Below are 134,065 nucleotides of genomic sequence, written 5' to 3' on the forward strand. Positions count from 1 at the left end.
ACAGTGGTTCCTCAGGAGGAAAGTGATACCTTAGGAATTTCCGACCAACCTGGAAAGGTATCACTAAAGGCCTCTGGGTGCGTCCCTCCCTACAGCCTTGCGGTCTTCCCACTCACCCAAGTGAAGGCATTCACTCCCCCCACCTCAAGGGGAACTGATCTCTGGCAAGGGGGCAGCCTGTTTATCTGCTGCTGTGGAACTGGCCCCTCCCTGCTGTGAATGAACATTCCTTTTGTGTCAGTTGAAGAGAAGGAACTGCCACTGGTTGCCTCATGAACATATCTCTCACAGTTTACTGTTTGCTTCACAGCAGCGTTGTTGTTGGGTTTTTTTTGGGGGGGGGGGTAGGTGGACAGTCCTAGACTTCCTACAATGGGCCCTGAGGAGAGGCAGTAATGATCAGTAAACCCCCAGGAGAACCTGTCAGCTGAGAACTATCTCCCTCAAAGGTCAGTGGCCTTCTGGTGGAGTTCTTGCCTGATGGGGCCAGCAGTGAATGGGGGAGAGCAGAATCAGTCATTGGCATAACAGAGACAATGCGAGCCAATCCTGTGTAGGCCGCATTCAACCAATGAAAGCTCTCAGATTTGCCACTGTGATTGGGCTTTTATTTATTATTAGTAGTAATAGTTATAATTACAACTATTATTACCTTAAAACAATGTTTTTTAACATGCTGCACATGCAGAGATATATTTACTGACCATCTTCTCAGACACTGGAATCTGGTCTTGAGGTGGATCTCTACACTGGTGTTATACTGGTTCTTTATGCCAATGCGGGAACATCACATTTAATCAATAGTATGTCCCTGATACCTTCACCAGATTTTCACAAACAACGCCTACTCATCCACTGTGTGGATGTCCATGTCAGCTGTATCTATTCCATCTGCTTCCTCTGCTACATACAACTTTGATCCTGCAAGACAATGGCTGCCACTGAGCATGGCAGGGTAGTTGTCAGTCAACCTGAACTCCAGTTGAGCCCCATCCCTCTCCTGGGAGGATGCACCCTGGCAAGGGACTGTGCCAACAGTCTGTTACGGAGCTGCTAGCTCCACACACACACACACACACACACACACACACATCCTGGCATCAAGTACACTTTCCTGGGAGCCAGTGCATGAGATGGACATACTGCTGGATGCAGCCACCTTGTGTTGCCCCCATACACAAACACCACTAGCCTTTCTGTAGGAGCCCACATTCTTGAGGCATTGCTGAGAGTACATGTAAGGGTGAAGGCTGACTCTGGATCTCCACCATTGCTCAATTATCACTGCATGATTGCTCCTTTGGTGTGTGTCTCCAGAGATGAAGCACCTGTAAGAGTTCCAAAATGGGACATGTTAGTCACAGAGCAAGGAGGTTTGCTGATCCACTTAACTGCTAAGTACCCCCTCTGTGATGTTAAGTGCTGTCTCTGTGTATTTCCCTTCTCCAGGGTGAAATGATGTACACTCTAAGTGTGCAAGCCAGAGTCATCTGAGCTATGGAACATCCTGGCTCAGGTTTATGTAGTGTGTGTGAGGGGGGTTGGTACAAGGGAGCATGTTGGTCATCAACTGGAGAGCAAGTTTGGTGTAGTGGTGTAGTTTGGTGTAGTGGTTAGTGGTAGTTTGGTATAGTTTGGTGTAGTGGTTAAGTGTGTGGACTCTTATCTGGGAGAACCGGGTTTGATTCCCCACTCCTCCACTTGCACCTGCTAGCATGGCCTTGGGTCAGCAATAGCTCTGGCAGAGGTTGTCCTTGAAGGGGCAGCTGCTGTGAGAGCCCTCTCCAGCCCCACCCACCTCACAGGGTGTCTGTTGTGGGGGAGGAAGGTAAAGGAGATTGTGAGCCGCTCTGAGACTCTTTGGAGTGGAGGGCGGGATATAAATCCAATATCTTCTTCTTCATCATCATCATCAGTGAGGAAGAATATGATAGGCTGTGGTTGTACTTGGCATGCTGTGCTATGCAGGACTTGAAGGTTGGACTGTGCCTGCAAGTGGAACATTATGCCTTTTCTGTTGCACAAGTGCCTATGGCTTACGCTGCACTTTTTTGATGGCAACTTTATGCCAGTTCTGGAGAGCGTCCCATGGCTGGGATGTCTTAGGGAACCAACAAACCCCCATGGGAATTAGTATAGCTCAATCTAGTCAGATTTTGGAAGGTAAATTGGGTTGGTACTTGGATCAGTAACCGCCAACAGAAGACTTTTCAGAGAAAGGCAATGATGAATCACTTCCCTTCTCTCTCGTGCCTTGAAAACCCTATGGGTCACCATAAGTCAGATGCAGCTTGATGGCATTTTACACACCCACATCACAGATGCGATTTCCCCCCTGAAGACATGTGTGGCATAAAAAACACTTCTCTACACAGGAGTGTTGTCTACATGTAGGTAAAATGACATGAGATATTTGTTTATTCACCAACAAATTACTCAAAATGAGGCCATGAATAAGCCAGATCACAAGGAGAAAGGGGTCTCCAGATGGAAGTTATAATGGCAATAACTTATGCGTCTGCATTTCAGTCTGTTTGTGAATCTTTCCCTTTACTATTCTTGTTATTGCATTATTGGGACTAGTTACAGTTTTGTGGCACGGCAGATTTTTGACATGCAGAATATCCAGTTTCAATTTCTGACATCTCCAAGTAAATATTTCAAGTAACTGACGTTGGGAAAGACTCTGTCTGACAGAGACCTTGTAAAATGACTGTAAAATCAGACTGTACTGAGGCAGATAGGCCAATGGGTTGACTCAGTATGAGATGACTTCATATGCAAGGTATTAAAAGTAGTTCAATTTTACCTGTCTTAGGGCAGATGATTCATTGACCACATTGGTTCTCTAGTCATACTGAAGTACATATGAATTATGTACCTTTGAATGTTTTCAGTAAAGCAAGTTTCATGCTGTGACATTCAATTTACATGACCTACTTATTCAGTTATTGAGAAAAGTTGGCTTAGAGGTAGTGACATTTCTGTATTTCCTGTTTTGTAGTGGTGTCTGCTACATGCTGGGCAATGGTTGCATTCATTCAAATCATGATTTGTAATGTTCCTGAGGCTTTCCTCTATCTATCTATCTATCTATCTATCTATCTATCTATCTATCTATCTATCTATCTATCTATCTATCTATCTATCTATCTATCTATCTATCTCCAATATCTTCTTCTTCTTAATCCAGGGGAAAGCCCTATGTTTATCTGGTTTAAAGGGGGAACTGCAATGTGGTTGTGAGTGGAGCACCTGTCTGGATGCTCCACCCATATGGAAAGGGGGCAAAACTAATCTGTGCTTTCAAAATGGTGAGGGAATCTACCCTGTCTTGGGCCATTCCTTCACCCCTTAGCCATTCAAATTGCTTTTTTGTTTTCCCTGCCAAGCTGCTTTAGGGTTCCCATTCTCCCACTGGGGGTGGGTTTCCTCCCAATTTCAGGGCCTCCAACCCAGTGCCATGGAACTGGCAAGTGGGAGACCCCCACCCCCAAAGAGCACCAGCACTCCTGATGTGCCCAGCATGACGATATCACCCAGAGATGATGTCATCACACCAGGTACATCATATGGTGAGTGCTCTAGCATTTTGGGGGGAATATTATGATAACCATAGAATTTTTCCCCAGATGATAGTGTCCCCTGCACAATGTACCCAGTACAATGATGTCATTTCCGGGTGACGTCATTGCTTTACATGCTGAGGATCCAGGAAAAGAGGACCAGTGTCCCCTGCCAGCAACCAGGTAAGACCTGGCAACCTTAAGTTACTCAGCATTACCATTGCTGAGTAAGGGAAGGGAAGGTGAAGGGAAAGGGTGGTTTCTGGGCCTTGAGGGTAGGGTTCTGACTTAGACTTGCCAATCCCCAGGTCCCAGCGGGGGTTCTTCCACTTTCCCAGGCTCCTTCCCACCCCCAGTCAGCTGGCCAGCGGGGGGAAGCTCCACCCCCAAAGCCACCATGTGATTTTTTTCCACTCCAGAGGCTCCAGTCTCCGATTGGAAAGGCTACCATGGGGTGTCTGTGTTACTTAGAAGAAGTTGACTGCAACTCGTGAGTAGAGAGGCCAATCCCTCACTTCAGAGTCGCCAGAAAACAGGGGCGGGGGAGAGGGGAGGAACGTCTGCTGAGCACTTCATTATTCCCTATGTGGAGATCGATTCTTATAAGGTATAATGGGAATTGATCTGGAGGTTTCGGGGGCTCTGGGGGAGCTGTTTTTTGAGGTAGAGGCACCATATTTTCAGTATTCGCAGGCATTGCTTTTATGTTATTCTTGGTGGAAGTTGTCATTCATTAAACTATTAAACTTTTAAAAGCTGATGTACATTAAACTATTAAACTTCAAAAAGCTGGTGTACAATGGGAATTTATGAGCAATCTAACCACATTGAGCCATCTTGCACTTTACATTATATTTCTTGGACTGGTTTTTATTCTAGGGAAGGACAAGATAAAAACAGAATTAATAAATAAATAAAAACAAGTTGCCTGAAGCTCAGCTTGGAAACCACTCTTTTATCTATTTATGTTTGTTTGGACAATAAAATATCTAAGGCAGTTAATTATCATAAAATGAAAATACAGTAAAACAACTGTGTACCAGGGGTCTCCAGTGTAGTACCTGTGGGTGTGCCAAGTGTTTTAAGTGGATAGGGCCAGCTGAGGTATTTGCCCAGCAAGGCTTCTGATTGGCCACTGGAGATCTGATTGGCTGTGGAGATTTTTTAAAATATTCCTTTGGCAGTAGCTTGCCATGACAGCACAAGCCTCTTCACTATATGACTGAAGGTAAACTGCAACAGCCATTTTGCAACTGGTTTACCTCCTGTGCAACCATTTTGTGGCAACATTGCACTGTGTCAGAATTCCAAAAGCACTTTCAGGCTCAAAAATGTTGGGGACTCCTCTATACAATCCCAATTCAGCCAAATAAAAGCAGCAATACAATAATTATATGAAAAGACCATATCAAAAGTAGTAATCATAGCAAAAAAATACAATAAAGAGCCCTAGTAAGACATCTTCAAAACATAGCAGGAATTAAAATACAAGAGACAGCTGCAATTAAAATATCTATATAAACTATTTGAGTTCTGAAAATGTGCTTAATGTTTCAGAAGGCAAAAGCAACAGATGCCTAATTTTCACCAATTTGATAAACCTGACTTGGCTGTACCACTTCAGGATGTAGGTGATGGCTTACATATCTAAAATTCCTTCCCCACAGAAATTTAGATGCCATGGAGAAAGGCATAACACATTATTAAACCATAAGTTATTAAAGATATTGAAGAACAAGCCTTGTTCAAGGGACATAACCTTGGTATCTCCAATCTCCAATCTCTGGGCATTCTTTCACCATACATGTAGATAGGAATAATCAGATAAAAATCATACAATTGGACTTGTCAAAGCTTTTTGACAAAGCCCTTTATCAATGACTCCTACAATGAGCTTAATGGTCATAGTATAAGAGAAAAGGTTATTTTATAGAAGACCAGGAATAGAAAGTAAACAGAATAGGAAGTAAACAGACATTCTTGCTGTTATGAAAATAGAAGAGACTGTGAAGAATCTGAAGTAGGTTTGATACAATTTAATTTAATCAAATCTTCTGGAATCAGGAACCTGAAAAACAAGTTTGTGGATGGCACTGAATTATTCAAGATGGTGAAATCACAGTAGACTTTATCCAAATTGTATGAATGGATATCAAAAAAGGAAATGATGGAGACTTCCAGGGGAGGAAAATGTCGAGCTGAGCTGCTTCTCATAATGGGAGCAGGCTGGAACTTCTGTTCAGGGTAGTGGAAGGCAAATTAATGCCTACTGCCTACTTTTCTCAGTCAGAGATTAGTCCAAGATATGCACAGGAAACTTTGAGGAGATTTACCTTGGCTAAAAGGGAGTCCCGGGGCAGGGCTCCTTTGAGGGGTCTCCGGGAAGAGTTGCATTTACATCATCTGCAGAAGTTTTCAGAGTCATTTATTTGACATAAGCTCGACAGAATCCTAACCTTCTTGGACATTGTAAACATCTAAAGCTACGCAAGACCGGTGGGAACTTGGATAATTGGAAGAGAAGGTACAGATTACTATCTTTCACTCCGGAACTATTTACAATTTAATGGAGTAAACTTAAAAAGTGGGAAATGAATATCTAGAAAGCTTGGAAGAAGAAGGGAGGAAGAGGTGAAATTTGGACTTTGTAAATATAAAGGACAGTGCTAAAAAGTGGAAAGGAATTTATTGTTTGGTCTACTTGCGGTTTTGAAAAAAGAGCACCATCGTCACAGACCTGCAGCATATTTAAGCAATAAAGGAAGTACGTCAAGTATCATGAGATCTCCTTACCAGTGTGAATGGGACTTCGTGGCAAATAAAGCAGGAAGTAGCGGATGGAAAACCTACTCTAGGAATACAGTACCATTGAGAAATTGCGGCGGCCATTGCTTGGAGGTCAAAATTAAAATAAGGTTTTTAAAGTGTTCGGGACATTAAAAATTGTTGGAATTAACTGAGAAGAGGACAAGAAGATAAGTACTATTGGACATATTATTTGTGTGAACCTTAGAAGTTTTTAAAAGGGAAAAAAATTGTAAAGAGCAGCAAAAAGTCGCGACCGCCATTTTGAAACATTTAAAATCATTAAAAATAAATATCTTGACTTTGGGAGCTTGGAGGACGGTGAAATTAGGCTTGTTATAAAAGGCAAGTCCTATTCTTTTGAAACTGATAGTTGAATTTGAAATTGGTGAGGTCCAAATTTTCACTATTTTTTAAATGTCAGAACACAAGCAACCCCGTACAAGGGCTACTTCATTAGAAAAAATGCAGGCCCAATTAGAAGCAATGGAGGTCAGAATTATGTGAGGTATGAGAGAGATGATAATTGAGTCGAAAAAAGAAATTATTGAAGAGATTAAAAAATATATGGAGGATCTAAGAAAGGAAACTGAGGAAACATCTAAGAAAGTGCAGGAGGTAGAAGGCAGAATGAAACTATATGAAAATAATTGTTGAAAATGCAAGAAAAAGTGACAATCCATGACTGCAAATTGATGGAGACTCAGATATGTCTGAGAGGAGTACCTGAAAAGGAGGATGGTGATCTAAAAGAATATATAATAAAAATAATTACAGAATTTTTAGAGGAAGAACCTGAAGAGACTAAAAACATATATGACTATATAGAGAGAGTGAACTCACTTTATGCCAAGAAAAATAACCTACCAAGAGATGTTGTTATAAGATTTATGACAAAGGAAATGGTGGGAAGGATCATGAATAAAAACTTTGAAAAGACATTGATAGTGGGAGGCAGTAGAGTAAGAATCATGAAGGAGCTGCCAAGGCAAGTGATAAATGATAGAAGAACATATAAAAAATTGACAGAAAAATTAAGAGATAATGGAATAAGATTTAGATGCATAATACCTGAAGGTCTGAGCTTCGAACTTCAGGGGAAAAGAATCACAATTACAAATGCACAGGAAATGCGTAGATTTTATAAAGAAAATAAAGAATTTGCATCATGATGGATTACAAATTACTGTCTTGGAATGTAAATGGATTAAATGGATTAAAAAAGGAGGGCAACATTTCATTGGATTAAGAAACAAAACTGTAATATAATTTGTTTACAAGAAGTGCACATTAAACAAAAGGATTATAAATTTTTATGGAATAAACAATTGGGGTTAGAATTTTTTTCATTGGCTGAACAGAAGAAAAGGGGAGTGATTTTTTATATTAAACAAGAATTGGGACCAAAATAAGTGTTTAAAGATAAAGATGGGAGATTTGTAGCAGTAGAAACAATATTAAATGGAAAGAAAACATTGTTATTGGGACTGTATGCGCCTAATGGTGCAAAGGATGCTTTTTTAAAAGACATTATACAACATGAGGTTCCGCTGCCTGCACCACATGGGCAGCCGATGCAGCATGCAGCCCCTGCCTGTGGCTAAGCTGGTGACCGTCTGCGTCATGCTGCACATCATCACCCGGCAATGCCTGCCGGCCCCCCCAGGACCTTCCCCTCCCAGACCCTGGGTTGCTGATGTGGGAGAATGTGGAGGCGGCGGCACGGGTCGCCACCCAGCAGGACTTTGGGGGACACTTGAATCGGGAGCATGTGTGAGCTCACATCTGGGCCACTCGGCGTGCGGGCAAGGCACCCAGGGAGGAGAGCATGCCGTGAATGCAGCCTCTCACACGCCCAGGGCCACCAGGGGGACCCCGTGCGCTCCCATGTATGCTGCTGCTTCTTGGGCACTTCAATCTATTGTTAAACAAGAATTGTCAGGACCCCTCTCGGGATCCCTTCAAAAATGCATGCACTTGTTGGAAAAGGCATGGGGAAGACGACGAAATGGCAGGCAGAGCTGAAGTCCTGTGGGAAGACACAAAAAACAATGACAAGGTAGAAAAACATAGGGAGGGGACCCGGGAACCCCAATGCAATGCCGGGAGCACCTCGGCAGGGTTCCCGCAAGCCTTGGCAGTTGGATTTTTAGGCAGGGCACCACGGCAGGCATTCTGTGAGGTGTGAGTGGCCACAGACTCGACTCCCAGTTGAGACTGGCCCTCGATGGCTGGTAGCCACCAGGGATGATAGCTGCCACTCACACCTCCCCACGTGCTCCCTGGGTTGAGCAGGCGCACCTTCAAATTCGTAGGTGTCCCTCATTTCCATATCCAGAAGCCCCCACAGCGGCCTGCACCACCCCCTGCTTGTGGCCCCTGTGTGACCCCACCGAGGCTGCTCTGAAAGGGGGCTGGGAGGAGCCGATCATGCCGACACTCTCAACCAGGACCAACCCCGCCCCTGGCATGTATTGGCTATAAGTCGCCTCAGCACACAGCAGAGGCGGCTTGGCTTAGCGAGCTAATGCCCCATCTCATAATGCTGGGACTGTGGGTTCAAGTCTGCCCTGCGGCAGGAATGCTGACATGGTCAGCTTCCCTCTTTATTGAGTCTGCCATCCAGCTGACATTAGTTTTGGTCGGCCAAGTCCCCTCCCTGGGTCGACCCCCCTTTTCTGTGGGCACCCACCCCAAGCATGGCACCCGACAGCTGAATCACAGACCCAGATGGCGTGGACAAATGGTGTGACCCCGGACAAGTGTTTGTCTCGTTGCCTATCAGCCCCCGTCCTTCACTGATATTGCCCACTGCAGTTCCCACACATCCGCACTAAGTGGGTGCCCTGAGAGACCCCCCGGCCACAGAGCCACGCCCCTGGGACAGCCACGAGCAGAGTGCGCGGGGGATACAGGGGGTCGGGGCGAGGTGGAAAAACTGAAATACACGTAAGACGAGATGGGTGCGCTGGGCTAAGTTTATTTATCTGCTAGCAGGGAGACCAAGTTCACGCGCGGAGGTTCCTGGCTCCCGCAGTCCGAGATGCCATTGGTGGAGGATGCTCCAACAGCTGCAGGGGCCGGGCAGCTGTGCTCCGGTGACCACAGAGGCTGATGTGCAGCACACACACCTGAAAGACAAAGAGACGAGGGGGTGCCTCGCTGGTTGCAGGCATAGAACTCCAACCCTCGGCAAGCCTGCAGCGAGCAGGGCAAGTGTCCCAGATGCCTCCGGTGGAGCCATCTCACACATTTCCAGGTGTTTTGCATCACGGGCCAGCTGCATCGCATACGAGCCCGCAATCAAAGCAGCTGCAGTGGGGGCCAGCGTGAGCGCCAGGACCTGCCCTAGATGGCAAGTCGGAGACTGGGCTCGGGAAAGCCACAACATGTGTCGCACCCCCTCGCTCCAGCACGGGGATGGCCGAGACACGGGGTGTGGGGGATGGCAGCGGGATGTGCGGCCAGGGCCACACGCACATGTGTGGGGGTCTGCAGCCCGCCCAGAGCTGCAACCACGCTGGCCGGTCTTGGGGGCTGGGGGCCACGAAGACTCCGAGCTGGACTTACCCATCCATAAGGGGGGCTCTGAGAGCGAGACCTGTTAGGAAGCACAAATGGTTAAGCAGACAGCCCAGAATTAACTCACCTCCCCCAAGTCCATCATCTATAATTTAAGTAACATCCTTCTATGTGCCATTCCCGCTAACAAGTGCACCCCTCCTCGTGCTAAATCTGCAGGGTGCGGACCTCTGGAGCAGAGTGTCGTGCCATGCACCCTGCCCTCACTGGGGAGTTGTGCGTGGCCGGAGTTGGAACCTTTGTAGGGAGGGTGCGGGAGGGGGGCCATGGCCAGCCCACAGCAGGATGGTATTGGTGGGCCGATAACATGGCTCCCAAAAGGGTTTCTGCACTGCCACGCCAGCACCACCACGGTGTGCTTCCTGCTTCTACTACTGCCTATGGGGTACGCTGGCATTTTCCGTGGCGCAGGTTTGTGCCTGGGGGGGGGGGCATTCCCGCACCGAAAGCTCTGTGGGAGCCAACCAGCAGCGACCACGCCACTGGGTTGACCCCCTCCTACGCCGATGTGCTTCCCTATGCCTCTGCTGTGCCCCCAGTACAGTGCGGTAGCACTTTGCCATCAGGCCATGGCAGTGGCATGCTGCGGTGGCAGGAGAGTGGTGCACGCCACATTTCCGCCAGTGCAGGGGAAGATCCACTGGCGTAAGTCTGCAGACCGCCGGCATAGTGGTAAGTCCGCTTCCACAGTGCTTTCGGCCCTCCCCCACCCAGATTGTTCTGACAGTCTCCTTTACCTTCCCCACACACACAACAGACACACTATTAGGAAGGTGGGGCTAAGAGATCTCTTACAGCAGCTGCCCTTTCAAGGACAACTCCTATGAGAGCTATGGCTGACCCAAGGCCAATCCAGCAGCTGCAAGTGGATGAGTGGTTCTCCCAGATAAGAGTCTATGCGCTTAACCACTACACCAAACTGGCTCTCTAGCATAATTTAGCATAACTCCTTAGCATATGCTGCCCCCTCACCATCCAAAAGCAACCCAACGCAAGAAAGGAAAGCCCTGAGCGAGTGAGGTCTTCTTGGGCAGGCCTCAGTCACACAGCACTCTCTTGGGTCGCACCCCCCCCACACACACACATCAGCCAAAAGCAACCCAATGCAAGAAAGGAGAGCTCCAGGCAAACGAGGCCCACTTGGGCTGGTTAGAGATCCAGCCAGCCCAAGCAGACCTTGCTCACCTGCTATGATTGGTGCTGGAACCTGCATACCATCCATGGTAACAGTAGGGTTTCCCAGAACAAACTGGCCAGTATCCAAGACTTGACATGATCTGCATATCCGAAAATGAATTTATTGTGATCTTCCTATTCCAGCCAATCACCACATCTATAAATCCACCAGTGCTGTCCACTGTTTCATGTAACAGAAATGAGCAGTATTGCTTGCACTTGGCATATTCCCTGAATCTGAATGTAGGTGCCATTGACTGCACCAATGCAGTTTGCGAAACCAAGCTTAGCAAATCCATCTGCAAACTGTTGGAAAAGCAGAGATGGAAGTAGGTGAGAGTAGTACACCACTGTTGGGACAATGTGAGCACACCTGGTCAGAGAAGGATTGCCATCTGTAGGGTGGGCTGCAAATGGTACAATCAACATGAAACTTTGTTTTATTCCCTGATCTCCCCTCCACCCACCCACCCACACTTACATCACCAAGAATTTCCCCATCAGAAGTTGGCAACTAAAGGTCCATGGAATGCTCAGCAGGAGATAAAGTTCCCTTTCCCAAATGCCCCCCTCCCTACCCACATTCTGAGATCATAAGATGCAATACAATTTATGGAACATTGCAGCGCATAATAGAAACAAAGAACCAAGGCACATTTGGCCCCAATCCCTATATCATTGCATCTTATGGATGAGCTGAAACATTGGCATGCTAAGGAGGATCACTGAAAAAAGGGGGTGAGAAATGACCAAAAAACTCAGGCCGTTTTCGCACTAGCGTTTACTCCGGCGTAGCACCCCATTTACCTCCGGATCTTTTCCTGGTTTTCCCACCTGTTGCTCCGGCGCTGCGGTTTGCTCCGGCGCTGCAGGGTTTTCACGCCGGAGTATCTAGATCCACCTCCTTCCGGAGTTTTTGAAAACCTCCGGATCCACTCCGGATCCACTCTGCGGAGTTTTCTGTGGGAAATCCATCCACGCCGGATCGACTGCTGTGTGGGTGGCACCCTCTCCCTTTCCGTCCTCCCACCCCATCCACCCCCTTGGCCAATCATCAGCCTTTCGCGGTGCTTCCCCAAAGTGCTGGCACGGCCATTTTTTTTTTTTTAACTTCACAGTTTTGCGTAATAGCGATATTTCGAAATTAACAAATAGAAAAAAAAACCCCTCCTGGAATAGCCTCAATTGCCACTTCAATTGGTTTCATTAGATTTTTTTAATTATTATTATTGACTTTAGTTGCGTCATTTCGCTGTTGCGTTATCTCGATAATGCGAAAACAAGGCCATTCCAGCAGCTGCAAGTGGAAGAGTGGGGAATCCAACCCGGTTCTCCCAGATAACAGTCTGCACACTTAACCACTGCACCAAACTGGCTCGCCTGGGCTGGAAGAATTTCTTGCGGGCCATGGCTTCTCCAGCAGTGAGTCCAGGTGGAGCTGTCTTTCTCCAGTGGGTCAGTTCCCTGCCGCCTGTTTTGCGAGATTTCTCTTGCTTCGCCTCTTCCTTGCGGCCGGGAGAGGCGGGTGCCAACTGCCCTTTCCCTTTTGCGCATAAAGCACCAGCTCTCTGGCACACACAAACGCGCCCACACGCGGTCCGCGTGCAAAGAGGGGAAATAAATACTAAAGCATCATCTCCAAAGGCTGCCAGGAAAAAAAGAGAAAAAAGCCCTCTTTTCCCCCCTGACTGGCTGCAGACTGTGCTTGTCAGGGGAAAGCAATGCTTCGGAAACCTCAGGCATATGGTAATAGGAATGGCTTTTTTGGTGTGTGTGGGGGGGGTCTGGCGGGGGCGGCGAGGGGAGGAGGAAGCGGAGCGTCAGCAGCGCGGTCAAGGCGAGGGCAGAAGTTCAGGCAATTGGTGGTTTTTGAAAGTGTGTTTGTTCTGGATGCGGGTGCGGATTCCTCCTGCAAGACAGGGCGGCCGTAGCCAGTTTCGCTGCCAAAGAGGGTGAGGGGGGCTGGGGTGTGTGAGCAAGGGCAGAACAGCTCGGCCTCTGATGCCCGCAGGAGGCTGCGGGGGGGGGGGTGAGGGGTGCAATCTGCAGAGACCGGGGGCGCTGCAAGAGAGGGGAGGGGAAGGCGCAGGAATCTGCTGCAGCCAATCCATAAGCAGCAGCAGCACACGTGATGCGGTTTGTCCACGAAAAGAAGGGGAGGGAACAGCTCGATGTTACGTTAGTACGTTAGTACGTCCTTACGCAACCAGACTTGCGCTTTAAAAAAAAATGATTGACAGGGCATCGAACTCAAGTCGATGCCAGTGGGAAAACGATTTGAGCCGGGGCTTCAGGGAAGGCGACTCCGCAAAGAGTCACTAGTGGGAAAACGAAAAAAATGATCCGGACATAATTGCGCCGCGGAATAAGGAGAGCAAACGCTAAGTGCGAAAACGACCTCACTGTCCCAACTGAATCTCCAAGGCACACCTTCTCTGAGAGAAGGTCCAACTCCAGTGCCAAATACACCTTGGTAACAATCCCAGCAGTAGTGGACAGCCCAACTCCAAACAGTTCTTGCACTTTGCTATAGCAGTTCTTGCCAGTCAGAAATCAAATTGTTATTGCCATACACTTGTCCACCAGGATTAGCTTCCTCAGTTGGGTAGTGTCTCACTGGTGGCAAGGGCGCAAAGATATTCTTATTAAAAGTAATGTGTAAGTTTTCCAATGTGGTGTAGTGGTTAAGAGCAGCAGTCAGTTTCGTGTAATGGTTAAGAGTGGTGGACTCTAGAGAACTGGGTTTGATTCCCCACGGCACCTGATGAGAACCCTAAGACAATCACAGTTCTCTTAGAGCTGTTCTCTCAAGAGCAATTCTCAAAGAGCTCTCTCAGCCCCACCAGCCCCACCTACCTAGCTGTTGTGGGGAGAGGAAGGGAAGGAAATTGTAAGAAACTCTGAGACTCCAAGTGACTTTCCAGCCACTGTTCACTGGACAATGCAAAAACAACAAATCAACTTCACAAATACCTCCCTACCCCTACATAAATCCCCAGTGACCTCTTCTCCATGCCCAGAAGATAGCAAAAACCGCCAGGACCCCTTGCCAAGTGGGCCTGGAGAAAAAATGCTGACAGACCCCAAAGTGGCAATCAGCATTTTCTGGGCATGTAAGAAAATGATACAAGAACTAAGCACTCATGCAACCCTTCCTGCCCTCCTCATGATCTGCCTAATTCACAGAATCAGCATTGCTGTCAGATGGCCATCTAACCTCTGTTTAAAACCCTCCAAAGCAGGAGAGCCCATCACCTCCTGAGGAAGCCCATTCCACTGAGGAACTGCTCTGTCAGGTACTTCCTAATGTTGAGCCGAAACCTCTTTTTTTTAATTTCAACCCATTGGTTCTGGTCCTACATTCTGGGGCCACCTTACTCTGTATGACAGTCCTTCAAGTACTTGAAAATGGCAATCATATCATCTCTGAGTCTTCTCTTCTCCAGGCTAAACATACCCAACTCCTTAAATCTTTCCTCATAGGATTTGGTCTCCAGACCCTTCACCATCTTTGTTGCCCTCCTCTGGATACATTCCAGCTTGTCTATATCTTTCTTAAATTGTGCCTCAGGATTTTCTGAAAAAAATCATGCATGCCAGTTTTCTTCACAAAAGGTTGTATCTACTGTGCATGTTTCTTTGAACAAACTCCAGTTCTACAATTGGTGGTATCAGTTGCCTCCACTCCTTCCATACATCTTCCAGCTAGTATAAGATAAATGGGTCAACAGAGCTATTTCATTGGGGACCCTGCAGCAGGGAGGCCACAGAATAACAAAATGTCCACCGCCTCAGTTGAATGCCTGGTAGAAGAGCTATCTTACAGGCCCTGCAGAACTGCAACAATTCCTGCAGGGCCTTAATATTCATTGAGAGTTTGTTCCACCTGGTAGAGGCCAGGACAGAGAATACTCTGGCCTGGGTTGAGGCTGTGGACTTCTTTTGGGCCAGGGATTACCAGCAGATGTTGATCCATGAAGCGTAACGCTCTCTGGGGTGGGGGGGAGGTATATAGGAAGAGGTGGTCTCACAGATATGTTGGTCCCAGGCCATTCAGGGCTTTGAAGGTCACAACCAAAACCTTGAACCAGATCTGGTACGCAACTGGTAATCAGTGCAGCTAGCAGAGCACTGGTTGCATGTGTGTCCATATAGGCGCTGCAGCATGCAGGCACCCTGCAGCATTCTACACCAGTTGGAGTTTCCAGTGTGACAGGATTTCTTTGAGTTGGCCCTCTTTATGATTTTGCCTGCAGTTGTGAACTTGGCCACCAGAGATCTGAGTCTTTCAGCACCTTAAAGCAGTGGTCCCCAACCTTTTTTGCACTGGGGACTGGCACCAGGGTCAGCTGACCCACCACGGCCCCAGGGCTGGCAGGGTTGGTGCACTGAATCCCCCCCCCCCTGCAGCACCATGCAGCCTCACCACCCAGCCCCCCTCCCCTCACGGCACTGCACTGTGCAGCCTCATCGCCCCACCCCCCCGGTGCCATGCAGCCTCGCCACCCTGCCCCCCTCGTGGCGCCTCCTGCATCCTCCGTTTTTATTATTTTAAGGTCAGGAAAGGGGCGGTGAAGCACTGCCTTCCCTGACTCTTTAAAAGCCGACACCCCCCCCCAATCTGCTGGGGAAACCGCAGTGGCAGGTGACCCACTGAAGAAGTGGTGCTGCCCTTGCCTCCTCTTCACTTCCTTCCTGGGCAGGAAGGAAGTGGGGAGGAGGCAAGGGCAGCGCCGCTTCTTCAGCGGGTCACCCGCCGCCGCTGCAGCGGTTTCCCCAGCAGATTGGCAGGGGAGGGGGTGTCAGCCTTTAAAGAGCCGGGGAAGGCAGCGCTTCACCACCCATTCCCGGCCTTAAAATTGTAAAAGTGGAGGATGCAGGAGGTGCCATGAGGGGAGAGCGGGGTGGCGAGGCTGCCTGGCACCGCGGGGCGGGGGCGGCCAGGCTTCGCTGCCCCGTTGCAAACAGGCCATGGACCGGTACTGATCTGTGGCCCAGGGGTTGGGGACCCCTGCCTTAAAGCATCTATATTTGCTCTCAGTATTAGTGGGAAATTAGGTTAGTATGTGAAAGTTCATGAGCTGCCCCTCCAGGCAGGAATCGTCATACTGGGTATGATCCTTATATAGTATTGCAGGAAGCAGCCATTTATAAAGACGCAGAAAGTACGTTAAAGGTAGAAGGAAACTGAGGGCCATCTGGGCTCTGATTGTTTTGATTTGGCTGTGAAATTGTTTACATTAAGGTGCAGCTGTGGACCCAATACTATCTGATAAGAGATGGTTCAAGCCTTTATAAGCCCTGCACTTTTGAGCAAAAGGGGCTGACTGCATGATAGGCAGGGACCTCTTTACCAGTTCAGTCAAGAAATTAACAAACCTTGTTATTTCTATTTGGGGCCTCAAACATAGTCAAAACATGCTCTAACTTAGAATATAGAGCATAACTCTGCTAGAGACTTGGGACTTAGATTTTAAATGGGAAAATGTAGACCAATAGGGTAAAGTCCCTGTTGCTGTTGGGACTTAGATTTTTCAATATGCTCTCTGCTTTATTGTAGAACTATGCTTTATGCTTGACTGAATTCTGTGTAATTGTTTTCTTAATTTTAAGTTTTCTTAATTCTGTTTTCTCAGTTCTTGTTTTCTTGATTCTAAGTTTATCTAACTGTTTTGCTTTTCTATCCATATATTTTAAGCCTTCTGTTTGGAGTATAACTTAAGGGTGATAAAAGCTTATTCATTCATCTTTATGAGTTTCTGAAAACTATAGGTTGTTTGGGTTATCCAGTTGCTTTGCCTTTCTGTCTATATGTTTAAGCCTTCTGTCAAAAGGAGAAACTTGGAGTCTAATAAACTGTTTTGCTTTTCTAAACTGGGAGTCTAATAAAGTTTATCTATGAGGTCTTAAAACTTATTAGTGATTATGTATTAGCCTTCTGATAACTGCATGTTGTTTTGGTACTGCAGGTTTTGGGTTTGTGCTGTTGGGGGTACAAAAATAAATTCCCCCAACATCCAGATCAGATTCAAGGGCAAGCCCACATAGAGCGAATTGAAGTAATCTAGTCTAGAAGTGACCGTTGCATGGATCACTATGGCCGGATCCTGGACAGATAGGTAGGGAACCAGTTGTTTCGCCAGCCATAGATAGCAGAAGTGGCTACTGCAATGGCTTGGGCCTTCATAGATAATGAGGCATCCAGGATCACCTAAAGGCTCTGGGCCCTTGGCGCTGGCCACAAAAGTGTCCCGCCAATGGTTGGGAGCTTTATTCCTGTACCTATTCCACCCCAAGCCAGACATAGGACCTCAGATGGATTTAGTTTCAGTTGCCTCTGTTGCAACCACTCCATCACGGCCTCAAGCACACAGCCAATATTTTCCAGGGCAGGGTCTGGGTGGTCGTCCATCAATTACTAGAGTATGAAAAATGTCTCTGTTGCCTGAAGCATGTGGGAGGGCTTAAGGCATCACTGACCCATAGCAGAATTTGCCTTTAAAAACAGAGGCCAGCAACATCGAGCTATCAGTTCTTAGCAACTGTAATGAATATATTGTTTACCCACACACATTCCTGTATGAAATATAACCTTGAAGTTATTCTCAATCTTTGTGATGAATGACTTTAACCCATCAACACTAGTTTCTATTGTTAAAGTTACAAAGTATTTTAAACAATTTGGTGCTTGTTTCCTGAATTAAAGTAGAATTAATTAAATTAATTAAAATTCCTTTTAGATTGAAACACAACTTGATCTTTATTTTGTTTAAAAACATACAAAAACTGGATCTTTTTTCTCATACAAATCTAACGTTTTTATATTTTTATTTAGAGAATTTATAGGGACTTTAAAGGGAAAAAAACTAAATCCCATCACTTCTTCACACACTATAAAATATTCTCAAACAGTAAACTGGAACTGATAATAGAAGAATCTTGTCCAGATAACACTTCACTCTCCAGTTCTTAAATACCCGAGTTTTAAAGACAGAGAGTGGTGACGTTAATAGTACATCATGATATATTTAATGATCTTACCATCAACATGGCTATTTTTGACAACAGGGATTACATGTATAAAACTCAGTTATCTTGACAGAGAAACACATCTGTGATTTAAACATATCTGTCATTCTCTACAACTGTGTTTCTATTTTTCTGTGATATATGGAAGAGCGCTTGGATTTGAAGTGCTTAAGAACATTCCGTACCTCATTACACCAAAATTATGTAGACATACCCAGCTGTGATCTATTGAGATGTAAATTGGCTGTAATTTTTTACTTGATAAGTATAATGCATGTAACTAAGAACTCTGAAATGCTAGAAAAGGACAGAAGTCCTGGAACTGAACGAAACAGCCAATCAAGTTGCTATTACATGAGGTCATGACAGTAACACTTGTGAATATAGTTTACTTGGTAATTTTAGACTACAAATAGGATTAGTTTGACATCTCCCCTAGAGGGAGTAACAGACAAAATATAAATCCCATTATTATTGGGGTCTGAGCAACCAAGGGTAGGTGAAGAATGTTTTAGTGTCATCCACGAAATCACAACTAATTGGTCAGTAGGGCTGAATGAGTGCCAAGGCTGCCCTGGAGTAGAAGGTTAGTGCTGATAGGTTCAGTGTAAGGAATGTGAAATGTATATATAAATGTCCTGGGAAAGGTTTTGGGCACAGTGAGTGCCAAGAGAACAGTTGCAATAATCCTGGGCAGATCAAGAGCATAACAAAGGCTGCAGATTACTTAGACCTATCTCAGCCTTATTTTATAAATTACCACTCCACTAAGTGTGCTGTAGCTATTTGTGATACTACATAAGATGAAATCATGTGCACCTTGACTTCACTGCCATTTAAAACAGGCACTGAGTCCATCTGAAATCCCATACAAATTGCCATGGAATAGAAATATGTTGTATTGCAGCTGAAGAACAACGTAGTGAGGTAGAGTTCAGTTCAACAGTTTCTGTCTTCTCATATCATATCTAATACAAATGAAATTTTCCACCAAGTTGTATTAAAATTTCCAAGTAAAAACAATTTCCAGATATGTCAGAACACATCACATCTTGCCCCAGAAGTTCTCTTTTCTCCTTTGAGCTCTTTCTAGAACTTGAGATGCCAGGGAACTGGAAGCAGCTGATCGAGCAGAGAGTTGGGACAATCTGTCATCATCTGTAAACACATCAACAGATACACAACATATTATTTTCTACATCAAGTTAGGGGATAGTTAAGAGATTAAATGGATTTTGAAAAAAGTTTTATGTTGGGTTTAAGAAATATTCAAGACAACATGCACAGCATGTCTTTTGGGCAATTCATTAACTATGTGGTAAAAAAAGATGATCATTTGGGTTTTTAAGAATCAGTCTTAAAACTAGAGGCCTAAGTGCAGAGCCCACCCAAGTATAATGTTATGCTTTTGATTAAGGATGCACAAGTCAAACCACTTCAAGGGCCTGCATACAATATCTTTAAATTTAAAAGATATACATAACCCCATATGCACAAGCAGGTGAAACTACATGGGATTTTATAGTATAGAAGGCAACTGATTCCAATAAAATTAAACCTGAGCTCTGAGGTACAATCTTCTGCAACAGTGCAAAGCAATTTAGGGTTCAGATCTTTATTTATATATTGCCTTCAGAAAAAGACAGGGCACAAGCCTTTAAAATGCTCAGCATATCACTTTCTATAATTACTAGGGGCGTGCACTCGGTATATCTTAAGCCAAATAAACACACAAAAAATACCTTATTGGTATGGAGGGGGTATTTATTCAGCCGAATACAGATTAGATAATCTGATTCAGCTACCAAAATAGCCTGTTCTATTCTTGAATATGACTGGAATGCATGAGCAGGAAGGAAATTTGAAAAACCAATTAAAAGCAAATATAATGCAATGATATCTAAACAGAGAAAAATACCTTCATCATAATAGTTTCTCTCTTGGAGAGGCAACTGCAGCCAGATCTTTTTTGGACTTGTCACATTTCCTAAAAGAAACAGCATGTACATATGTTACATTTCAACAATCCATACTATATGGCAGGAGTGGCCAACGGTAGCTCTCCAGATGTTTTTTTGCCTACAACTCCCATCAGCCCCAGCCAGCATGGCCAATGGCTGGGGCTGATGGGAGTTGTAGGCAAAAAAAATCTGGAGAGCTACCGTTGGCCACCCCTGCTATATGGTGCTGCAGTCAGGGTCCATAAGATAAATGAGACTATAGATCAGCCAATAATAGAATTTTTATGTCAGAAATCAAAAATTGTGGTTGGTACTGGACTTTGATTGGAGCTCAGTCAGCATTCTGTCGAAGCTAGAGTCTGGATATTGGCATTTAATTTTGAAACTTAAAATAATATTTTTCTGAGGACAAGAGCTTATTACATTATATGAAACTAGGAATAAGACCTGCTGTGGAGGAAAATACAAGCTCTAAAAAGATGTTCTGGGTGAGGGCCCCTCCACCTCTGCTGTCTTCCTACCCACCTAACCAAGTGAAGGCTTTACTCCCGTCTCTTGGTGTCTTCCCACCCACTGACCCCCCAACTTTCCACCCACCCCCAATCACCTCTTCCTGTCAACTACCACCACATCCTTGGAACTCCATTACTCCCCCCACACATGATTTTCACTCACCCTTCACCCTGCCATCTGGAGAGCAGCTGTAATTCTGAGTGATCTCCAGCTGTCACCTGAAGATTGGCAAAAATTGTTCCCCAGGAGGAAATGGTTGGTTTGGAGGGTGGAGTCTATGGCATTGTACCTGAAGTCCCATCCCTCCTCAAGCCTCTCCTTCTTCAGACTCCACCCCTCAAATCTCCAGGAATTTACCAAGCTGGAATTAGCAACCCTATCTCCTTCCCAGCCAACCATCAAACTACCCTTATCTACTCCTCTGACTTCAGCTTTCCATCTCCTCCCTCCTCTACCTAAGCAGTTGAAATCATTTCCTCTCCTCCTTTTGATCTGCACAACAACCCTGTGAAGTAGGTTCGGCTGAAAATCTGTGACTGGTCCAAAATCATCCAGCCAACTTCTTTGGTCTGGTAGACCCTAATCTGAAGTGCTAACTGCTGCATCACACTGACTGTCCTAGGGGGCCGCTGCTCCCTCAAAGGCCAAAATAGACCTGGAAAGGGCCTCCTCCAGTGTTTCCTCTAAGCTGAGTTAGCATGAGCTAGCTCCCAGATTTTTAGCCTCCAACTCACACATTTTTGTCTTAGCTCAGGAAGGATGACCACAGAGCACAATAATTTATGCAGTAGCTCACAACTTTAATGCCAGTAGCTCACAAATTTTTGCTCACAAGACTCTGCAGCTTAGAGGGAAAAATGGCCTCCTCCCCCTGCTTTTTTGCAGACAGAACCAAGCTTGCAATACTATGGTTGCCTAGCAACAGCCACTGACGGAAAAATAAAGGACCCGGAGGGACAGGTCAATAGGATGCAAATGCAGCTTCCCCAGACTTGCTGCCCTGACAGCAACAGCAACCTCTTCAGGCAGCCAAGGCCTCCTCTGGATGGCTGCTTTACTGCCACCTGAAAAGAGACAGGTGTTCTTTTTGGCCAGGGAAGACATGGCCAGGTCAGCAGTGGGTGGGGGAGAGAAGGGGACCCAGCCAATGGGACATAAGTACAGTTGAGAGGTAGTTGATGGGTGGATGGGTGAGGAGGTGAGCATCATGGGCCAATGGGAGAGTCAGAAAGCTCCAATACACCTGGGCTTTTATATGTATAGGATCAGATAACTCCTCTAGTTCATAGAATCAAGCTATAGCAGAAAAATTGAATATTTTTGGGTGTCTAGAGAACGTAGTTTTGGCATTAGGATGGCCTTTAACCCATAAGACTATTAAGCAACTGACTATGGAGATTGTTAATAATAATACCATCTGCCAAGCTAGACGTGTTTGTTCTTCTCTCCATATGGATTTCCCACCACTCTTCACAATGCCAAAATATCCGTTTAGTCTCACAATTTCAAAGTATAGCTGAGCAATTACGATCACAAGATTAAATTTGTTATCATCTGCAATTTCTGAAGGATGTATGTTAGGGGTACCATTCTCAGATAGATACTGCAGTTGTGGTTTAGGCAAGATAGAAACTGTGACCCATGTTCTGTTTGAATATCCATGGTGTAATGAGGCTAGAGAAAAACTGATAAAACTCCTTACACAACAGTGGAATTATTCTCCTCCAGATATTTTAGTTACTAAATTTTAATAGATTTAATAGATTAAAAAACATTCTTTCTTCAGCTAAAGGACATGAGAACTTGGGTAGCCTGTAGTAGGACATCCTTCTTTATATGGCATGCCCTTGTTCTCTCTGGATTGAATTCTTCCTTTTTCCCTCTTATTACCAACTGGGTCTGACAAATACTACTCAAGACCCGTAGATCAGAGGAATAGAGTAAGAAAGACAGAAAACATAAGTCTAATCTATTATCAGGAAAGTAATTTGGAAATTCACTTTAAATATTTAATAGTCAACAGTAAATAGACAATTTTGATCTCAACAGAGCCTACCTTATCAGATCACAGTAAAATGAGCATATTAGCTTGTTTTAAAATGTTTTAAAAAATCTATAGGGTGCCATCTGAATTTTATGAATTTTATAATTTTAACTAATTTGTATTCATTTTATATATTTTAACTACGTTGTACATCGCCCAGAGTCCAGGGTGTGCCAGGATGTGTCAATCTTCATCATCATCATCATGCTGCTGTAGCTGTCCAATAAGGAATAAATTAATCATAAACATTAAGTTTTGACACTATTTAAAACATTTGTATGCTGCCTTTCTGCCCAATTAGGACCATGAAGGCAGCAAACAATTTAAAAGGCACTGCAAACAATACAGATAATAAATCAGCAAATTAAAAGACAAACAAGGCTCAGTTATGGTACACCAAATGAAGCAGAAATGTCTCCCTCTGGTAAAAGACAATGATCAAGAGGGACAGATGAATCATCCTGGGGAGGGGATTTGATCATTTTGGTGCCACAATCAAGAAGGCCCTTTCTCAGGTTGCTACTAGTCTTAGATGATGGAGGGCACCCAAAGCAGGGCCCCTGAAGATTATCATAATGGTTGGATAGCTTCATATACCTTCATTCCAGTCCCCAACTCAATAGACAATTTCTGCATGTTGAAGTAAGTTAACTAAAACCCTACCCAAGTTGCATTAACTTCTATTATGCACTCACAAAAAGGAGAGAAAGAGGAGCCACTAATGTAGCCTTGCTTCAGTTAGAACATTAACAGTGCTATACAGAGTCAAAGCCCATAGAAATCACTCTGCAAATGACTGCACTGCTATTGCTGCTGTTATAAGAAGTAAAAAAAATTAAATTAACTTCAAGTGAAAGGTATGCCTGTCTAAAGAAAAACAAGCAAAGACAACCAACCATTATGTTGAAACTCTGAATCCCTGAGAGTTCCTTGAATTCGCCGTGATGGGCTCCAATAGGATGAGGCAGAGTACTTTGTTGGCTTTAATGCAGGAACTATAGGAGTATATTCTGAACACACTGTAGTTGGAGAGGTTCTTACACCAGAAAGATCTAGTCCAAGATACTGATCTTTCCGTAGCGGTAAAAGATCCTGAGTTTTCAGTCCAGCAGCTGAAGCAGGAGGTGGCAGTGTAACTTCATTCTAAGATGCAAAGGAAAAGGTGTCATGTTGTTTATTCAAACACCACTATCACAGCACTGTTGATAGGAAATAAAATTCAGTATCTTAGTAGTTGCATAGACTTATCTCCCAATAGTTGGTTCTATATCTGATTCTTCTGTACTATGCATACTTCTATTTTTAATGAAGGTCACATTACCATGGTCTCTTCCTCAAAAATACTGTGGATCTTTAACAAAAACTGTAACCAGAAACATTCCTTCCTTTTGTACCTTCTGGAGGTTTTTTTAGACATATTATCCCCCATAAGTCCAGGTTTGAAAGCAGCCCATGGTAACATAGATAAACTCTAGAAATTTTTCATGCAGTCAGGTGCAAAAACTGATATTGCTACTTTCAAATATTTTGGATCCCAGACAACGTGGAATGAACCTTGTATGCCCCCCATGCCATCCTCCCAAATACTGCATAAATCAGCAAGGAATGGTGACATCACATTACACAATTGCTGTACTACCCATATGGAGAAATGAACAGTATCACTCACATAGCCCACCCCCTAATCCCAGTTATCTGAGTAGTTACACAAATTCTAATAAATTAACCAAAGTTGCATAGCTATTACAAATATCAAGCTATTACAAATACAGTTCTCAGCTCTACTCCTATAAGTTTCTGGTTTGACAAAAATTACAACTCCTTGAATCTCTGTTAAACTCAGTAAAATTAGCTGTTTTTCCTGTCTGTATTTTAAAAAATGTATGATTTGTTGTGAGTGTTCATAAAAAAGAAACCTGTCACTTTTTATAGATAATTTTCACAGGTCTGCCAGAGTTTACTCTACTAGATTTTCTTTTTGTGTCTTCTCTTGATACCTGATTTACTGAAGAACCCTCCTTTATCTGTACCAAAGGCGATGGCTTCACTTTAGGAGGAGATACTAAAACAGCACCTCCTAAAAGGGGGGAGGGGAAAAGAATATGTTAACATTCATGTTAATGCTAATTCTCCAGGAAATGCATACATTCATGTTCTTTTATTAGTAAGGTTTTTTTAACTATTAAGTTTTTACCAGTAACAGGTGTGGTAAGATCATGATGAGTTCTTTGGGCTCCACCGAGAAGTCTTAGCTGTGGTGTGGAAACTCTGCCACCCTTTCTTGAAGATGATGAAGAACAATCTGACCTATCACCTGAGGGACTCACAAATGAGACATTCCCTCTGAAAAATACAAACATATAACCTCTGTTAGGCCATAGCATACAAAATTGTACATACTGAAAAATAATTATGATTTATTGGCAATCATAACCAGTTACTGAAACTAGAAGCCTATTCTTGGCTGTTTCTACAATAAAATGAAGCCAAACAGCCAAAAACACACAGCCAAAAGTAATCTGAATGGGACAGAAACAAAACAACAGATGTCACATGAATCTATTGAAAATGTACACAATTCTGTCTTGAACACTGTGAGATTTTGTCCCACACAAAACTATTTCAGGGAGATTATCTGAATTTCGCACCTCTAGTAGACAGAACCATTAAGATGACATCCAGCCAAAATTATTGTCAATTTGTAGCCATTATTATTTGGTTCTAAAGTAATCTAAACAGCTTCCTCTTCCTGTTCATGCTTCTTTTAGTCCCTTTTCTTAGGAGAAAAGTCGGCTATAAAAGTTATTGATAAAGAACTAAGAGTCATTATTACCATCTGGTAATATCAGTTACCTGCCTGTCTTCTCTTTACTAAAAAGCAACCTATATTGGTACCATCTACAAATCAGTCACTATGCACCTACATGTATATGCTAGGGGTCTGCCCTGTTAATTTTCCTATTTGTAATTTTTAGACACCTGGAAAGAGGTGGTTTGAAAATAATCACAAATGTCTGTCTTTGTAATGTTGATGGTGGACAGACCCATATTTAATTATTCCTATATTCCAAAGCCATGTGTTTTCAGACATTTTCCACTTTATTCTGTACTAGTTACAAAGACTATTGAGGGGAAGTGCTACAGAAAACGATTTTTAGAATGGCTCATGGCAGTTCTGATTTTTAATGCAATAAAACATAAAATAATCTCAATAAAAGTGAATCCATCAGATCATGTGGGCAGATTCTCCAAACAGTGTCGCTAACATCTCCATACAGAATGACTAACAGTGACACACAGTTTCTGAACAAATAATTCTCTGAATTTTTTCCTATATCTAAATAGAAACACATGAATTCTTAAATAACCACCAGTTTACTAATTGTAAACTGACCTGGGAGAAAATACTAACCCCACCTAATTAAGATAACTGATTAGATTTCCCAATCACTTCAGTAGAAGCTGAACTAGCCTGCTAAAATGGCTTTGCAGTATGCTTGAGAAAATGGAACTTGTTATACTTGGGAGATGGAGTAGGCTTGACCAATTTTTAAAAAAAAAATTACCCTTGCTGGTTATTTGTATTGCTATCCTTATCACATCCTTTTTCAAAGTTTTCTGATTCCTGTTTATTTGTTTTTTCCTCTCCTTCCTCCAGTGGCAGATCTTCCAGTTTTTCAGCACCGCCCGGTTCACCCCAAACCAGACGTCGTTTGACTGGAACAGTGACAGCATCTGATATGCCCAACTTCTCAGTGTTGTTTTTGGTTAGCTGTTCTGACAATTCAGGTTGTAGCAACGCCTTAGGACCTGAAGAGATCTGCTTATCAGAGACCCTGTAGGAACAGCAAGCAGGCAGTGCACTGAACATTGTTTTTTGATCCATGTTCCCAAAAATGTGCAAACATATGTGTCAGAATCCAGATTAAATTTTTTCATCAGGAAAATGGAGCTTTCCTGCCTCTCCTCTCCCACTGATCTCCACAATATTTAGGAGATTTATATTCTGTCTTACCCCACAAGTGGGCTCCGGGTGGATTAAGACATCATTAAACAGTTAAAATAAAGGCAATAAAATCAATAAAACAATCATTAAAACAATTAACCTCATAGTCACAAACAGGAGACAGAAATAGTTCACAAAATTTCCAGCTGACAGATGAATCAGACACTATTATGTCATAACTGGGCCATCAAGTGGACATTTCAGCACACTTCATTTCAGAACACTTTGGACATGTCAGCCCACTGTGGCAATGTTGCTCCTGGGGATAAAGGATCCAAGCTCCAATGGGATGTTTTGTTCTGTTTAGCGCCATGCATAGTATGTATAATTTATACTTCAACAAAACTTTCTTAACAGTAACTAGTTGTCCAGACCAAAACAATTTTTAACCTATAAAACAACTCTGGGCTTATGCCTCTCAAACAAGAAGTCTCCTGGCAAACTGCTTTTGGAACTAAGGACATTTCCAAAGACCTTTTGTAGAATGAGAGAGTCAAAGGGAAAAAAATCTAACTAGAAACATCTCAAGTAACTTTCCTGAGTCTGAGCCCTTCAACCTGTGCACAGAACTGCAGATTTAAAATCTTGGAAGAGCAGCAGGTTGTTCTTGCATGCTCATGAACCCCACAGTGTCTATCACACACTCTAAACATTTAATAATCCCTATAGGGATACTGCTGAATGTTGTCTTTCTCATTTCCCACATGAAATCTGTTTTATGGAACAAACATAGCAAAACTCCCTACAGAAACTTGGTTCCACAAAAGAGTTCAGTTTAGGGCTGGTATTTATGGGCAGGTGTGCCAGGTTATCTACAGGAGGAGGAGGAGGAAGAGACTGAATTTATACACCTCCCTTCACTCGGAGTCTCAGAATGGTTTACAATCTCCCTTCTCTTCCTTTCCCCACAACAGACATCCTGTGAGGAAAGTGGGGCTGAGAGAACCCTGAAAGAACTGCTCTTGAGAAAGCAAGCTCTTTCAAGAACTGTGACTGACCCAAGGTCACTCAGCAGGTACATGTGAAGAAGGAAATCAAACCTGGTTCTCCCAGATTAGAGTCTGTACACTTAACCACTACACCAAACTGGCAAACGGTACAAACAATTCCACTTCAGAAATCTGGCAGTCTGTTTTGATAGTGCTGCATTAACAGGTTTTTTAAAAAAACAAAACAAAACCTGTGGAAAACTATAAATCCATGATTTCTCAACAACCTCTAAGCATATGAGCAACTGAGATAACCATAAAAAGTCATATATCATTAGAACTGTAAGTATTACAGCTACATTAACACAGTGTTCAGATATTGTCATTGTTGGAATAAATCATGCATGTGAAGGGGGACTCCTGAATAATTAATGAATACCCCTAAATAATGAATGAAAGCATGCTTCTGCCTTCAAAACGAGGGTGTCTGATGCAATATTCGTTAGAAGCACAGACAGCCTTCAGTGTGTGTGTGTGTTCACAGATGTGTATTAAGATAAGACAAAGGGGCCTCATTGAGAAGCTTCTTGCTGGAGCGGATAAAAGGAGACAGGAGGAATGGGAAAGTACTAAAAGGAGTTGCAAGGGGGTGGGGAATGTTGAATCAGATAAACTTGTGAGCCTGCCTGCTAAGCTTGCTTTGTGCTTAAAAAGACGGTCTGAGGATCGGGGGGGGGGGGGGGGGGGGGTTCAGTATTTTGGAGCTATGATGCTCAACTGGACCCTACTTTTGGTACCAGAAGCAAAAAACCTCGCTTCATACCAGTAATGTGTGTGGCTCTGTTATTTTCCTGCTACATTAACCTGGTATGATTGGCCAGGAAATGATGGGGTAGGATTTTTCCTTCCCCTTGGGCTGGCTGCATAATGGTTTGCCTTCCACCCTCGTGGTGGGAAGAACAGACTAGGTGCCACGGTCACATTCTTGATCGAGTCCAGCTCTCTTCGCCCCAGTGGGGGAAGGTGCCCGGCCAGTCAACCAAGATTCCACACCTGGTTGAACCGACATGTGCAGGGAATCGGAAGATCTTCAAGATTGTATGAACTGTGTGGGAATCTGGATTACTTCTCCTTAGGAGAAAAGAAGGGTATGATCACTCCTTAAGCTCTGTTCAGTAGGCTCCGTTCTGGCACTGAAGCACAAAGGCTAGGATCTGGGAGGATTTCTGTGGTGTGTGTGTGAATGAGAGGAGGCGCAGCCTCTAGGCGATTTTTGTACCCACTGGTACCGAGGTTCTCAGCCACGCAAGTGCGTCTGAGCTGGGGAAGTGGGGAAGTGATTGATTAAGGCTTCCTTTGTGTCTGGAGCTGTCAGAATCCCACTGGCAGCTCACCCTCCCTACCCTCTGTGTTTCAAAGTGTGTTTTGTCTAAACGTCTGGTGCCATGGGTGGAATTCAGTAAAAAACTCTGCTAGAATATATGTGTAAGAATTTTAAGGAACATTTCTGTGATGATTATGGAGTCAAACTGACTCCTTAAACTCTGAAAGCGTTATGTCAGAAAGACTAGGTGGCCTTACATGTAGAATGGCCACCCGAGGGTAGCTTTGACCAAGGCTTGGTTCACTGAGTTTATAAGAGCGTGATACAGTCCCCGACTCATGAAAGTCAGTTTCCCTACATTGATAGTGACGGCAGGAGCGTGCGCTGAGTGCAGGTAGACCAAAGCAGTAACTTGCCTTAGCAATAGGAACGTAGATGTGAAGAGCCAACACACCAGTTTGATTTTATAACAAACCGTGTATTATACAGATATTTACAGCGAAGTTATATACAGATACAGTCCAGAGTAGCAAAGTGCTTCGCCAGTAACCCATATACATAGAGAGAAAAACCACTCTGGTACTCTGCTGCTTATATAGTACTGCCCAACAATCAGGTAAACTGCTGACTCATGATGACTCCTCTGGACAGATCCAGATATTGCCAGTTCTTGCATCAGCCAGGTTGAGTAGTCCTGTGACTCTTGTCATGTGATTAGCTTTCACTTTGACAGTTCTTGATCTAGCATGCTTCACAGCAGGCTACATAATACTAACAGTTGGGCAGCTACGGTGCAGAAGTCTTCCTGGTGGCCAGAGAAGTTACAGCGCATGAAGAAAAAGTGGGCTTAGAGGGCCGTTGATAAAGCTGCAAGTCAAGTTATGGCTTTGTGCTGGGATGTGTTAGTAAAAACAACAATCCCTCCAAAGAAGGAAAAGCCTCCAGTGTTAGATGCCGATCCCAAAGACCCCTTGGCTAGTCCCCCGTCATATGTTCCAGTATATCCTCTTCTCCCGATGCAGCCAACTGAAGGAAGTGCTGAAGCAGCAGAAGGAGGTACAGACGGCAAGGATCAAGCGCAGCTAGCTAAGGGTGCTTTAAAATCCTTTGATGAAGAGAGCCAGGAAATAGAGATGAATGAGGGTGCTAAAGCTGGAAAAAGGCGAGTGACACCCTTGCAAACTCTAAATTCAGTTCGGCAGTTGTTTTCAGAGCAACCATTTTTTGCAACAGTTGCTCATTACTCCATGCCTGTGTTTAATAGTCAGAGGTTGGCTGCAAGTTTTAATTCACCTCCTGAGCCTCCCCTGCATACAGAACTCTCATCAAGTACTGAGAAAACTTCTAGTTCTACGGCTTCACTCCCAACTTTTCCAGGTTTTACATCCAGCACACTGCTAGCTCCTCTTCAGGAAGTCCATATCCCTCAACAGCCTGGCCCCAGTATTGAGACCCGATACATGTATGTGCCTTTCACTTCAAGTGATCTAGTAAACTGGAAAACCCATACTGTTGCATTTTCTGACAATCCTGCCCCAATGACAAATCTCCTAACCAGTATTATGGCTACGCATCAGCCTACCTATGCAGACTGTCAGCAGCTTTTACTGGCCCTCTTCACAACTGAGGAGAGAAGCCGTATCCTGCATCATGCTCAAAAACATGTAGAAGGAAAAGTTCCTCAAGGAACTGCAGATAGAGAGGAGTGGATAAAGGCCCATTTTCCTGCAACAGATCCAAATTGGGACCCCAATTCTCAGATTTCCAAAGAGCGTCTACCACAATACAGGCAGGCAATCTTAGAAGGGATGAAAAAAGCAGGCAAGAAGCCCATTAATATGTCTAAAATCAGCAAAATACTACAGAAAATAGATGAAAGCCCTGGAGTTTTTGCTGAGCGCATGATGTAGCCAAATGTACAATCCATTCGATCCTGAGGTTGCAGAGAACTTGTGCATGGTAAATACAGCTCTTGTTGCTCAATCCTATGCTGACATTCACAAAAAGCTTCAGAAACAAGATGGCTTTGCTGGCATGAATTTATCCCAACTGTTAGAGATTGCCCAGAAAGTTTATGCCAATCGGGATGTAGACTAGAAGCAGGAGACTTAAAGAAAGATGAAAAAGAAGGCTGATTTGTTAGCAGCAGCTTTGGCTGGGCAGCCACCTATAAGAGGCAGAGGAGCTGCTCGAGGGCAAGGAATGAATGGCAGAAATAAAAGAACGGTGATGACCAATTTCGATCCAAACCAGTGTGCGTTTTGTAAGTATTTTGGGCACTGGAAAGATTCATGCCTAAACCGACCCCCCCCCCCCCCTCCACACAGAAGAAATTCAAAACGCTCCTAGACAGATGACAGGACTGGAGTTTAAAGGCAAAGGGAGCAGAGGAGCCAGAGCGAGAGGAAAAGGAAGAGGCCAAGTCCAGAGTGGTAGATACTGGAGAAACGAAGAAGAGCCTGTCCAGGGCTTGGTTGGGTTGGAAGGATGGGATGACTAGGACAGATCGGGCACCGACAGTCCTGACCCTGTGGAGCCTAAGGTCACAATTGATGTTGAGGGTTGGGAGATCGCATTCCTTGTGGATGCTAAGGCTGCGCGATCTGCTGTGCCTGATAAGATTGCTCCTTCAATTTGCAAGTATATTAATATAATTGGAGCTACAGGGCATAAACAATTCAGACCACTTCTAGCCAAACGGACTTGTACAGTAGGAGGCCATGTGGTCTGTCACAATTTTGTCCATTTGCCTGATTGCCCAGTGCCGCTGATGGGAAGAGATTTGCTTTCCACGTTAAGAGCCCAATTGACTTCTGAATCAGAAAGTCAAATGAACTTTGAGCTGCCTTATATAACCTCAGAAGGCAAATTACATTATCAAGGTGTATATGTTTTAGAATGCCCCCAAGAAGAGGAGTGGAGGCTTTACCAATCAGCTCCGGTAATGGCTATGTCAGAAGCCTGGGTTCAACAATTTCCAGATGTATGGGCAGAAGAGAAGCCACCTGGGCTAGCAGTAAATGATGCGCCTATTAAGGCAAAATTAATCCCAGGGGCCATTCCAGTCCGAAAACGCCAGTACCCGATCCCTAAGAAGGCAGTAGCTGGCATCCAGAAACACCTTGACAGGCTTCTTGAATATGGAATTCTTGTAGAATGTCAATCTCCATGGAACAGTCCCCTTTTGCCAGTCCAGAAGCTGGGCACCAATGATTACAGACTAGTACAGGATTTACGCTCTCTTAATTCTTGCACACAGACTTTGCATTCTGTTGTTCCAAACCCATATGTCTTGCTGGGACTTATACCTGCCTCAGCCGCTTACTTCTCAGTGGTAGATCTTAGGGGTGCGTTCTTTTGTTTAAGACTGGCACCTGAAAGTCAGTCACTGTTTACCTTCCAGTGGGAAGAAAAATAACTGGTAGAAAGCTACAATATACATGGAGCCATTTACCCCAGGGGTAAAATCCAGCCTCTTTGTTGCCAACTCCTGTGTGTGAAAATCCCAGAGTGAAAATAGTGACTGTGTCAGCTCTGAACCCAGCCTCTTTGTTGCCAACTCCTGATGATGCATTGGAGCATGATTGCTTAGAGGTTATGGAAGAAATATTCTCCAGCCAGCCAGATCTAAAAGATGTCCCATTTTCAGATCCTGATATTGAATATTATACCGATGGGAGTAGCTTTATCCAGGATGGGAAGCGCAGAGCAGGATATGCAGTAGTCACTCTAGAAACAGTGATAGAAGCAGAACCGCTGCCTGTTTCAACCTCTGCACAGAAAGCTGAGTTAATTGCCCTCATCAGAGCACTCCGGTTAGTAGAGGGACTTAAAGTAAATATTTACACAGACTCTAAATATGCTTTCATGACGCTGCATGCCCATGGAGCCCTATATAAAGAGAGAGGCTTAATTACTGTGAGTGGCAAAGGAATTAAAAATGGTAGAGATTTTGGAATTGTTAGAAGCTGTCTGGGCACCCCGGCACATAGCTGTCATCCATTGCTGGGGCCATCAGAAGCCCCTAAGTCCGGTAGCAAGAGGAAATCGGAAGGCAGATTTAACAGCTAAGGGGGCAGCACTAAAGCCTTATCAGGGAAGCACAGAAATTCCGCCTGTTTTTCAAGTTTCCTTAACCGAATGGAGTCCTCGGTATTCACTAGCTGAGGAGCAGAGGGTTCAAACTCAAGGGGCAGTAACCAAACGAAGGGATGGCTGGTATGTTCTCCCCAATGGCAGAATTTATATTCCAGAAGCTGTCACCTGGCCATTAATTCAGAATCTGCATGAGGGGACACATTATGGAAAGACTGCACTAGAACACTCTGTGAGTCAGTGGGCATATATTAATTGTGTGAGTTCACTGACATCCCAAGCCTCTGCACAATGTGTTACGTGTGCAAAGAATAATCCAAGGTCGGGTCCCACTCAGGGAGTCAGCAAGTGGGAGCAACATCTTTCTCCTCCCTAGTTGTGGATTTCACTGAGATGCCCAAACTGGACATTACCGTTACATGCTTGTATTTGTTTGTACGATGTCTGGATGGATTGAAGCTTACCCCACACGCACTGAGAAAGCCAATGAGGTTGTAAAAGCCTTATTAAAAGACATTGTGCCTAAATTTGATTTACCTGTAATCATCAGGAGCGATAATGGATTATCGTTTATAGAGAAAACTGTACACGGTGTATCTACGTTGCCTGGTATTACCTGGAAATTGCATGCAGCCTACCGCCCACAGAGTTCAGCAAAAGTTGAAAGGGCTAATAGAACTTTGAAGAATGCCTTCTCTAAACTCTGTCAGGAAACCCATTTGCCATGACCTACAATGTTGCCAATTGCATTGTTTCGGTTGTACTGTTTGCCACACAAATGACTTTGTCTGCTACCTTTCGAGATCATTTATGGAAGATCACCTCCCCCCCATAGTCCAAGGAGTTCGAGGTGACCTTTTGCAGTTAGGGAGCCTTATAACTCTTGAGGAATTGCAAGTCTTGGGCAAAGCTGTAAAAGAAGTGAATAAGTATGTGTTTGAAACTTTGCCATATCAAATTTATTCTCCTGTACATGCTTACCAGCCAGGGGATAGTGTGTGGGTAAAAAGCTGGAGGGCAAAGACCTTATAGCCTAGGTGGAAGGGCCCGTTCACTGTCCTTTTAAGTTCCTCTACAGATGTCAAGGTACAAGGAGTAGTAGCGTGGATCCATTGGTCACATTTAAAGTGAGCTCCAGATTACTGGAAAGCACAGCCAGTTCCAGGAAAACCATTAACTTTAAAACTTTATAAATACCCTACCCGGCCTTATGCCACTCAGTAAAGACTGTTAAAAGTCAACAGCTTGTAGCTGGCTGGTCTACGCACGGCTGAAGCTCTGAGGAATCAGCCTTGCTCCAGCTACACCCGGAAGCTGGCTGGTCTATGCATGGCCGAAGCTTTGAGGCAGTAGCCTTGCCCCAGCCACAACCAGAGGCTGGCTGGTCTACGCACCGCTGAAGCTTGGGGAAGTCTTCTGGAGCCATACAGAGTTAGATATTCCTTTGTATTAGTTTGCTGAACTTGAATTGCTTATTTTTCTGTATTGAATATATTATTACAACAGTGCTATTTCACTATAAGCATTTGCTGTAGGACTTAAAAATCATGCATGCTTCAAAAGCTCTTATTGCTGTGCTTTCTTGCTAATTTTTTATCAGTGTGCCAATGTGCTGTACTAGATGCTGGGAAGAAAAGGATTCTAAACGTATGTTGTGTGTTCAATCTAGGGGAGTGCATGGAGTCTGCATAAAACCTAACATTCAGATAGTTTGTGTAGAATGTGGAGTGTCTTATTATCAAGCAAAAATAGAATATCCTGGATCAAGCAGGACAACAGCTTTTAGAGGAAGTTTCCGCTGCCCGACGTCACAGTGGGTATACTGGCCGGTTGATTTAAAGTCTAACCAGGTGAAAAAGCCCAACCCTAAGCCTAAGCTACCTGTCCAGGAGAATAAGAAAATTTTGTATAAGACTGTGTTTAATGATGCTCAGGACGAGAAATTTGTCATTCCAGAGTCTGGGAGTAATCTTTTTATAGCCTTAGCTGAGCAAATACCCACCTCCCTAAATATTTCAAACTGTTGGGTGTGCAGAGGTCCACTAATGAGTGAGAGATGGCCTTGGGTTGGCACTGAGGTCTTGCCTTCTGACCTAGTCTGATGGACTAAACCTAGATCAGAGTCAAGGCCAGAAGAGAGAAATATCTGGGAATTGCAGACAGTGGTGAATGGAGAATTATGCATTTCTCGGGCTGTGCTATGGACAAATGGAAAGCATGTTGGGCACACTTCATGCCACTGAACTTTTAGTCAGCACCACTAAGGAAAAACCGAAATGGGTAGAGGCGAATGGCACTGTTATAGAGGATTTTCAGCCATGGTAAAATGTTAGCAGTATAAATAAATATTCTAATGCTGCTTCAGATTCCTCTGAGCAATGGATGGCTCCTGAAGGGTTATATTGGATCTGTGGTAAAAGAAATTATACACTCCTGCCCAGGAGATGGCATAGGACTTGCATTATTGGAACAATATGTCTCAGCTTCTTTCTTTTGCCATTAAATGTTGGTTCTGCTTTGGGAACCCCAGTGCTTGATGATTATGTTAGATCAAAACATTCCTTGGACATCGGAGGTATGCAGTGGGGAGATGAATGGCCCCCACATCGGATCATTGAATACTATGACCCAGCTACTTGGGCACAATGGGTCTTGGGCTTACAGAATGCCTGCGTATATGCTTAACCGTATTATTAGATGCAAGCTGTGGGAAGTTTAATCTGTGGAAAATTTAATCTTTCAAATTGCTGTCTTAATATAGACGATAATGGAGAGGCTGTGCAGAATATAGCATCTGAAATTCGTAAAATTGCTCATGTACCAGTGCAAACATGGAAAAATTTGGATGCATCATAGTTTGGACAAATTATGGGAGATTGGAAGCATATTTTATTCTTAATTTCCTTAGGAGGTTTAATGCTACTGCCATGTTTAATTCCTGTTATAAAGTACAGTATTAATAATGCTGTAAAGGCACTTACTCCCTTTGAAAAAAATGTCAGCATCTTGTACATGTCTCCAGAGGAAAGGAAACAATATTTCATTAATTTGTGTGATGATGGTCAGACTCTTTCAGACTTAAATAAACTTTCAGAGGCTGAAAGGGGGGAATGAAGGGGGACTCCTGAATAATTAATGAATGACACCCTTCAAAACGAGGGTGTCTGATGCAGTGTTCTTTAGAAGCACAGACAGCCTTCAGTGGGTGGGTGTTCACAGATGTGCATTAGGATAAGACAAAGGGGCCTCATTGAGAAGCTTCTTGCTGGAGCTGATAAAGGAAGGAGACAGGAGGAATGGAAAAGTACTAGAAGGAGTTGCAAGGGGGTGGGGAATGCTGAATCAGATAAACTTGTGAATCTGCCTGCTAAGCTTGCTTTGTGCTTAAAAAGATGGTCTGAGGATTGGGGGGGGGGGAGTTCAGTATTTTGGAGCTATGATGCTGAACTGGACCCTGCTTTTGGTACCAGAAGTAAAAAAACCTCGCTTCATATCAGTAATGTGTGTGGCTCCATTATTTTCCTGCTACACATGCAAATCATACAAAGTCATGAAATGGGCTATAAATGCAAATAGAAAAGGTATGCAAAAGTTGGAACAAATGGAAAGCCATCTGGATTAGAACCTGCCTATGCACAACTCCGAGAGTGCTGTGCACTTAAATCCAATTAGCAATAATTCCACAAGCACACCATGCCAGCAGGACTGAACATTTTATTGGAACAAAAGTAGGGCCTTCCTGGCCTCTGCTTGAACTAACAGCCTAGAACCAGAAGAGGAAGTGAAACCAAATTATAACACAAGCTTTTCAGCCCTCGGGGATCAGCGGACAATAACTAAACCATTCAATAAAGGAAAATTTCCAAATGCACAACTTGCCATGATATAACACAGTTGAAATAAAAATGTTAATATGACAAACCTCACTGATCTTGGTTTTTGCTTTTTGAATGCGCATATTCTTTAGAAAATATTTCAGAACACAAACATACAGAAATCAATACAGGTTTTCCTTCTATGCTTCCCCTTCTTCTGTCACTGATATTATGAAGGTGGAAAATGAAAAAAATTATGCTAACACCAGCATGTTCAGCAAACTTCTCCTCAAGTAGTTCCAGCTAAAGTCAAGCCAGTTAACTAAGGCTATATGACTGAAAGGCTAGTACCACAATTAAATGCAGAGTTACTCCAGTCTGAGCTCACTGGTTTCAGTAGGCATAGACTGGAATAACTGCATAGGACTGTATTATAGAAATCTTAACCTTACACATACCAGAGACTAACAGAATAAATGTTACACTGCTAGACTGTAAAATTACAAACTTTTCTGCATCCACAAAGACTCCCTTACCCAGCCAGATCGAGAGCTCTGATGTTGTTGCTAATGGCTTCTTCTGAACTTGATTCTGAAGACAAATCCCAAAGCCTGTTGTTATCAGACAGAAGCTGATTTAAATGGTCTCTGGAGAAGTGGGTTCCCTGTATCCTTTGCCTGTAAGCCTCTGCTTTCTCTCGTAGTTCTTTTACCTGAGTGTAAACATTTCACAAGTTTTTTTCCTAAATAACTATAATGTTTTTGGAAATTATGAGTCGATTAAAGTTATAATTAACAGCACAGAACAGCATTACACAGACAACACATGACCATTCAAAGCAATGATACCATAAGGAGCAATATTGTGAACAAGAGACAAGGAATGAGGATTTGTTTCTACTGTTTAAGCAGTACAGCCAAAGCACAGCTACAGTAAAATTATTTAACAAGCACAAAAAGCACAGCGACTATGCATCTGCTTAATAGTATACTTTATTTCTTTTTGAAGGTTTATTAATTCTATAATTGCTCCAAGAAGGAAGAACTTAGATGCAACCAACCTCCACATACCACATGCAATTTAGGGTGTTTCGAGAACCCTAAGGAGAAGAATATAGAAACAATATTTGTTTAAATAATAGGACATATATATATTTGTCTCAATCTAAACATGAAACAGTCTATTTCCTTCCACTGGGATCACAGTGTTATCCTGCCTCCTAGAGTTCAGATTTTTAAAAGGTAATAAAAATTGCCATTAGCCTTCTTTCCAGAATATGGCATCCTAGTCTACTTTTTCAGTTTGCTCAAGTGGTCCGATGATTGCAGGATTAGGCTCATATAAGAACATCTGATGCACAGCTAATTCCCAAGTCTGACTGCTCTGTCATAATTTCTGAACCAGCCTCTGCAGTATCAAAGCATCCAAAGCCTAATTACTGTAACAATTCTCTGAAGTTGTAAGGCATGATGACAGGCCACATTCTATGACTCTTTAGCACTGCTAAAACGATTTCACTGTAACACTACTACATACATACATTCATCTACTCAAAGTTTAAAATAGTATGCCAAAATATATTCTCTCTGTATATTTCAGGGAATAGGCTGCTTTTGGGAGATAGCCAAGATGAATGTGAAAGGTAGTATGCATTGGAAAATCATGTCGTTAGAACTCCAATTATCAAAAGATTCAGGGCACTCTCTATAATAGAAAAGGACATAAATTTCTTCTCTCCCATTATCTCCAGTGCACTTGCTAGAGATCAAATGTGGTACATGTAATACAATGCAAGTAGAAGCTCATTCTTTCCAACATCAGGGAATATTTTAGCACAAATGCCATTAAAGAGAACACAGCAACACCTATTTTTAATGCACCCACACACATCAAAAACACATAAATACTACCAGCTAGATAAAGGAAATGCAAACAAGCCAAAAAATCTTTTCTTCATACATACAGTGCTCTTTATTTTAGAAAAGCTTGGGGAATTTTAGGATGGTTCACTATTGTGCAGCTATATATTCTTTTGAGAGACAAAGTCAATAATGGAAGGAAGAAAATTCTAGTAGAAGAGACAAATGGTCAGAAGAGCAACTAGACATATAATGAGAAGAAATGGATACTGAAAATACCTGTGAAGAATTATGGAAAAACAACAAAGAACACCTAACTTTGCTCATTGAAAGAGGAAGCAGCATTTATCCCAGCAGGATGCAGGCAGCTGAAACTCCTACTGTGACTATGCATTATCAGGTATTAATTTTTCAGAACTCTAATTTAATATGTATTTCTGCTATCACTAAAGGAGAAAACTTTATAAAACTGTAAAATTTTCAAAACAGAATTGCCTTGCTGTTGTAATGGGGCCTCAGTAGGTTGCCAGTTTTTAAGAAAAAATCTCTTGGAGGTGAAGGGCTCCTATCCTTGTGCCAAGTATTTAGAATTTTTTTTTTAAAAAACACTAAGAAAGTCATCCAGTGCTTTTGTGTTTCAGTTTTATTTGTTCAGTGGTAAAGGGGCAGGGGGGGAAACCAGGTACTCAGTTCATTGTTTCTTTTTACCCAGATCTGGCAAATACACAGACAACAAAACTAGCAATAACTCTGTCTTTAGGCAGGAAATAGTTTGTAGAAATTATAGCCAAGCCTAAAGAAAGGAATGTTAATGAAGACAGGACAGTTGTGTACAAATGAGGTTTGTCAGGTCCGACTCAAGAAATATCAGGGGACTTTGGGGGTGGAACCAGGAGACTTTGGGGGTGCAGCCAGGAGCAAGGGTGTGACAAGCACGATTGAACTCTGAAGGGAGGTCTGGCAATCACATTTAAAGGGACTGTATTCCTTTGAAATGCCTTTCCTCCATTTGGAGTAATGAAAGATAGAGGCACCTTCTTTTGGGGCTCATAGAATGTGACCTCCTGGTCCAACCTTTTTGAAACTTGGGGGGTGGGGTGGAGTTGAAGAGAGGCACCAGATGCTATGCTGAAAATCTGGCACATCTACCTCAGAAAACAGCCTCCCCAGAGCCCCAGAGAGCCATGGATTGATTCTCCATTATACCCTATGCCTATGGGAATCTGTCTCCATAGGGTATAATGAAAGGCCTGGCAGATATTTCCCTCCAACCACCCCCGCCCCCAGCTTTCTAATAACCATGAAGTGGGGGAAGGGATTCCAAACCGGAGGATCCCCTGCCCCCAGCTGAGGATTGGCAACTCTAGTACAAACCTGAAAGAGAATGAGCACCATATGATTCCAAAACCATATTTGGTTCAAACACAGGATAGAAGAGAAATAGAAGAGATGTGTAGAATACTAAAAGTCAATAATGGATGAAACAACTGAAAAAGCAGATGAACTCCGCCCCCAGCCACCACCATCAAGTTCAGACAAGTAAGAATCTTAAGATAAAACAAACAAAATTGTTGCAGCACAAAGAGGTAGCAAGAGATCAGGGAACGCTTTAGTTCTGAAATGTCTGCGGTTGCCTGAAGAGGCATAGTGGTAACAAAACCCTACTAGAAATAGAAAGTAGCAGAAGCGGGGGAGATGTAACAATAGAAAATAATGAAGTGTTTCACAGGGCAGTGCATGGTGGAAAGCAGTTTGGGGAAAGGTGATGAAGAACTGAAATCTACAGCAGCCACCACTGTAATCCAGTAAATGCTGCACAATGTTAAATAATGTTGTTTTGCTTCACACTTCAGCATTCTATTATCTCATTTTATAACATTTACAGCAGCAGAGACTATACCTCAACAACCTTCACAAGGCTCAGCTCCCTCAGAAACTACAGGTACATTAGTACCCTCAAAGTACTATTACTGGAAATGTTTAAAGACATACTCACTTGACCAGGTACGTTTCTCCTGTTATGCAACCAAGCTCCATCTTTGTACACGTACTGAGCTGGAGACAAAAATTTTGATCCGTATTCAGTGTTTATCTTCCTAGGAAATTGGAAGTGGATAGAGACAAATATTAGTTCATAATTATTATTAGTTAATCATTAGGAAACCACTAATGATTTTGTTTTTAATTCTTTCTTGTCCTAAATAACATAATGCAGAAATCAGTGGGAAAGAAACATTGGTAATAATGAGAGAAAATTATCTCCTGGATAGCAGTTTTCTAAAAATAAGAAAAATAGGTTTCACGCCCACATAGAAGCCACATTAGCTACCATTGGAAGTCCTTCCAGCTAAATTTCAGATATGGGAGTTGAGGATGAATCAAGAGTGCTAGAGACATTCTAGTCTTTAGGACATTGTTCCACATACTCTACAGCTGGCAACCAAAACAGATGTAAGGAAAAGCTCTCAATAACTCCTGGCTCATATTACTCCATGGAACACAGAACAAAATGAATAATCCGCTAGGAACAACCTCTGCACTTCAGCACACCTTCTTATTTCAGGTGAACCTGTGCAGGAAAGCACCTAAAGAACCCATTAAGTGCCATTTGGTTAGAGTTTCTAAAAATGATTTGAAATGCGTTGAAATTACTAGTGCTATACAGCTCCATGACAGTCTAAGACTCACCAGCTAGTGCAGCCTAATAACTAAACAAAAGTAATACAAATCATGAAATCCCTGGTTCAACCGCATCTTTGCCATGAATTCATTAAATGACCTTACACAAGTCACATATTCTCAGCCACAAATTGTCCAACAACATTGCCTTTCCTTATAGCATTTTTGTAATTACAGGATAATATATATGAAGGGCACTGAATACTCAACAGTTCTACATAAAATACTATTTGCTTGGGAGGAAATGTTGGGTGTTTGACAAGTCCTCTTCATTAAGCTGTATTTACAAATTTAGCATTTCAAAATTAATATCCTCTAAACGAGAGTACTACTTCATTCCATAAACATGTGCTACAAAATTAATTGTAATCATTGTTGAAAGGTGTGGCAGAAAGCACCACGATGGAGTTACAATGTAAGGGCAAGCAAGCTCAGAAAGAAGTGGCATCTCTGTCCCTGGTCTGTCTGTCTATTTATTGGATTTATATCCCGCCCTCCACACAGAAGCAGGCTCAGGGCAACTCACAACAATCAAACTAAAACAATAAATAAGCATTAGAATTTAATGATTAAACCAAGTTAATAACAATTAACAGTACAATCCAGAGGGGGGGGGGGACCGAAAGTGCTTTGGGAGTGGACTTACCGCTAAGTTGGCAGAAGTGGCACATATGCCAGTGGAAGAGCGGCAGCGCCACAGTGGAGGGGAGTTACATGAGTACAGCTCCGCTTGAGTGCTGCCCCGCCCGAGTGCAGCGGCGCCTGAGGGCTGCGCCTGTGTGGAGGCGTAAGTCTGGCAGAACGGACTGCAGCAGCGGAAGAGGGGGAGGAGTCAGGGGTGTGGCCAGGCTTAGCTAGGGTGGCCAGACCGTCCCGGTCTCCCGGGACATTCCCGGATCTGGCCACCCAATCCCGGATCCCGGGCTCCCTATACCGGGACCATTAAAGGTCCCGGTTTAGGCAGCCCAGGAGCCGGTGGGCCGCGGGCGCGGGCGGGGAAGGCGGGGAGTGAGGGAGGGAGCGTCCCTGCGCCTGCGCAGGGCCCCTGCGCACGCGCAGGGACGCTCCCTCCCTCACTCCCCGCCTTCCCCGCCCGCGCGCGGGGCCGGCAGCGGTGGGGGAGGCCTCTCCGCGGCCTCCGCTGGTCGCTGGGGGCCTTCCAGAGTGTCTGGAAGGCCCCCAGCGACCAGCGGAGGCCGCGGGGAGGCCGCGGAGCACCCGGCGCTGGTCCGGGAAGGCCTTCCAGAGCCTCTGGAAGGCCTTCCCGGGCCAGCGCCGGCCAGCGAAGGCCTCCCCGCGGCCTCCGCTGGTCGCTGGGGGCCTTCCAGAGTGTCTGGAAGGCCCCCAGCGACCAGCGGAGGCCGCGGGGAGGCCGCGGAGCACCCGGCGCTGGTCCGGGAAGGCCTTCCAGAGCCTCTGGAAGGCCTTCCCGGGCCAGCGCCGGCCAGCGAAGGCCTCCCCGCGGCCTCCGCTGGTCGCTGGGGGCCTTCCAGAGTGTCTGGAAGGCCCCCAGCGACCAGCGGAGGCCGCGGGGAGGCCGCGGAGCACCCGGCGCTGGTCCGGGAAGGCCTTCCAGAGCCTCTGGAAGGCCTTCCCGGACCAGCGCCGGCCAGCGAAGGCCTCCTCGCGGCCTCCGCTGGTCGCTGGGGGCCTTCCAGAGTGTCTGGAAGGCCCCCAGCGACCAGCGGAGGCCGCGGGGAGGCCGCGGAGCACCCGGCGCTGGTCCGGGAAGGCCTTCCAGAGCCTCTGGAAGGCCTTCCCGGGCCAGCGCCGGCCAGCGAAGGCCTCCCCGCGGCCTCCGCTGGTCGCTGGGGGCCTTCCAGAGTGTCTGGAAGGCCCCCAGCGACCAGCGGAGGCCGCGGGGAGGCCGCGGAGCACCCGGCGCTGGTCCGGGAAGGCCTTCCAGAGCCTCTGGAAGGCCTTCCCGGGCCAGCGCCGGCCAGCGAAGGCCTCCCCGCGGCCTCCGCTGGTCGCTGGGGGCCTTCCAGAGTGTCTGGAAGGCCCCCAGCGACCAGCGGAGGCCGCGGGGAGGCCGCGGAGCACCCGGCGCTGGTCCGGGAAGGCCTTCCAGAGCCTCTGGAAGGCCTTCCCGGGCCAGCGCCGGCCAGCGAAGGCCTCCCCGCGGCCTCCGCTGGTCGCTGGGGGCCTTCCAGAGTGTCTGGAAGGCCCCCAGCGACCAGCGGAGGCCGCGGGGAGGCCGCGGAGCACCCGGCGCTGGTCCGGGAAGGCCTTCCAGAGCCTCTGGAAGGCCTTCCCGGGCCAGCGCCGGCCAGCGAAGGCCTCCCCGCGGCCTCCGCTGGTCGCTGGGGGCCTTCCAGAGTGTCTGGAAGGCCCCCAGCGACCAGCGGAGGCCGCGGGGAGGCCGCGGAGCACCCGGCGCTGGTCCGGGAAGGCCTTCCAGAGCCTCTGGAAGGCCTTCCCGGACCAGCGCCGGCCAGCGAAGGCCTCCTCGCGGCCTCCGCTGGTCGCTGGGGGCCTTCCAGAGTGTCTGGAAGGCCCCCAGCGACCAGCGGAGGCCGCGGGGAGGCCGCGGAGCACCCGGCGCTGGTCCGGGAAGGCCTTCCAGAGCCTCTGGAAGGCCTTCCCGGGCCAGCGCCGGCCAGCGAAGGCCTCCCCGCGGCCTCCGCTGGTCGCTGGGGGCCTTCCAGAGTGTCTGGAAGGCCCCCAGCGACCAGCGGAGGCCGCGGGGAGGCCGCGGAGCACCCGGCGCTGGTCCGGGAAGGCCTTCCAGAGCCTCTGGAAGGCCTTCCCGGGCCAGCGCCGGCCAGCGAAGGCCTCCCCGCGGCCTCCGCTGGTCGCTGGGGGCCTTCCAGAGTGTCTGGAAGGCCCCCAGCGACCAGCGGAGGCCGCGGGGAGGCCGCGGAGCACCCGGCGCTGGTCCGGGAAGGCCTTCCAGAGCCTCTGGAAGGCCTTCCCGGACCAGCGCCGGCCAGCGAAGGCCTCCCCGCGGCCTCCGCTGGTCGCTGGGGGCCTTCCAGAGTGTCTGGAAGGCCCCCAGCGACCAGCGGAGGCCGCGGGGAGGCCGCGGAGCACCCGGCGCTGGTCCGGGAAGGCCTTCCAGAGGCTCTGGAAGGCCTTCCCGGGCCAGCGCCGGCCAAGGAAGGCCTCTCCGACGCCTCCCTGGCCTCGCCGCTGCCCCCGCCGCTGGACTCGCCGCCGCCGGACCCGCCGCCGCCGCCCGACCCGCCGCCGCCGCCCGACTCGCCGCCGACCGCCACCGCAGGTAAGGGGGCCGAAAGCGGGGGGGGGGGCGGCCTTCCTTTCTTCCCTCCCTCTTCCCTTCTTTCCTTTCTTCCTCCCTTCCTTCCCTCCCTTCCTTCCCTCCCTCCCTTCCCTTCCTTCCTTCCCTCCCTCCTCCCTTCCTTCCTTTCTTTCTTCCTTCCCTCCCTCCCTTCCTTCCTTCCTTCCTTCCTTCCTTCCTTCCTCCCTTCCCTTCCCTTCCCTCCTCCCTTCCCTCCTCCCTTCCCTCCTCCCTTCCCTCCTCCCTTCCTTCCCTCCCTCCTCCCCTCCCTCCTCCCTCCCTTCCTTTCTTTCTTTCTTCCTTCCCTCCCTCCCTTCCCTTCCTTCCTTCCTTCCTTCCTTCCTTCCTTCCTTCCTTCCTTCCTTCCTTCCTTCCTTCCTTCCTTCCTTCCTTCCTTCCTTCCTTCCTTCCTTCCTTCCTCCCTTCCCTTCCCTTCCCTTCCCTTCCCTTCCCTTCCCTTCCCTTCCCTCCTCCCTTCCCTCCTCCCTTCCTTCCCTCCTTATGTTCTTATGTGGCGCAGAGTGTTGGACTGGAGGGGCCACTGGCCTGATGCAACAGGGCTTCTCTTATGTGACACAGAGTGTTGGACTGGATGGGCCACTGGCCTGATCCAACAGGGCTTCTGTTATGTTCTTATGTGACGCAGAGTGTTGGACTGGATGGGCGCAGAGTGTTGGACTGGCCTGATCCAACAGGTCTTCTGTTATGTTCTTATGTGACGCAGAGTGTTGGACTGGATGGGCCACTGGCCTGATCCAACAGGGCTTCTGTTATGTTCTTATGTGACGCAGAGTGTTGGACTGGATGGGCCACTGGCCTGATCCAACAGGGCTTCTCTTATGTTCTTATGTGACGCAGAGTGTTGGACTGGATGGGCCACTGGCCTGATCCAACAGGGCTTCTGTTATGTTCTTATGTGACGCAGAGTGTTGGACTGGATGGGCCACTGGCCTGATCCAACAGGGCTTCTGTTATGTTCTTATGTGACAATACTGACTTTGGTGGACCCAAGCACTGATTCAGTGTAAGGGAGCTTTGTGTTTGTGACTGGAGTGGACAATACTGACTTTGGTGGACCCAAGCACTGATTCAGTGTAAGGGAGCTTTGTGTTTGTGTCTTCTGGTGCAATTTTGTTCTCAGATCCTGTATTTACTTCATCAGTATATGGGATAAGGCACTTTCTCAACTGTGCTGCATAATGCAGCCTATTTATTTTGTCCTGTTGGCTCTGTTGGCTCTATCTGCGCCACCTTCATCACTTTCGGGGTGTGGATCCCCCAGTGGGGTGGGCTCCCGACTCCCTCTGCCGGCTGTTTCTGATAGCCCTGCGCCCCCTCTTTCATTTGATATGTGTCCCGTGCGGGTGCCACCCTCCTGCCGGGAGATGCCGCAAAATGAGCCCCCTTGAGGCTTATGGCGGCAGGGCTCGGGGGAAGCAAGCTAGACTGCTGTTCTTTTGAGGGGTTATAGAGTGTTTCGAGCCCCTCCCTGTGGCATCGGTCCCATCGTTGTGGGACCCAGGGGGCCGGCGCAGCGGCCCGCTGAAGCAGCCTGTCAGTCACTTCCGCATCTCGACCTGTGTTATTAGTGACAGGCTGCTTCGGCAGGCTGCTGCGCCGGCCCCCTGGGTCCCACGACGATGGGACCAATGCCACAGGGAGGGGCTCGAAACACTCTATAACCCCTCAAAAGAACAGCAGTCTAGCTTGCTTCCCCCGAGCCCTGCCGCCATAAGCCTCAAGGGGGCTCATTTTGCGGCATCTCCCGGCAGGAGGGTGGCACCCGCACGGGACACATATCAAATGAAAGAGGGGGCGCAGGGCTATCAGAAACAGCCGGCGGAGGGAGTCGGGAGCCCACCCCACTGGGGGATCCACACCCCGAAAGTGATGAAGGTGGCGCAGATAGAGCCAACAGAGCCAACAGGACAAAATAAATAGGCTGCATTATGCAGCACAGTTGAGAAAGTGCCTTATCCCATATACTGATGAAGTATATACAGGATTTGAGAACAAAATTGTTTCCGGCGGTGATATTTGGGGGATTTTTGGGGACGTCACAGGAAGTGCTGTGAAGTCACTTCCTGTTTCCGGCAGTGGCATTTGGGGGAAATGACGCCATTTGGGGGAAATGATGTCACAGGAAGTGATGTCACTTCCTGCTTCCGGCAGGTGGCGCGGGGGAAATGATGTCACAGGAAGTGATGTCACTTCCCGTTTCCGGCAGGTGGCGCGGGGGAAATGATGTCACAGGAAGTGATGTCACTTCCTGTTTCCGGCGGTGGTGTGACGTCGCCGGAAGTGACGTCACTTCCTGTTTCCGGCGGCACGCGCGCTTCGCGCGCGCGCACTCCTGCCTTCCCCCCCCCAAGGTGTCCCTGGCTGGCCTTCAGACATTATGGCCACCCTAGGCTTAGCAGCTCCCTAAGGACTTTGGGCTATGACATGGCCTCCCCGAGAGGCGTACAGTTACGCCCACGAAAACGGCGGCGTATCTCATAGGCACTCATTGATACCGAAAACAAAGATTGTCCCCATCGCCGCAGGAGATCGCAAACCCCTTAGGGAGTGGTGTAACTGCCTCACCAATCCCCTCGTGCCCAGGGCTGGCAAGCCCCCTCCCCAGCAGCCAATCGCTGTGCCCCCCCCTCCTAGGGGCATGGAGGTTGCTTCAGGGCGCAGCAGCACCAGCCGCTGAAGCTTGGGGTACCTGCTTCTCCAGCCCTCGGGGCCAGGCAACGTTCCTGCCCTCTCCCTCTCATCGCCGCGATTGCGGCACAGCCACCTCGGCAGGGCCTGGGGGCAGGCTCGTCGGCTCCCGGCTTCAGCTGGCATCCTGGGAGGGTGGGCCACATCGGGTGGCCAAAAGGTAGGCGGCAGCGTCGGGGTGTGCGGGGGGGGGGGACTTCAGGCAGGCCTGTCAACCCCCAGCTTCGACCAGCGCTTTGGGAGGTCAGGCCGCGTCGGGCAGCCAGGTGGTCGGAGGCAGCATCGGGGGGTGCAGGGGGGGCTCCCACTGGAGTCCCGTCGCTGCCGGGACGGGACAATTGGGAATGTAGTGAGCACTGAAGTATAGCTGAACCATACTGAATAAGATGCCTCCATCCATATCATGAGGACTTTTTTTGAGCAGGAATGCACAGGAATGCAGTTCCAGCTGGCTTGGCATCAGGGTGTGTGGCCTAATATGCACATGAGTTCCTGCTGGGATTTTTCTACAACCCCCCCCCCCCCCCCGGCATATCATGGTAACCATCTGCACCACTTTATCGAATTGAGGATTACCACAGTTAACCAGAGAATAAGCAAATGGCATATGATTTAGAATCCTAGTTTAGTCTTTACAAAAAAGCCCATAATTTGCTAGGAAGCCTGTATTCTGACTGGAGTTACAATGGTTTATAAACATTGGCTTACTGTGACGTCTGAATGCACCCAAAATCTTACAAAACAAAATACAATTTAGATGGTCCTTATGCATTACACATACCTACAACTTCTATGTAAGCAGTGTGGTTTGCGTTTTTGTTTATGCTGTTGTTTCTGTTCTGTTTCTGAATTGCTGTCTTTTGGTGGATCTTCAGGGAGCTTTGAAAATGAGTCTTTTTTCTCTTTCTAAAACAAAAATAATTGCAGAAATATCTTATTAGCTTTTTTATTTAAAGACTCTAAAAACATATCTACTGGACACTTATCCGTAGTACAAACATTTCTAAAACACACTGGCGACCAAAAGCATACATACTGCCAAGTTCAGTACTACATATTTTCCAGTTAAAATTGATATACTACAGTTCACTTCTATTGTAGTATAATAATAATATAATTAGCTTGCTGCAATTCTAATTACATTACAGTACCCAAAATTTCACTACAGTTCTCTATATACTGCATGGTGTAGCAATATTGGACTATAACGCTGTATTGGACAATATGAGATCCAGATTCAGATCTCCACTCTGACACAAAGTTCAGTGTAGGTCACTTTGGCCACACAGTTGTTGCCAGAATACAATGGAGAAAGGAACCATGTCATTCTCCTCTCCCCACTTTGATCTGCACAGCCTTGTAAATTAGGTTAGACTAAAAATCTGTGACTGGCCTGCAATCATCCAGTCAGTTTCCACAGCAAAAACCTGGGTCTGGCAAACCCCACTCTGAAGTCACACCCCGCCCCCCCAACCTTGGCGTTCACTCACTTCGTCCTCATCCTTGCTGTCTTCCCACCCACCCTGTAGCTGAAACAGACACCAGCTTTCCATTCCCCCCCACCGCATATGTGTGTTTGTGTCCCCTTGTCTGTGGTGGTTCTAAGCCCTGAAAAAGGTCCAGAATGCCGAGAAGGAAGAATGGGGGGGGAGGGGTGCAGGGGGAGCATGACAACGGTCACACAGACACTGAAGCATATCATTCCTTTTGTTTACAGTGCACTGTTGCCACCTTTTCCTGTCATATCCAGGCTTGTGGTGTTTAGCATCAGCATGAGCTTGTAGCATTTGGGGGGGGGGGGGCTGGCATGGTTGTGTTATAGAGCAGTGGTCCCCAACCTTTTTTTTTTTAACCAGAGGTTTTTTTTTACCATGTTTTTTTTTTTTACCAGGGTTTTGTGGAAGACAATTTTTTCACAGATCGGGGTGCGGGGGCAGGGCAATGGTTTTCGAATGATACAATTGTGCACTTTATTTCTATTAGTTTGGTATAATGGCTAAGTTTGCAGACTTATCTGGGAGAACCGGGTTTCATTTCCCACTCCTCCACGCAGCTGCTGGAATGGCCTTGGTTAGCCACAGCTCTTGCAGTGCTGTCCTTGAAAGGGCAGCTTCTGTGAGAGCTCTCTCAGCCCCACCCACCTCAAAGGTTGTATGTTGTGGGGTAGGGAGGTAAAGGAGATTGTGAGCTGCTCTGAGAATCTGAGATTCGGAGTGGAGGGCAGGATATGAATCCAATGTCGTCTTATTATTATTACTACATTGTAATATATAATGAACTAATTATACAACTCAAGGCCCAGTTGCTAACAGGCCATGAACCGGTACCGGTACAGGGCCCGGGGGTTGGGGACCCCTATTATAGAGCATGCACCTCAATGCAGGTATTTTCTGTAGGGGAATTTATCTGATTTCAGTTTTCTATCTTCTCCCCCCTCCTTGCAGCATCTATCTAGTAAAAGTACAGTCTTTCTCCACAATGGGGACAAAAGCAGGAAGCATGTGACCTCAGCAGAATATAATGACACAGCCCTCACCTGGAGATTAAGGCAACCAAACAGAGTAACGCGTAAATTAGAACAGGGAAAAAGGCACAAAGCCTCTGTGAAAAACCAGCCTCTATAAATATACTGTATATTTATCAATTTTATGCAAGATACAGCATACTCATAAATTCATGTTGAAATAAATAACATTCATAGCGTAAGAATGCTAACCACGTCAGCACCCAATATCTTTTAAACAGCAATCAATGCCAATCATTTCAAAATCGAAGGTCCAGGCAATAGTGAAAAGTGTCGTTCTCACACGGAGTCCAACGCTCCTTGCTGCATTTGGACATTACACCTGCTACTTTTAGAAGAAGGACTTGGAGCATTGGACTCCATTTACAGAGGCTGGTTTTTTCATGGAGGCTTTGTGCCTTTTTCCCTGCTCACTTGGAGATTGGCAACAATGGTTTTCCAGACAGAAATGGCTAATTTTAAGAGTGAATTCTATGTCATGGTACTGTCTGAGATCCCATCCTTTCTCAAACACACCCTCTACAGATCCCACCCACGAAATCTCCAGGAATTTCCCAACCTGAAGTTGGCAACTGCTAATTCACATTGGCTGTCATAGAGGGACTGCTGCTGAACAAGAACAAGCAGCTGGGCCTAGTCAAGTCATGGCAGCCAGGTGGCATCAAATCACCCAGAGGGTGCTTCCAGGCCTAGAGTAGCCAACCTCCGGGTGGAGCCTGAAGATCTCCTGTGATCAGAACTTAATGCCAGACAACAGATTTATCTCCTCATCCTATAGAAAATAACTGTGGATTGTATGCTATTCTATTTGCCTGAGGCCTCTCCTTTTACTGAGACAAGCAGCCTGGGTTGCCTAGCAACAGCTAGCACTTCCCAGGGGAGAAATAAGCAGGGCCTTGCCTCCCTGGCTATTTGTATAGCCTTTGGAGGCTGTGTGTGCTGGGAGGCCTTTTGTGAAAAGTTTGTAGGAAAACCCGACACTTAGGCAAAAAATATACTACTAATAATTATTAAATAATTGAGTCCAACGCAGTGGTCTTACAGCCCAGTTCCAAACGAAGATCCTAGGTATTTTTTTACTCCTTTTCAATTTTTTCTTCCACAGTGGCTAGGGCTCTTTAATATGATACATAATTCTACATTAATCACATGTAAAATAAAATTAATTACATTATAATTAATATCATAATGTCATATATTACTATTCATACAGGCTGATCTTCAATCAATTAATTATATCTGTGGTCTTTTCTGAAGCCACAGTAGCTCTGCAGCCCTTTCTAAGGCTGGTTAACAGAGAGGACACAGAAGAGTTGGCTGTCTCTGAGGTAAAACTGTTAACATTCCTGGGCCTGAGTAGGCAGGGCAGAGGAACATGTCCCTCACAGTTTACTGTTTGCTTCACAGCAGCATTGTTTGTTTGTGGTGGACAGAAGACTGTCCCAGACTTCTTACAACAGGCCCTGAGGAGAGGCAGCAGTAATCAGTAAGGCTCCGGGAGAACTTTTCAGAAGAGAACTGTCTCACTCAAAGGTCAGTGGCCTTCTGATGGGGCTCTGGCCTGACAGGGCTGGCAGTAGGCGGGTCACAGCAAGGCTACCCAATGACAGGAGGAAGTGGTGACAGAGTGCAAAGCCACTCCTGTGGTTGCCACAATTTCCAATAAAAATTGAGGATCAAGCCACCACATTGAGCTTTTATTATGTCTACTAGGAGTAAGGCCTGTTGTGGAAAAAAAAATACAACGGGCTCTAGAAGGAGGCTCTGGGCAAGTGCCTGCCACCCTTGCTGTCTTCCCATTCACCTAAGTGAAGGCATTAACTTTCCTCCATCTTAAGGGGAGCTTATCTTTGCTATCTAGAGAGCAGTTGAAAATCTGAGTGATCTCCAGTGGTTCCCTAGGAGGAAATGGCATTGTACCTGTCTGAGGTTCCACCCCTCCTCAAACCCCACCCCTTAAATATCCATGAATTCCCTAACCTGGAGCTGGCAACCTATCTCCTTCCCTTTATCTGCCCCTCTGACTTCAGCTTTCCATCTCCTTCCCCCTCCCTGCTGCTTCTACATAGGCTGTCTTTCTCCACAGTGCGGGGTGGGGAACCAAATCAGCTTACATAATTCTCTTCTGCCCCCTTTGATCTGAACAACCACCCTGTGAGGCAGGCTAGGCTGGAAGTCTGTGACTGGTCTGAAATCAGTCAATCAGCTTCCACATCAAGGCAGACCCCACTCTGAAGACCTAACTCCTATGTCCTCCTCAAAGTCTACCACAGAATCTCCAGGAATTTCCCATCAACATGGAAAGATACCACTGAAGGCCTCTGGGCGAGTGTGTGCCACCCTTGCTGACTTCCCACCTACTCAAGTGAAGGCATTCACTCCCCCCCCACATACCTCAAGGGGAGCTGATCTCTACCATCTGGAGAGCAGTTGTAATTCTGAGTGATCGCCAGCCCTCACCTGGAGATTGGTTACCAGGAGGAAATTGTTGGTTTGGAGTCTATGGCATTGTACCTCTCTGAGGTCTCACACCTCCTCAAACCCTGCCCTCTCCAGGCCCGGCCCCTTAAATCTCCAGGAATTTCCTAACCTGGAGTTGGCAATCCTATCTCCTTCCCTTTATCTGCCCCTCTGACTCCAGCTTTCCATCACCTGTGCCCTCCCTGCAGCCTCTATATAGGAAAATTAGCCTTTCTTCACAGTGAGGGGGTGGGGCAGGGAAACCAAAGCAGTTTACATCATTCTCTCCCCCCATGTAATCTGTGAGGCAGGTTAGGCTGGAAGTCTGTGACTGGTCTGAAATCAGTCAGTCAGCTTCCACAGCAAGGACCTGGGTCTGAAGCCCTAACTCCTATGCCCTCCTCAAAGACCACCACAGAATCTCCAGGAATTTCTCACCAACCTGGAACTGGCAGTCATAGTCAGCACTGGACCCAGTGAGTTCTGCCTCAGAGGCTTGTAGTGAGACCTTTCAGACCAACAGACTATGGGCGTTTTCGCACAGAGCTTACCCCGGAGCAACGTCCCTCTTCACTGCGCAGCGTCTGCGCGGATTTCGCACCAACTGCTCCGCAGAACCAGGAAGAGCCGCGAAGTGCCAAGCCTTTTGCGTCGCAAATGTAAACCGCTAAAAACCAGTTGTCACCTCAATCTGACTCAGGTCTTTCAACACCCCTTCCAAAATTAGTGGTTCTGGAGCGGGCAAACACTTCTTAACTTCCACAGTGAAGACGAAGGCAAAAATGCATTCAGCTTCTCAGCCATTTCCCTATCCTCCTTCAGTAATCCTTTTACCCCTTGGTCATCCAAGGGCCCCACTGCCTCCCTGGCTGGTTTCCTGCTTCTAATATATTTGAAGAAATTTTTATTGTTGGTCTTTATGTTTTTTGCAATATGCTCCTCATAGTCCCTTTTTGCCTGCCTGATCACAGTCTTCCATTTGATTTGCCACAGCCTGTGTTCCCTTTTATCAATCTCACTTGGACTAGCTTTCCACCGCTTAAAGGAGTCCTTCTTACCTTTTACAGCTTCCATTACTTTGTTTGTTAACCATGCAAGCCTTTTCTTATACCTGTTTGTGCCTTTCCTAACTTGTGCTATATATATTATCTAAGCTTCGAGGATTGTAGTTTTAAATAGCCTCCAAGCTTCCCCAAGGGTTTTGACTGCATTTACCTTTCCTTTCAGTTTCCTCTTCACATGCCTCCTCATCTCAGAGAATTTACCCCTTTTAAAGTTATACATGGTTGTGCTGGTCTTTTGGGGCAACTCTCTATTTATACAAATGGTGAAATCAATAAAGTTATGTTTATTATTTATTTATTTATTTGATTTATATCCCGCCCTACCCCACTGAAGCGGGCTCAGGGCGGTTATTGTCACTGCTCCCAAGCGGTGCGATCACTTTTACATCTCTCACCAGGTCTTGGGCATTACTTAGGACCATATCCAGGATCGCCCCACCCTGGTAGGTTCTGTGACCATCTGCTCCATAGCACAGTCATTGAGAGCATCGAGAATCTCTTTCTCTTGACCAGAACACATATTGACCCAATCAATCTGCGGGTAGTTAAAATCACCTATTACGACAGTTTTTACATGTGGGGCAAGGCAGTACCACAGATAGGTAGGTCCTAGGCCATACAGGTTAATACCAGTACTTTGAAATGGATTCGGTATGCAACAGGCAGCCAGTGCAGGCTGAATGTGCTCCTGCCGAGGGAGCCCCATTAGTAGCCTGGCTGCAGCATTCTGCACCAGCTGCAGCTTCTGAATCTGAGTCAAGGGCATCCCCATGCAGAGAGTGTTACAGTAATCTATTCTCAAGGTGATCGAGGCATGGATCACCATTGCTAAGTCACTGAACTCAAGGTAGGGGACCAACTGCTGTATTCACCGAAGGAGGTAAAAGGTGGATCTGGCAGTGGCTGCTACCTGGGCCTCCAAAGTTAAGGAGGGCTCCAGGAGTACTCACAAGCTCTTAACTCTCGACGCTGGCATCAATGGTGCCCCATCAAAGGCTGGTAAAGGGATTGCCCTTCCTGGGCCGCTGCAACTTAGATAGAGAACCTCTGACTTCTTCAGATTCAGCTTTAGTTGACTCAGCCTGAGCCATGATACCATGGCTTGCAGCACCAGGTCCAAGTTCTCTGGGGCGCAGCCAGACCAGCCACCCATCAATAGATAGAGCTGGGTGTCATCCGCATACTGATGACAACCCGACCCATGCCTCTTGACCATCTGGGCAAGGGGGCACATGTAGATGCTGAACAGGGGCATCCCACAGATAAGTGGTTGTCTCTGGGACGACAATTCCCCCTTTGTCCCTGACCTTGGAAGAAAGAGGAAAGCCACTGTAAGGCAGACCCCTGTATCCCCACATCGGCAAAATAGCTGGACAGCAGCTGATGGTCAACTGTATCAAATGCAGCCAACAGATCTAATAGCAGCAATACTGCCGAGCCGCCTTGATCCAGATGCCTCAGGGGGTCATATTTGTCATATTTCACTTAAAAAAAAAACTAGACTGCAAGAAGTTTTTTTCTCCTCCTACGTGCTGGTATGTTTTCTAAGGCTCAGTACAGTGCGACAGTTCAAGGCTAGGTCTACAATATAGTGGACTATAATGGAAAGGAGCAGGGAGGCCTGTTCTCCAGAGGCTGGGTCTACCAATATAGTGGAAAGAGGTAGACCTGTTCTCCGGAGGCTTGGTCTACCTCCATAGAGGGCATTTTCTGTAATGAAATTTGATTTGATTCTGTTTTCTCATATAATATTGAAATAATTCTTAAAATATAATTTAAAAGAATTGTCAAATGAGATTTTTACAAAGTTATGGAAATAATCTAAAAAACTAACTTATGCTATAGTCAAATGTGGACTCACTCACAACTTTAATGCTGCTAGGTTTTTTTTGCTCACAAGGTAGAATTTTACAGGGGACATTGCAGCGAAGCATCTTCAAGATGGAATTCTAATGTCTAAATCAGTAAGGACTTCGGGGCAGAGTGTCCCCATGCTATAATGTTTAAACTAAACCTATTTACTTATCCAAGTGGAAGGTTCTTAACTGAGTTTGACCCAAATATCAGACATTTGCCCAGAGGGTTCATGTTATGCAATTTAGATGTAGAACTATCATCTGACTGCTCTGCGACAAGTTATTAACAATTTTAATTACTCAAAAGAATCAACACTTAGGTTTGAGCAGAAGGCAGCAAGTCCCTGAGTCTGTTCTACAAACCTGAATGTCAAATGAATTAACACTGTTTAAGAAATGGAAACTAAAATGGCAATAGATTCCTACCACTCATAATCACTGTTGCCCTTCACTATGATAAACCACTGTAAAGGCAGAGAGATTACAAACTAATCTCCAAACAAATACAGGTCATTTCTTTCTCATTTTTGTCCACGATTAATACCATGCATCTTTAGTGTTTGTTTATGAAATTTTCTCTACTAGCCACAATATTAACTGTGCCCAGTGTAACCTACATTGCAACACTAAGAATGCACCTCACACATTTTTTTAAAAAAGGAGAGGGAATAAAAGCCATTATGTAGGATGGCTACTAACCATTCACTCACCAGACTGCGAACCTGAGGTGATCCTGAAAGAGCTGACATTTCATATGTAAAAATTAAGTGAAAAAATAACTTGATCTTTAGAATTTAATTCTGCAGACATAATACCTTTTCTCCAGGAGACAATTCTACAGAACGTTCTTTCTCTTCCAAATGAGATGTGTCTCTCACTTCTTTCAATGAGGGAGAAGCTTTAAAACATCTTTCATATTCTGTTTCAGGAATAACTGCAGGAGACTTGTGTGCAGGATTGGATTTACTTGCACTGTGAATAACCTTAGGTTTACAAAATATGTTAGTGTGGTTATTTTAAAATCTGAATTAACAGTACTGTTGAAACAACAATATTCATTATTTATAAAGCGTCTGATGGCTAGGTGCTATATTTTTTTAAAAAAATACAAGCTTTTACGTTACCTGATCTGCTGCAAGTACTGGAGAAACTTTCTGAGGGGTCTTCCAAACAAACTGCGTTTGATACTCAGAACTTCTGGGGAAGCTACTGGACCGTAAAATATTCATGCCTGCTTTCCTCTGCAAGACTCTCTTAAGCTGTCAACAGAAACTGACAGTGAATTCAGGAAGATGTCCTTTTGCTGTTTTCATTAACCAACGTTTGAAGTTTTCCAATTCGTGTGAGTATCCTTAACTTGGATCAAGTGAATAAAGGCAAAATATGCCATCCCATTCTACAAGTATCTCTGAAGCCTAATGCTAAATTAAATCCTGCTCTCACTAATTTCAGCAGTAAATCCACCACTTTTTTAGAAGATAGAAGGGACCTGTCATACAAATACAGTTTGTTCAGCATAAACATTAAACTAGAGATCTGATTAGTTAACTCACATCAGTACATCAGCTTTCTTTACCTCTACCACCTTTTCTCCCAGCTATATTTCTTTCCTCAGATTCCTTTCACATTTTCTCTTAATTAGACTACCTTGCTTCCAATGCTTTAGGTGCACCAGCCTCCTCCTTTACTGCTCACCTACCTCCTTCTTTAGCCTTCTCCCATACTTTAAAGCTGCTCAACCAATAACAGCCAAAGGTCCTTCTGTCTACACTACCACTCTGTCATGTTAGTGGAGCTCCATCAATTCCCTGACAGAGATTTCACCACCTCTGTCATTAGATCTTGTAGTATATATCGAATAGACGCAGAAGCCCTGCTCACAACTTACCGTGAACATATGTACAATCTGCGTACAGTGTACAATTTGATTTTTCTTTATATATCTGTTGAGTAATTCCAATGCTACATTCAGTGCATGTACAGCTGATCATGTGAAATAAACTCCACAATAATTCTGGTACTGGTCCCTGGTTTCAACTAAAAAATGAACGTGCTGTTGGCTCTTTCTTACAAACAGATGTACAAACAAACATGAAGGATACACATGTGTTCACTTTGACATGCAAACAGGGCTTGAGTTCCAATATAAAGAACTTTTAAAAAATCAGACACAATTAAACCAAAATGCTTATATATAGGCTGTACTTTAAATTACCAAAATCAAACAATTATAGTAATTCCCTACCCCATTGTCTATTTTTCCTAAGTCCTTTTCTGTAGGTGCTAATGTTCCATTTTCATGCACTGGAGTTTTGGGCAATAATTTCTTCTTGTTTTCTGAAAGAACTCCAGTTGGTTCCAGTTTAGAACCTGCAGAACTAGGATGCATTTTTTCAGGAAGCCTGGGAGCAGTAGGTGTCTTTTCCTGATTTATATCATCCTTGCTGTGATTTTTGTGCAACTCCACTGGTGGAGGAACTTCACATTCTGATGATTTATCTGTCTTGCAATCATTATCTCTGTTCCACTCAAAGGACTTTGAAATCTGTGTTCTGTAATATGGCACTCTTCTCTTGGAAATAAAATTTGGTTCTCTTGCAATTCCTGTAAAACATGTGACATCAGATATGTGTAGCTTGGAAAAGTTGCAGAGGATTTTGATTCTCAGCTGCTTCCATACAGCAGTTAGATAAAGAAATAAAAGATGCAAATGGACATTTCATAAAACAAATATGTATTTCATTTTGGTAACAGTGCTTAAGAACCTTAATCAACAACACCCTGTGTGTTTCACTGTTGAAACATGACAGGCTATCAAAAGTGGGTCCTTTCAAAACTGCCTCTGTCAGTCTGTTTTGCAATATGAAGGGAGGGGGGATAATCCTTCAGTACTGATATCACATGTACATAACAGCTAAGCCCTACAAGCAGCTGCATTCTGCACTAATTGAGGTTTCTGGGTTGCTTTCGAGGCAGCCCCACATACAGCACGTTGCAGTAATCCAATCTATAGGCTACAGAAGTGCAGATCAGAGAGGCCTGATCAGCAGAGTCCTGGAGGGAAGACAGTTTCCAAATTAAGTGCAGATGAAAGAAGGCATTTCTAGCAATAGCTTCAGCCTGGTTTTTTTTAAATGATACAATTTAAAATTTATATTGGATGATACAACTTATATCGCTTAACGCTATATAATAAAAACAAAAGGAGAAACTACTCTCTGAAGTGCTACAGCGCCTAAAAACAAGGGACAACATAACTGGGCATACCAAGCTGATCTGACCGAAGTCCAGCCCACTGCCATTGTTGCTCCTGCATGGGGCTACAAGGATTAGATTGATCTGCTTTTCTCCACTTGAAGTTCCTCCTGTACTCACTCAACCCCTAGAGCAAGATAAAACATGCAACAGTGATTGACGCTATATTTCAGCTCCATTTTGACAACTCTGAAAATGAAAAAAGATTTGAGATTTCAAAGTATATAGCCATCTCATTCTTTTAAAACCAGACAAGACTCCTAGTTTCACAGCTAGAACTAAGAAGTACTGTTCATCATTTATAATTGTTCATCATTATAATAAGTAGCAGAGTGTCTATTGAAAAGCTGTACACTGAAAGAATATCCTAGGAGGCACTATGTGCCCTTCCACTGTAGCTCCTAGGGAAATGCCTTTATTCAGCATAGATCCCCAAACTTCAGGGGTGTGAGGTAGGCTTCACTATCACCAAACATAAGGTTTTGCTTCTTCAGACTAAAGAGCAAACTATGTGCACATGCAAACCTTCTCTCTTACTCTCATAACTCCAGAACAAAGTTTGATTCCAGTGGCATCTTTAAGACCAACAAAGTTTTATTCCAGGTAAAAGTTTTTGTGTGCATGCACACTTCTTCAGATCTTCAGCTACTCACCTGAATCTATCTCATAACCCCAGTCATCAACAGTTTCTATCTGCATAGCAGTGTCCTAGGTTGGGAAGCAACATTCAAATACATAAATAACAGTTGATATTTTAAATGTGTACTTTATCGCCCCTGTTCTCTGACCTCACAACAACTCAGGAATTCGGAGGGGAGCCATTATTTCCACTGTATAGACAGCAAACAGAAGCTAGGATATTGTGACTTGCCCAAGATCACAAAATGCATCTTAAGGTTAAGAGTATAAGGACCAAATCACATGGTGTAGTGTTTAGACCATCATACTATAACTGAAAAGACCCAGTTTCACATCTCTACAAAATGTCCTCAACTTTGGTCCCGTTACTCTCTCTGAGCCTACAAAGAAAGAAGTTTCAATCAGGAATTAACAAAAAACATCTGGACAGCTACCGTTAGCCACCCCTGTCCTATATGATGGCCACACAAAATGGGAAAGCACAACCCACCAATAAATTCAGTAGAAAAAAATAAAAACAAACTATGCATAAAACAGCAGACAAAATCATCTACAGTTATGTTTCACACCAGTTCCTATGTAGAAGCATTTTTACACATTATTTTGTGTAAAGTAGCCTTCAGAGAGAAAACATGTATTAATACATACTTAAGCATTATTTTTGCACTACTAATTCTTTAAAGATCTGCTTTCTCTCTCTCACTCTCTCTCTCACCATAGTTTATTCTCTTGCAGTCCAGAGAAGGAAAGTTTAAATCTGATTTATCTCATGCAGTCTCCTATACATTCAGAGTTAACATCAGTAATACCTGCACTATCAATGTGTCTCCCTACTGCCTGCTGAATTCCATACTGAGAGAAAAGTACCTCTTACCCCCTCTTCCCAAGTGCTGACATCAGTTCAACACAACCTATGGCCATCCCCGTGTCCTCAAATGGGGAGGGGTAAACTCACCCTCCTCATCCCATTGATTCCGATGCCCAGCACGTCTGTCCGTCGCCTGCTCCTTTCCCGTCCTCCAGCGCCGGTCCGGGAGCAGGATCTGCTGGATTACCCTCCCCCAGGACAAGGAACAGCGGGTGTGGGCGATTTAAACCGGGATCACTGGAAGCGTTAACCCCTCCCGTCCCGCTCGCCATTTGTCATTGCAACAAGCACGCTGCTAAGCATGGCCCTCGGCATTTCAGAACTGCAGATCTGCCAAAGGGGCTCTCCTCGAAGGCACCAAGAACCGCCACGGAAAGAGGCGCTTTTACTGATTAGAAGCCTTGGCGGAGAAGCGGCGGCCCATCCGGACTCACCTTAAAGCGGACAGGCATGGCTACTTCCCCTCGTCGTCTGCCTGGCGGCTCTGGCCCCAACGTCCTCAGACGCCGCGCAGCCCGGAGGAAGAGGGGGAGGACGCGGTGATTGTAAACAAATGCGTCTCCTTAGCAAAACCCCCAGCCCGCCTCACCTCAGACGCTTGCGCGGGAGCTGCCCAATCAGCGCCTCAGCCCCGGCTTCTCGCCTGCCCTCCACCGCCAGTCCAAGGGTTTGAGGGAAGAGCTGCCCTGACCCTCTCTGCTGCTGGAGTTACCTGAGAGCCGCGCCGGGATTCTGCGCGACAGGCCTAGCTCCAAGCCGGTCCTCTGGACAGCAGGGAGAGGCGCAGAGAACCTCCCTCCCTCCCTCCCTCCAGGGGGATTAGGTTAAGCCTCTGCTGATCTCCTCCGGGGTGGGAGGGCGCTGGATCCGCAGGGGGGAGGCGCTTTGTTAGAGCTCTCGCTTCCTTTCCGGGCCCTTCGTTCTGGAAAAGTTCGCTCGTGCTTTGGGTATGCCGCCCTAGCAAGACACGAAAAGAAGAGTCTTGTGGACCCCCGCCGAGGACTTAATGAAATCATTTTGCGTTCGTGGACTAGAGCCGCTGCTTCTTGAGAATGGAAGTGTAGGTTAAGACTGTACGAAGAGCCTGGTGGATCAGCCCGGTGGCCCAATTAGTCCAGCATCCTCTTCCACAAGTGGCCAACCAGTTGCCCTGGAAAACCAAACAAGCAGAGCGTAGAGGCCGGCCAAGGCCTTCTTCCATGCTACCTCCCAGCACTGGTGTTCAACACTTTGCGGCCTTTGTAGGTGGAGGGGCTCTGCAGTCACCATGACTAGTAGCCATTGATGGCACAGTTTAATTTCTCTCTCTCTCTCTCAATTATTTCCTTCTGTTTGTCCTGAACCTATTTCCCAACAACTTCATTGGGTGCCCCGAGTTCTAATATTATTGGATGGGGGGGGGGACCTCCCTCTATCCACTTTCTGCCCTTTCTGCTCTGCTCTGACCTGGATAGGCCAGGGTAGCCCAATCTCAATCTCAGAAGGCAGGCAGAGTCAGTCCTGGTTAGTATTTCGATGTGGGACGTATAAAGCTATAAATGTTTATTGAAAAGAAAGTGTCCACACATGTGGACAGCAATGGGTGGCGCAAAGGAACTAAAAGAAAAGTGTAAATACATATTTCTGTTCCTCTGTATGAGCTTCTGGTTTCCTTGTGCTGATAACATCGTGATCACAGTAAAGAACAGATCAATTGAAAGGACTCAGGAAGTACTGACTAGGGACCTCAAAATTTTGGCTGACTGCTACCATAAATGGTAGCTTACTTCAAATCCAAAAAAACCCAGAATTCTGCTGTTTCTATCTCAACAATCTTGCCAACCGTGAACTGAATGGCTACCTTAATGGCACCGACTTACACATAACCATACACCTTTGCTTTGTTGTTGTTCAGTTGCACAGTCGAATCCGACTTTGTGACCCCATGGACCAAAAATGCAATTGAATGTTTTAAATGTTTAAGTGTTTTAAATAATTTTAAATTGTAGTTTTTTATTGGTTAAATTGTAAAAATGTATGTTGTTAGCCGCCCTGAGTCCGCTTGCGGAGAGGGCGGGATAGAAATTTAAAGTAATAAATAAGTCACTCCAGGCCCTCCTGTCTTCCACCATCCTCCCAAGTCCGCTCAAATTCATGTTAGTTATATCAGTAATGCTGTCCAGCCATCTCATCTTTTGCTGTCCCCTTCTTCATTTGCCTTCCATCTTTCCCAGCATGAGGGTCTTCTCCAGTGAATGCTCCCTTCTCATTTGGTGGCCAAAGTATTTGAGCTTCAGCATCTAACCTTCCGGGGAACAGTCAGGGTTGATTTCCCTTAGGACTGCCTGATTTGATCTTGCAGGCCAAGGGATTCCAGCACCATAACTCGAAAGCATCTATTCTTCTAAGCTTGGCCTTTCTTATGGTCCAACTCTCACTTTTCTAGCTGAAGGTGTCCAGTCCAATACCTTGTATCTAGCTAGGTCTGCCATTTGCTTTTCTAAAGCCTGACTGGGTAAGGCTGGAAAGCAATGGACTTACCCCTCCTGCTTGTTCTCTGCCAAGAGAAAAAAACTTTTTAAAACTAAAAGCAAAGGTTTTTCTGAGTCCAAATGTTACATATTTGCAACTGAACTCACTTTATTTCACCAAATATCCCTTTAAAAAACATTTCTCCACACACCTCTTTGTCCTTCCTCCAGCTCTTCAATATCATATTTGCATAGGGTTGTCAGGTCCAATTCAAGAAATATCTGGTGACTTTGAGGGTGGAGCCAGGAGCAAGGTTGTGACAAGCATGATTGAACTCCCAAGGGAGTTCTGGCCATCACATTTATGGGTCAGCCATAGCTCTCGTAGGATTTGTCCTTGAAAGGGAAACTTCTGGGAGAGCTCTCTCAGCCCCACCCACCTCACAGGGTATCTGTTGTGGGAGAAGGAGAAAAAAGGAGATTGTAAGCCACTCTGAGACTTTGATTCAGAGAGAAGGATGGGGTATAAATCTGCGGTCTTCTTCCCTCCAATGGAAATAATGAAGGATAGGGGCACCTTTGGGGGCTCATAGAATTGGACCTCCACGTCCAATCTTTTTGAAACTTGGAGGGTATTTTGAGGAGAGGAACCTGATGCTATGCTGAAAATTTGGTGTCTCTACCTCAAACAACAGCTCCCCACAAACCCCAAATACCTGCAGATCAATTCTCCATTATACCCTATAGGGATCGGTCTCCATAGGGAATAATGGAGTGCCCAGCAGATATTTCCCTCCTTCCCCTTGCTTTCTGATTACCCTGAAGCAGGAGGAGGGTCTCCAAACCAGGGGATCCCCTGCTCCCACCTGGGGATTGCGAAACTATAGGATCTTAGCGTACAGCTGTGTAAATAAAAAAACCACTAAGAGACAGCATAAATTTTAAACAACAAAACAGTATAATGTAAAGGTCAGTGATGTCCTGACAGAGCTTGCACATAGAACTTCAAATAGACAAGAGCATGTAGCAAGAAGACATTAACGAAAGACAGTTCAAAAGCAATCTTACCAATCACCAAGGAGTGACAATTTTCCAGTATTTAGTTCATGGAACTAAAGAAGCCCTTCCAAAGACGTCTGTTCTAGATATCAAGACGTTTCATCTGTCTTTTTTCAGTTTGGAGGCTTATTTATCACTGGAACCCAATCTTTACAATACATTCACAGGAGACCAACAGGGTTCAGAACATGTCTGTAAGATTTCCAGATTCGCCTGGAACCTGGTTCATGTTCTGAATCTGGTTCCAGGAGAACCTGGAAATCTAACAGTCATGTTCTGAACTTTGTTGGTCGCCTGTGAATGTATTGTAAAAATTGGGTTCCAGTGATAAATAAGCCTCCAAACTGAAGAAAGACGGATGAAACATCTTGATATCTAGAGTCTTTGGAAGGGCTTCTTTAATTCCATGAACTAAATACTGGAAAATTGTCACTCCTTGGTGATTGGAAAGACTGCTTTTGAATTGTCTTCCGTTAATGTCTTCTTGCTACACACTCTTGTCTATTTGAAGTTCTATGTGCAAGCTCTGTCAGGACCCCACTGACCTTTACATTACACTGTTTTGTTGATCAAAATTTATGGTGTCTCTCAGTGGGTTTTTTATTTACCCACCTGGGGATTGGCAACCGTGACGGCCAGGTGTAATTCCTTACAGTTGTGTTCATCTTCCTATAGGTGGGGGTCTTTTACTGTTTTTTACAGTCTTTCAGTCCTGGTCCTACAAGATATCCACTCCAAGAATTAATGTTGACTATTGCTGAGCAACAAGCAGGCAGACTCTCCTGAGCCGCCAAGTGGTCTCTTCTTCTGTGCTTAGGAGAGGCTGGTGAGGAAGCCAGCCTCTGTGGCATCTCTGTCTTCTCTTGGAAGACTGAACAGCCCAGCCATGACCGGGAAGTGTTCTCACTTCCTGATGCTTCCCCCATTGGGTCTGCTGTGGGATCCAGCTGCTCAGGTGGAGATTCCATTAGTGTGTGGCTTGATTCTTCAGATTCCTCTGAGAAGGAGGGGTGGTAAGTGGCTGGCCCATGACAACAAGGTCACTGCTTTGTGCGTCTTCTCTGCCTTCTCTTCCTCAGTGCTGTAGCTGCCTCCTCCTCCATCCCAAGGGCTCTCCTGTGCCTCCTTCATATTCCTTTAGGCTCTACAGGGGCAGGCAAGGGATGGGTCTTGCTCACCCACCAGCAGTGTCCTGTTCCTTCTGGCCCAGCTGGACCGGTGAGATCACAGTGCCATCACTGAAGTCCCACAGGGGGCCCTGTCATTCACGCTGCCATATAACCAGGAGAACCTTGAAATCTAACAGTCATGTTCTGAACCTTGTTGGTCTTCTGTGAATGTATTGTAAAGACTGGGTTTCAGTGATAAATAAGCCCCCAAACTGAAGAAAGACGGATGAAACATCTTGATATCTAGAACAGACATCTTTGGAAGGGCTTCTTTTAGTTCTATGAATTAAATACTGGAATATTGTTATTCCTTTGTGATTAGAAAGACTATTTTTGAACTGTCTTCTGTGAATGTCTTTTTGCTACATGCTCTTGTCTATTTGAAGTTCTATGTGCAAGCTTTGTCAGAACACCACTGACCCCCTACATTACACTGTCTTGTTTAAAATTTATGGTGTCTCGTAGCAGTTTTTTTGTTTACACATATGACCAGGGCCAGCTCACCCACTAGGGACACTAGGCGCTTGCCTAGGATGCCAGGAGGGAGGGGTGCCAAACTGAGCTCCCCCCTGCCCATGGCAAATGCCTAGTTTGCCTGCCTGCTTCTCTCTCCTCTTCCCTAGCCAGTTTTCTGCTCCTGATAATATATTATGTCTTAATATTTCCGACCATCTGCTCCTCAAATTATCTTTATGTTGCCATATTGTTGTTACAGTATGGAAGGGATGTGCAAGAGTATATGGAGGAGTGCCACCACTCAAGCTGCTGCCTTTGCCCCTGTCTGTCATTGGCTTGGAGCTCCACATGTGGGATTTGTGAACTAGCTTCCACCTCAGTTTTTCCTCTTCGCTATCCAGCACAGAAGTGGCCAGGTGTGAGGGTGAGACTCCCTGAGCTTTATTTACTATAAAACCTTTATTTACTGTAAAACAACTTTGCACTGTAGAGCAAAAGTACCCAGGAAAAGAATATAACAGCACTAAAGAGTTATTGCAGAACTAAGGAAGGTAATAAGTCTAAGTTTTAGAGACTCAGCAAATGCATAGGTTGGAAATGACAGCCTCCCTTTTCCTTCCGCCCTCTGAGGACTGACCCAGTGCTCAGTGTGGGCAGTGAAACAGCTATGGATGCCTCTAGGGCAGACAGCTCGAACCCCTTCCCCACTATCAGGTGCCTGGATCTGCTGACAAGAGTAGGTTCCTGTAACGTACTGAGACAGGAGACGTTGGTAGGGCAACATGCTTTAATGGAGGCACGTTACAAGAGAGCAAACACGCGGGCCGGGCCCCGCTTATATACAATATCCCGGAACAACCTCCCTGGCTGGCCAGCCCAATCCTGGCCAGTTAAACTTCCCGCCACAGCCTGTGATGGGCGGGGTGTTTCGCGCCCTGTGCGGAGTCGCCTGGGGGCAGCCCAGTCGCCTCTGCACATGGCCGCGTTTGCTTGGTCTATCGTCCTTGCGTTATATCGTAATGGCATCCTAGCGATACACTACACCCCTCCTCCCCTAGTCTTTGTACATAGTCCCTTAGGTAGGCGGACGGCCGGCGCTCCCGGGTTGATTGTCTGGGGGCGGCTTGTGGTGTAGGCGCTGCTTCGGTGGCGGGAGCCTCCTCGGGGAGCGATGCTTCTGCGGGCCGTAGGTCGACCTCTGGGGGTTGCTCGGGCTCCGCCGGTCCTGAGTGTTCTTGAGGGAGCGGGGTCGGTGCCGGCGCGATGGTCTCCGGCCGACCCATCGCGGGCTCTCCTCCGGGGGATGCCTCCTCCAAGTCGGTTGGCACTTCCGGTAAGGTGCGGCGACGCAGTTGATCAATGTGCCGCCGAAGGGTCTGGCCCCCCTCCGTGGCTACCTCGTAATGGTGGGTCCCAATTACCTGCCGCACCCGACCCGCCACCCACATGGGTCCCTGGGCATAGTTTCGTGCGAACACGGGGTCCCCCGCGAAGAACCCACGGGCTGCCTCCCGGATCTCCGGGGACCTTCGGATGTCTGAGGCTCGGTCAGGGTGCAGCCTGTCGAGCCTCGTGATAAGTTTGCGCCCCATGAGGAACTCTGCCGGGCTTACCCCCGTGACCGGGTTGGGGGTTACCCTGTTGTCAAACAGGAAGGCGGCTAGTCTGTGGTCCCAGTCGCCCTGCACAATACGGCCCAGGGCTTCCTTGGTTGTTCGGACCATTCGCTCTGCCTGTCCGTTGGTGGCTGGGTGGAACGGGGCCGACCTTATGTGCCTGATCAGGTACCTCTGCAGGAATGCCTGAAATTCCCCCGAGGTGAAGACCGCCCCGTTGTCAGTGACTATAGTGTCCGGAATGCCGTGGGTGCTAAGGGCCCGCCGCAGTGCCCGTATTGCGGCGGCTGATGAAGTGGATGCTACTGGAATGACCTCCAGCCATTTGGTGTAGGCATCCACCATGATCAGAAAGATCTGTCCCTGGAAGGGCCCCGCGAAGTCTAGGTGTAGCCTGGACCAAGGTTTCCGGGTGGTTTCCCACCGTGTGACCGGGGCGCTTGGTGGCTCGGGGCATGACTCTTGACATATGCTGCACCTCCGCACCCAGTTCTCGATCTCCTCATCCATCCCCGGCCACCAGACGTAGCTCCTGGCTAGAGCCTTCATCCTGACTATACCGGGGTGGGTCTCGTGGAGTGACTCTAGGACTCGCTTTTGCAGCGGTGGGGGGGAACCACCACCCTGCTTCCCCATAGGATGCACCCTTTGTGTGCTGCTAGCTCCTCTCTTCTCATTTTGTAGGGCTTAAATTCTTCCCCCATGTTCCCATCTGGCCACCCCCTCACCACCCAGTCGAGAACCCTTGCTAGTGTTTTGTTCTTCCCTGTAGCCCTGGCGACCTCTGCAGCGTGGAGGGGTTGCTCCGGGAGGGATTCGACCAACATGACCAGGTGTGCGGGGGCTGGGTCAGGTTCGGTGACTGGGAGAGGCAATCGGCTAAGCGCGTCCGCGTGGCCCATGGCTTTGCCGGCTCAGTGGACCAGTGTGTACGTGTATGAGTTGAGGAATTGGTTCCACCTCAACACGCGCTGTGAAAGTATTTGGGGGGTTTGTCAGTCCGGGGCCAGCAAACCTAAGAGCGGCTTGTGGTCCGTGGCTATAGTGAACCTCCGCCCGTACAGATAATCGTGGAACTTCCGGACCCCCGCCACGATCGCCAGAGCCTCCTTATCTATCTGCGCGTAATTGCGCTCGGCTGGTGTCAGTGTGTGGGAGTAGTATGCAACCGGTACCTCCCTCCCGTCCGGGAGTTGGTGCCCCAGGACTGCCCCCACCCCATAAGGCGACGCATCGCAAGCCAGGATGACGGGGAGGCCCTCGTCAAAATGGTGGAGCACCGCATTGGACACCAGGACGTCCTTGACCGTCTGAAACGCGGCGGCTTGTTGTTTGCCCCAAACCCAAGGAGTTTTTTTGTCCAGCAGCCGGTGTAGGGGTTCTGCTAGGGCTGCCTTGTGGGGTAGGAACGAGTGGTAAAAATTAAGCACCCCCAAGAAGCTTTGTAGCTCCGCTTTGCAGGTGGGGGCCGGGGCTTGCACGATGGCTCGGGTCTTTTCTTCCGTTGGGTGGATGCCGGCTGCGTCTACGGCAAAACCCAGGAATTCCACCCGTGGGACCCCCAGCAAGCATTTTTCCCTTTTGACTTTGAGCCCCGCTGCCTGGAATCGGCGGAGCACCTCTCTCAGGCGGTTGGCGAATTCTTCGGGGTCCGGGGCGGCGATTAAAACGTCGTCGAAGAACGGCTGGACTCCGGGGATCCCTTTAAGGAGAGCGTCCATTATGCTTTGGAAAATCCCCGGAGCCACGCTAACCCCAAACTGTAGTCTCCGCACTCTGAAGGCCCCCCTGTGGGTTACAATGGTTTGGGCCTCCGCCGTTTTAGTGTCTACCGGGAGCTGTTGGTAGGCCTGTGCCAGATCCAGCTTCCCGAAGATCTTAGACCCCGCTAGGGCAGCCAGGACGTGGCTCACCACCGGCACTGGGTAGGGGTTGTCCTGCAGTGCCTTATTTATTGTGCACTTGTAGTCAGCACAGATCCGCACCTCCCCGTTTGGTTTGAGCGGAGTGACTATGGGAGTCTCCCAGGTGGCGTAGTCCACCGGTTCCAGGACCCCTTGGGCAGTGAGGCGGTCTAGTTCGGCCTCTATTTTAGGTTTCAAGGCGAACGGGACCCGCCTCGCCTTGAGCCTGATCGGCCTGACCGTCGGGTCAAGTGGTAGGGAGATGGCTGGCCCCTTGTAGCTGCCCAGGGAGCCCTCAAATACATCGGGGAACTCTTGGCAAATCTCCCTGAACCCCCTGGGTGTTAGGGTTTGTCCCACCCCCTCCAAGCGGATCCCCAGGGGCTTGAACCACGCCAGTCCTAGCAGGGTGGTAAGCTGGCGCTTTACCACCAGGATGTCCAGCGGGCCATAGAAGGACCCCCGCTCGACTTGCACCCGGGCCCACCCCACGATTTGCACCAGGTTCTTCTGGAAGTCCCGGAGTATGAAGTCCGCCGGCCTTAATTGAAGCCGCTGGCGGGGGCACAGTTTCCTCAGGGTCTCCTCTGCTATAATGGAAATGGAGGAACCTGAGTCCACCTCCATTTGGTAGGGGTTCCCTTCGATGAGGACCGCCATTTTGATCTTATCGGGGGTGGCGAGGGGCAAGTTCAGTACCTGTAGGGTAGTGGAGGCTGTGGAGTGGAACTCCGCCGACTTGTGGTGCGTGGTCGGCCTCCGGCGGTTGGGCTTGGCTCGGCAAGCCCTTGCAATGTGGCCGGTCTTTCCGCAGCTCCGGCAGTCCCAGGTCCGGTACTGGCAGTCCCTTCTGTCGTGGGGGTCGCCGCAGCTGGCACACTTGGGGCCCGGTGGTCTCTCCGCCGCTGGGGATCGTTCGGGGGCGCTGGGGTGCTCGGTTGGGTGGCCCGGCTGGGCGGCGCAGCTGGTAGGCTTCTCCCTCTTCCAGGCGGTCATGGTCCAGCTCCTCGTGGTGGACGGCGTCGGTCCGGGCCTTGGGAAAAGTCCTCGCGGTCCTCTCGGACGCCACAGCCTCGCTGAAGGCGCTCTGGAGGGTGAGCTCTTCCTTGGCGAAGAGCTTCTGCTGGAGCCTCTCGTCGCGGAGGCCCCACGTGAAGCAATCGGCCAGGGTCTCCTCTAGCTGAGGAAAGTTGCAGTTCCCTGCGATCCTGCGTAGGGCCGCCAAGTAATCGGCAGCCGATTCCCCTGCAGCCTGGTCCCTTCTGTGGAAAAGGAACTGGCGGGCCACCCGTGAAGGCTGTGGCAAGAAATGGCCAGTGAGGAGTCTGGTGATGTCCGCGTAGGACTTCTCCGTGAGGCGGGCGGGGGCCGAGAGACCCTTGGCGATCTCAAATGTGGCCGCCCCGCAGATGCTCAGGAGAACGTCCCTCTTCCTGCTGTCCTCGGTGACCTTGTTGGCCCTCAGGTAGCATTCCACCCGCTCCGAGTAGGATTCCCAGGCCTCGGGATTCGCGGGGTTGAATGGCTCGATGTGACCGGTGGTTCCGCTCTGTTGAGCCATGCTGATGGCGGCGGCGGTCGCGGCCTGTGGGTTGCCCTGTCTCCACTGTAGCCGACGTGACTAGTATCCCACCTTCGTCGCCACTGTAACGTACTGAGACAGGAGACGTTGGTAGGGCAACATGCTTTAATGGAGGCACGTTACAAGAGAGCAAACACGCGGGCCGGGCCCCGCTTATATACAATATCCTGGAACAACCTTCCTGGCTGGCCAGCCCAATCCTGGCCAGTTAAACTTCCCGCCACAGCCTGTGATGGTTGGGGTGTTTCGCGCCCTGTGCGGAGTCGCCTGGGGGCAACCCAGTCGCCTCTGCACATGGCCGCGTTTGCTTGGTCTATCGTCCTTGCGTTATATCGTAATGGCATCCTAGCGATACACTACAGTTCCTTTAAAGCAGGAGTGTCAAACCTAGAGCCTATGGGCCAGAACTGGCCTGCCCAGGACTTTAATCCAGGCCACAAGTGGTGTTCTCTTCTCTCCCACCTCTGCCCCCTCCACTTCCTGTCCTTGCTGCTCTGAGCTACTGCTGAGTGCAGGGAGAAAAGGGCAGGGCTGCCAAACTTCCCAGCTCTTTCAGTGTTGTCTTTGCTCACTTCTCCAGTGCCCAGCTGAGCTCTGCCTCTGTCCAGAAACTCCTCTGGGCCAACTTCATCTTGCTGACGCTGTGATCCAGCAGTTGGTGGGCTCCTCAGCACCTGGGATTTGCTATGGGTGCCTGCTCCTTCAGGGAAGGGATAGCTAGCTCTCCCGCTGGGGATTTGCAAGCCTAATTAGGTGTGCTTGCAAGCTGGAGAAGAACACACAAACAGATAGGTGCATGCAGATGTGGGGATGAAAAGAGAGGACCCTGGGAATGTATGAAAAAGTTGCAAACCACCCATTTTCCACCCCTATTTTGGCTCAACATGAGTTTCAGAGAGATTTTTTAAAAGAAGAGGCAGGTTTGGAGGAGTGCCCTGGAAGTGACATCACAGGAAAAGGTAGAGTTTTGGTTCAGTGTGCCCCAGAAGTGACATCACTTGGCCCTTGACCTGAAAGTGACACCACAGGAAATGACATAATTCCTGTCTCCCGGCTCCACCCCCAATTTCAGTGGGCCACGATGGAGAATTGAAAACATAACCCGGCCATGGGAAAAAAAGTTTGGGAAACCCTGCTAAAGACCCTACTCCAGTTACAATCAGAAAATACTGTAAACCTACTGACTTTGCTGACTACTGCATAACTCATACCCATAAGAGATGGACTAGTGCTGCCATAGTTACAAAGTGACCAGCCCCCATGGTGTGAGTGCAGCACAGTATTGCTCCGCATGTCTTGTAACCTTTTCATTCAGTTTTAATAATCAGACTTCATGGTGTCATTCAGTAATGCATCAGACAAATTTGCTGCCTTGTTCCAATGGAAAGTCGGTAGTAACTGGCTGCATTTGAGGTTACTCAGAGGAAAATATAACTGAGCATAACATAACTGATATGTCATTTATTATACTAATGTTTGGTTTTGGACAGTAGCAAAATAGGAGCTACTACCCTTCATTAAATTATATACACAATTCGTAGTGGTAAATATACAACACTCTGTCAGTCAGGGGGCCAGATCATTAAACTGTTATTTACACAGACCCTGCCTGCTCTCCCATTACTTATTCACTGCACGCTTCATAATGTTATTATAATCATTTTTTAAAAGTGGAATTCACAGATAACAATGGGAAAATCACCCAAGGCTGCACAAATGATAGGTTAAGAGAAATTCTCAAGGTTTAAGTGATGTTGTCAGTATGCATAATTTTTTGTTCCAGCCAACTGAGAATAGCCCTGCGCAATTGTGGGAGATGGAAAATTGCTCTCAAAGGACTCAGCACTTTAACACACACACATAATACTATTAACAACTCGATTTATTTCTCACTAAGCTTGTAAGACTATGAAGTTTACCATTTCAGACTGCAAGAGGAGGATTTCATAATTAAATATTCCTCCAAGCAAATAAAAGTTGCCTTGGGTACCACAGAGTGCTTGGGTTAACTGAACTACCCAGGGTTACTGTGACTGTTTAATTGTGCAGTAGAGATTTGGGGCAGTGAGTCTTTTTTGTTTATCAAAGGAATGTATGTATTTATTTAAAACATTTTAAAGATGCCTCTGCACTCAACCTAGCTAAGTTGTACTCAAGTTAAGTTCCACTCAACTTAGGATCCTCAAGGCAGCGCACAATGACATTAGAATAGGATTAAAAATATAGATTGATATTTTAAAAACTGCTGAAACAGAGCAGATAAACAATAAACATATGAAAGGAAGGAAGCATCATCAAAAGTGTCCCAAAAGTGGTCAAAAAAGATTTGTTCACTATTTTGTCATTCCCCGTGCTTCCCGTGTATTTCCGGGGGATCCCTGAGAAAATTATTGATGGTTCATCTGCACAGAAGCTTTCCCCATATTGTTCAATGACATTTTTGCACTTTCAAAATGAATTTTATTTTGTAATTTAAATCAATATGACAAATATTAGCTGTTGCCAGTAGGTGGCAGACCATCAATACAATATATTGTATGCAGCTTGCCATATTCAAATACTCATGAAATATTTTTAAGGCTTCTGTTCTATTTAATAATTTTGGAATCTTTATAACAGAACTGTAGTGTTTGCTGTAGTTCATACTGCATAAACTATTCAAATATTCATGCTGTATAAACTAAAATGGTAAGGGGTACCATTCGTTTTTGTTTTTCTACTATATGGCCTTCTGGAGATTGAACCATAAATATGAAGATATGTACCTATCAGTATTTCTGTATTGCCCAGTTTTCTCTTTATGTCTCAGGTACATATATTTGAAGGCTAATTCACCAAAAACAAACACTTTCAGCATCACAGGCTGAAGACTGGCTATATGGCAGTGCAATTTGGCAACAACTTAACAATGCACCTGTTAGTGAAGCATATAGCCATAATGAGCATGTAAATAGACTCCAAGAGAGTTCACACATTTGAAGAACTGCAACATCAAATGATGAGTCATTCAGATGAAAGATCCATCCTACTTCAGAATGACACTGTAGACACAGCTTTTGTATTACCTGATATCACCACAAACACAATATTCTCCATGGAGGTAGTTCACTCAGTCTTCTGCAGATCTTTCAAAGACTGAGTTAATCAATTTATGAACTGTGTGAGGTTCACTTATGTATATTACATTATCAGGAATCTGTTTTAAAGAAGCATGCTTGCTTTTTTAAAAAGTGCCATTACCACCCAAATTTTGGCACAATTAAATGATAAAAGACTTCAGTACTATTCTGCAATGGATACTTTAACTTATGGACTTTGAAGTCCCACTTCAGTTATCCCATATCAGTCCAGGTAGCTTAGGAAACAACAAGGCCTCCCACATACACTTTGATGGTAATTTCAGCCAACTCTTTATTTCATTTTTTAACCCACTCTTAATTTAAACAGCTCTGAATGGCATATGTGGCCTCCTCTGCTTTAGTTAATATCCTAGCTGTTAAATACCAGTTTGCAGACATGCTCTTGTCCTTGGGGACTAGTTGCCCCATGATGTTCTTTTTTTTTCTGTTTTGCCCCATGATGTTCTTAAGCAGCCATTTTCTCATCCTTTACTGTCTCTGACCTTTGAACCTCAGGTCCTGGCAGTCTGCCTACTGCCTCTGCCATCAGCCTGGTAAAATTCTTTCATGCAGATGTTTTGCTGACTTATTGATAGTCAGCTCTGTACAGGCCTGCTCATGAACTGTGATCAAAGTAAACCACTCAAATTATGTTGAACTCATCTTGTACAAAAAGATCAGCCTGTTGAGAGAGAAATTCCAACACCCCAGTGAAATGAATTGTTGCTTTAATAACAAAGAACAGAAGCCAGTGGGTGATTATTCTGTTATTTCGACAGCAATAAAATAACATTGTCTTATGAACAAGGCTTTTTTAAAAATTATTTATTTATTTATCTTAAATTTCTATCCCGCCCTCTCCGCAAGCGGACTCAGAGTGGCTAACAATCAATTTAAATATTTACATTTACAATTTAAAAACCAATAAAATACAATTACAATTAAAACATTCTAAAAAACATTCTATGGTGCTATCTTTAATATAGGCAGATTCTTTTCCTGATGGTGATCAGATAGTAATCATAGCTCTTTAGAGATGTGGGGTGGCAGTCTTCTCCCGGGTCAGATGTTAAATGCCTGTCGAAACAGTTCTGTCTTGCAGACCCTGCGGAAGGTAGAAAGATCCCGCAGGGCCCTTATAGCCTCCGGGAACGCAGTTCCAGCTGGCTTGGCATCAGGGGTGTGGACTAATATGCAAATGAGTTCCTGCTGGGCTTTTTCTACAAAAAAGCCCTGTGTGAAACAATGGTGATGTCAGGGGTGTGGCCTAATATGCAAATGTGTTCCTGATAGTAATCCAGATAGTATTCCAGAACTAGTATTCCAGATAGTATTCATGAACATCCTTACTGACATGTCTTCAGGACTTTTTCTTTACATATATATGCCATCCATGGGTCCTATCTACTACCTGGTTCTTTTCACTCCCTCATTTTAATTGGCATTAAAAACTTGCTATAAAGGCCAGATTGTATATTTGTAAGCAGTTTTAGCAGAAGTCTCTGTGATACAATCAAGTAGGCCATTATGTTGTTTTTCACCCAATCAATGCATCTTGATTTTAAAATAAGCATTAATCATACTAATTATTTAAAGTGGGGGTATAGAGTTTAACATATCAGTATTCTCAGATCACACTGAAATACATAATGTATTGTCTAATGATAATGGGGAGTAACAGGGCTTTTTCTCAGCAGGAATGCACAGGAACGCAGTTATGACTGGCTTGGCATCAGAGGGTGTGGCCTAATATGCAAATGAGTTCATGCAAATGAGTAACTGTAATCCTAAATGTCTTCCATCATTCTTTTTTTTGCCATATAGTAATCAGTCTAAGTTTCATTCTCATTCTTAAAAACAAAGAACTGATGCCTTATAAAGATGCAGGAAGAAGAATGCATAAGGGTTTTAATAGCAGGATGCTTTAGTGCAAATTGCAACTGACCAGTCTACAGAACCAAATGATTATAATAATATTTGCATGCTAGTTTTAAGACATTCTAAGTGTTTCACACACATGGTCAATAATCCTGTGAATTACTATCCCCATAGTGCAACTCTGGGTTAAAAGACAGAGGCTTGCATAAAACCTCCTAGACTACTGGACCAGATGGTCCACATGAGCCCTGGGATCCCAGGAATCACCTTTCCTAGGATTTGACGGGACAACTGGAAGCGAGGGAGGAGAACAAGAGAAAGGTCTCCAACCTTTGGGTTCATAGTTTGGGGATCTCATATTGGAATACCCCCACTATACTTTACATGGCAAACTACAATACAGATTCCTTTGTATAGTGTGTATGTGATATTAAATTGGGATCACTGAAGAAGGCCTTTTTGGCCAAAAAACATCTGGTATGATTTCATTGGTTTCTTGGTTTCAGTCAATGTTACAAAGCATATACTGTGTTGTATGTTATGTACTCCACAGGGTGGGACTGCTATGGTCTAAAGGCCCATTTTTTTAAATGAACTTTTAAAGTATACTACATTATTAAAGATACATTTTGTTTCAGGAGTCATTTCGTAGAAAAAGAGATGCCAGAGCTCATTGGCACAACTAATTTGCATAACTTATTAACATATTCCACATACCCATGACATCACCGGAAAGTTTACTAAATTGTATCTGCTCAGCATCTACCTTAAAATGCTTCTTGAATTATAATTATCACAATAAAACCTTACTTCTCCTGTGCAGGGCCGGATTAACAATTAGACAAAGGAGGCGCTTGCCTATGGGCCCCAATGCCTTTAGGGGCCTCGGGCTTCTCTCACAAATCATTTTCTTCTCACATCACATGAGGATGAATTTAAATGTGGTATACTGTTTGCAGCCAATAGATCTATCACTCAGAAAGAGTTGCTATGTTTGGAAAAGAGATGGATTTTTAATTTAAATACTTTACATCCCCATGGCTTAAATACTGAATTTGATTTAAGCTGTTTTCTTGGGTAAATATAGGCCTCTGGTCTGTTATTCTGATGTATTTAAGTGCTAAGTTTGATCTGGAACTTCCTGTAAAAAAGGTTGTTATTGCTGAAAGTTCTAAATTGTTTCTGGATTTTTGTAAATTAGAAGTCTTATTCTAGCATACTCCCAATGAAATTGGAAACACCTGGTAAGCGCCTCACAAATTTGGCTCCTGTGGATTTCTTATTCGGCCCTTTCAAAGGAAGCTAAGGACAAAGAGAAATGTGGAGCCATGCTTGATCCCTGGAGATAAGCAGAGCAGAGCCAAACTGAAACTGTAGTGAGTATATATGAGAGTATATTTGGGAGTACCTTGAATAAGACTCTAGAAAATGCATTTGAATGCTGTTAACTGGAAAAATATATTTTGTGACATGTCAGTCCCTTGGTGAGCTGCCTGAAGAAGGATTCTCTGACAGCAGCCCAGTTGCAGCCACACCAGTTTGGGAACTACAATCACACCTGCATTGGTGAATTGGACTTCAGGAAGTCCTACAAACAAAGAAAAACATTGTATATTGTAAAATGGACTGGGACATAATTTCAAATTAATGTGGAAATATTGTGATTCAAAATATTGTTTTCGATATATATTTGTTAAAGCTCTCATGGAATGTTCTACTATATACCTTACTCATACCTGTGAGTTCTCTGGTTTCACTCTCCTTAGGATGGTCAGACAAGAGGCTTTTATTAACCCCCTTCTTCCAAAACTGTCAATCTGATGCTTGGGGAAAATGTTGTATAAAATTGAAGGGTGACAGTTGGTACCCACAGCTTTAGAATAAGAAACCTGAGGAGTTTTACAGGGTTGGTTTCTCAACAGCTTCCTCTTCTATCAAGATTTATTGACTAAACACAAAACAATCAGCTGGAATCAGTGTTCCTCAGACCATCAAAAGAAAAAGGGCTTCATTCAAAACTATGCCAAAACAAGCAATTCAAATTGCCCTTTAAAACTGTCCAGGTAATTTATGCTGGACTTTTTTAAAAAGTTTAACGGCCCAGTTGACTGTAACTCTGCGTCAGACTGCAGGCAGAAGGCTCCCCCATGTTTTCTGTTTGAGGAAATGAAGGATTGTTGTATTACTTGTTCTCAGAATTATTATTTAAAAGTAGCAATTTCTAGTTGGTTTCTTTGGGGGGGTGGTTTGTGTGCGCACACCTGGAAGTCATGTCAGCTTCTGGTGACTGACCTCTATTGGGGGTCTGGAGGATATTCAGAGAGGTGGCTGAATAGAGCCTGCCTTCCCAACTTTGTTATTCCAAGGAGGTTTCCCATCCAAGTACTTGCCAGAGTTGGTCCTGCTCAACTTCCGAGATCTGACAAGATCAGACTTGCCTGGGTTCTCCAGGTCAGGAAGCAGTTTCAAGTTTTGTGCTTTTCATTTTTCCCATAATCCATCTGTTTTTAAAACTTGGTTATCATTGGGGAGGGCACCAGCAGTTAGTCTTGCCTAGGGCACCAGATAGTCTAGAGCTGGCCCTGCTTGCAGCACTCAGAGCCTGCATGTGCAGCCAGCAACTGAAACCCTCTTTCCCTGATTTGCCTGGTGAGGCTGGCATCCTCGCCAAGTTTACCTCTCTCTGCCTCTCCCTTGCAGCTTTGTCAAAGGGGCTTGAGAAGTTGCCTGCAGGTTGCAGTGGGGCAGGTGCTCTGTCTCTGAGATAATTGGCAAGAGGCCTCCGAGATTTTGACTGCCTAGGGGCCTCTACAAGGTTTAATCTGCACGGCCGGATCTAGAGGGGGGCAAAAGGGGTGACATGCACCTGGCACCACCTGGGGGGGCGCCAAATTGGGCGCTCCAGGGGGAGGGAGAAGCAAGCAGCTCCGCAGCCTGCCACCCTCAGCCTCGGTGGGTTAGCCACCGGAGAGAGGCAGGCAGCGAGCAGCAGAGGTGGAGCTCTGAGGGGACCACGCCCGGCCTGCAGGACGGGGCGGAGGAGGGCCATGAGGGCGGCCGAGAGCTGAGCTGCCTCTCGCCCTGCCAGACAGTGTGGACCCCGGTGGGCTTCTCTTCCCCACAGCGATGCCTTCTCTGCCGCCAGCTTCGCTTCTGCCCACCACCTATTCCGCCCCTTCGCGTCTCCCGCCAGCGGCCTCTGCCTGGGCCAGCAACCGCTTGGCGCACAGTGGGTGGGGATAAGGTTTCTTCGAAGGCTTTGGGCAGGCGGGAGTTTGCAAAACAGGAAGCTTTGCAGAAAGGGAAATCCTCGCCTCCTTAGGCAATGCTGGTCCAGTCACCGCTGCATCTCCCAGGCTTGTTCCTTGCTGCCTCCGAGGCCTTCGTTCCCCCCCCCCCCCAAGCCCCTGGGATTTCCCTTCCACCGCCAGCTTCCTCTAAAAAATATTTGTATCTAGTTATTGGCTTTGCTGCTCCCGGGTCATTTAACATGCTGGAATTAAATGATTGTTCCTCTAAGCTGCAAGAGTCTTGTGAGTAAAAATTCTACTTTATGAGCTACTGGCATTAAAGTGGTGAGCTACTTCAAATAAATTTGTTTGTGTCATGAGCCCTGACAAGCTGGAGCTGGAGGAGTTGCCAACCAGTTCCTCAGCTGAACGAACAGCAGCTGGTCCATCAATCACTCTCCAGGCACCAGTGTCAGCTGTTGACAATCAATCTCCTCCAAGCTCTCCTCCTTCCGTCTCAAGAGTTCAAAGCAGGCTCCGGAAAGAACTTTCAGAGCTAAGACATGAGGCACGCTGAGGCTTCAGATCTCTCAGCCCTGAGTTCTATCAGAGTCACTGCCACCAGGGAGCAGGCTGATTGAGACTCCCATATAGCTCCCACCCAGGATCTGGTAAGTTTGTGGAAGCAACAAGTAAATTCTCTGGCTTGCATCCATGCTCCCTTCTGATTCCTGATCCTGACCTGCTTGATTTCCTTGACACCCTGACCTTTTGGCTTTTGGAAATTGACTTCTGATTCTGGTTTGTAATTCTGCATTGGTGACTTGGCTCCTGCTTGACTTCCTGGACGTTAACCTTGGACTGGCTTTGGACTTCTGCCTGCCTGCACCCTGAGAACATGACAGTTTGCTCTGGGGCCATTTTTCCTGAGCAAAGACAAAAATGTGTGAGCTGGAGGCTAAAAAACTGTGAGCTAGCTCACACTAACTCAGCTTACAGGAGGGGGAAAAATAGTGGGGGGAAACTCACCAGTCCAGCTATCTACAGAGTGACTTCAGTCTAGCTAAGCTCTTTCTCTTTTTGCAATGCAATCCTAAAGAGTTGCACACTTCTAAACACATTGCACTGTTGGTTTTGTTTTCTAAATCCCTTCAGCCCAGACACCAACAGAGATTTGTTGCTGTTCTCTGTAAAGGGCAGCACTGGTTATTTGGGATTCCACAGTTCCGTGGTCCTACCCAGGGCTTAATTTAAATTCCAGGAATTATTTTTTGAAGATCATAAGTCTCAGAAATGTGTGAAGCGGTACCTGAAAAAAAAGGGTTCCTGGGCATGTGAAGACTGGCTTGCTCTGTCGCTGAAGAATGTGTTGTGGCACATTTAAGTGTTGTATTTCCAAGGTTGGTTGGCTGCAGGTTTGCCCCGTGTTTCTGCTTGTTTTTTAGAATTTGAACTTCCCTGGATCAGAATCCACATTTCTAGTATTTCTTTATTATTAAAACAAGCCCCTCCCTCCCAACTGAACTTTTGAGGTGTTTTCTCCACAGTTCCACAGGTTTGCATTCTTGTACTTCTGTAGCAACCATTGTAATTACTTTTCTGTTGGGCAGTCTCTTTTGAGAAATTTTAATTAATGTTGCCCTGTCTGTAATGATTCTACGTGAGTCTAAAGAATACATAATTCCAGCATGGAAATAATTCTGTATATGAATTTGGCTGTGCAAATCATATGTAGACTAGTAGATGCTGTGATTCCCCATTATGTGTATTTTGCTGTCCGTAGGCACAAGGAGATCTCTTGCATGCATGAATTCTGTAATGTGTAAAGTGGCTCTAAATGTTATCTTGATGTGCAACTAAGTCCCATCATTGTTTAATTCTCTTATTTTGGGGTACATATTCAAGATCACTAAAACCAGATGATTTTGATATATTTTACCTGTTCTTTTGCATACACCCACGTACAAAATCAAAGTTGGTTAAAATAGTACAGTGCGATATATTTTATTTTTGTAAATTTCTCTTTGTGAGGGGGCCTGTTTCAAAGATACTCTGGTGATTGACTACAGCAGGGGTGTCAAACTTATTTGTTATGAGGGCTGGATCTCACATAAATGAGACCTTGTCAGGCTGGACCATGTGTATCATAAAATTTAATGCGGTGGAGATATAAACTTTATAAAGGACACAAAGGGTTTTTTAAAAAACTTAAATAAAACATGTTTAAGAGATTAGCATTCTTGCAATATTGTGTCTGTTCAACAGTCTCTTATAACTGACACCTTTCGCTCTGAATTTTTGCATCAAAATCTGGAGACAATATCTGTGCTGTAGGAATCTTGAATGTGCTGTTCAGGTGTTGATCAGGTATGCATCTGTACGCTGCAGCTGCAAACCGACTTCTGTTTTATTGACATTCATAACAAAAATCTCATGGTCAGTGCTTTTAGTCTAAGATCCAGGGGAAAACATGAAATGGCTTGGCATTGCAAGCTTTTGTATATAAGTTGTTTCATGTGCTGGTCAAAAACATGTGAAGGCACCATGACACAGACTGAGGGCTATTTGTGTACAAATCTACAGTCTTCCCCAGAGAAATAACTACAATTCCCATGAGGCACTGTAAGAATACAAAGACATAGTGGTCAGCATCAGCCTACTTATATGGGAAGCCTCACCAAATAGAGAAAATAGAGGCTTTGCTCTGTAGCTCCTGTGTGACTGAGCAAGCCTGGCAAGGCAAGCTGAGATGCAGAAGAGGGAGAAGATATTGGATTTATATCCTGCCCTATACTCTGAATCTTAGTCTCAGAGTGGTCACAGTCTCCTTTACCTTCCCCCTCCCCCACAACAGACACCCTGTGAGGTAGGTGGGGGCTGAGACAGCTCTCACAGAAGATGCCCTTTCAAGGACAACTCCTACAAAAGCTATGGCTGACCCAAGGCCATTCCAACAGCTGCAAATGGAGGAATGGGAAATCAAACCCAGTTCTCCCAGATAAGAGTCTGCACACCTAACAACTACATCAAACTGGTTCTAGGAGAAGAAAGCAGTTGACAGTGGTGTGGTAATGTAGCTCATTCTTTGTGATAAAACAATTCCATTCTGTGCTTTTCAAAATCAAATGGAACACTATACCTCTCCCTCCACCCCCCTTAATTCTCTGTCCTGGATGTGAGACCAGGTTCTACTGCTGTGATAGTAGTTCAGGAGCCACTTATGGCTCTTCTGAGTACTTATACCCCCAAGCGTCATTTGTCCTGTATTTTAGGAAAGTGGGCAGGGCCCTTGCCAGATGGAGGACTGTGATTGGCCATTGCTTCCCGCCTTGAAGAAGCTGCTGCTGAAGGAATGGAAACACTACAAGCAGCCCTGAAATGCAGGCTTCATGGTAGGGATCGGAAGCAAACGTGGCTCCTTTGGTTAATGGTAATTGTGAATGTGGCTCTCCAGGAGCTGCACAGTGAGTACCTCTGAGAGCCACAGATAGATCCAGGTGGGCAGCCGTGTTGGTCTGAAGCAGTAGAATAAAGCAAGAGTCAAGTTTCACCTTTAAGACCAACAAACTTTTATTCAGAGCTGCAGTTAGCATGGGGGAGGGGGGAAGAGTAGGTAGGTATTCGAAGGAGTGAAGCCCAGTTTCCAAAGGATTGGGCTCAAACATGACCTGGAAAGTCTCTTAGATTTTTGTATTCAGATTGGCTTTTTTGTAATTGAATATCAGGAGCATGAATAATTTGCAGTGGTTCTTAATCATTAATGTACTGCTGCACCCCAAGCACCATAATGCATAAGATCTTATTCAGTCAAAATAAGCACACTGAATCCTACTAATTTCAGTGGATCACTTCAGTGAGTGCTTATCTTTCCTGCCGAAATCAAAGAAAAGGGCTTAACTTTTGGCAGGACTCTGTTATGCCACGGTATCTTACCAAGTCATTTGTTTACATTGTTCTCCAGTTCTATAACTGTAGTCCTAATGCATTGTTTATTGGAAACTAGAGATGCCAACCTCCAGGTGGGACCTGGGGATTCCTCAGAATTCCATCTGTCAGTAGTGCGTGGGAGTTCTGCAGTATGAGTATGCTGATAAGTGCAGCCTCTAGTAAAGGTCTACAAAGACACAACTTCAGTAAGCCGGTTGAAACAGTTGTATTGGGGTTACAGCAAAAGAGTAGTTGAAGGCAGTCCAAGATAGTCAAAGCACAGTTAGTTCAGTTCATCCAGGTCAGAAGTACACAGTCACAAATCCAGAGAATAGTCTACACATACCAGGGTCATTACCATCATCAGTCAAACGGACAGAGTAACAGTCTCTGATAACAATAGCTCTCCACTTCTCCAACACGTCCTTCCTCCTCATCAACCCAACAAAGACTAAGAGTTAGGTTCCTTGTTCTTATGGTGCAGCTGGCCAATCATGTTACACCCCACTTAACTAGCTTCACATGCCTCTCATTGGCTAGTATAGTTGGAGTTACATACTGTTGCATCAGCAGTTTTCATCTTAAAGTGCCTGATGCTAACATCCTCCCCTTGTGTAACGACATGGACTATACATTTTGTCACCATAAAACATTTCATTTTTAACATTCATACAGCATGACTTTACTGTTTCATTTTCTAAGACCCAAAGATATACAACTTTTCTTGTGCTTTACATGGGTTTGAATCTTGGTAAACAAGTCTGCGATATTAGCATTAGTTTCACAGTACTCCAGCACTATCAGTTTGTCCTCTAAACATTGCTTAACATTATGAAAGCGTACATCTGTATGTTTAGATCTACTCTTGACTCCATGAGAGGTTGCTAACTGGATAGCCGCCCGATTGTCTTCCCTCACAATGATGGGATTCATATGACATATACCAAAATCTAACAACAGTTGCTTGAACCATATGATTTCAGTACACACTGCGCTTAATGCTGCGTATTCTGCCTCGCAGGTGGACAGAGACACGTGTTTCTGCTTTAGTGATCTCCACCCAATTAGGGTGCCACCCAGAAAGATAGCCATTCCTGTTGTAGATTGCCTAGTTTTAGGATCATTTGCAAAACTAGCATCTGCATAGGCGTACATAGTAAGTTCACCAGTAGGTGTTATGAATAAACTTAAGTCTATGGTTTGCTTTAGGTATCTTAATATATGCTTGGCTGCTAGCCAGTGCTTTTGCCTAGGATCTTTAACAGCTCTAGCCAAAACATTAGTGGCCATGGCTATGTCCGGCCTGGACCAATTTGCGAGATATGACAGACTTCCAATCAGGGATTGGTATATTCCTTGATCGAACAGCGGACTCTGTTCACAGTCAGATTCATTACCTGGTAGCATGGGATTTTGTACCCCTTTGCATTGTTCCATCTTGAACTGTTTTAGCAAATGGGATATTTTTGCCCTCTGTGATACTCTGTATCCATCATTTACTTTTGCAATTTCCAATCCAACATATTGCTTGATCTCTCCTAGATCTCTTACAGTAAATTTAGATTTTAGAGCATCAATAGTATCACTCATTACTTTGGCAGATTTACATATTAATGCCAGATCATCAACAAACACTAATATGATAGAACGTTGCTCCCCTGTTCCCTTCGTGAACACACAGGGATCTGCAACGCCTTGCTTATAACCCAACATTTTAAGGTTATCTACCAAATGCTGGTTCCATTCGAATCCAGACTGCTTTAATCCATACAAGGATTTCTTAAGCAACCAACAAGTATTAGCATTATCATCATCATCTGAGACACCTGGTGGTTTTTGCATATATATACAGTGCCTCAGTGGTGCGTGCAAGTAGGCTGTTTTCACATCAAGATGCCTGACTAAACATTTCTGTTTGGCTGCAATAGTAAGAGCGCAATACAGTGATGTAGCCTTTAGAGTAGGGGCAAAGGTTTCGTCATAGTCTTGCCCCCCCTGTAAAAAACCTTGGGCTACAAGTCTGGCCTTGTACTGAGTAGTACCATCTATGCCAGACTTCAGCTTAAACACCCATTTACACCCAATGAGTCTCTGACCGATAGGTAGAGTCGTTTCTTCATAGACGTGCTGGCTTTGCAGGGACTCTAGCTCAGACTTCATTGCAGCGCGCCATCCAGCCTGCTCATCTGTTGATAGATGCCGTATACTCTCATAACTCGAGGGTTCAGCAACCACAGCGCATGTCTGTCCTGGGCTGTAGCGATCTGGTGGCCTCGTTTCTCGAGTGGACCTCCGAAGAATTGGTTCTACAGCTTCATCAGACACTGTCTGTTGTGTTGCCATCTCAGGCTGCAGAGAAACACCAGCTCCTGGGAATGTAGGAGTTAACGGTTCTTCCTTGATGCCTCCGTTGCTGAGCGACGGGCTCCTCCTCCCCCTCCGAGGAACGGGTAGCGGCTCTTGTTTCACTACTGTCGGAATGATCAGAGTTGAGGACGTTTGTTGCCAGCCAACAGATTTTTCAAGAAAGCTAGCCGATGCGCTAGTCGTTATCTTTTTCTCTCCAGCATGGCAAAACCTGAAAGCTCGATGATTGTTAGAATAACCAACAAACAACAATTTTTTAGCTTTGTTTTTCCCTTTCCTCCTGAGCTCCTTTGGGATGTGGACATACGCTGGAATCCCAAATATCCTGACATGCTCTAAGGAAGGTTTCTTGCCGTACCATGCCTCTGCAGGAATCATACCTGTAGGTGATGACCAAGACAAATTTAATACATGAGAAGCACACATTATGCTCTCCCCCCAGTAACACATAGGTAAATTGCTGTCTTGTAGCATGCTCATACACATATTGGTTAGCGTTTGATTTCTGCGTTCGCAAAAAGCGTTATGCTGGGGGCGGTAAGGAGCTGTACATTTTCTTTCAATGCCGTGCCTCCTGCACAAAGCAATCATTCTCTCATTGCAGAATTCAGTACCGTTGTCACTCAGAATGGTTTTAGGGTATTTCCCTGTCTTGCGGTGCACAAAACGAAGCCAATTATGAAATGCCTGGAATGTTTCTGACTTAGACCTAAGAAGGAAGCAGAAACCATACCTGGAAAAATGGTCTTCGATACAAAATGCATATTTTGCCCCGCCCAGACTCCTCGTTGGAAACGGGCCTATCAGGTCGAGGAACACTAAATCAAGTATGTCATCGGTCTGAAACTTGCTTGGAGATATCGTGGCTGTTGCTTTGGACTTAACAGCCTTGCATACCTCACAGTCAATGTAACACCCACATGGCTTGGGAGTAATTCCGGCTGCTTGAAGCGTCTTCTTCACTGCCTGGAAATTAAGGTGCCCCAGCCTGCGGTGCCAGAGATGTATGCAATTATCATGCAGTGGTTCATTAGTACTCACATGCTGTACCGTTCGCTCCTTCTCCAGGAAATAGAGGTCGCCTTTCCTTTTTGCTTTAGCAGTAATTCCTTCTGTACATATATTGCAGTCAGTAGCTGTAAAACAAACTTTATAATTTTGTTCAGTCAAAGCCGAAACTGATAACAAATTATAATTCAGACTTGGAACATTGAGCATAAGGAACTTTCTCCCCAGGCTCGGGATGTTGATAAGACCATTCCCAGCTACATTGGCAGACAGCCCGTTTGCGAGCTTCACGCTCTGACCTTGCGTAGGAGTAAAAGTCTCAAAGAGCCTCCTGTCCTTTGCAATGTGCTCCGTAGCACCACTGTCAATCATAAATTGCTGGCTACTGCAGGAGGAATCATTAATGATTACATTGCACCCACCTCCTTTGGTAACAGCTGGAGAATGTTTCTTCTTGTACAAACAACACTGACGCTGTAGGTGCTTGTGACTTCCACACAAGTAACACTTGTGCACAGCACTTGTTTTTGCTACTACTGCCTTGCACTCTGCCCCTTTAAAGACCTCCCGGGCAGGCACATTCATTGTTGAATGGGCTGGAGCCTCATGGAATCGAGCTGCATCCTTCCTTCTCATAGCCTCATTCAACAGGCGTTGGGTAACGCTGGACACGGTGATTTCAGCTTGTGGAACAATATCAAGGTTGGCCACAAATTGATCATACGTACTGTCCAGGGAACATAAGATTATGTAGGCTTGCTGCAGGGGAGTAAAAATTACCTTTTTGTCCTGCAGCTGGTGTAACATACGAGTCATGTGCTCAAGATGAGTCATCATATCACCACCTGCCTCCAGACGTGTGGATAAGAGCTTTTTCATTAAGAATATGTGTGACCCAACACTTTCTCTCTCATATATTGCCTTTAGTGCATCCCAGCATGACTTGGCTGTGTCGGCCCCTTTAATATGGATGAGTTGTGAATCTTCCAAGGTCAAGCCAAGTAATGCGAACGCCTTCTCGTCATTACTCTTATGCTTTGCTATCACCTCAGCATCATCCTCTGCATGTAGCGTGGTTATGTCTGGCGGAGTTGCCACGTATTCCCACAGCCCCTGGAACTTTAACAATAGGGTGACCTTCTCTGACCATGTCCCAAAATTCTCTCCATTAAGCCTCTTTATCAAGAAGCCAGAGATATGAACACTGGACTCCATTGTTGCCTATAACACAAACAAAGTGCCACGCCCCAAACTGCTCCCTTACTCACGAGGAGAACTTCCGGCGAGTGCTGCAGCAGACAGAGCTCACTCTCCCGCAGACCACGCTGGGCCCACAACCGATGTCAGTAGTGCGTGGGAGTTCTGCAGTATGAGTATGCTGATAAGTGCAGCCTCTAGTAAAGGTCTACAAAGACACAACTTCAGTAAGCCGGTTGAAACAGTTGTATTGGGGTTGCAGCAAAAGAGTAGTTGAAGGCAGTCCAAGATAGTCAAAGCACAGTTAGTTCAGTTCATCCAGGTCAGAAGTACACAGTCACAAATCCAGAGAATAGTCTACACATACCAGGGTCATTACCATCATCAGTCAAACGGACAGAGTAACAGTCTCTGATAACAATAGCTCTCCACTTCTCCAACACGTCCTTCCTCCTCATCAACCCAACAAAGACTAAGAGTTAGGTTCCTTGTTCTTATGGTGCAGCTGGCCAATCATGTTACACCCCACTTAACTAGCTTCACATGCCTCTCATTGGCTAGTATAGTTGGAGTTACATACTGTTGCATCAGCAGTTTTCATCTTAAAGTGCCTGATGCTAACACCATCTCATCTCCAGACTGCAGAGATCAGTTTCCCTGGAGAAAATGGATACTTTGGAGGATAGACTCTATGGCATTGTAGCCTACTGAAGTCCCTGCCCTCCCCAGGCTCCACCCCCAAATCTCCAGGACTTTCCCAATGTTTATCTGACAACCCTATCCTCCACCCCCCACCAGAAGCCAGGGAAGACCTGGCAACCCTTGCTTCTTAACCAGGGAAGGGCACAGAAGGTGGCTGGGATGCGGTTTGCAGGAAGTGTACGTGCACATGAAAGCTCATACCTTGAATGAATTAAGTTGGTCTTAAGGGTATCACTGAACTCAAGCTTTGTTCTAACTATAGCCAGTTGGGAGGAGGGGAATCTTTGGGAATTGTGTGACATGCACTTCCTTGTGAAACAGTACCACCTGATTATATATCTATATTAAAAACACTGATCATATATATACATAAAAAATTGTGCCCCTTTATATTCTATCTATCTATCTATCTATCTATCTATCTATCTATCAATCTATCTATCTATCTATCTATCTATCTATCTATCAGGGGGTGCCATTTTTTACTTTTGTCCCCCCCCCCTCCGCAAAAAAAAAATGTAGATCTAGCCCTGTTAATCCGGCACTGCTTCTATGTGGCCACAGTGGCATGATTTCCCTGCTTTATATGTGTTACTTTATATGGCTTGCTTTATATGTTTTTTCTCATTTTTGTGGAGGGGAAATATTAGAAGGTTTGTCAAATCTTAGAGTTCAGCAAAATTCTCACAGGGGGTTTGAACAATGGAGCCCAGAAACAGGTATTGGGGGGGGGGGGGTTTTAAGAAAGAGCACAATAAAATTTAGAGGTTCTGGAGCTCTGCTCCTGTGAGCTCCTGCCCAAAATGAGGCACATGTTTAATCTTTTTAATGTGTACTTGTAATCTCGACCTTTTACAATTCAATTCCAAACTGTATGTAGGATGGCCTTTAAAAAAACCCGATGACTGCTCAGAACCTTGAGAATTTGTTTCAGTTGGGAATTATGCATTTTCCCTATAAATAAATAAAAATTAACTTCAGTTTTATGATTGCTCTAAAAATACATGTAGATTTTCTATTGGAAAACTGTTGCCTTAGTAGCAGGAGTTTGTTATTATTTTTATTTTCCCTCAGGAAACTGTCAAAACACTTCATGATGGCCATGCCTAAAGTGCTATGTAAAACAGCTCTTCTCACTGTTCCTTGGCTTAACTGCTAAGATGCTGGCACAGTATAAAACACACTGGCTGTGATGCGCAAGAACTGTTTCCAAATTTTATGCTTCTGGGTGGTTAATGTCCACCAGGCGGTTTTCCCAAAATACAAAATCCACTAGCCCACCCATGATTATAAATCTGAACATAAGGGTGGTATCTTAACAAGTTCAATTCCACTGAAAGCTATTCTCTATCCAAGTCTCATTAATGTGCAGAATTGCTTTGTGTGCATCACTTCACATATGGAACTCTGCTTATTGGTGACCTGCAGTTGCTTGTCTGCCCACGTTTTACTCTCACCTATGCCTACAAACTTCTATTAATGAAACCACCCAGAACAAATCAGACCAAGTTCAACACAACAGCTTTTTTTGTTTTTTACAAAGTTCCCAGTTATTTTAAAACCTCAGAGAAGCAACACCTTCAAAAGAGGAGACAAGGGAGAAACTGATCCAAAAATGGGAGTTATCCAGACCAACCAATTGCAACATTATTAAATAGGAGGCAGGATAAAATAAACGATCAAGAATATTATTGATGTAATAGCAAACTTTGGGCTCCCATCAGAAATAATTTCAGTCCTGGAAGTAAAAGAGACAAAAAAATGAAGATTTAAACTTTTAAAGCTGGTGATTCTTAACATTGATTATTATCCATTGCTGCCCCCTCCCAGGAATGCAGCATTATCATCATATGCCTTCCTGACAAGCCACAAGTAAAAAAAATTGAAACAGCACCTCCAGACAATACCATTTTATTTACATAGGGTTAATGGTAACTGTCTAGCACATTTTTATCCAGCCTTTCCTTCAAGGAGTCCAGGATGGCCTACACTTCCTTTTTATTCACTTACGAAGTAAATTAAATTGAGAGAGAGAGAGAGCGTCTGCCCTTGGTTACCCAGCAACCTTCATGGCAGAATAGGGATACCCAGGGCTTTTTTTCTACTGGAGCCCACAGGAGTGAAGCTCTGCCTGGGTTGGCCAGGGCTCCAGCTGGCCCAACCCGCCATGTGGCAGCCATGTACTTCCAGGCCAGGCAGTGTGGCCTAATATGCAAATGAGCTCCTGCTGGCCTTTTTCTACAAAAAAGCACTGAAGATACCAGTATATGCAGACAATGCACATATCTAAAACACACATTCAATGAGACCAAATCTTTAATGGTAGGTTTGATTCCTATTCACTATGTGGCACTATTTAAGGACCTGGGTGAGAAATCTAGGATCTGGTATTTTATGCTTTGGGAAGGGTGAGCAGTATAAAACAAATTGCCTCCATTAGCTTCAGAAATAATCGCTAGTGGAGAGAAAGGGCTGCCTAAAGTTCTGCTTAACAATTTAGATTACCTCTGGTTAAGACTGACTGGCCCTGGTTAAGAATCTCTGGTTTAAGAGTCTAAGGTCCAAACTGTGTACTTGGCAGCTAAACTTCAACAACATGCCTTAACACTTCCTTTTTTCCAAAGCTCAAAAGAGTCTGAGAGGTATCTCATACTGCAGTATAATTGGTATCCACAGAATAATTGCCAAAGATGACCTGATTTCCAAATTTTCATTCATCCAACTTCTGTCATTTGCCAATGTGAGCTACATAGTAAGCTGTGTTGAAATCAGTAGGATTTGCCTGCATGTTAATATTTTTATTTTCATGATTCCAGGCAAACAGATTTAAGTCAGAAGGCATCAGCATAATGGAAGGCTGAAATTGCAGTAAAGTCTAAATCATTCAGGATTACTAGCTGGGTTTGGCATATTGCAGGGAGATACTCAAAAGAAAAAAAATTACCATATGGTAGATATTTGTAACAGAGATTTTTCACTCATGGCAGTGCTGCTGTGAATAAAGAAAGCAGATATTTAACAGCAATCAAAACACAAACATGTATCCATGCGTGTTGTTATTCATATTTCCTTCTAAAAGCAATTTAATTAAGACCAAGTGAGCCATGATTACAAAAGAACAGTTTTGCTAGTGAAGCCATGCCATTCAAACATCTATGCCCAGGGTCGGCCCTAGACTTTCTGTCACCCTAGGCAAGGCTAACTTCTGGTACCCACCTCCAGGAACAGCCTAAGGTCAAAAGTTCTAGATCTAGGGTGGGAACCAAGGAACCAACCAACTATGTGCAAGCAGCAGTAGTGGAAACAGCAGTGGCTTGCCTGATTATATGTACTACTATTCTTGGAGACAACAGTAGTAGTGGATGCTTGGGGGATGCACTGAAGAACCTACTGCCATGTTTGGGGGATGCACTGAAGAATCCATTTATCATACTGTGATATGGTCTTAGCTTGTAAGTGTGATTAATTAACAAACCAAATTAAGCTGACAGTCAAGTCAGATAAGTATGCACATGGGTATGTTCGGATAGCTAGCTTTCTGGAGAGGCTAGAAGCAAGGTATGAAAAGTCCTGGCATCCCAGAGCTGCCAGGTTGCCTCCCACACCAGGCAATCCCTTGCCCTGAAAGTCCACACTGCTGTTGTTGCTCCCTGAAGCAGCAGAAGCAAACCGAGGGGCTAAAACTGATGTCAGCAATACCATGACATTTCCAAATCAGAAATGATGTAATGACATTCAGAAAGTAAGTTTCTTAGGTGGGATGACTGAATTACCAGGGCTGGGGAGCTGTTAACAAAAGTTAAGTAGCAGCCTGATGGCACTTCCATTGGTTCAGGATTGAATTGTTTGATATAGCTGGATGAGGAGAAGTCTGTATCCTTAAACTGTTAACCAGTAAACTTGAGTCAATCAGTCATGGCTGTGTTAGAACTGGAGCTGAAGACAATAGATTTTTAATCAAGGTGCTCTTAGGAGCTATAGGAATCCCAACCTCAGCTGTTAAGCACCAGGACCTAATTTGGCTGAAGTGCCTTCCCTTAGCCTCAGACAGAGAGGGGCAGCAGTTGGATACCACCATAATACACCTCCTTTCCCCTAGTTCTACTCTCTTCTGAGCTGGGAGCCAGAGCTGGTCTGTCTTCCTTGGCCTCCTCCCTCAAGCCTTTTGAAGGCCATAACCAGGCCTGGGACATGCCCAGTGGCCTCCCTCTACCTAGAAGTCTTATGGTGGTGTGACTATGACTATGATGGACCAATGCCACCTCCTGAGTAATCTGTGCCTTGTTACTGCTGGGCCCCACCTGCAAAGTGAAGCTTCCCAACAGCTGATTACCAGACAATTGACTGTCAAAGGGCCAGGGTCAGGGTTCAATAACGATATATTTTTGAGCAAGATACAATTAATAGTTTTTAAAAACGCAATATGTAATAGAAAATATATCATACCCAACAAAAACAGACAAACTAAATCAACAAAAAAATCACTTTCAAATCTGTAATCCAAATCCAGGTTTACAATTAACCCAATAAAGTCCCATACAAACAGGGAAATCTTGAAAGCCCCATTCAGATCTCAGTTCTGGTAGATAAAACACTGCTTCTACAGAGTATGGATTACCATGGAGAATATGTTGACTCCTCCTCCTTCTGCATGCATGAGCACTAGAAGCTGCCACTGATTCAAACTATTGGCCTAACAAGGTCAGTATTATTTATTCTGACTGGCAGTAGTTCTCCAAGGTGCCAGGTAGAGGTTTTTCACATTACTTCCTACCCAATCTTTTTTACCAGAGATAACTCACGACCTGAGTTCAATCCCAGCGGAAGCTGGTTCAGGTAGCCAGCTCAGGGTGACTCATCCTTTCGAGGTCAGTAAAATGAGTACCCAACTTGCTGGAGGGGGGAAGTGTAGATGACTGGGGAAGGCAATGGCAAACTACCCCATAAAAAGTCTGCCATGAAAACGCTGTGAAAGCAACATAACCCCAGAGTCGGAAAAGACTGGCGCTTGCACAGGGGACTGCCTTTACCTTTTTTACATGCAGAGGCATTAAGACTCTGAATATCAGTGCTAGGAAGCGGGCAACATCAAAAAGAATGATTGGCCTTTACATCCTCTTTGTTTGGCCCTCCAGTGCAACTGGCTGATAACTGCGTGAACAAGGATGCTGGACTAGATGGATCACTAATTTGATCTAGTGGAGTTCTTATATTCTTGTGCCAAATTCCAAATAAATCAGTATATATTTGAATTTTTTGCAAGCAATTCAATTCTCAAGCAAATTCATCTTATTTATCTCCCAAATTCCTAATCAGCATATTGAGGATGCTGTATGTTATTAAGCTTGTAAATAATCTAAATTTGAATGTGTTAATTTTAGAGTTTTTGACTGCTTTTAACTTGTAAGTTGCTGTAATTGTAATGGCCAATGGCTTTATGAAATACATTTTACTACTACTATTATCCTTCCTTGGAGGTTTTTAAACAGTGGCTAGATGGCCATCTGACAGCACTGAAGATCTTGTGTATTTGTGAGTTTCCTGCATTGTGCAGGGGTTTGGACTAGATGACCCTGGAGGTCCCTTCCAACTCTATGTTTCTATGATTCTACTACTACCACTAATCAGCATATTGGCTATATGAAACAATTTCTCCAAGAGTGAATCTTATTATGGTGATCACCAAACATAACATGAAAAGTGTCTAGCAACGTATTTAGACACTGGATTTTCACTGTCTCACCTGAAAGCTAAAGACAACAAACCAGAACATGAAAAGCGTCCTGGGGACTTCCCTGCAGTATAGTGGATAGTGCCATCAAGCCACAGGTAACATTTGGTGACCTCACACAGTTTTCAAGGCAAGAGATGAACAGAGATAGTTTGCCTCTGCATAGCACCCTAGACTTCCTTGGTGGTCTCCCAGCCAAGCATTAAGCTGGGCCAATCCTGCTTAGCTTCCAAGATCTGATGAGATGGGACTAGCCTGGGCCATTCAATTCAGGGCTTCCTGCAATATACCATTCTCAAATCACAAATTGCAAACCACGTGGATTGCAGAGCCTGTGCCAGTTATACACCTGTTCTAATCAGATGTGGGAACTGTCATGTGAATGGTCCATGCATCTGTACACAAAAAAAGGTAAAGGTACTCCCCTGTGCAAGCACCATCGTTTCTGACTCTGAGGTGACATCGCATCACGACGTTTTCGTGGCAGACTTTTTACAGGGTGGTTTGCCATTTCTTTCCCCAGTCATCTACACCTTCCCCCCAAGCTGGGTACTCATTTTACCGACTTCGGAAGGATGGAAGGCTGACTCAGCCTTGAGCCAGCTACCTGAACCCAGCTTCTGCCGGGATCATACTCAGGTTGAGAGCAGCTTCGGCAAGGAGGGCAGAATATAAATCAAATCAAATAAAAATAATTTTAAAAAAATACTGCAGCTTTACCACTTTGTGCCACGGGACTCTTTATTCCGTACACAAACCTTTGCCTAAAAGCCTGATCAGTAACTGTCAGTCAGAATCAACAGACTGTATTGGAATAGAAAGATCAATAGCAGACTCAATTTAAGGCAATTTCATATGCTCAGTGGGGCACAAAGAGCCATGTATATACTATAACTTTGGGGTTAAAAAGCACTGAAGCTGTTTAACTGGTCCCCACAATTAGGTTCATCTAGACAAGAGCCCCGTGGTGCAGAGTGGTAAAGTTGCAGTACTGCAGTTGGAGCCCAGGTAGCCGGCTCAGGTTGACTCAGCCTTCCATCCTTCCGAGGTCGGTAAAATGAGTACCCAGCTTGTAGATGACTGCGGAAGGCAATGGCAAAACACCCCGTAAAAAGTTTGCCGTGAAAACATTGTGAAAGCAACGTCACCCCAGAGTTGAAAACGACTGGTGCTTGCACAGGGGACTACCTTTACCTTTTTAGACATGACCTAGCTCAGTAGTTTTCAGACCATTCCAATGGGAAACTGGGGGCTCCTTGGAAGCTTATCACTGGTCCCCCAATGAGAAAATAGTTACTTTCCTGAAATTTGCCCACTATTACTGATCTTCCCTCTAATGTACAAACATGGGGGAGTGCTAGGCACATTATGCATAACATTCTCAATTTATGTGGGGAAATTTTAAATCCAACAGTCCTGGCTATCACCTGATATTAATTTAGGGGCACTCTAAAATATACCCCAGGACACAAAGGCAGCAAAATTGAAGATCATTGCCCCAAGATGATCAAAAACCAACTTAGCTGGCGCAGAGTGGTAAAGCTGCAGTACTGCAGTCAGAATTCTCTGCTCACAACCTGAGTTTGATCCCAGCGGAAGCTGGTTCAGGTAGTCGGCTCCAGGTCGACTTAGCCTTCTATCCTACCGAGGTCGGTAAAATGAGTACCCAGCTTGCTGGGGGGGAAGTGTGGATGACTGGGGAAGGCAATGGCAAACCACCTCGTAAAAAGTCTGCCGTGAAAACATTGTGAAAGCAACATCACCCCAGAGTCGGGAACGATTGATGCTTGCACAGGGGATTACCTTTTTTTAAAACTGATCACTGATGTAACTGAACAACCTAACAAAGCAAGACAAAACCCCAGTGACTAACATTAGGCCAAAACAAAATGTGATAGCGGCAACTATGTCCGTTGTTCACAAACCTCCCTCCCTTACATCTTTGGTTTCAAAATAGAAAACTCAAGATAATCATGGAGTCCATATGGTAGAGAGTGCATGCCTTGTCATTTCCTTTACAAACTATTTTGGCTACATGTCAATGTATTCAGTCTGTGTCCAGAGATTATGGCTTGTTTCTTAACTTGAAACTTGTCTTACGAAATTGCTTGAAATACCAGGCAATATTGTTGACACAGAGTCATGGTTGAGTTTCACATTTGACTTTCTGTATATTACAAAAGCATTAGGCAAAGATAATTATTATGCAATAACATTTTATGTTGCCAATCTCCAGTTGGGGAACGGGATCCCCTGGTTTGGAGGCCCTCCCTCTACTTCATGGCTATCAAAAAATGGGGGGGGGGGTTGAATGTCTGCTGGGCACTCCATTATACCCTATGAAGACTGGTCCTCATAGAGTATAATGGAGAATAGATCCATGGGTATTTGGGGCTCTGGGGGAGAACAGCTGTTCTTTGAGGTAGAAAAACCAAATTTTCAGCAGAGCATCTGGCACCTTTCCTTAAAAAAATCCCCCAACTTTCAAAAAGATTGAACTAGGGGGTCCAATTCTATGAGCCCCCAAAGAAGGTGCCCATCCTCCATTAGTGTCAAACCTAGAGCCTATGGGCCAGAACTGGCCTGCCCAGGACTTTAATCCAGGCCACAAGTGGTGTTCTCTTCTCTCCCACCTCTGCCCCCTCCACTTCCTGTCCTTGCTGCTCTGAGCTACTGCTGAGTGCAGGGAGAAAAGGGCGGGGCTGCCAAACTTCCCAGCTCTTTCAGTGTTGTCTTTGCTCACTTCTCCAGTGCCCAGCTGAGCTCTGCCTCTGTCCAGAAACTCCTCTGGGCCAACTTCATCTTGCCGACGCTGTGATCCAGCAGCTGGTGGGCTCCTCAGCACCTGGGGTTTGCTATGGGCTGCCTGCTCCTTCAGGGCAGGGATAGCTGGCTCTCCTGGGACCCTGGCAGTGAGGTGGGCATGCACACACCTGCACCTGCCTGGCTCCAGCATTTTAAAATCCCACTGACTGGGGATATGGGGGGCTGGGGGGAGAAATGGCCAGGGATGGAAATGTGTGATGAGAATCACTTGCAAAAAAAAATGTTGCATGGAATGTGATTCTCGGAGGTATAAGATTCATGGCCCATTTGGTTCTGTCCATCATAGTACCACCACCTCCACACAACATCTCCACTGAATGCAGTGGAGCAGTTGCTATAGACCAATGTTTCCATATTTGCAGGGTCGTGACCCAGTACCAGGCCATGGAAGCCTCACTACCGGGTCACAAGAAAAGCCAAAGCTAGCCCCGCCCCCAGCAAAGCCTGAGTTCTGTTTGGCTTCCTTCATTCCCCCGTCTCTGTGTTGTGCAGAGAGGAGCTGGGCTGCCTCTCCTTCCTTCTCCCCCTTCCCAGTGTTTGAGAGAAAAGCTGGCGTCCACTGGCACTTTAAACCCATGAAGTGTTCTTCAAGGTATGAGCTTTAATGTGCCTTGCAGTATGTTCTTTTGGGGTGGAGATTAAATTAAGGTATGCTAAACAAAAAAATTTTGAGCATGCCAATAAGCCTGGAAGGTGGTTGGCCTATAGGACGAGAAAAGAGAAGGCTAAAAGAATAATTACAACATTGAGAGATGAGAACAATAAAGAGAAATCTCAAAAACAAGAAATACGACAAATTGTAGAACAATTTTATAAAAAGCTATATGAAGACAAGCAAGTTGATAAAACAAACTTAGAAGAATATGTTAAACAAAATAACCTTAATAAATTCACAGAAGAACAACAAAAAATTTTGAATGAACCTATAACAATAAGGGAGCTTGGAAAGGCATTAACTGCCCAAAAAAAATGGCAAATCACCAGGACCAGATGGACTACTGGCAGAGTTCTATAAAGCCTATGAAGAATCTTTACTTCTACCATTTAAACACCTCATTGAAAAGATACAGGAAGAAGGCCAAATTCCAAAGTCATGGCAAGAAGCTATATCTTTGATTCTGAAAGAAGATAATGATTTGAAAGATATTAAAAATTACCATCCAATTTCCCTTTTAAATGTAGATTATAATTTTTTTGCTGCAATATTGGCGCAACGATTATGATCAAGCAGGATTTTTGCCTAAAAGATACTTGAAAGATCATGTCAGAACAGTTTGTGATATTTTAGAATATTATGAAGGCCATCCAGAGAAACAATTGGCTTTAATTTGCCTAGATGCTGAGAAGGCATTTGACAATCTTCGTTGGCAGTTTATGTTACAGCAATTGAAATGTATGGAATGTGGGGAAAAATTTTTGGGAACAGTAGAAGCAATATACTCCCTGCAAAAGGCTAGGGTGACAGTGAATGGCGAAATAACAGAAACAATTAATATACAAAAAGGTACAATGCAAGGCTGCCCACTGTCACCTCTACTCTTCATTTTATCAGTTTGGTGTAGCGGTTAAGTGTGCGGACTCTTATCTGGGAGAACCGGGCTTGAGTCCCCACTCCTCCACTTGCACGCTAGCATGGCCTTGGGTCAGCCATAGCTCTGGCAGAGGTTGTCCTTGAAAGGGCAGCTGCTGTGAGAGCCCTCTCCAGCCCCACCCACCTCACAGGATGTCTGTTGTGGGGTTAAAAAACTGGATAAAATTCTATGTTTGGTTGGACACTCAAGACTCTTAAGATTCTCTAGTGTGATCTGATTTCTTTTTCTTTTTTCCTGTGTTTATATCATAATATTTCTCTTTAAGCAAACTTTCAAATTTATTTTGAATAAAATTGGCAAACTACTAGAATATAACTAAAGATCTATACTATACAACTTTAAAATGGAATATATATATATATATATAGTTTAGATTAAAATAATAACAAGAGAGAACATATGTTAAGAAAATATGGTAGAACTATCCTTTTGATTTTGGAAAGCATTTTATAAAAACAAGACCAGAATGTATTGTGCTTTTACCCCTCCCTTTTTCTGTTCCCTATTTTCTAAACTTTTCTGAAACTAATAAAACTTTTGAAAACTGGAGGTGGTGGTATTATGATGGACAGAACCAAATGGGCCATGTGGCAAGGGGGTGGAGTCCAGCATCCATCTCAGGCAGTGGGGAGAGAGGGGTGGGCCACAGTAGTTCCGCTGGTTGTCAGGAGCACACCCTCTATCCCAGGGGTGTCTAACTCATTTGCTATGAGGGCCAGATCTGACATAAATGAGACTTTGTTGGGCCGAGCCATGTCAGGCTGGGCCATGTGTGTACCTATTTAAGCAGAGCTATTAACTTTATAAAGGACACAGACAAACACAATTAAATATATTTTAAAAAATAAAACATGCTTAAAACATTAGCACTTGGTCTTAAAGGTGCTTTCTTTGTATTTCTCCCATGGGATCCAGGGAACTTGCCAAAGAAAGCTCTGGCTCTTTCCTTCCTTCCCCAGGAGACCAGGATGGAGAGGAGCCTCAGCCAATAGAAGGAAGAGAGGCTTGGCTCAGTAGCTCTGCCAAACAGAGCTCAGGCTTTTCAGCCTGTGTCAGTCTTCAAGGCTAGCTTTTCTCTGCACAACAGAGAAATGGGGGGGGGGGGAGGAAGGAAGTAGAGCAGAGCTCAGGCTTTGCTGGGGCAGGGCTAGCTTTGGCTTTTCTTGTGACCCGGTAGTAAGGCTTCTGTGGCCTGGTGCCAGGTCACAGCCCTGCAAATGGGAAACACTGGGCTAACAATTTAAAACATCATGATAATGTACTTTATAAAACCATTAAAATAACCCGCTCCCAAATATACCTTATTTAAATATATTAAATGTATATTTTAAAATACATATAAAGCAGTAAAAATACATACAAAACATAAAATATTGGTTGAGAAGGGGAAATCATTGAGCGAATGCCAAATGAAAAAAAATGGTCTTCACCTGCTGGTGGAAAACAGCATCAGAAGGAGACAAGTGAATCTGTTGCTAGCCAAGATAAGAGAGTATGGAGAGTTAGCAGGACTATATATAAACAAAGAGAAATCGAAATTCTTATGTAAAAACATGCAACCAAATAAAATAAAAGAATTGCAAAAGGTGATGGGTTGCGAGGTCACCACTAAAGTCAAATATCTTGGAATAGAGATAACAATGAAGAATATTGATCTATTCAAAAATAATTATGAAAAACTGTGCTGTAAGATGGACAAGGATTTGATGAAATGGAATAGGCTTAACTTGTCCTTACTGGGCAGGATAGCTGCAATTAAGATGAATATTTTGCCAAGAATAATGTATTTGTTTCAAACTAAATTAAAAGCTTGATGGAAAATGATATTAAATTGGAGGGAATCAGACGAGAACAAACAGAATTGGAAAGGGTCCTGCTTGGAGATAATGAAAAATTGATATCAAAAGTATACAAATTATTATTGAAATGGTCTACAGAAGAAGAAGTAGTAAAGTCTCAAATGGTCAAATGGGCAATCAATGTGAATAGAGAAATACAAATGGATACGTGGGAGCACCTTTGGAAGAACTCGATGAAGATCTCAACTTGTCAGAGTATCAAAGAGAACTGTTTTAAGATGATGTATAGGTGGTATATGACTCCGAAAAAGCTGGCTAAGATGAGCAAAAAGATGTCGGATAGATGTTGGAAATGTAAAAAACATGAAGGTTCTTTCTTTCATATGTGGTGGACTTGTGGAAAAGCGAAAGAGTACTGGAAGATGATTCAACAAGAAATCTCCAAAATTTTGGGTTACGACTTCAAGAAAACTGCAGAGACGTTTTTGCTTGGATTACAATTAGAAAAATTTCCAAAGGACGACAGGACTTTAATCTGGTATTTGCTATCAGCCGCTAGGACATTGTATGCACAGCTATGGAAACAAGAAAAAATACCAGAGAAATGGGACTGGACTATGAAAGTTTTATCGTGGAGTGAGATGGACAAACTAACTAGAACGCTAAGAGAATATGATTTAGATATATTCAAAAAGGAGTGGAAGAAATTTAAAGGATATATGGAGAAAGAGTGGAATGTAAAAAGACATTGGACAATTTTTTAGCATTAATGAGAAAAAAAAATTATATTGAACTTTGATCAATTAGTAGTACCTTTAGTATTGAACTTAAATCTATAACTTCGGGGAAGTCAACATTGGAGGGAGGGGGGATTGAAATACCATATGGGTTAGTACTGAAAATCTATAATTGTTTTGTAACCGTATGTTATCAATAAATTGTTAAAACACAGAAGGGGACAAGTGAATCTCCCTGGGGAGAGAGTTCCAGAACTTTGGTGCCATGACTGAAAAGGCCCTATCCCTGGTTGCCACCAACCTAATCTGTGGGGGCACCCACAGCAGGGCCTCTAAAGATTACTATAACAATCAGGCTGGTTCATAAGGGATTAGGCAGTCCTTCAAGTATGTTGGTCCCAAACCATATAGGACTTTGAAAGTCAAGATCAGCACCTTGAATTGTGCCCAGAAACAAATTAGAAGTCAGTGTAGGTGGGTCATGACTGGAGGGATATGATCCCTACAACTCACTCTGGTCAACATCCAGCTGCAGTATTCTGTACCAATAAAAGATCCTAAACACTCCTCAAGGGCAACCTCACATAGAGCTCACTGCCTTAATCTAATCTGGATGTAACCAGGGCATGCACTACAGTGGCCATATCTTTTTTTGTCCAGGAAAGGCCACAGCTGGCTCATCAGTCAAAGCTGGTAAAAGGAACTTTTGGTCACCTGCTTATCCAGCAGAAGGCCTCAGTCCAAGATATGTTTCCAGGTCCCCCTTGGCTATTATCAGAGGTTGAGGGATAGGGTTGCCAAATCCAGGTTGGGAAACTCCTGGAGATTGTGGGATGGAGCCTGTGGAGGACAGAAACATCAGTGGGTTACAATGTCACAGAGTCCACCCTGCAAAGCATTCATTTTCTCCAGGAGAAGTGATCTCTGTAATCTAGAGATGAGTTGTAATTCCAGGAGATCCCTTGGTCCCTCCTGGAGGTTAGCATCCCTAAGAGCATGGCCAGACCTGTTCCTTTAAGGAGAGTGCAACCGCATCCAGAGCAGATGACCCCTTAAATTCCAGAACAGACTTTCTGCCCACCAGTAGCACTTCCATCTTGTTAGGATTAAGTTTCAGTTTATTTACCCAATCCATAACTGCCTCCAGGCACTGGTTCAGGGTTTCTAAGCCTCCCTGGAATCAGCTAGGAATGTGAGATAGAACTGAATGTCATCTGCATATTGGTGACAACCAGTGTTCCCTCTAAGTTGAGTTAGCATGAGGTAGCTCAAAGATTTTTAGCCTCCAGCTCACACATTTTTGTCTTAGCTCAAGAAGGATGACCCCAGAGAGCAATAATTTATGTAGTAGCTCACAACTTTAATGCCAGTAGCTCACAAAGCAGAATTTTTGCTCACAAGACTCTGCAGCTCAAAGGGAACATTGGTGACAACCCAGCCCTAATCTCCAGAGACCTTACCCAGTGGCTTTGTGTAGAGGGGGCAAGTTAGAACTTTGTGGAACCCCACAGGCCAAATGGGCAGAAGTTGAACAGCAATCCCCCAGCACCACCTTCTGAAAGCTACCATCCAGGCAGGACCAGAACCATCACAGAACAGTGCCTCCCAATTCTAATCCAAGCTGGTCCAGAAGGGTACCATGATCAACAATATCAAAAACCACTAAGAGGGCAACCAAAGCTGTTTCAATCCCATAATCTGACCTAGAACAAGATTAGATGGGAGTTGACCAGCCATCACCTGTTCAATCAGCATTTGCGACTGGTAAAAAATTATTGAGATCTCCTGGGTCAAGGGAAGACTTTTGTAGAGGTGGACACACCATGGCTTCCATTTCCCACAGACATACAAGCAAACATTTGTCCTGCTCTGAATTTTTCCCAAACTGCTAAATGTATAAGTGTAAAACATTACAGAGAAACAGAATTTTTACCTATTTTCAACTAAAACCCTTTTATCTTAGCCCATTACATTTAAAACTAAAAATAATCTGAAACTAGGGTATTTCAAGGACCTGGATCAAGTTACTTGTACACTAATTTCGCACTAGCCCATTAATCCTGGTTTAGCCCTGCCCCCAAGCTGACATTCTACACTAAAATTATAGAGTCATAGAGTTAGTTTCTCTGATTCCCTGTAGAATGTCAGTTTGGGACAGAGCTAAACCAGAATTAAAGGTCTAGTGAGAAATTGGTCTAAAGTCTTCTTCAGATGCCAAGTTCCATGGCCCCCACCATCAGAGGTGCTACTCAGCATGACTACACAGGACAGAACACCTTATGTGGCAGTTCCTGGACTTTGGACCTCTTTGTGCCTAAAGACGCTCACTCCAGACCATCCTTTTTATCTTTCAGACCTATGGTCAAAGCCAGGACTTTTTTTCTGGAAAAAAGAGGTCCTGGAACTCTCAAGAGGGAAATGAAGGAGAAACACACAGAGAAATTCACCCTGCTGCCTGCTCCTCTACAATCTGTCAGAGTGGGGGCAAATTACATCTCCATTACCAGGCCCCCAAAACAGTCTCTCCTATTTATACATGCCACCCCTTCTGAGTGTTAAACCTTCTGTGTGGCATTAGGATGACAGTGGTTGCTAAGAGTGCTCATCATGTGAGGAAGAAGAATCCTCCACCACTATCATCCTTGTGCCACAAGACCCCAGTGCCCAGGCACCAAACCCATCCTGCCGAGCCAGTGGAGGCCTACTCTAGTAGGGCATCACCACAGATCTAAAAGCCTCCTTCCCCTGATCTGTTCCTGGGGCTCTCCGCAGAGGAAAAAGAGTTTTCTGCACTTCCCAAGACACCCCTGATAGCAGTGACTAGGAGAGTGGGGAGAGGAAGCGTCCTCCCCTTCCACATCCCAACTCCCTGTTGCTGCTCCCACCTTGAGTACACACCCCCATGGCCTCTTGCATCCTGGTGTCAGAAAGCAGCTGTGCCTCCCCAAGCAGTCATCCAGGCCCAGGCAGCAATCACTCACTGCGCAGGTGATGTGATTGATGAGTATGGCCAACTTCCCTCTCCTCCCAGGCCCAGGAGTCACCTGTACTGTTGTGGGTGGCTGCATCTCTGACCCCCATTCACTGCCCATGGAAAAGGCAATTACTGGAGATGGCCAACCCTCCTCCTCCTCTGTGCCCAGGATTCACCCACACTGTTGCAGGTGGCTGTGTCCTGGGGCCTCATTCACTTGGTGCAAAGCTTAGGACTGTAGTACTGCAGCTTTACCACTCCTTTGCCCAAAGGACACTAACACTTACTGGTCCTTACAAGACTTAAACACATGGATGAATAACACAAACATTTAGATTAAGAAATAGTTTTTTGACACACCCCAGAGCAGACTTCAGAGGATGGTGGAAGACAGGAGAGCCTGGCATGACTTTGTCCATGGGGTCTCAAAGAGTCGGACCCAACTATGCGACTGAAAAAAAAAAAGTGGCTTCAAAGGACTTGGAGTATCTGATGACCTACTCTTAAAAACTGTTAATGCAAGCTACGATTAAACATTGGTGAGGCTTAGCTTCTGAAAATCTCTTAGCTGCGCTGTTTTTTTTGTAGCAGAAACTCCTTTGCATATTAGGCTACACATTCCTGATGTAGCTAATCCTCCAACAGTTTACAGGGTTCTTAGTACAGGGCCTACTGTAAGCTCCTGGAGGATTGGTTACATCAGGGGTGTATGACCTAATTTGCAAAGGAGTTCCTACTACAAAAAAGCCCTCAGCTGTATATGTCTGGTTTAAAAAAGAAATCAAATAATTAATTTATTTCTTGGTTCTAGACATCTTTACAAACAAAGGTTAACTGACCCATTGGAACCAACCTATAAATGTCTGTTTCCACTTCATTCTTTCCTGTCAAACATAACTAGAGATAAGCTATACACTGCACAATTTCCAGCCACTTCCTGAGTATTTATTATTATATAATAGTATCTGTGGTAAGCATTGCATTAATGTGCTTTCATGGTTAAGTAATTTCCATTGCACTTTCTTGCAGTTCCTGATGTTCTTCATTATCACTTATTTTCTGCAAACCCCTGAATCATTTGGCAAGATCCAAGTCTTTTCTTAAAAGGCAGGCTCTCCTCCTTGAGCTATTTTTATCCTGCCAGCTTTGATGTCTTTCTATGCACTTTCCTTACATCTTCAAAAGCTCCCAATTCATTAAAGAATTTCTCTGCTGGATATGTCTACACTTTGATATACATCAACAAATCAGAATGCAATACATTTCTTTTAAAAAGTAATAATAAGGGAAACATCAAGTATAACTTTAACAACATTGTTCTTTTAAAAATAAACCATGGATCATCTGCAGGAGTTCATCTTGTGCTCCTAGCAGGATTGCCAAGAGCTACCACAGCCATGCATACACACAACATAGACAAAAACTCAAACATCATGTGAAAACAAGGCACCTGGCTTCATTTTAGTATTTATAGGCTAGGCGTACTTGATGGAAAGAACTGTAGCTGAGTAGAAGAGCCTCTGCTCGGTATTCAGAAAGTCCCAGGTTCACCCCCTGGCATCTTCAGCTAAATGGACCACCAGACAGTAGGTGATATGAAATGCCTCTGTCTGAGACTCTGGAGAACTGCTGCCATTTTGAGCAGATGTTGCTGACTTTGATGGACCAAGGGTCTGATTCAGTATAAGGCAGCTTCAGGTGTTAGGGAGTAATTGAGGGAATGGAGAGGGATTTCCATGCCTTACATTTTTATCCCAACCTTCTTCCAAGAAATACAGAGCAGTGCAATGCTTATCCTCAAAACAATATGAGATAGTTTAGTCTCAAAGGGAGTCACGAGCCCAAGGTCACACTTTCTTTCCCCAACATTAGGGATGCCAGCCTCCAGGTGGGACTTGAGGTTCCCCTGGAATTACAGCTCATCTCCAGACTGCAGAGATCATTTCACCTGGAGAAACTAGACGCTTCAGAGTGTGGACTCTGTGGCATTGTACCCCACTGGGGTTCCTGTCCTCCCCAGGCTCCATCCCCAAATCTCCAGGAGTTTATTGGTTGTTGTAGATTTTCCAGGCTGTGTGGCCATGGTCTTGGCATTGTGAGACTTGACATTTCATCAGCAACTGTGAGTGGTATCCTCAGAGGTATAACCCAGAAAACTGGAGATCTCTCTGAGTCAAATTGAGAAGAAGTTGGTAGGCAGGTAATTTATATCTACTCAGGCAGGTGGGGTAGGGCTGGGGGGGGTCTTTTGTATATGGATTGGCTCAGGTAATCTCCTCAATTAGCATGTCACAGCCCAAGAAGCTCCCACAAGATAATGACTCAGCCCTACCCCACCTGCCTGAGTAGATATAAATTACCTGCCTACAAACTTCTTCACAATTTGACCTAGAAAGAACTCCAGTTTTCTGGGTTATACCTCTGAGGACAACAGTCACAGTTGCTGGCAAAACATCAGGTCTCACAATGCCAAGACCATAGCTACACAACCCAGAAAATCTACAACAACCTGTAAGCCTTCGACAACATATTACTCCAGAAGTTTCCCCATTTGGATCTGGCCACCCTACCCACCCATCCCCAGCTGGTGATAAAGGGAGATGTGCCAACCATATTCCCTATCAATAAAAGAGTAATTGACTGTACAGTTACAAAGCAGCAGTGTCTTTCTGTGGACAGTGCTACTGGCCCCCAGAATGACCCAGGCCTCTAGACGGGTGTCAAACTCATTTGTTATGAGGGCCAGATCTGACATAAATTAGACCTTGTTTGGCTGGGCCATGTCAGGCTGGGCCATGTGTGTACTTATTTAAGATAATGTAGCAGAGATATAAATTTTATAAAGGACACAAACACAATTAAAGATTTTTAAATAACCCCTTAAAACATGCTTAAAACTAAGGTTGCCAAGTCCCCCATAGCCTCTGGCAGGGGACTTTTTGTGCGTGTATGTAGCACATGCGGCATGATGACATCACTTGTAAGTGATGTCATCATAGTGACGATGGCACACACTGGCCACTCTAGGAGCTTCCAGGAAAACCCTATGGTTTTCCCGGACACTCTAGCAATTTGGGAGGAAAACTCTATTTACTAGTGATGTCATCGTTCTGATCACGACAGGCCCTTCTGTCTTCCACCATCCTCCGAAGTCTGCTCAAAGTTGTGTTAGTTACATCAGTAATGCTGTCCAGCCATCTCATCTTTTGCTGTCCCCTTCTTCTTTTGCCTTCTGACTTTCTCAGCATCAGGATCTTCTCCAGTGAGTGTTCCCTTCTCATTTGGTGGCTAAAGTACTTGAGCTTCAGCTTCAGCATCTACCTTTCAGGAAACAGTCTGGGTTGATTTCCCTTAGGACTGACTGATTTGATATTCCAAGGGACTCTCAAGATTCTTCTCCAGCACCACAGCTCAAAACTACCTATTTTTCTGCGCATGGCCTTCCTTATGGTCCAGCTCTCACAGTCATACATTACTACGGGGAATACCATCACTGACTATACGGGCTTTTGTTGGTAGGGTGATGTCTCTACTTTTTATTATACTGCCCAGGTTCGCCATAGCTGTCCTCCCAAGGAGCAAATGTCCTTTCATGGCTACAGTCACCATCTGCAGTGATCTTGGATCCCAGAAATGTGAAGTCTGTCACTACTTCCATGTCTTCCCCTACTATTTGCTAAGGTGTGATGGGGCCAGATGCCATGATCTTAGTTTTTTGATGTTGAGTTTCAAGCCTACTTTTGTGCTCTCCTCTTTCACCCTCAACAAGAGGTTCTTTAGGTCTTCCTCACTTTCTGCCATTAGAATGGTATCATCTGCATATCTGAGGTTGTTGATGATTTTCCCGGCAATCTTAATTCCGGCTTGTGCTTCATCCAGGCCGGCATTCTGCATGATGTACTCTGCATATAAATTAAATAAGCAGGGTGACAATATACATCCTTGTTGAACTCCTTTTCCTATTCTAAACCAATCAGTTGTTCCATATCCCATTCTGACAGTTGCTTCTTTTTACGTAAAAAACAATTTTATTTTTGCAATATATTGTTATAATACTCTTAAAAATTAATATGAAATTGAGACCAATACATTACATTTTTTTTCCCTTCCCTCCTCTCCTCCCATCTTTTCAAGACCTCCGCCGGTGTTTACTAAATTTACTAAAAACAAAACAAGGTAATTCTAATCCTAGAATCTTCATATTAAAAACCTTATAACCAACATAAAAGAAATAGAAACTAAAGAAAAAACCAAACCCTATAAATTCATTATAGTCCATTCTTACTCTTATCTTTTAACTCTTATCAAAGAAGATTAAAAAAATACAAATCGCACAGTAGATTTGCTATAACCAGTTTGTTCTCTTGACAAAACTCTTTGTTGCCTTTGCCCGTCTTCATTTTGTTCTCCAAGGCCAAACTTGTCAGTTGTTCCAGTTACCTTTTGACTTCCTACTTTGGCATTCCAGTCCCTTATGATGAGAAGGACTTTTTTTTGGTGTTAATTCTAGAAGGTGACATGGACAAGAACTCTCTCTGTGTGAGAGAGAGGGGGGGTGGAGTCCGGCCAGTCAAATGAAGGAAGTGCATTGGTTTAAAATGTATATGGGTGGTTTGGCTTGGGGAAGTGATTTAAAGAGAGAAATGCCTTCTCCAAGCCAGCTGACGAGGCAGTGGAGACTTCAAGAGCCACGCAATATGTATGAAAAAGCCATGTGGCTCCCACAGTTTGGCCACCCCAGTTTATTCCATAAAGTCAGAGCACAGAAAAGATACAGGTTGATGCCAGGTGAGCTACCTTTATTGCATTTGTAAGTGGTAAAACTTGCCCTAGACACGGCAGATAGGTCTCCACAAGTAATGGCTGACATGACAGGAAAATAATATAATAAATGCTGAAAGAAAACAAGTCACATGGGGAAAAATAAGAACAATGTTTGGGGAAATTAGTTTCTTTAGGCTTAATGCTGACCACATTCAATTATATATTGTGATTATTTTTGCTTAGTGTCTTCAGATTGATTTTTGAGTGATTAGTCAGCACTTCTATTAACACAAACATTTGATATTTAGCTTCTATTGTCAGACCTTTCAAACTGCATCCAACTGTGGTTACTCTCAACTGGCTTCATAAATAATAGATATATCTTACATTATAGCCGAGCATAGATGGTAAAGCTTCCTTGCTGCATGAGTCAGATTTAATAGCTTTACAATATTAAAACAGCAGTTCTTGACTTAGTTATACACATGTAATCCTTGCTGACCTTGTGGAAAATAAAGTAACTATGTACACATGCATACATGTACTTTGGGAGGGGTGGTGGCTCAGTGGTTGAGCATCTGCTTGGTAAGCAGAAGGTCCCAGGTTCAATCACCGGCATCTCCAACATATATGTGACACTGCAAGGATGAACTAGAAATTAGACAATTTAATGTCTTAGAGATATTTACAGGTTTCTAACAGTGCAATCCTTAACAATGGATTTTGAGTTCAGTTTACAACTGTAGTGGAAGTTTGAAAAGATTATTCATTCTTTGTAAGGACGCATGATGCTTTGTCACACATCCAGTCTGCTTTGTTTTGTTCCCAGTTGTCTCTGTGCAGCTCTTTGAGCACCCCCTAACCATACTTAGCATTTTCTTTCAATTTTGAAAATATAATTTAACAAATATTCAACATATATCTAAACAATTGTGTACCTTCATTCACAGCTACAACTACCATGGTGTTTAAAAATGTAAAATGGTGAAGTGATGGCTTAGTATCAGAAGCAAAGCTAGCCCTTTGGTGCTGTCATAAGGAGAAGAGGAATTCACTATTCGTTGTGTGTTTTATCTGGCTCTTGTTAGCCATCAGCCCCCTCCACTTACTGAAGGGCAGTTTATATCTAGAAAATCATAAACATCCTTCCTATGATATCATCTCAAATATCATAAATTCCACACACTGCCTTGCCTAACGTATCACAAAATGGATGCCAGCCAGGGACAAGTCTGGACATATAGTTTAGAAGTGGAAGTCAGAACAGTTGATCAGCTAACAACCTCCTCCCCACCCTAGAGAGATGCATAATGTAGAACAAAGCGTTTCCCAAAAAATCTTGCCTCACCTTGGACTAATCTTGTCAAGACCCAGCCTCACTTCCCCTTACCCATTTACCCTAATTAAGCAACACTTAACACTATTCACCAAGAGTCATTAACACCTATAGTCTACCTCAGATAAATACATCAAGTTTTTCTGAAATCATTGTCCACTTCCAAAAAAACCCATATTGTTTGGTGAGCAAATACATCAGCTTGCCCCAGGGAGCATTTTGCCCTATATCTGGAGTCCCTAGATGTCAAACACCCCCAAATTCATTTAGGTCCTTCTTTGCTTCACTAAATGCTGGTCATTTTGCTGCTACCTCCATGAATCTCACTCTTTGAGACTGCCTCTTTGCTTTCTCCCATCTCCTCCCTGATTTTCTCTTAGCTAGCTTGTTTGTTTTTCATGTGTTTGTATGTCTGTGTTTTGCCCTTTTATCCTTATTTCAATAAAAGGCAGTATAACATCTAAGAGGTCACCAGCATGGCTAAAAAGGAAGGAAGCTATTAGAGTTAAAAAGGTTTCCTTCAGAAACTGGAAGGTGGCCCCAAACAGGCAAACAAAAACAAACTTGCACAAAGGAAACACAAACAGACAATTAGGGATGCAAAAAAAAAGGATTGTATTTGTAAGGAATGTCTCGCTACAAGTATAAAGACTAACATCCCTGGGCTAAAGGAGTCAAAGCTCATTTCCACCAGAGCAAGAGCCTTCTCGGTTGCAGCCCCAATACTTTGGAACAGCCTTCCAGAAGTCATCAGGGCCCTGCGGGATTTATCGCAGTTCCGCAAGGCCTGCAAGACTGAACTGTTTCGGATGGCACATAGCATCTAATGGGAGAGGGCTGCCACCACATCTGGATCCATAGCACTTTTATTACTAACTGCCCAGGATCTGTGTGCGTGAGAAAGAAAATATTATATGATCTTCCTGAAGAAGCATCATTGTTATTTATCTGATTGTTTTATTGTTTTAATGTTGTTTTTGTTTACTGTCTAAGAAAATAAGAGAAGCAATGTTGGATCAGGCCAATGGCCCACCCAGTCCAACACTCTATCACAGAGTGGCTAAAATCTTTTATATATATATATATACACACACATATATATATACACACTGCGGCCAATGGCCACTGATGGACCTCTGCTCCATATTTTTATCTAACCCCCTCTTGAAGCTGTCTATGCTTGTAGCCGCCACCACCTCCTGTGGCAGTGAGTTCCACATGTTAATCACCCTTTGGGTGAAGAAGTACTTCCTTTTATCCATTTTAACCTGACTGCTCAGCAATTTCATTGAATGCCCACGAGTTTTTGTATTGTGATAAAGGGAGAAAAGTACTTCTTTCTCTACTTTCTCTATCCCATGCATTATCTTGTAAACCTCTATCATGTCACCCCGCAGTCGACGTTTCTCCAAGCTAAAGAGCCCCAAGCGTTTTAACCTTTCTTCATAGGGAAAGTGCTCCAACCCTTTAATCATTCTAGTTGCCCTTTTCTGGACTTTTTCCAAAGCTATATCCTTTTTGAGGTGTGGTGACCAGAATTGCACACAGTATTCCAAATGAGACCGCACCATCAATTTATACAGGGGCATTATGATACTGGCTGATTTGTTTTCAGTTTCCTTCCTAATAATTCCCAGCATGGAGTTGGCCTTTTTTATTGCAATCGCACACTGTTTTGACATTTTCAGTGAGTTATCTACCACGACCCCAAGATCTCTCTCTTGGTCAGTCTCTGCCAGTTCACACCCCATCAACTTGTATTTGTAGCTGGGATTCTTGGCCCCAATGTGCATTACTTTGCACTTGGCCACATTGAACCTCATCTGCCACGTTGACGCCAACTCACCCAGCCTCAACAGATCCCTTTGGAGTGCCTCACAATCCTCTCTGGTTCTCACCTCCCTGAACAATTTAGTGTCATCTGCAAACTTGGCCACTTCACTGCTCACTCCCAACTCCAAATCATTAAAAGAGGTAAATTCTCTGAGATGAGGAGGCATGTGAAGAGGATACTGAAAAGAAAGGTAAATACAGTCAAAACCCTTGGGGAAGCTTGGAGGCTATTTCAAACTACAGTCCTAGAAGCTCAGATAAAATATATACCACAAGTTAGGAAAGGCACAAACAGGTATAAGAAAAGGCCTGCATGGTTAACAAACAAAGTAATGGAAGCTGTAAAAGGTAAGAAGGACTCCTTTTAGCGGTGGAAAGCTAGTCCAAGTGAGATTCATAGGCTGTGGCAAATCAAATGCAAGACTGTGATCAGGCAGACAAAAAGGGACTATGAGGAGCATATTGCAAAAAACATAAAGACCACCAATAAAAATTTCTTCAAATATATTAGAAGCAGGAAACCAGCCAGGGAGGCAGTGGGGCCCTTGGATGACCAAGGGGTAAAAGGATTACTGAAGGAGGATAGGGAAATGGCTGAGAAGCTGAATGCATTTTTTGCCTCCATCTTCACTGTGGAAGACGAGAAGTGTTTGCCTCACTAACCTGTTACAGTTCTTTGAGGGGGTGAACAAACATGTGGACAAAGGAGACCCAATAGATGTTGTTTACCTTGACTTCCAGAAAGCTTTTGATAAAGTTCCTCATCAAAGACTCCTTAGAAAGCTCGAGAGTCATGGAGTAAAAGGACACGTCCTCTTGTGGATCAAGAACTGGCTAATTAATAGGAAGCAGAGAGTGAGTATAAATGGGTAGTCTTCGCAATGGAGGACGGTAAGCAGTAGGGTGCCGCAGGGCTCGGTACTGGGTCCCATGCTATTTTATGCTGTTAGCCGCCTTGAGTCTGTATGGAATGGGCGGGATATAAATACAACGTAAATAAATAAATAACAATACAGCATTCTTTAAATACATTAGGAGCAGAAAACTGGACAAGGAAACAGCTGGACCATTGGATGACAATGGTTAAAAGTGTACTAAAGGAGGAAAAGGTAACTGCTAAGAAGCTAAATGAATTCTTCTCATCTTTCTTCATTCAGAAGATATAAGAGAAGTACTTGTTCCTGAATGGATGTTTTCAGGATGGGAGGATGTGGAGCTTTGGAAAATGGTGATGTCAAGGGTGGAAGTTCTAGAACTTATAAAGAAACCGCAAATCACCATGACCAGATGGTATCCATCCTAGAACTAAAATGTTAAACTGCTGATCTTCTGACTAAGATATGCAACAAGTCTCTAAGATTCAGACTCTGTTCTGGAGATCTGGAAAGTAGCCAATATAACTCCCATTTAAAAAAAAAAAAAAAAAAAAAGGATCCGTGGGAGGTGGGGATCTGGGAAATTACAGGCTGGTTAGCTTAAAATCTGTTTCAGGCAAATTGATGGAAAGTATTGTTAAAGATAGTATTGTCAAGAATATAGGAGAAGCCCTACTGAATAAAAACCAACATGGTTTCTGCAAAGGTAACTCCTGTTTCACAAACCTTTTAGAGTTCTTTGAAAGTGTCAATAAACATGTGAACAGAAATGAGCCAGTACAGATTGCTTATTTGAATTTCCAGAAGGCTTTTGACAAAGTCCCTCACTAAAGACTAGTCATGTCCTAACTTCAGTAACAAGACAAGTCCTTGGGATAACAAGACCAGTCCTCTTATAGATTGGAAACTGGCTAAAAAAAGGAGCAAGCAGATAGTAAGAATAAATCATATTGCATGGATGTGAGCAGTGCTTTTTAACTCATTCATAAATGACCTGGAATTAGGGGTGAATAGTGAGGTAGCCAAGACAGTGCCAAATTATTTAGGGTAGTTCACATATACACTGATGGGATCTCAACTGGCGGCAACAGACCAAGAAAGGGACCTTGGGTTGGTAGTGGATAGTTCAATGAAAATGTTAACCCAGTGTGCAAGTGCTATGAATAAGGCAAATTCCATTCTGGCCATAATTAGAATACGAATAGAGAATAAAACTGGGTTTTATGATGAGACCACACTTGGAAGAGCTTGAAAAGATGCAGAAAAGAAAAATGAAAATAATCAAGGGACTAGAGCAGTTGCCCTATGAGGATCAGTTAAAACATGTAGAACTGCTTAGCCTAGAAAAAAGTGAGTGAGGGGAGACATATTAGAGGTTTATAAAATTACGCATGGCATGGACAGGGGGAAGCATCATATATATATATATATATATATATATATATATATATATATATATATATATATACACATACAATTCACTAATATATATATAATTCACTAATGGCATTGGCAAAATAGAGCTCTCCCATTGGTTTAGGGGTGCATTCCATGCACTCCACACACCATTGGCCCATCACAGCTCAATCTGGCCTCCCATTGGCTGACTCCCCTACCCCGCCTATTGCAGCCCTGGGAATGTTGCACAAACCATCAAAACAGTCTTACTTCAGAGACAGCCACATCTCCAGCTCTTCTCTGTGTCCTCTCTGTCTACCAGCCTCATGGAAGGCATCACCAGCAAGAGACCTCTACCACCCCAACAACAGCCCACACAGATGGCCTCCCAACATACACAGTCTCCAAAGGCTGCAGAAATAGCAAGGGAGCTGCTGCCACCATAATGCGACTAGGTAGTAAGGCCTGGCCCTGCTGGGAGCATTTCCTCAGAGGTATGGCTGCTGCCTTTCCTGTCACTCCCTCTCTCCCTTCTCCCCTCAGTCTTGCCCCTAGCCAGAGGCTGTTGCTCGGCAACCAACTTCTGTCAGGTGAATAGAATGGGATACAGTCCACCCTCCAAAGCAGTTATTTTTTCCAGGATGGAGAGAGAGATCTCTTGTCTGGAGTTCAGTTGTGATCCCAGGAGATCTTAGGGCTCCAACTGGAGGCTGGCTACCCTAGGCCTAGCAGCGCCCTCTAGGTGACTTGATGCCACCTGTCTGCCATGATTTAACTAAGCTGCTTGCTCCTGTTCAGTGGCAGCCCCAGTATGACAGCCACTGGGACCTTGCAGTTGCCAACTCCAGGCTAGGAAGTTCCTGGAGATTTGAGGGGTGGATACTGTGATTTTGAGAAGGGGTGGGACCTCAGACATGTACAATGCCATAGATGCCACACTCCAAACCAGCCATTTCCTCCTGGAGAACAATTGGCATGCCACAAGCTCACTCTGATGCTCAATGCCACAAGGCTGAATATAACAGGAAAAGGCAGCAACAATGCACTGCAAACAAAAGGAATGCTGAGCTTAAGCAACTGTGTGATTGTTGTCATGCTCTCCTGCTCACCCCATAATCATTCTTCTGACTGGCATGACTTAACTAGGCCTGGCTGCTTGCTCCTGTTCAGCAGCAATCCCCCTATGACAACCAGTGTAACTTAGCAGTTGCCAACTCCAAGTTGGGAAATTCCTGGAGATTTGAGGGGTAGAGCCTGGAGAGGGTGGCGTTTGAGGAGGGGTGGGACCTCATACAAGTACAATGCCATAGACTCCACCCTGCAAACCAGCCATTTGCTCCTGAGGAACCATTGTCACCAATCTCCAGGTGAGGGCTGGAGATCACTCAGAATTATAACTGCTCACCAAATGACAGACATCAGTTCCCCTGGAGGTGGGAGGGAGTGAATGCAGAGCTGTGGAATAAGGCAATTGCCTAGGGTGCCAGTTCCCAACAGGGGTGGAAGACAGGTGCCGCCTCCCCGCTCGCACCGTCCCTGAGCCTCCAGCTGGACACTGAGGAGCCGGAGGAACTCTCCCGGCCCCTCAGTGCCAGAAACAATGTCACTTTCAGTTTTGGGGGCTCTCTGAACTCAAAGTGCTCAGAGGACTGAAAGCGCTGCACTGTGCATTGTTTCTGGGTGCTGAGGGGTTGGAGTAACTCCCCCGGCCCCTCAGCGGCCAGAAACTTGCCACACCATACATTGTTTCTGGGCACTGAGGGGTCAGAGGAACTGCCCCAGCCCCTCAGTGGCCAGAAACAACAGCACTTGCTGCACCACACATTTCTGGGCGCTGAGGGGTCGGAGAAACTTTCCCAGCCCCTTAGCAGCCAGAAACAATGTCGCTCACTACATCGCACGTTGTTTGTGGGCACTGAGGGGTCAGAGGAACTGCCTAGCAACTGCCCTTCAGTGCCCAGCAACAGTGGTGCTTCAGTGAACGACATGATGATGTCACCTCTGGGGGACCTCATCATGCCGTGTGCACACTTGGCGCGCGCACAAAAAGTTTTCCCCGGTGGGAGGGGAGTGGGTGCGCGTTGGGGTTCTGCCTCAAGTGGCAGAACCCCACACGCTGACCCTGAGTGAATGCCTTCACTTGGGTGGGTGAGAAGACAGCAAGGGTGGGGGACCACTCTCTCAGAGCCTTTTTCTAGAGCCCACTGTATTTTCCTTCGCAACAGGCCTTATTCCTAGTCTCCCATAATTCTAGAACCTGGGGTCATCCACTGAAGCTGAAAGGTTGGAGATTCTGGACAGACAAAAGAAAGTATGTCTTCACACAGCATACAGTTAATTTGTGGAACTCGCTGCCATAGGATGACTGGGCTATTAGTGGCTACTAATTGTGATGGATATCTCGTCCCTCCAAGGATCCTTCATTTGCATTTCCTGGAAAATGCCTCACATCCCAATTTGCCAGTTCCAAATGGCCAATTGGAATGTAGGCATCATGGCCAATTGGAATGTAGGCATCAGGATCCTGGAGAGTAATGGAAGCATGCTTCAAGCTCAAACATTCTACCAGCAAGAACTAAATACATAACAGCTACCTAATTTCTACATCCTCTTCCCCTCCCCTTTTAGCTGACAGCTGTTTTCAGCGTTCCTTTTCTTCTGGGACATTCAAAATCATCTTAATTTTTTTTTTTGGTTAATCAACATTGTCTTTTCTTTTGCATACTTTGGGAGTTTTCCAAGTATGTAGAGATCCCTCACTCAACTATGGATGGCCCAGTCTTACTGTTTATGTCATTCATACAAGGGCCAGCCAGTTTACTGTTGTGTATATGTGACTATTTTATTGGATCATGTATATTACAATATTTTTGCAATACTATAAGACCCCATGCCCTGACCTGGAAAACCCAGGCTAGCTTTAGATCTTGGAAGCTAAATACGGTTAGCCTTGGCTAGTATTTGGGTGGGAGACTTCCAAGGAATACTAGGCTTATGATGTGGAGGTAGGCAATGGTAAACCACCTCTGAATGTCTCTTGCCTTGAAAACCATACAGGGTCTCCATCAGTCAGCTGTGACTTATGACAAAAATGTAAAATAAGAGCCCTGTTGGTTCATACCAAGCACTCATCTAGATATGATGATAAAATGGTGGTCCACAAGGAATCACAAGAGAGACAATTTAGAAATCTCATCACCCAAAATCTCCCCTTTCAGGATTTTTACAGAGGCTTGAATAGACTTTCTACTCCCACTCCCCCTTTTTCCTACTCTCAACAATCCGTCACTTTTGAACGTATTTATTCAGAATTTGTTCAGAAGTAGTTTATAAATTGAGCCAAAGTTTTCAGCTGCTGTTTGCCTCCTCAGCAATTCGGATTTAGAAACATACTCCCACTCCAGAGACTCCATGTTGCTATGACTCATAACTGTTGGTAGACTTTTCACGAGTTTTAAAGCCATCTAAGCTACTACTATACATCAAGTGGCAGCAAATTCAATAAATTAATTCTGCTTCTGTGAAAAAGTACTTTATTGAGGTCTGTCCTAAATCTACTGCTACTCAGTTTCATTGGGTGATCTGGATGTTTCTGTGATGAGGGAGATGGATTTCTCACCACTATTTTCAGAGCATGAATAATTTTATAAACCTCTACCAAGTTCCCCCTTACATATTTTTTTTCTAAACTAAACTGCCTCCAATGTTTTAGCCTTTTCTCACACATTGATGCTCTTGATTATTCTAGTTGCCATTTTCTTCACTTCTTCCAAATCTATGATGTCATTTCTTAAGACAGGCCAACCTAAACTACATGCAGCATGCATCAACGATTTATTTAGGGTTATTACAATATTAGCAGTTCTATTTTCAGTCTGTTTCCTAATAAACCCAAACAAGAATTTGTATTTTTCATTTTAGCTGCACAATAATATTATTGCTGAGCTATCTACCACAACTCTAGCACCTGTGTTCTGACCAGTCAATGTCAGTTCCAATTCCCATCAGTGTATATATGAAATTAGGATTTTTCTTTCACTTACGTGCAGAACAGAAATGCTGTACTTAGACCAGAGCTGATTACAGAGTCATTGTTACATAGATTAAGGAAACACCTCAGAAAAAAATATCCAAGAAAGTACAGCCACTGAAAAGACTGATAGTTAAACAAATTCTTCATCATTTACACATATTTCATTTTTTCCACCATAAGAATATAAAACAAAAAACTGAAAATACTTCCCAGTTATCCCTCAAAACTCATCTAAGATAAATGGTGGGGGGAAGCAAGGGTGCTTTTACGAATTATAAAACATGTTACAAGCCAGTTATTCTATCAATTGCTGAGGTTCTTGTCTAAATGCCAATCTCTGTATCTGACTGGACATTTTTATCTTACTTATATTATTATGCTCTAATCTTTTTATTGCAAGGTACTCTCCAGTACAGACAAAGTCCCTCTCCGTTTAGACGCCACAGGAAACATGAGCTCTTGAAATTTACCAATCTAAGCCCTGCAAAGTTACAGGATATATTTCCTGAGCTCTGAAAATTGCTCGCACAGTGCAGCTACATTGGCACAATTGCAGGATCCTGAGCAGCTATGCATTGAAACAGCATCCTGAGGTTTAGATGCTTTACTACTGCAACATGGCTTACAAAAGCCACTCAAAGGCCCAGAACAGCATGCTGCCTGGCTTATACGCCATTGTCTTTTTCCCAGCACAGATTGTCCACCAAGGCAATTGAGGCAACTTCTGTCCCCAAACTGGGTTAGAAACCAGGCTGAAATTGATCCAACATTGCATCAAGCCAAAGTATGGTATACTGGACACTGACCAAAGGTTAGAGAGATCAGGTGATCCCCCCCCCCCAAGAATTAAGTCACCACTGAAGGAGATGGTGATTTTCACCGTGATCCATTTTGAGTCTCAGCAAGAAAGGGAGACAAGAAAGGAACTAAAGAAAAAATAAATAAGAAAGGCATTTATGACCTCTCCCACCCCACTAGCCAGTCTCTCCATGGCTTATCTAATAGCCAGAAAGGCAAACATACAGAAAGTAGTCCTCACCTTCCCATGTATACAAACTCAAATTTATCTAGGTGGGTAGGTGTGCTGGTCTGAAGCAATAGAACAAAGTTAGAGTCCAATAGCACCTTTAAGACCAACAAAGTTCTACTCAGGGTGTGAGCTTTCATGTGCAGGCACACTTCCTCATTGCCACTGCCAGACATTGCCATTAAATGCCAACAATGCCCTTCAGTTCTGTACATAGGACAAACATGTCAAACTCTACACCAAACGATAAATGGACACAAATTTGACATCAGGGATCATCACAAAACTGAGAAACCTGCAGGAGAACACTTCAACTTTCCAGAAAATTCAATGGGTGACCTCAAAGTAGCTGTTTTATTGCAAAGGAACTTCAAGAACGGAATGGAAAGGGAAATTGCTGAATTGCAAATTATTATAACACTTAGAACAAATACCTCCTCAGGACTCTACGGGAATATTGGGCTTTCAAAAATCTCATTACATATATTAAACCCATTCTCACCAAATAGAGCTATACATCCACAGTGGATGATCCACTGTATTCTAATGAATTTATTTTTTTGTATAAATGCATTGTAATACTAAGCAACATATCAGAGTAGATATCTCTGACAGAACAGAACACCTCTAAGAAAAAAAAATGTTTTTGTTTAACCCATGCTTGAGAGGAGCATGACAATAGACTCTAAATTTATTAAATTTACTACTCTTTACAATTAAGTAACTTAATGACAGACTCTCACAATTACAGACACATCAACCTTCAATTCTAACGTATTTATGTGATGTTGCCCCCCCCCCCATCCCAGGCGAACCCTAACAGAGTGACAGTAGGGTCAGATGTTTGCTCTTAACACTTCATAATTAAGAAAGATACATTTACACATCTATCACCAGTTCTGACATCTTTATTTGCCTTACTGTTTTTCCTTGGAATTAAATCTAAACAATGATGACCTTATAAACTTAGCTTGTTATTCCTGTTTGCATCTGTTAAAACATTTCATTATATCCTATGCTTATATGCTAATTTGCTGTTCAACCTCTGCCTTCTGTGTATGGACTGGTAAGCTTCATTACAGTTTGTCTGAGGAAGTGTGCCTGCAGACAAAAGCTCACATCCTGAATAAAACTTGGTTGGTCTAAAACAGGGGTCCTCAAACTTTTTAAATAGGGGGCCAGTTCACTGTCCCTCAGACTGTTGGAGGGCCGGACTGCCGTTACTGTACAAGGCCGCGGGCCGTCAGTTCTCCGTCTTCTGCATATCTCTCCCTTCCCCACACCACACACCCCGGCCTGGGAACTCACCTCACCTCGGTATCACCTCACACTCTGTCTCCGCCGCCTCAGCCCAGTGCCGGAAGTGTGCATTGCTAATGCAGGTTTAGGTCGAACGTCACTTCCGGTCTGATTTTGCCATAACCCGGCGGGCCGCATAAACGTCCTCAGCGGGCCGCATCTGGCCCGCGGGCCGTAGTTTGAGGACCCCTGGTCTAAAAGGAGCTATTAGACTCTAACTTTGAAAAATGTTTGTTTGTTTGTTTGTTTGTTTATTGTATTTAGCAGGGCTTTTTCTGAATGGGAACGCACAGGAATGCAGTTCCGGCTGGCTTGGTATTAAGGTGTATGATCTAATATGCAAATGAGTTCATGTTGGGCTTTTCTTTTCTTTTTCTTTCTTTTTTTTTTTACAAAAAAATGCCCTGGTATTTAGTATATTTTTCTCCTTCCTTTCCTCTGAGGCGCTCAGGGTAGCGCTCAGGTCACCCAGTGCACTTGATGATAGAGTGGGGACTTGGATCTGAGTCTCCCTGGCCCTGGTCCAACACTTTCACTGCTACACCATGTTGACTCTCAAAAGAAAGAACAATTCAAGTCAGTTCAGATGCAAGTGATTTTATAAACAAAGATGCAACAGACCCTTAACTACTTGTAACTCCACTGGGCAGTACTGAGCAGACTTAGGTGTTTTTACATTCAGTTTGATCCAGAGTTTTAGAGTCTTCAAATCACCTGCCACCGTTCCGCTTTAATTATTTTCCTTTTACATTGGTGGATTTGCTCTGCTCATTTTGTGTAGCCAAACTTCTATATTTCCTGCTGAAAGTGTTTCAATTTTTTTTTTGGGGGGGGGGGGAGGTCTCTGATCAGAGGGCAGATGGAATACCAGTGGTTAGTTAAATGTATACGATTGCCTGGAAATCGTGTCAACACTGCAAAAACAATACAAATTTAAATTACAAGATGAGGCAAGCAATGATATGTAAAAATTTCAAGTGCTGTCCATTCTCATGCAAATTACTGTACCTTGTAGCTTTTGGAGGAGTCTTTTAAAACGCATGAAAACTTCTACAATACAAGTTTGAAATGTCTGTAGAGAAATGACCAGGTTAAATCCCCCAGATAATTTTCCTAACTCCCCGCACCTCACCTAAGCAGTATGTCAACTATATAACTGTTGTATTAGGAAAGGAAATGAGGTTTGCTATCATATTTCTTCAGCTTCCCCCATAATTGAGGCCTAGATATTGTATCAACCACAGATTTAAGATCCATTAAGGCAGTTGCCAGCATGCCTTCTCAAGGGCTTATATATTGTCTACCCTGTTGGTAGTAATATATTGGTAGGGTATAGTAATAATCAATAGTACTTGCTCTTTTCCCAAACCAACCTGCTCATTCCCCAGAATAATATTGTCTTCCACCCAGGATCTAAGCTCTTCAAAAAGCATTGCTGCATACAGTTTTCCTAGGGTGGACAACAGACTTACTGGGCAGTAATTAATCACGTCCATTGGGTGCCCCTTTTTATATGTTCTCTAATTATTGTACTGTGCCAGACTTCAAGCATAATAATAATAATAATAATAATAATAATAATAATAATAATAATAATAATAATAATAATAATAATATTTTATTTTTATATCCCGCCCTCCCCGCCAGGCGGGCTCAGGGCGGCTAACAGACATGGGAGTCCCATGATTCACATACTTCTTGTTTTGTTGATATCAGTAAAGACTGAAGCCAATATCGCCCCCCCCCCCGCCCCGGTCTGGGTCAACCTTAAATAATTCTGCTGATATTTGGTCAGGACCAGGTGCTTTCCCTTTTTGTTGTTGTTTGATCAAAATCCTGACCCTGCTAGCTGTTACTGGGGGCCACTCCATCATATCCTGTGACAGCTTTGGCCTGCCGTCTGGTATCTCTCTGTTTTAACAATACAGAATGGTCAGCTGTGCCCTGTTTTGTGATGGCTGACAGCGTTGTTAATATACTTGTGGGCAAAATATTTCTATAAAAATATTTTCATAAGGTAGTCATCTCACTGAAACATTTATTTACCACATTAGAATTGGTTTTTCTAGGAGACTAAGATTTCTTGTTCTGGCTGCAATGCACATTGTCACTTTCCAAAAGTTACCTAATCTCTTCTGCTTCAGTTTCTCCAACTTTGGGACTATTAAATAATATAATGTATGTTATAATATACATATAAAATATAAAATCGTATATCTAATTTTCAAGATGGACCCACCATAACAAAAATCCGCACAGTGGAGCCACACAAAAATAAGGGAGATGTTTCTACATACTTGGGGGAACACCCAGGCATGATGAAAAATCTGAACCCATCCTTGCCTGTGCAAGAGTGGGCTTACAAAACTATTTTAATGCATTTAATAGTTATTGTCAATGTAATTCACTCTCAATCAATTACTAAAGTAGTAATATTTTTCAAAAGTTGACACCTGCAGAAGTGGCCAATTGGTAACTTGCAAATTAAGCAAGTCATGTGCTTTAAATATTTAGGAATCACTTTTAATTTTAATCTCAGTTGGGTAACACATCACAACAGGGCAATTAACCTGGCCAAATGTTCTTCATCTAAAAAAAACAATTTTATTTTAGAAAGGGTAACCAATGTGTTTCTGCTGCAATAAAAGTATTCAACACTATAACATTATCACAGATCTTTTATGGTATTCCCATATGGATTGATGCATGGGCAGCCCAGTCCTGAGAACCGCCGTGTGGCTGCGCTCAAGTGTAGAACTAGCGTAGGCAGCCGCAGTCAGCTCCCAAAGGAGAGACATCACACCAAGTGGGGAGGGAGAGCGCAGGCAGACGAGTGAGAGAGAAGCTGTCGCCATGATGATTCCGCCCATGCCCACGCCATTGGCCTGCTGCCGAGGCAGGGGTGGGGGAGGGTCAGGGTTGTGCAGGACCATGCGATTGGCCAGCCCATTGTATGTGACTGGGAGAGGGGGTGGAAAGCCTGCGCCTAAGAAGCTGTTAATCCCCTCACACCCTCCTGCTGTCAGAGACTCTGCCAATGGCAGGCAGACGGGCAGAGGCATGTGCAGACACACAGGAAGCATAAGTGCAGGAGTTCGCTGCCATAGACAGCAGCTGGAATGTGTGTCTGGAAGTGAGCAGACCACCAAGTCCAGCAGACACCCCTCCCCTCCCAGAGACCCCCTGTGTTGCCCTGCCGCCCCCTGCTATGTGCATGGAACACCTCCCCCGGGGGCCGCAGAGTGCAAGCCACTGGGCATGCATCCACTTCATAAGCCTCCCCTTTGTGCCCTGCACACAACAGCCCTGTGGGGTCAGGTAAGCTGTCAGCCCAGCCAGGCTGAGGGGCAGCAAACCCCCTCCCCTGTCCAGCCACACAGGGGCAGCATGGTGGCTCATAGCCCTCTCCCCACCCACCCCCAAAAAACCAAGTGTACCTACCCTCCCAGGCATTCCCTCAGAGAGGCCACTGACAGAGTGAGGGGGGAGGTGCCCAGGGAATGTGCAGCAGATGCCAAGCAGGAGAGACAACGGAGGGAACAGCTCAGACTTTATTGTTTCGGTGCACGTTGGGCAGTCTCACCAGGGGCGGGGCTCCATTCAGAGCGGCGGGCAGGAACAGCTGAGAGAATGGGGGAGTGGAGTGCCACACACGGAAGCCTCTGTGTTGGATTCCCACCTGCAAAACAGAAACAGAGATCAGGAGCAACTGCAGGGGCGGCAGCTGGAGGAGCAGGCTGCATTTCACTCTCATAAAAAGACAGTCTCTGACTCCCCTCCCCACATCACGGCAGCTGCCAGACCCTCCCCCCCCCTCCCTTGGCAAGGCGGGACCGCGGCAGAGGACAGACCAAGGGAAGGGAGCAGGCAGCAGCACAGGGGAGCGGGGCTAGCAAAAGCTTCTTACCTGAGCCCACTGCCTGGTTCAAGTGCCAGAGATGCTCACACACCACCCAGTCTTGAACGAGGGGAGGGGGAGGACAGTGGTGGTGTACAGTTGCACTTATTCAGCCATGGGCGACAGTCCTAGCACGCTGAGCCTCCGGGAGTCGGGAAACTGTGGAAACCTGGAAACAAGAGCAGTTAGCCCCAGGGGAGAGACCTTGCTCTTCCCCTCGCAAGTCAAAGCAATCAAGCAGTGTAGAGCCCGTCACAAATGTGCCTGTCCTTCGCTCTAAGTCCGCGTGGCTGGGAGCTCCCTGGCAGAGCACCTTGCCCCGCGCACCTGTCCTTAACAACTCAGTTGTGCGAGGCCAGAGCAGAAGTATTTCTAGGAGGGGGGGAATGGCGATTGGCTGTTGGGGAGGGGGCTCGTCAGCCCAGAGCGCAAGAGGATTGGTGAGGCAATTACTCCACTCCCTACGGGGTTTGCGAACTCCCGTGGCGGCGGGGGCAACTTTGTTTTCAGTTTCAATGACTGCCTATAGGATACGCCGCTGTTTTTGCAGACGTAACTTTACACCTCTCGGGAGGGCATGTCATGGCCCGAACTCCTTAGGGAGCCACCTAAGCCTGGCCGTACCCCCGACTCCACCCCCTCCTGCACTGGAGCACCTCGCTCCGCCACACTTCTGCCAACACTCAGGCGCAGCCCTCAGGCACCACTGCTCTTGGGCAGGGCGGCACTCCGGCAGCCCCATGCCAATGTAAGTCCCCTCCGCCATGGCGGAGCTGGACTTATGTAGGCACAAATGCTACTTGCACCAGCGTAGTGGATCATCTGCTCCCAAAACACTTTCCGCCCCCGCCCTTAGGATTGTGCTCTTAATTGGAAAGTGGGGGCAATTCAAGAATTATTCTTTAGACAAGTTTGGGGGGGGGCCTAAGTGTGACTCATATTTTATACGTTGTTCAAAAATGGGACAATCTTTGATTGGATTTGATTGGCGTGGATTATAACTTTCAAATTCTGACTCAAAATTTATTTCAGAGCTGAGCCTGGTAGCTTACTTATTTAAAGAGTGATCCTTATAATGCAGCATGGTTAACTTAACTGGAATTGTGTCCAAACTCAAACAGATAGGAATTGCAGTAGATGATTTATTTTAGTCAGATGAATCACATTGTTTGAGATTTATTAAACAGAGACTTAGATCTAGAATACCAAAATTTTTGTCCTGACCAGCCTTACACTTATTCTCCTGCTTCATTAGGTCTCAACATTCAGTCTGGAAAAATGTCCCATTATTTATATGACCTTGAGATTCCTTCTCAATGCAGGGCTTTTGTGTTGGTTAGAATGAATGCATTCTCTTTCAACCTTCTCCATGAGAGATACCAACATGTTCCTTTTAATGGGAAACTTTGTCCCTGTGAAGTGAACCTTCCTGAATCAATCTAACATATAATTTTTTATTGTCAGTTCTATGAAAGCCTACATAGGAATTTGTTTGAGAATTTATCCTATGTAATTGATCTAAGGAAGAAGGTAATCAATTGTCAGTTCCTATTGAATGATTTGGTAGTGGAAGAGAAGTTGCAAAATTTTTAGAGGATATTCTGAAAAATTAAATCGAATTATGTTTTGTTATAAAATTGGTGTTCTTATTTTAATCATGTGTATTTAACTTTTGTATATGATTTTAGTCTCATATATCAATAAAGTCTGTCTGTCTGTGAAAAATCTGAACTGGAGGCTTAACCCTCCCCCAGTAACTGAAGAAGTATCATCCCTCCCCCCCCGCAAAAAAGCCCCACATGCAAAGGATTTTTCTTGGTCAGGAGAAGGAAGCATAACCAGGAAAGTGAGAGAAGAGGAAAGCATACAACAGAAGAGCTGGGGAGCAGAGCAAGACAAGAGGAAGTGGTGGTCAGGGGGACAGGATATCCCCTGCAGTCCAACCACTCTTGCATTATATAATATGTATAAAGTACACAAAAAACTCCAGGATTTATAGTTAATGGACACTGTAGAATAACTAGGTTGTCCCTTGTAATTATTTCATTTGCCAAACTTTATTTTAGTAAGATGATCATTTTAAAGAACATACAACACTGAACATCCTTTGCTATCAATTTCACTATTTGAAGCTAAGTTTTCATTTATTAAAAAAGATGATGAACTTAATACTGAAAGCCCATGTAACCTTGAAAAAAGTAATCACTGCCAACTGATACCAGATTGCCTGTCTGAGTCTGCAGGCACCACAAACTGTACTTACAAAATGTGTGACCCGTTTCAATAATCTCCCTCAGTGCCTTGCATACTCTGCACTTGACCATCCATGGGTGGCTGTTTTTCTTCTCTGCTGAATTAATAGCTCAAAGAACAAACGAAGCAGCAACTCTCTCTCATTACCCAGGATTTTATTTTCAGTGCAAATGCAACATGAATCATTGTTTTAATTTATCATTGACTTTCTATAACATTTTCCTGTACTTTACAGGTTTTGTTTTTCAGAAAACAAATTCAAACACAAGAACAGAATCCTAAAACAAAAACGTGCATGATATATGGTTTTATGTAGAGCATGTACAATACTATGCTGGCTTTTGAAACAATGCTGGCCAAGAATGAACAGTAATGAAGAAGGAAGAAGAGCAGTATGTAAGGGCAGCGCTGATATTTCAAAGCCTCGGTGCAAGACTCAGGTCCATCTGCTTCACTTCAGTTGTGCTGTTCCTCAAAGCTGCATGCACAATTCTACTAACTTCTTCTCCTTTCTCATTCATAGCACACATTATTGTAAAAATAATCATCTTCTCATCTTACACTATTGAGAACTTCCATTGGGAGCTTTAGTTTTACTGGTGTTTCAACGGAAGGGTAAGAGTGAAAGTTGAGATCCCCATTTACCCTATAAAATGGGCTTCATGGCACATAACCAGATTAATGTTGCTATGGAATTTAGGGAGTGTTGCCATGGAAATATATTCCATTGTGCTGGGAAGTAGTGAGGATGGACAGCAAAAAAAATTTTTGTTCCCTAATAATTTTCTATGCAGGTCCACTTCAAAATCTGGATCCAGTTAATTCCTGAATTTAGGAGTGTTCTGACTCTATATCTGAAGCTTGAGCTTCTCATTTTACTGATAATTATTTCCTACATGCTGTAGTAACAGAAGTATTTCCCTCACTGGTAGCACAGTCCTATCTCTCCTACAGGCTGTAACTTGCCATACTTTAGCGAACTTGAGCTTCATGTTGATCACTTCTGAAATCAAGCTGGGCATATAATTAAATCAATCATGTATTTGGACTATTTCAAATAAATGATGTACATTAAACATGTTTCTACTGATTTTCATCACGTTCTATCAACTGCCATCCAGAGTTTGCTTTTTTATCCTAGGTCACTGCAAATATATATGGGGGGACGGAGGGGGAGAGAGAGACTAGTGCTGGAATGTTCATCTAATTTCACAAAGCAGCAGTTATAACCAAATGGGAATAAGAATAATTGGGGGAACACACATACAAAAGATCTAAACTAGTGAAAATATTAAAGTTCTGTACCTGTTGTGACAAACTTTATACTAATCACTAGTCCCTTGATTAAATACTCCTATGACATATCACTCGGTGCTAGGTGTGAACATTTTCTCTGATATGCAGACAATTATTCTTGTAAATTTTTCTTTAAGCAGCTATCATAAAATACATTTTAAACCCTGGAACTAGAAACAGACAGTGGGTTTAAGACCTGGAAATTGTATGACAAGAAATATCATTGCCAATTTTCATTATACATTAATTTCTTCAGTGTCCAAAACCTTTTTAGTACAGGCAATAGCAAAGTAAATTTGTGCACCTTAAGCAACAATGCTCTCTCCAGAGAATAAACTGTCTTCTGTACCCAGCCAGGATCATTAAAGCCACAGCGTGAGGGTTGTTACAGGGACCTGTTAATATTGAAATGCTTGGGTCAATAGAATAAGGGCTGGTTCCAATCAGCTTTTCAGCTGATAATAAAGGAATGAAGGTACACCAAAAATGCTGTGCTAGGGATCATGGAACCTGCATGGACAAGGGTGTGGAGAAATGCCTTGTTTCCTGGGAGGGTGGCAACAAGCAAGATCTCCATTCTGCATTTTAACCATTTTTTCTGAGTTAAGAATAAGCAGGAGAGGGGAGGAACTAACCCATGGCATTTCAGGCTCACCTCAGCTATCTCTTAAGGAATGCTAATGGATCTCTAGACAATGGGGTGGACAAGCCCCCCCCCCCTTCTCCAGGGGTGTTCCTTGAGAACATAGAATTCTAGAGGGTTTCCAGGAAATAGATTCCTGGAGATCTCCAGGAAATGCCTCTTTGACCAGGAATGACCTGGTCAAGTGGGAGAAGACACATAGATAATAAAACTTCCTTTCAAGAGGAAGTCGCTCTCTTTCTTTTGGGGGCTACATATGAGGAGCAGGCAGATCTCTCCTCTGAACAGGCAGCCATTGATGACGTGTTCACCTCCAGAGCTGTGGAGATCATCAAGGTAATGGTAGTTTATAAAGATTTGTATCTAGCTACATTATGATGGGCCTGTCCAATTTTAACATCAGTTAGGGCAGCGGGTGTCAAACGTGGCCTGGGAGCCAAATCAGGCCCCCAGAAGACTCCTATCAGGCCCCCAATCAACTGGCTGTCATCTGCTTCCTTCTGAATAAGAGCTTGCTTTGCAGGGCTTGATCAATCTCACAGGAGCTACAGAGCAAAACCTCTATTTTCTCCTCCCTTGAGGAGGAATGGGGGAGGGATAGCTTGCTTTGCCAGGCTCTCTCAATCAAAAAGCAGAGCTACTGAGCCAAGCCTCTCTTCCTTCTATTGTGAGGCTCCTCCCCCTCCTGGTCCCCTGGGGAAGGAAGGAAAAAGCCAGAGTTTCCTTTGCCTAGTTCCCTGGATCCCATCGGAGAGATACAAAGAAAACACCTTGAAGACCAATGAGTGCTAATGTTTTAAGCATTTTTTTCTTTTTTTTTTTAAAAAAAACCTTTCATTGTGTTTGTCTGTGTCCTTTATAAAGTTTGTATCTCTGCTACCTAAACTTAAATAGAAACACACATGGCCCGGCCCGACAAATCAGGCCCTCATAACAAATGAGTTTGACACCCCTGAGTTAAAGCACGAATACAGAAGGATTTGCATTTCTTACCAAATTTATTTTGTTTTCCTTGTTTGAATCTGGTGCTGTGCTAAAAGTATGCTTGTAAATATTCCCTTTTTAATAAATACTTTATAACTTTTAATTCTGACACTGGTTTTCTGTACCACATAGATTTCCACTGTCTAAGACACAATATTTTAAAAGGGAGCCCTGGAGGGGGGAAGGCAAGCAGTTGGCAACAGACTATTCCCCCAGAGGTGCAGCAAGCATGGAACTGTCCCCATGGTAGCCAGGGATTGGGCAGCAAGAGACACAGTGGCAACAAGGCCTCAGAACTGGGAAGGGGAGCTGGAAGCCCTGATCTTCTCAGTGGAAAATTCCTCTATTGATCAGGTGGTTGTAGCAGCTGCTCAAGATTAAAAGAAAAGCCCTTCCAGGGAATTGGTTACCCCTAGGAGCGCATGGCAGAAATTAGGGTTGCCAAGTCCAAGAAATATTTGGGCACTTTGGGAGTGGAGCCAGGAGCAAGGTTGTGACAAGCATAATTGAACTCCAAAGGGAATTCTGGCCATCACATTTAAAGGAACCACACACCTTTTAAATGCTTTCCCCCCATTGGAAATAATGAAGAATAGGGGCGCCTTCCTTTGGGGCTCATAGAACTGGACCCCCTGGCCCAATCCTTTTGAAACTTGACAGGTATTTGGGGAGAGACACAGGATGCTATTTTGAAAATGTAGTGTCTCTACCTCAAAAACAGGGGCCCCCAGAGCCCCAGATACCCATGGATCAATTTTGCATTATATCCTATGGTAATTTGTCTACATTGGGAATAATGGAGTGTCCAGCAGACATTTCCCTCCCTCTCCCCACTTTCTGATGAACCTGTAGTGAGGGGAGGACCTCCAAACTGAGGGATCCCCTGTCCCCACCTGGGGATTGGCAACCCTAGCAAAAATGGGGTCTGCAGGTCAAAGTTCTGCCCCAAAGGATAATGTAGTATACCAGTTGTGGAAGAACAATTAGGTAGGATAGACTGGAAAAACTTGCTGGATCCAGTCCCGAGTTAAGAATGAAGTAAAGGAATGCCACTGTGTGAGGCTGAAGTTTTCTCATGTTCTTCTCCTTTCCTGCAGCTTTCAACCTCCAGAACATTCCTCCCTGGGATTGCTGGATAATTGTGGAGGGACAGCTAAGTAGATCAGTGACTAGGACTGGGGACAGTGAAGGGAATGAAATTCTCAGAAGGAGCTGTGCTTGCAGAAGAAAAAGGATGTGCAATATCAACCCTTGACCTTTCACATTCCAGTACCCCCCAACTCACACGGCTATTCCTCTGCACATGATCCATGATCTTTCAAGGGTAGGAAAGGGTTGCAGCAACAAAGAAGAACAGTAGAAAATTCTGTGTTCCATGCACTGTGGTAACATACTACTCAGATTTTATTTTTACAATTTTTTTTGCCTGGGTTTTTTGTTTGTTTGTTTTGTACCCATTTTCCTAACTGTAGTTTCACATGTACATGCCTTCATTGGATACAATGTTAATACTTCACTTAGCATGAGTGAGTTACATCCAGGCCCACTCAGTCTGTCTTCTGCCACAGAAAATGGCCAGAAATCCTGTTTCTTGATCCAGTGTGATATGTAGAAGAATGCTGGTCCTGACATCTAAACTTGGAGGGGGGGGGGAGGAGAAAGTTCAAAATGGAAGCTTGTTAGCAATGAAGTTTATGTTGCTAGTCAAGCAATTCAGAATCTCTGCAGGATCACTTTCATCCTGGACTCCTTTATTCTGTGTGTCTGGAAGTTGCGATGAGGTGTTCCAGAAGACCGTAGCCAGATTACAAAATGAAAAGAATGTTAAATGGAACAATGACATCACCCAGATTCTTAGTGTCAGAGGGTTGTAGGATCCAGCGTATCAAAACTATGGTTGCCATGGAGGAAGCAGGAGAATGTGATTGAAGGAAGTTCTGGGTCTTCGCTGCTTGGTGCTATTAATGAAAAGGACTGTCTGGGAACCCCTGAAAAACTTATGATAAATTTGTCCTTTGATACCCAATTAAGGAAACATGTTGTGACAGATGGGGGCTGGCTCAGGGCGCTAGCATCTTCATAATTCTTTCTCAACCAACCTGTAGATTTACAAATAGATTTTTATAAAGATAGCATCAGTCTACAGTGTACTTTCCTAGACAGGAAACTAGCCAAGCAGTAACTACCTCAAAATTCCTCACACTCAAGAAAGGAGAACAAAATGCTATTTTGCAGACATTGATGCTACTGACTTGAATCAGCAACACTAGCTTATGCCACAAACTGAAAGAACTGTGTGATGATTCAAAGGACTGAGGGAAAGGGACAAATGGTTCTTGGTTTATTTGCCAAGAGGCAGATTGCTACACAGTGTAGTTTATGACCATTAGCTAATAAAATACTAATTCTGAGCTGTGATGTACAATAATGCAGATGCTTTTGGTTGTGCAGGGATCCCATACAACTGCCCGCTGTAATCAGTTGAATAGGTTGTCCAAGAATTTTCCTCAAGGTATCTTATAAAAGAAAAGAACAACATTGTCTTCATTCAGTCAGGCTGGCACATCAGCCTGTGTGAGAAATTCATCTACATGATCTGAAAATGACAGCACTGGCTTCTTTGTAGGATAAAGCTTACCACAGTGGTACTCTTGCCAGTTCCTTTGGTTATATTCTGCTTACCCTGACAGTACTTGGTAACTTGATATCTATACTTAAGAGAGAAGCTCCTTAGCTTTCTTTTTTCTAGTACAAACACACACACTGGGCTTTGTGAAAGTCTGACTTTTGGAGAACCTCCCTTCCTGCCTGTCCTCTCTTTGAATTTCTCTGTTAATAAAACATAATTGCTTTGAAATAGATTCCAAATTTAAATACATTATATATTCATACACACACACATTTACACATATACATAGCACCTTAAAGACTAACAGATGCTCGAAGAGGTGAGCAGTGACTCAAGAAAGCTCATACCCTACCAGAAATGTTGTTAGTCTTTAACTCTTATTCTTTTCTACAGCTACAGACAGATTAACAGCTACAGATCTTTATACAGGACATTCTGATTTAATTGATATAACTGAAAATATTGACTACATATAAACCGAATCTATTGAAATTGGGGTATTTTGGTTACAAGTATTGTTTAAAAAATCACTGTGATGCCTGATTATATACAGAGTTAATAATTATTCATTAATTGTTGCATGTCAGTGATGAAATGTCACTGCACTTAGAAATGTTAAGATATTTTCAAAATACAAAAAAGGCGGACGAAAGAACAGATGGTCAATATGAAAATCACATATCCAGTGTTCAGAATTATCAAATGGCACTTTGGAAGAAATATGGGCACTTATGAAATCATTATGCGGAAAATTGAAATAACTAGTAAGGTTTTTTTGTCTGCACACTCAAGAAAGAAGGAGATTACATTTAAATATATTACATGGGCAGCCCAATCCAGAGATAAGGGGCGGCTGGCCACAGCGTAGCTGGCGCGCCGCTAGTAAACTTCCTGAGGACTTCGGCACGCTGGAGCGTGGGGAGGGAGAGACATAGCTTGCCGTGAGGGAGACAGTCGCCATGGCAATGCCGCTGGCAGAGGCACAAAAGGTGGAGGCAGCTGGAAGGGAGGGCCAGCCCACCCCCTCATTGGCCAGTCCTGGCGCATGCGCCGTGGCTCATGACAGTCAGGGATGGGGAGAGGCGGCCCCAGAGAGGCTGATAGCCATCCCCAACTCACCCCCAAACAGAGAACGGAGCCAATGGTGGGCAGACCATCATAAGAAAAGGCGAGATGGCCCACCAACACAGGGAGGGAACAGGAGTGAGACTGGACATGCACTCACGAGAAGCCTGGCTTGGTGGCGAAGCGGGGTTGGGGGCAAGACAGGCCTGCACGGGACCACGGAGAAGCCATCAATCCCCTCACACCCTCCCACTGTCAGAGACTCTGCCAATGGCAGGCAGACAAGCAGGAAGTACCAAGTGCAGGAGTTTGTTGTCATAGACAGCGGCTGGAATATGTGTCTGGGAGTGAGCAGCCCAGCAGCAGACACACCCCTCCACCCAGAGACCCCCCCGTCATGCCCTGACGCCCCCTGCCATGTGCACGGAACACCTCCCTGGGGGCCGCAGAACTCAGAGTGCGAGTGCAACAGCCACAGAACTCTGAGTCCACTTCATCAGCCCCCCCCTTAGTGCCCTGCGCACAACAGCCCTGTGGGGTCAGCTAGGCTGTCAGCCCAGCCAAGCTGAGGGGCGGCACTCCCCTCCCATCCAGCCATGCGGGGGGCAGTGTGGTGGCTCATAGACCGTTCCCCCCAAAAAAACCCAAGTCTGCCCACCCTCCCAGGCATTCCCTCGGAGAGGCCAGTGACGGGGGGGGCGTTGACCAGGGAACATGCAGCAGATGGCAAGTGCGAGAGACAACAGAGGGCACAGCTCAGACTTTATTTTTCCAGAACAGAGTGCAGCAATCTCCCTGGTGCGTGCTGGGCAGTCTTGCTGTGGGCGGGGCTCCATTCCAAGCAGCAGGCAGAAACAGCTGAGGGAGTGGGGGGCGGTGGAGCAGCACACGTGGAAGCCTCTATGTTGCAGTCCCACCTGCAAAACAGAAATAGAGATCAAGAGCACCTGCAGGGGCAGCGGGCTGTGTTTCAGCTGGGCGCTCTCTTAAAGGGACAGTCTCTGACCCACCTCCCTGCAACAGGACAGCTGTCATGCCCACATGCCTCGTGCCCTGCCAGGGGTTGGGAACGTGGCAGAGAGCAGATCAAGGGCAGGGGGCAGCACAGGGGAGCGGGGTCAGCAGATGCCCACTGCCGGAGCCCACTGCCTGGTTTACGTGCCAGAGGCTCTCGCACACCAAGCGGTCAAGAGCAAGGGGAGGGGGAGGCGGGGGGGCAGTGGAACTTACTCAGCCATGGGCAACAGTCCTCGCTGGCATGCAGAGCCTCTGCGAGCCTGGAACCTGTGGAGACCTGGAAACAAGAGCAGTTAGCCCCAGGGGAGAGACCTCTTTCTCCGCCTCACAAGGCAAAGATACTGTCAAAGCAACCACGAAGTGCAAAACCGATCACCAACGTGCCTGCCTGTC

The 134,065-nt window shown here is 44.9% G+C and overlaps 1 protein-coding gene across 1 annotated transcript; it reads right to left on the reverse strand.

The window, feature by feature from the left end:
• Positions 1–17,863: 17,863 nt before the first annotated feature.
• On the reverse strand, positions 17,864–60,587 carry MDM1 (Mdm1 nuclear protein). Its single transcript, XM_060245018.1, has 15 exons — positions 60,434–60,587; positions 58,505–58,619; positions 57,483–57,841; positions 56,362–56,496; positions 56,053–56,220; positions 48,115–48,239; positions 40,701–40,800; positions 37,906–37,944; positions 37,382–37,557; positions 26,243–26,512; positions 24,871–25,019; positions 24,638–24,753; positions 23,573–23,819; positions 20,077–20,145; positions 17,864–19,316 (listed from the first exon to the last, which is right to left on the reverse strand). Exons 1-15 carry the CDS (start codon positions 60,449–60,451, stop codon positions 19,204–19,206), a joined length of 2,199 nt encoding a protein of 732 aa, XP_060101001.1. The 5' UTR covers positions 60,452–60,587; the 3' UTR covers positions 17,864–19,203.
• Positions 60,588–134,065: the final 73,478 nt, after the last annotated feature.

The sequence above is a fragment of the Heteronotia binoei genome, chromosome 8 (assembly GCF_032191835.1).
Source record: "Heteronotia binoei isolate CCM8104 ecotype False Entrance Well chromosome 8, APGP_CSIRO_Hbin_v1, whole genome shotgun sequence".
Lineage (NCBI taxonomy): Eukaryota > Metazoa > Chordata > Lepidosauria > Squamata > Gekkonidae > Heteronotia > Heteronotia binoei.

Excerpts from the sequence above, each read along its gene's own strand:
- MDM1 (XM_060245018.1), bottom strand. Across the intron at positions 48,240-56,052 it reads AATTGTCTCCTGGAGAAAAG|AAAGAGAAAAAAGACTCATT; the intron begins GTATTATGTCTG and ends TTTTTGTTTTAG. Across the intron at positions 37,945-40,700 it reads GGAGAAACGTACCTGGTCAA|GGTTCTCGAAACACCCTAAA; the intron begins GTGAGTATGTCT and ends TCTTCTCCTTAG.